General features: G+C 39.4%; 1 pseudogene; it reads left to right on the top strand.

Annotated features, from left to right (window-relative positions):
• Positions 1-41,165: 41,165 nt before the first annotated feature.
• Positions 41,166-122,056, top strand: LOC118935912 (RNA/RNP complex-1-interacting phosphatase-like; annotated as a pseudogene).
• The last annotated feature ends 22,123 nt before the right edge of the window (positions 122,057-144,179 follow it).

The raw sequence follows: 144,179 nt of genomic DNA, 5'->3' as shown, positions 1-144,179 counted from the left end.
AGATTCCTATCTAACATTGAATACGTATGTTCCATCATAATTAAGATAGACTGAGAAAAGGATGGACTTCATGCCTTCTCTTCCATGTAATAGAAATTTGGATCCAGAGTTGCAAAAGTCTTTCCACTACTCCAAAAACGGTACCAAGATCTGGAAGCAAAATATATATATTAACACACAGGACATGGAATTGTGGTTCTCAATTTCACATGATGTTTGCTAGGAAGACTGCTCATCATGAAGGAATGTTTCATAGTGGACTCATAATAAAGGTAACTGTCAGACAGAGGTAAAGCTCCAGTTGTCTTTGGGTTGCTACAAAACTAAAAAACTTCTGGCGAGGAAAGGAAATTCCCTGATTTATCATTGTGTCTGGATTAAGTTGCTAGCCACTCAGAATAACCAGACTCTAATCTGGCACAATCAACCACAGAAAACATAAAAACTCCCCCTTCTCATATGGTGGCCAGAATTCATCTCTGTTAGAATCTATCAGACTCATCTTTGTTGTGTGAGCCAACAGAGGAAAAGCACCACATATGTTAAATGTTCAATAGTTCGAGCAGGTGGCTGATTCATGAAATGCCGCATGAAATGAGATAGACTACTTATAAGAAATAGTACAAGGTTCTAGAGAACTTCTTTTTAAATTCTCATAGGTTCAATAAGCTAAGGCACCTAATATAAAAATATGAGAGAAATGAAAAGACCTAAAGTCTCTCTTTCTTTCTCATTCACTCTTTCTATAGCTATCAAAAGCTAAGAAGAGATGAAAGAAAAGATGAAAGAAGATATATAATCTTTTTGTGTGAAAGTCACAGAAATGCTTTCTAAGATGGGCAAAAACCTACAAAATAATAACATCCATAGCCTTTCCTTTGAGAAGTTAAGTGTCTTGTTGATAGTCATCAAGCTGGCGGAATAAGGATCCAACCTCGGCCTCTTTTCCTCTAGTTCTGCCTCCTGTGTCGGGTGAAGCTTGCCATGCTGTCTAATTCATATCCTTCACTTTGGTTATAGGAACGAAAAGACTCAGAGAATGAAGTGACTTTTTCAAATTGAAGCCACGAGGGCTAGTCAGGATTGGCATCCAGATATCATGACTATGAATTCTGCAGCTCTTCCAAACATTAGAGATCTGCTGTCACTTTTCGTCCTTAGAAAAGTAAAAAATGTTTATAGTTGTGGTTTCTATGCATCTGTGTGACCCTGCTCAGACAGGCCTCTGGGAAGCATTCAGGGTGCTTAATGGTGGGTGAGTATGTCTTATGCCTCATTATTAAATACGAAGTATTTTATTTGATAGAAGGGTATCAGTGACCATCTCCCATTTAGGAAGATAAATGTATTTTTCATGGTTCATATTCCTTTGTAGACCCATATTCTTTTCATGACTCTTTATGAAAGAAATATTAATTTAACTAAAAGTGTACATGTTTCCATATTGTTACTGCTTAATTAGGTTGATTAGAGTCTTGGTTGGACCATTTACTGTGTCAAGGTTTTCCATATTCAAGACAAAATATGTGTGGGCAGATAATTCATTTGAACAATAACAAGCTGAATTTGAAATACCTAGGACAATAGGTCCTAATTTTAATATCGTGCTAATAACTCATCTTAATTACAGTTCAGCAGAAGATCTTGACAACACCTTACATTTTACATGGAGGGATATTTTGGTGTGATTGTTGTTCATAATCTATCATTTACCTTTGGATTTTGTTGGTTACTTGTTTTATTTTTCATATCCTTACTTGATAAATCACTGAAGCATAAATTACATGGAGGAGAGGTATTTAACTTGATTTCTGCTATAGTCTAGGGATTGACAAACAGCTGGCTACACTGGCCATAGGCTAGCATGCCCACAGGTTCACTCAGGTTCACTGATTATTTTTATAAATAAAGTTTTATTGGAATACTCTTACATTCACTCATTCACAGGGTTTCTGTGGCTGCTTTGCTGTTACAGTGGAAGAGTTGAGTCAATGTGGCAAAGTTTGTACAGACCACAAAGTCTAAAACATTTACTACCTGACACTTTACAGTAAAAGTGAAATGATCTATTCTATTTAATACATTGTTATAGAAAGGTGTTAAATGACCGTGTTTCCAGTTGGTCAGGCAGAATTAAAGTTTATTTGGGAGACCACATCATAATCCATGACCTACTCCCAGACTGAATTTTGTCACAAGGAAAATTAAGTCTTTCTCTTCATGCAGGGCAATCATTAGACTAACACTAACAATTGCTTTGTACAGAATTGCATTGTATGTTAGGATACTAAATCTTTCTTCTTTTAAACAGGGATCCCATTGAGGTAAATGGGCTATTAAAGAAGAAATTTATTCAATGATACATTGGTGTAATATGTTTCCTATGTAGGGTGACTATAATTTATAATTCCCAGCTGAGATTCTTTGGAAAAGGACCACTGGGACAACTGGTGTAAGCTGAGAGAGTTTGCTGACCTCTGGAATAGACAGTTGACAGTAATCTAATTAAATATCCCCCTCCCCCCCCCCCGTACAGTACTTGATTCAGAAATTTATAAAATAGGATATTTAGTGAGCAGACCTAGATGTCATAGCTTTATCTCAGAATTATCCATTTCCTTAACCCCCTTTGGTGACTTCAATATATTTGAATAACAATCTTCAGGTTTATTATTTTTATTAGCAAAGCCTTTTCTTGCAATGAAGTATTGTGTAGAAACCCATTACATAAAGCTCATGAGATGGGGGTGTGGTGATCTGGTTGTGGAAGGGATAAGAGGCAGGAGCCCCAAATGCTTAGCTACTTCTCCTCTTTTTAGGGGTCTCAGATCCAGCTCTGAGAGGTCTCCAGGATTCTGAGGAGCACAATTCAAAAACTACTAAATTATAGGAAAATAACTCAAAATAAGTTTGTTCCTCTCAAATGCCATTCATGGCATTTAGAGCATCTATTGTTTCTCACTAGGAGGAGCTGGTAAGACACAGGTGTCATAAGCTGCATTACAGAAAAGCTTTAGAGAAATAAATGAAAATTCCCATAAGAAATAGAGCAATCTTTTCCGTTGTAGTGAACATAGAGTTATGAAAAGCCAGTACCTTTTGGTGTAGCCATCAATGCTGTAAGGTCAGGTAGGCAAGGCCACTACTCCTGACTGCTCCCACTCCTGGCCTCACCGTGGATAGGTTGTTACACTCTTCTGAATCTCGTTTTTTCCTGTGTACTGAAGCTTAAAATTCTTTCTGAGAGGCTCTTTTCTATGGGAAAGCTATAAAAGATAAACTGATTACTCCTAAATTCACATGTCATGAATGTTGGACGTTAGGTATTAAGTTTCCAGAACACTTTGGCGATCCTAAGCCATGGTGTATGCCTTTTAGACACTGGGATAACTTGAGTGTATGGCATAGACACTCATCATCCAGTCATACATACAAATAGATGATCTCAATAAAAAACTTTAAATATTATACACTCCTAAATATGTCTTAAGAATCACATATGTGTTTGGTACATAAATTATCCTGCCTCTATATAAGCCGCCTATGAACGTATGGATTACTTGGAAATTGCTCTGTTTTTTAAAAATCTTTATTTGCTATACTTTATATATTACTCCAGTTTTACAATGGGCAGCGCTAACCCTCTGCCATTAACGTGTTGCTGAAAACTTGGAGAAGGACTGAACAAATGTGTCGCAAGTTCCTAATCCTCAGATAGCCTCCTGGTTTCTGGTTTCTCCACACATGAAGTTTTCTGAAGTGTATCTCCAAGGCTCTGCATTTTGATATCGGTTATTTATGGGAATTTACATGGAGAGATGGAACAGCAGGTCTGTGTGGGATGGTGGCAAACTGGAGTCTAAAAATGAGTGACGTTTGTTGTGATGAGGTACATACATCTGAGACAGAGGGTGGTGGAGGCAGAGGGAGAGAAGAGCAACATCATATGATTCGGTTTATTTAAAGACTTTGGATGGAAAATAGATCACTCAAATATGCTCAGGTGGAAGGTCTCCTCTTTATTTTAATGCAAATGTCTTGTTATTCCAGAAAGACACAAATAAGGCAACAAGAGAATATAATATGTTGAAAGGAAAAGCCACCTTCTCTTTCATTATAGTTGTATATTCTGATTTCTGTTACAGTCAGTCCATCTGTGTCTGTGTTGCTCAGATGGATCTGGGTATGAAGGCAAGGCAGACCGGGGTGCTGTGTTTTACCTCAGAAGCAAGGAAGCCCAAACAGATAAATTTTACTTTTTCATAAACCTGGACACCCTGCTATGGTATATTTGTTACTTAGCTTTAATCAGTTGAAAAATTACAACCAGATGGCAGGTCTTTCTAAAGAGTATATCATGGTAACTGTGCCGGGATTATCTAATTCATTAAATGCAATATATAAAAGAGGACAGCTCCTCTCTTTAATTAGCTAATAACAGTAAACTCTCAAGTGGGTGGGCAATAAACTTCTCAGGTTGATTACCTAGTGTTGCATGTGTAAACCCTGCACTAATGTGAGCACTCTTGCTGGGTTGAATTGGGGTTCTCTTTTCCTTTGAGAAGAATAAAAGATAGATGTCTTTGCCAGGAAATTTACCTTGAATGTAGTTCTATAGAAGAAGTCATAAAAGTAGTGTGAAATTGACACTGTTGTATAAGTACTTGGCTGGACGGAGAAGTCGATGCCCTACACAAAGACAAAGAACTTCTGAACTGACAGGTCTGTGGAAAATGGCTTGCCTTTTTGAGTGGTGTGGTGGTAACATAATAATGATAAAAAGAGATCTCCCACATAATGCTTCCTATAGACCAAGCTTTTTACATACAAGCCATTGAGATACTTGTTATTCTCATGACCACTGCACAGGTGAGGGACTGGAGGCCTGGACAGAGCAGGCGAATTCTTCCTGGTGGACACAGCAGGGATGCAGATGCCGCCAGTCTGGGTTCCTCGGGCAGTCTCCATGTTGAGAACCACAGTAGTGGTTCTCAAACTTTAGTGTGCATTCAGTTTACCTGGTGATCTCATTAATATGCAGCTCTTACTCAGCTGGTCTGAGATTCTGCGTTAGTACAAGCACCCCCCCCCCCTTTCCTTGTCAGTGGAAATGTGCACCTTATGGGGTTGAGAGACACAAAGTGTGAAAAGTGTTTTGTGAAAAGTGGAAGTGTTTTGAAAACTGTAAAGCACTTTGTAAATATAAGATAGTATGAAATAGACAAATTGTCCCATAGCAAAAAATCTGTGAGAAAGGAATCTGGTTGACTTAACAAATTCTGTCTACTCTGTTCCATGCCAGAAGGGGGCTAAGGCTAAGTTCAAGCAAGGAACTCATTGTTTGGCTTTCCTAGATTAAAGTAGAAAACAGGTGATTCTTAAGCTGTATCGGTGGCATTCATTATATTAATGGGATCCAGGGTTCAGCAACATGGATCTCACTTTTTTCTCTAAAGGGGGGCTTCTGTATTTACTCACCTTTTAAATTGCTTGGTGGCTGCTCTGACTCGGGCATCAGCCTGTTAGGGGAAAAAGGAGAAAAAGGGAAAGAGACAGGAGAGGATGGGTGTTTCATTGTCCAAAAATCCAACCACCAGTGATGCTGATCAGCCTGTTAATAGTCACCTTGTGTCCTGTTGTCTTGTCCTCACACTGGCTTTGATAATCATCTCTGTCTTGGTTATCCCCACGTTCCAGCTCCCTGCCGGATCTCTCTCCTGAGCTCAAGGCCTGTGATCCAGTATTCCCACTGGAATATCTGCATGGCTGCCCCACTGGCATCTAACATTCAGTGGGGCATATACAGAAGTTAGTCTAACATCTTTCTGCTAAGTGTGCTTCTGCTCCTTTATCCCCATGCCCCTGTTTCTCGTACGTCCAGTTTCCCAAGTCAGAAAGCAAGGGTGTCACGCTAGACTCCTCTCTTTCTATCAGCCCTAAACCAAATTTTGTTCATTGTCCCTCCTTAGTGTCTCCCTACTGTTGACATCTCCCAGCATGTTGATTCTTCCCTAATTCAGGGCACCTTCGTCTCTGGCCTGGTGACCCATAAAAGCCTTGGAGGACATCTCCCTGACTCCACTTCTCGAGTTCCTGTCCAGACTCTACATTGTACACAAATTGATCTTTTTAAAACCCAAATCTAGTCTCAGAATTCTGCAGTGGCTTTGTATTGCTCTCACGTGGTGTCCAAATTTCTTAAAATGACTGCCAAAGACATTTTTAATGGGCCTCGCATTTGATCTACCCTGTTTCTTGACACACACCCTCCTTATGCTCAGTACTCAGATTCTAGTGCACGAGGTTCAGTTTTGTGAACACATTCTGTCCTTTTGCACCCATTCTTCTTTTTCTGATAGGGATTTCTTTATGGGATCTCTGCTGAACTGCCTTTACCTGGCTCCACTCACTGCCTTTCTGGTACATTCATAATTTGTTTCTAACCTTCTCTGGCTTCCTTTTGTTCTGCATTGGATATTATACTTAACATAAAAGCTCTCACTCTGGGTTATAAACACCTGGTGACTTATTTCATCTCTCCTCTGTCATGATGATTTTTGAAGGCAGAGTCTTTCTTTTGTCTGATGTGGGTTGTTTAGCACAATGCCTGGCACATAGTGGGTACTCAAACTATTTGTGATGAATGAAGCAATATTCAATTGCCAGCTATCGCTGCCTGGAAAGAAGTGGAATGTTTCTGCTGAATTATTTTCATTCAGCATTGGGTACAAATGTCAGGCATTTCAGGTGGAAATAAAATTCAGAGTCAGTGAGGTGATGTTATTATTGGACATTTATGAACTCCAAAAATCGTTAGAAGGCAGATTTAATAAATATATTTGGAGATGGTTGCCCATCCTCCGTTAGTTTGGGCAATAGGTTAAAAATTTCTTCCATCTTGCCAAAGGTTCTCTCACTCTACTCAATGTATATAGTATAAGAATGTTCTGTTTTTAGTAATATTACAAAGATAATGCATAAGAATGATCCAAATTCTGGATCTGGGGCTTAGGATTTCTTGTGTGTAAAATAACTTTTCTTACACACTAAAATGACAAAATAACAATTTATAACCACAGTGGAATTAAACTAGAAATAGATGATGGTAGTGATGATGATGGTATTGAATATATTCTAAAATAAAACCATAACTCATTGAGAGAAATGAAAAGTCACCTTAATGTATAGAGTAATTAGAAAATATTATGGATTAGAAGACTAAATATTGTAAAGCTATCTATTCTCCAAACTGATCTGGAGGCACCATGTGACCTTAACTTTCCTATCTCTATAGAGTATATTAATTTTCAAACTGTGAAAAAGAATATTTGTGCTCTCAAGAGTTAGCATGCCCTTTGGCCAGCAATTCCTCATCCAGGAGATGTACCAAAATATTCACAAAAACATTCAATATATATGCAAAAATATGATTCCTTAAGCATTATTTTAAATTCATTTTGTGCGCTTAATAAACATAATGAAGTAGACATGTGCAACAGCTAATAAATGTTTAGCTAGTTGAATTATTACAAAGTGAACACATGTATTTAAGCACCACACAGATTAAAAAAAACTGAATATTCTCAGCATCCTAGAAATTCCCTCCTGTCACTACCCTTTCAGTCACTAACCATATACTTCTTTCCAAATACGACCCTTAACCTGCTGCTAATGTCATCACTTATTTTGCCTACTTGTGAACTTTACATGGAAATCATAGAATCTGTTTTCCTTTGCGCCCGGTTTCTTTTACTCAGCATTGTGTTTGAGATTTCTGAGACAGTGTTCTGTTGTTGTGTGAAGTGAGATGCTGCTGTGTTGTATGTAGCAATAGTTTATTCAGTTCCTAGTGGCAGAGATTTCCATTGCATGAGGGGAAAAAATTATCTGTTAAACTACTGATGGACAATTTGGCTTTTTCTGTTATAGATAATGCTGTTATGGCCATTATTATGCGTGTCTTTGACTTGTATAATATGCATTTCTTTAAAAGCAAATACAAGTCGAAATGCATGGTTGTAGGTTATATGCATTTTCATCTTCAGTTGGTGATGTCAGTTTTCCACAGGGCTTGTACCGTTTAACATTCCCATCAGCAGTGAAGAGAGCTCCAGTTGCTCCAAACATTGCTGAAGCTTAGTAATATGTTTTTAAATTGTAGCTTTTCAGTGGGTAGTGATATCTTACAATTATTTCTACATTGCATTTCTATAAAGACTAATAAAGTTGAGGACCCTTTTCTATTTTAACAGTCTTTTGAATAGCTTCTTTTTACAACATAACTGATAAGAGTCTTTTGCTCATTTTTTTCTATTGGATTATTTTTTCTTTTTCTTGTAAAAGCTTGTAACTGGTGGAAAATATGTTCCGACCACAAAGCAAATAACCTTTGAAGCCTAAATCAGTGAAAGGCAGAGATAAAGTGGGTGGAACTTGTTTATTGCCTATAAGCAGTCGTCTATTTCTGCTCACCCGTGTCTCTTCCAACCCTGCTGCAAAAAGGAACCACACCTGACGTCTCTGGTCCAGATATGCCCTCACTCCACCCCCCCACCTTAAAATTACCTATTGATATAGAGATTAACTACTTCTCTCTGCACCTTGGAAACACCTACTGATACTTATATGGAGATGCACTGAGGCCAGGCGAGAGATACTGGAAATACTGCAATTTGACCCACAGAGGTCTTTATAAATTCTTGTTTGAGGTCTTTGTCAACTATTTATTGCAAAAATCTTCCTCCTGATGTTTTTTTTTTCTTTTTTTGGCTTTTGTCTTTTCTAATGGGCTCCTATTTTTTAATGTATTCCATCTGATCAATCTTTTCCAGAGTGCTTAAGGCCGTTTAACACATTTTTGCTTATCCAAGATTTATGGATATGTTTTCCCGTTATTGTCTAGAAACTTACTATTTTACCTTTGAAATCTCCAGAAACTTAAAACTTAGTTGTAAGTGTATAGCCTGAGACAGGGGTTAAGTTTTTTATTTTTCTTCATCTCTTCTATCCAGTTTCCAAATATCTAGTAGATGCAACACAATTTAATAAACAGATTGTCTATTTTCACCGTTCTATACTGCCACCTTTATTATAAATCAAGTGGCCATATATGAACAATCTCTTTCAAAACTCAATTCTGAAAAGTTGGTCTATTTATTTGTCCTTGCCAGTTTACTTTATAGTGCCAAAACGTGTATGTATATATATATATATATATATATATATATACATAAGTAAAATGAATATAGTTATTTATATATTTGTATATGTGTTTATACATATATAGTCATCGTGTATATATATTAAATATCTAATAAATGTCAATACAGTAGTTCATAGTGGGCTGGAAAGGTAAAATGTTTCTTGCATGTTGATTCAAGTAAGTATTAGGTGAACAGATATCAAGCATTTAGAATGCAAACTATCCAGATCCAATGAGGTGAGTTTGTTCTCAAAATAAAGAATTTTATGATCTATCTTGATACCTGGTGATTTAGTCTTTCCACTTTGCTTCTTTAAGAATTGTTTTGGCTGTGCCTGGTCCTTTGTATTTCCATATACATTTTAAAATCGACTTGTCAATTTCCAGGAAAAAAAATGTTCTGATTTATTTAGTTACAGTCACATGGTGCCTCCAGATCAGTCTGGGGAATAAATACCTTTACAATATTTAGTCTTCTACTACAAAATATTTTATATTCCTCTATATACTTAGTTGTTCTTAATTTCTCTCAATAATGAGTTATAGTTTTATGTGTAGAAGACATATATTCAATATCATCATCATCAATTTCTAGTTTAGTTCCACTGCGGTTATAAATCATTCTTTTGTTATCTTAGTCCTCTGAAATTTGTTGAGATTTGATTTAAGGTCCAGGGTATGGTCAATTTTGGTCAGTGTTTCTCACGCACTTGACAAAAATTAATGTTGTGTAGTTGTTGAGTTCAATATTCTAGATACAGCAACTGGTCAGTTTTGTTAATGATGTTGCTTAAAGTTTCTATACATTTACTGGATTTTACCGAACTTGTGCTATTAGTTATTGAGAAAGGCATGTTACAATTTCCCACCATTATTGTGGATTTATTAATTTTTCCTCTTAGTTAACACATTTACAGCTAACTTTTTTAGTTTTTATAAATTTAGCATTGTTATATCTCCTTGGTGGGTTTATATTTTTTTTAAGGAAATGTAGTTGATATACAATATTATATTGGTTTCACGTATACAAGACAGTGGTTTGAAAGTTTCACACATTACTAAATCCTCACAACAATTAGTGCAGTTACTATCTTTCAACATAGACAGACGTTGCAGAGCCATTGACTATATTCTCCCTGATTGAGTCCTTCCTGCGCCTTTATTCCCCGCACCCATTCCCCACCCTTCCCTGATGGTATCCACCAGTCACCTCTCAGTGTCTATGAGTCTACTGCTATTTTGTTCATTTTGTTTTTAGATTTAAAAAATAAGTGAGGTCATTTTTCTGAGTGACTTATTTCACTTACCACTATACTCTTTAGATCCATGTTGTTGTAAACAGCAGGATCTCTTTCTTTTTATGGATGAATATTATGCCATAGCATATATGTACCACTTCTTTATCCATTCATCTATTGATGGACACTTTGGTTGCTTCCCTATCTTGGCTATTGTAAATAATGTGGCATAAATATAGGGGTGCATATCTTTTGAATCAGAGATTTTGTTTTCTTAAGGTAATTTCTTAGGCATGGAATTACTGGGTCATATGGTATTTCTATTTTTAGTTTTTTAGGAACCTCCATACTACTTTCCATAGTGGCTGTACCAATTTACATTCCCACCAGGAGTGTAGGAGGGTTCCCTTTTCTCCACATCCCTGCCAACACTTGTTATTTCTTGTCTTTTGGATAGTGTCCATTCTAACTGGTGTAAGGTGGTACCTTATTGTGGTTTTGATTTGCATTTCCTTGACGATTAGCAATGTGGAGCATCTTTTCATGTGCCTGTTGGCCATCTGTATTTATTCTTCAGAAAAACTTCTGTTTTAAATAAATCTCTGCACATTTGCTATTTTTATTTATTTTTTGGTGTGGAGGTGTATGAATTCTTTATATATTTTGAAAGTTAATCCCTTATCAGATAAACCATTTACAAATATATTCTCCCGTACTGTAGGTTACCTTTTTGATTCTGTTGATGGTGTCCGTTGCTGTAGAAACTTAGTTTGATGTAGTCCCACTTGTTCATTTTTTATTTTGTTTCCTTTGCCCAGGGATATGTGTCCAGAAAGAAAATTGCTCATAATTGTGTTCAAAAGACTTTTGCCAATATGAGTTTTATGGTTTTATGTCTTACATTCAGGTCTTTAATCCATTTTGAGTTTACTTTTGTGTGTGGAGTTATACAGTAGTCGAGTTTCATTCTCTGTGTGTAGTTGCCTAGTTTCCCCAACACCAGTTGTTGAAGAGACTCTTTTTCCCATTGTGTATTCATGGCATCTTTATCACATATTAATTGACCATATATGCATGGGTTTCTATTTGTGCTCTCTATTCTGTTCTATTGATCTATGGGTCTGTTCTTGTGCCAGTACAATACTCTTTTGATTACTGTAGCCTTGTGGTATAGCTTGAAGTCAGGGGGTGTAATACCCCCAACTTTGTTCTTTCTCAGGATTGCTTTGGCTATTCAGGGTCTTTTGTGGTTCCATATGAATTTTAGGATTATTTGCTCCAGTTCATTGAAAAATGCTTTTGGTATTTTGATAAGGATTGCATTGAAACTGTAAAATATTTTGGGCAGAATAGCCATTTTGACAATATTAATTCTTCCTATCCATGAGTATTGGATAGATTTTCATTTTCTGTGTCTGTTTTCTCTAAGTTCTCTCACGAGTGTCTTATAGTTCTCAGAGTACAGGTCTTTCATCTAATTGCTTAGGTTTTATTCCTAGGTATTTTATTCTTTTTTGCTGCAATTATAAATGGAATTATTTTCCTGATTTCTCTTTCTGCTAGTTTGTTTTTAGTATATAGGAATGCAACAAACTTCTGTGTATTTATTTTGTATCCTGCAACCTTGCTGAATTCAGTTATTCTAATAGATTTTGGTGAAGTCTTTAGGGTTTTCTATGTATAGTAGCGCATCATTTGCAAATAGTGATAATTTTACTTCCTCCTTATCAGTTTGGATGCTTTTTATCTCTTTATCTTCTCAATTTTATTTATTTCTTCTCTGATCTTTATTATGTCCCTCCTTCTGCTGACCTTAGGCCTCATTTGTTCTTCTTTTTCCAATTTCGATAGTTGTGACATTAGACCGTTCATTTGGGATTGCTCTTCCTTTTTTAAATATGCTTGGATTGCTATATACTTTCCTCTTAAGACTGCTTTTGCTGTGTCCCACAGAAGTTGGGGCTTAGTGTTGTTGTTGTCATTTGTTTCCATATATTGCTGGATCTCCATTTTGATTTGGTCATTGATCCATTGATTATTTAGGAGCGTGTTGTTTAGCCTCCATGTGTTTGTGAGCCTTCTTGCTTTCTTTGAACAGTTTATTTCTAGTTTAATGCCTTTGTGGTCTGAAAAGTTGGTTGGTAGGGTTTCAATCTTTTGGAATTTACTGAGGCTCTTTTTGTGTCCTAGTATGTGGTCTATTCTGGAGAATGTTCCATGTGCACTTGAGAAGAATGTGTATCCTGTTGCTTTTGGATGTAGAGTTCTGTAGATGTCTATTAGGTCCATCTGTTCTAGTGTGTTGTTCAGTGCCTCTGTGTCCTTACTTATTTTCTGTCTGGTGGATCTGTCCTTTGGAGTGAGTGGTGTGTTGAAGTCTCCTAGAATGAATGCATTGCATTCTATTTCCTCCTTTAGTTCTATTAATATTTGTTTCAGGTATGTTGGTGCTCCTGTATTGGGTGCATATATATTTATAATGGTTATATCCTCTTGATGGACTGAGCCCTTTATCATTATGTAATGTCCTTCTTTGTCTTTTGTTGCTTTCTTTATTTTGAAGTCTGTTTTGTCTGATACCAGAATTGCAACACCTGCTTTCTTCTCTCTGTTGTTTGCTTGAAATATCTTTTTCCATCCCTTGACTTTAAGTCTGTGCGCGCTTTGGGTTTGAGGTGAGTCTCTTGTAAGCAGCATATGGATGGATCTTGCTTTTTTATCCATTCTATTACTCTGTGTCTTTTGATTGGTGCATTCAGTTCATTTACATTTAGGGTGATTATTGAAAGGTATGAATTTATTGCCATTGCAGGCTTTAAGTTTGTGGTTACCAAAGGTTTAGGGTTAGCTTCTTTACTATCTTACTGTCTAACTTAACTCGCTTGTTGAGCTATTATAAACACAGTCTGATGATTCTTTATTTCTCTCCCTTCTTATTCCTCCTCCTCCCTTCTTCATATGTTGGGTGTTTTGTTGTGTGCTCTTTTTAGGAGTGCTCCCATCTAGAGCAGTCCCTGTAGGATGCCCTGTAGAGGTGGTTTGTGGGAGGTAAATTCCCTCAACTTTTGCTTGTCTGGGAATTGTTTAATCCCTCCTTCATATTTAAATGATATTCGTGCTGGATACAGTAGTCTTGGTTCGAGGCCCTTCTGTTTCATTGCATTAAGTATATCATGCCATTCTCTTCTGGCCTGTAGGGTTTCTCTTGAGAAGTCTGATGATAGCCTGATGGGTTTTCCTTTGTAGGTAACCTTTTTTTTTCTCTCTGGCTGCCTGTAATACTTTGTCCTTGTCTTTGATCTTTGCCATTTTAATTATTATGTGTCTTGGTGTTGCCCTCCTTGGATCCCTTGTCATGGGAGTTCTGTGTACCTCTGTGGTCTGAGAGGCCATTTCTTCCCCTAGTTTGGGGAAATTTTCAGCAATTATTTCTTCAAAGACATTTTCTATCCCCTTTTCTCTCTCTACTTCTTCTGGGATACCTATGATTCTTATATTATTCCTTTTCGATTGATCACTCAGCTCTCTTAAAATTCTTTCATTCCTGGAGATCCTTTTATCTCTCTCTGCATCAGCTTCTCTGCGTTCCTGTTCTCTGTTTTCTAGTCCATTAATGGTCTCTTGCATCTCGTCCATTCTGTTTTGAAGTCCTTCCAGAGCTTGTTTTATTTCTGAATTCTCCTTCCTTAGTTCTTGCATATTTCTCTGCAAGTCCATCAGCATGGTTATGACTTTTGTTTTGAATTCTTTTTCAGGAAGACTGGCTAAATCTATCTCCCCAGATTCCTTCTCAGGGGAAGATGTAGCAGATGCCAAAGCTGTCTGGGTTAGTCTTGTCTGGATCATATTTTTTTGCCTTTTCATGTTGACAGGTGCTATTGACTGTCAGCTGGGAGGGCCAAACTTTTCACTTGCTACTGGCCTTTCTTTACTGGGACAACTGCGACCCCTAGTGGCTTGTGTTGGGTAATTGCATGTAGAGTGGGTCTTTGTGTCTTGCCTGGCTGGAAGGGAGAAATTTCCCTTTCTGTGGGCGGAATTTGTCTCAGGCTGCTTCTCTGCTTTCGCAGCGCCCGGTGGGGTAATGGATGGGTGGGCTGCTTGACTGTTTGCCTCCGTGAGGGGTCTCAGAGCTGTTGCCCAGGGGGTTAGTGCACCCGGTTTTCCCTGTAATTTCCAGCTGCTGTACTGTGACCTGGGTTGTTTCCGTCAAGCTGTTAAGTCCCTGTCCCTTTAAGACTTTCAAAAAGCCCCCGCTTTTCTTTGTCACAGGGGCATCAGCTTCGGCACCCGTTCAGAGGTCTTACTCCCTGTTTCCCCAGTATCCAGGGCCCCCTGGGCACGTACTGTGTCTGCGCTCTGGCCCGGATGGCTGGGGCTGGGTGTTCAGCAGTCCTGGGCTCCGTCTCCCTCCTGCTCTGCCTACTCTTCTCCCGCCGGGAGCTGGGGGGAGGGGCGCTCGGGTCCCGCCGGGCCGGGGCTTGTATCTCACCCCTTTCACCAGGCGCTGGGTTCTCGCTGGTGTAGCTGCAGTCTGGCCACTGTCCTGCGTCTTCTGGTCTCTCTTTTAGGGCTAGTTGTGTTTGTTGTATTTTCAAAAGTATATATGTTTTTGGGAGGAGATTCCCACTGTCCTACTCACGCCGCCATGTTGGCTCCGCCTCTCTATCTTGTATGATTGCTGTAGCTAGGACCTCCAGTAAAATTTAAGTAAAAATGTTGAGATTGTACATACTTTTCTTGCCCCTTATCTTAGAGGAAAAGATTTTAGCTTTTTGCCATTGAGTATGATGTCAGCTGTGGGGTTTGTCATATCTGGCCTTTATTATAATGAGATATGCCCTTTTTATACCCATTTTGTTGAGAGTTTTTATCATGAATGGATGTTGAATTCTTTCAAATGCTTTTTCAGCATCTATTCAGATGATCATGTGATGTTTATCATGTGGTTAACGTCGGGTATCACATCACTTGATTTGTGAATGTTTTACCATCCTTGCATCCCTGGATTAAATCCAGTGTGCTAATGATAGATGTTAATTTTATGTATTTTTGAATTGGTTTGCTAATATTTTGTTGAGGACTTTTGCATCAATGTTTATCAGGGATATTTGTCTATAATTTTCTTTTTTGTAGTGTCTTCAGTTTTGGTGTTAGAATGATGCTGGCCTCCTAGGAAGAGTTTTGAAATGTTCCTCCTCTTGTATTTTTTGGAATACTCTAAGAAGGACAGGTATTAGCTCTTTTTTAAGAGGAAGAATTAATCTCTGAAGCCATCTGGACCTGGATTTTTGTTCATTGGGAGTTTTTAAGTTACCAATTCTATTTCGCTACTGGTAATTGGTCTGTACAGATTTTCCGTTTCTTCCTGGGTCAGTTTTGGAAGGCTGTACTTCTTCTAGGAATTTGTCCATTTTGTCTATGTTGTCAGATTTATTGGTATATATTTTTTCGTAGAATTCTCTAGTAATTCTTTGTATCTCTATGGTGCCAGTTCTGACTGTTCCCTTTTAATTTCTGATTTTGTTTATTTGTGCCCTCTTTTTTTTCTTGACAAGTGTGACTGGGCTTTTGTCTATTTTGCTTATCTTCCCAAGAATATGCTCTTATTTTCATTGACACTTTTTTCTATTTTTTAAATCTATTTTGTTTATTTCTGCTCTGATCTTCATTATGTCCTTCCTTTTACTAACTTTGTGTTTCATTTGTTTGTTTTCTAGTTTCTTTAGTTGTGAGTTCAGACAGTTTATTTGGGATTATTCTTATTTGCTTATGTAGGTTTGTATTGCTATGTACCTCATGGTTAGAACTGCTTTTACGGCATCGCACATATTTTGGAGTGTTGTACTTTGGTTTTCATTTGCTCCATGTATTACTCCATTCCTGTTTTGAGTTGTTCAATGATACGTTGATTATTTAGAGGCATTTTATTTAGCTTCCATGTGTTTGTGGGTTTGTTTTCTTTGTGTAATTTATTTCTAGTTTCACACCATTGTGATCTGAAAAGACACTTGATCCAATTTCAATCTTTTTGAATTTACTGAGGCTCTTTTTGTGTCCTAATATGTGATCTGTTCTGGAAAACATTCCATGTGCACTTGAGAAAAATGTGTATCTTGCTGCTTTTGGGTGTAGTGTCTGTAGATACCTGTTATGCCCATTTGATCTACTTTGTTGTTCAGTGACTCTGTTTCCTTATTTATTTTGTGACTGGTTGATCTCCTAATATGATTGAGTTGCAGTCTATCCCTTCCTTTAGTTCTGTTAGTATTTGTTTTACACATTTAGGTGCTCCTATGTTGGCTGCATAGATATTTATAATTGTTATATCCTCTTGTTGAACTCATCCCTTTATCACTATGTAGTGTCATTATCTCTTGTTACTTTCTTCATTTTGAAGTCTATTTTGTTGATATACATACTAATACTCCTGTTTTTTTCTCCCTATTATTTGCATGGAATATCTTTTTCCATCCCTTTACTTTCAGACTATGTATGCCTTTAGGTCTGAAATGAGTATCTGGTAGGCATCAAATAGATGAATGTTTTTTCTTGATCCATTCTGCCACCCTTTGCCTTTTGATTGGTGCATTTAGTCTATTTACATTTGAAATAATTACTGATAGGTGTGTACTTATTGACATTTTATTGGTTCTTTTTTGGTTGTTTTTGTAGTTCCTCTCTGTTCCTTTCTTCCTCTCTTATACTTTTCTCTTGATATTGAATGGTTTTCTTTAGTGTTCTGATTGAAATTTAAAAAAATTTTATGTATCTTCTATAGGCATTAGTTTGTCATTACCATAAGGTTCATCTATAGTTTCCTAAATATGTAACAATCTATATTAGGTTCATGATTGCTGTATCTATTAATTGTATCAAACACAGTCTAAAAGTGCTTATTTTTTATTCTTCCTCCTCCACACTTTAGATGTCATAATGAGCATTTTTTGTGTATCGTTTAATTGATTTTGTATGAAGTTGATTTTACTACTTTTTTTAACTTCATACTTGAATAGTAATTGGTCTACTACCTTTACTGTGGGTTTATTTTCATTAATGAAAAAGATTTAGGCTTAACAGCATTTCCATCTATAGAAGTCCTTTTCACATATCCTGTAAGACTGGTTTAGTGGTGGTGAATTCTTTCAATTTTAATTTAGTGGTAATATTTTAACTTCTCCGTCAATTCTGAATTATAACCTTGCTAGGTAGATGATTCTTGTTTGAAGGTTCTTCTGTTTCAGTACCTTAAGTATTTCATGCCACTGTTTTCTGGCCTGTATAGTTTCTGCTGAGAAGTCTGTTGATAGCTTAATAGGATTTCCCTTAGAAGTAATCTTTATTCCATCTGACTGCTTTCAATACTCTTTCTTATCCTTAATCTTTGCCATTTTAATTACTGTATGTCTTGGTGTTGTTTTCCTGGGGTTCCTTTTGTTAGCGACTGTCTGTGCTTCTGTGACTTGAGTTTCTATTTCCTTCTCCAGATTGGGAAAGTTTTCAACAATAGTTCCTCAAGAGACTTTCTATCCCTTTATCTCTCTCATCTCCTTCTGGTACTCCTGTTATATGAATATTGTTTTGTTTGGAGTTATCACACAGCTCTTTTAGCATCTTCTCAGTTCCGTAGATTCTTTTTTTCTCTCTGTTCTCCAGCTTTGTTGTTTTCTAGTTCTCTAATTTCCATCTCATTAGTTGTCTCCTCTACTTGCAGCAATCTACTATTCATTCTCTCCATTGTAATTTTCACTTCAGTTTCTGTATTCTTCAGGTCTGAGTGGCTCTTTTTCAAATCTTCTATCTCTGTGTTGAAGTTCTCTCTGAAATTAGCAATTCTTTTCCAGAGGTCAGTGAGCATATTTATGGCTGTTACTTTGAAATCTTTATCAAGAACATTAGTGTCTCCATTTAATCCATTTTCTGGTGTCTTATCCTGTTCTTTGGTTTGGAATATATTGCTCTACCTGTTCATTTTGTCTGGGATTCTGTGTTTTTTCCTTTGTATTAGACAGATCAGCTTTGCCTCCTTGTGTAGAGAGTAATGGCTTTATTAGGAAGGCACATACTGTGGTGCCCAGAAGTCAAAGACTGTTTGCTCACCAATGTCTGATTCTTCAGTGGAGCCACAGCTACTGTTGTTGGGCTGTGGTCAGGGCTGCCTTTCTGCTTGTCTGCTGACAGTGGCTGATCTTAGTCTGCCACTGCTGACAACTTGCCTCAGTGGGCTGTTTGTGAGCTGATCCGTGGGGCTTTTGGGCATTTTGGGTGTGGCTTCCCTCTGTCTTCTGGGCAGAAACGGCTGTACTCCTGTGCCAACAGCATGAGTGGGATGGGTAAGTGGAGATCGTGGTTGGGTCTGTGTCAGCAGTGATGGGGAAGGAGCACTTGGAGCTGAATCCCATAGGCTCCTCCGTAGTTGGGCTAACAGAGAAGCTTCCCTTCACCTTCCGGGCAGCAAAGTCTGACTACTGCCAGGCCAAGTGGGCTGGGCACTTGGAATGATGCAGAGGGAAGTACCTCAAGGCTGATATGCCAGTGAGGGGGATGGAGTCTTTGGGGCTCCCACAAGCACCTGACCAGTTGTGCCGAGGGAAGGCTGGGGAAGCACATTCTACATGCCCTTTCTCCTGCAGAGAGAGCTCCATCCAACTCCCACCCCTCTGGTACCATTCCTGGTGCTGGTAAATCTTTCAAACTGTTGCCTTTGTGCTGGGTCTCAGTGGCACCAACAGAGCATGCCTGTTTGCCACTAGCAACAGGAGTCTCAGCCTCCCAGAGTTCTCCGACTCTCCCTGGTATTCAGTCCCATTACTCACCAAAGCCCCATTCAATGTGGACCTGTGTTCCCAGAGCAGATCTCCAGGGCCAGGTGTGCAGAGTTCCTGAGTGCTTACCCCTTCCCATTTTTCTGCCACTTTGCCCTTTTCTGTGTGGTCGTTCTTCTTCACCAGGTGTAGGTGTCCTGTTCTGCAGTCTTCAGGTCATTTTCAGGGCTTGTTGTATTTGCTTTAGTTGTTTCCTTGTTGTGTATATGGGAAGAGATTTCTGCCTTGCCTTCCTACTCTGCCGTCTTTCTCCCTTCCTTATGAAGTGTCTCTTTTTGTTTTTATTAAGTATTTTTAATTTGGTATCTGTATAGTTAGATTAGTTTCATCTTGGTTGATATTTGCATGGTGTATTTGTATTTAAAGTTTCTATCCTGTAAACAGTGTGTTAGGCAGAATTCTAAAATGACCTGCCTGACCCTCTCATTATACAGTCTCCTCCCAGTAAGTAACAGTGGAAGTTTGCATATAATAAGATATCATTCTCCTTATATGCTAGGTTATATGGCAAAAGAGATTTTGCAGATGTAATCAGAGTTACTTATCAGTTTACTTTGGATTAGCAAAAAAGGGTGATTACCTAGGTGATCTGTCACATAACCCCTTTAAAAGAGAAGAGTTTACAGGTGAGTAGCAGAAGGGAACTCAGAATCAAAGCATGAGAAAACTCAGAGCCAAAGAGTTAATTCCATTAGTGGCTCTGAAGACAGAGGGGATTACCTGCAAAGGATTTGAGAACATCCTCTGTTTGCTGAGAGCAACCCAGAGGTGACATACAATAAGGAATGGGACTTTAGTTCTGCAGTGTCTGGGCACTAGTTCCTACCGACAATATCAATGAACTTAGAGAATCTTTCCCAGATCTTCTAAATGAGAAAGCAGGTTGGGTGATTTCTTGATTTCAATGTTGTGAGATCCTAAATCGTGATTAGATTAGACAGAGAATCGTGTCTAACCTGAACAGCCTTTTGGCATGCAGGAATGTGAGCTAACAGATGGGTGTGTTTGGGTGGGCAGATGGGCACAGATACTTTGCAAGGATTGATGTGTACCAACCAAATATTGGTATTTGGTTATACCTAGCAAGTGGGATGAGATGAATTGAGTTGAGAAATTTTACTTTTCCCTGTACTACTGGGAAGTATTTAAATTTTGAGGCACTTACGTTACTTCGGGGTTATACTTTGAAAGACTAAAATATTTTAAAGGGCTTACATGAAAATGCTTGCCCTTCTCCCAAGTCAATTTTGGGCATTTCTGTGTTTTAAAAAGTAGCTATATACTAAATCTGCTTCACCCTTGAGATTTCCCAGGTGTGCATACAAGCATTTCTTGTTTTGATTACCAGAAAGTAATCAGCATCAAAGTTTGCTTTACTGTGTGGCTGAACAGTATTGATATCTGTGTCCAGTATTTTAATCCAGTTTTGATAAACAATATTGGTATCTTTCAACTAAGCCCAAGCACTGACTATGTTCTACCAAATTCAGTGAAAATTTTATAAGTACCAATTAATAGTTGAAAGCAGTGTTAGAAATGGTCAGGTACATGGGAATGACCCCCTGGGTAGCTTTAGCTTTAGTCACGAATCACTGGGATAGTCTCCTAATTCAACTCCAAATTCCCCTTCATAATTTTGTACCAAAGATACATGGATTCACCCATTCCAGACTATCATTCCACAGGGTGAGAGGGGAACTAAAAAGAATCCCATGGATGTAAATATGGAGTCAACTTGTTCTCAGAAATCATTATTCCATCTTATCACTCTAGCTACTTACTGTGTCAAGAACATGAATTCTTTCTCAAAATTCAAGTCAGACCTGTATTACTGCAAAAGAAAAAGAGCATTTATCATATCTTATGTTAGATTGGAAAGGAGCACTTCCTATTTATACTTTCTGGAAAAATAGTTCCAAATATAGCTCGATATGTATAGTTTTAAACAGTAAGACTGCCTTTCCTATACAACAAAACATACTGTGTGATTTGTTTTAATAATAAGCTTTCTTAGTCAGTTTTATATAAAAATTAATACTTATGACAATTCAACAAAAGATATCAATATGTATATTATTTAAAAAATAAAGGGTGTTTGTTGTCTGAGCACAAAATTCTTGTATCACTTGGGGATTGAATTTGCCTGGTATTATTCTCTCACTAAAAGAAGTCCAGAGTGAGGCCAGGGCTGATGTAGCCACTGCACGGTTGCCAGGCATCAGGGCACCTCCCAGCGTTCTGCTCTGGCACCCGAGTCTGTGATCTTGATGACCCTTCTGTCACAAGATGGAATATGTCCATATTTCAGGAAGATGAAGGGCACAGGGAAAGGCAGAGACAGAAGGGAATGGAAATCAAGTTTGTCTCTTTATCAAGGGCTTTTCTATAAACTCATCAACACCTTTAGGTTCCATCTCAATAGCAAGGGTGGTGCCACAAGACATGTGCAGTAAGTGAAACCCATAGTTTTTAGGTTGGTACATTCTCACCTCCACCAAAATTGGAACTGGGTTTTTTCTTAGCGGGGAAAAAGGAAAAAAATGGGTATTGTGTAAGCAGTCGGCATCTCTGTTAGGTTTTTCATCTTTTTAAGATAGATGTCTTAAACTATTCCATTCAGTTCAATGCCTAGTACCAGAAATGAATTCAATTCAGGTAAGAGAAGGTGTTTGAGTAGCTGATCAGAATTCATAATAATAACTACACCTGACATTTTACATCTCATCTGTTGGAAATCTTTTAATATTATGCTATTTGAGTTCTATAAAAACACAGAGTCTGATAGGAAATATATCATAATCTGGTTAGGTTTAAGAGCAAACTAAAAACTAGAAGATTAAATCACTTGACCAAGACCTTATAGAAAATCTGTGAATTTAAAGTTGGATTTTTCACTCTTAAAATAGGATGTTCAAAATTTAATTATCATTATTCTTGGGTACACTCACTTTAATTAGGAGTATATTAATTTTTTTGTCACCCTTGAGCTTTTCCTCAAAGGATATTTATTCTGCATGTTTCCACTGATGAACCAACTCCTATAGGGAGAAAAATGGCACCCCCTTATGCTCAAGAAGTGTGAAGTTTGGATCAATTTCATGCTCCTTTTAAACCCTTCTGGATGACACCTGTTCCCTAAGGAATGCCCCATTTATCCATGTTCCTATGCAGCGGGACACCATGTGGGACTGTAAATGATGTGAAAGCACCACGCTTCCTGAGTAATCAGCCTTCCAGCTGGGAGCAGATGGCTTTTATTTTATACCATCATGGGCCAAACCCTGACAGCTGTTAGAATATGGTGAGATAACCATAGCTGCCATGTGGATAATCTAAGAAATGTATAGTAAACAGGCTACTTAATGTTGAGAAACAGCTATTTGTCTCATCTTTGTATATGTAACCAGGGTTGCTTGCTTGTAGTATTCCCAAATAGACGGTGGTAACATTCCTAATATTAGACCTGCTCATTTCCATTTTCAAGATCTTCATTTGCCAAACTCTCCCCTCTGTGTATGTGTGCATATATATATATATATATATATCCAATCTGTCACAGTTTTATAGTATAAAGGTGTAAACAGACCCTAACACTTCTCTTTCCAAAACTTTATCCCAGAATTTCAGGCAGCGTTAAAGTACAATCATTCCGTCCCATTCATTACTCAGATGAGAGTAAATATATTTTTACAGTTCTACAGATAAAGTTACTTTTGATGTCACCCCCCAAGTGAATCACTTTAACATGCAACACATCTTGTAAGGAGAGTATTATGAAACTAAGTAAAAATACCCATTTACATTCCAAATGTGTGTGTGTGCATGTGTGTTTTGTATGTGTGCATGTGTGTGTTGAAGCACCTAAACAATTTGGTTCAGTGTTTTTCCTAAGGATTATCAACATTTATTCTGGGGGTGGCTGAATTTCTAGAGATGTTTGCCCATGATCAGGCAAGGCAATCAAATTTTGCAGTGGTAATGAGCGACTTTAAAGTCAGTAGCTTTCAGCATCCAGGATTTTTCTCAGTAAGACCACGCGTTCATTGAGAATCAGCTGCCACCTTAGTCCGCATCATTGTTGTCCACATTCTGGACCTGGCCATTAGGACGGCCACTATCTGGAGCTATAGAATGAAGAGGCAACATGGGAAAGTACATAGTAAAGCCTCTGATTGAAAGTGCGACGCCAAAAGACTTGTGTTCAGATTCCATTAACCAAAGGAAGTCACGTGCCTGCGCTTGAGGGCAGAGAAGCATAAACCTGGCAGAGAGAATGACGCTCTGGGGACATGCAAATGACTACCCCAGCCCATCTCTCTTGTTACCAAAAATTTTGTCCACTCTTTGTGCACAAAAAATACGTTATCTTTTCTGCAAGTAATAGAATCCCTTCTCCAAGGCTTTAGCCACCGAAGCAAGCTCCAAGTCCAGGTTCTCTGAGTGATGCCTAGCATTCTTCTCATGTGGTCTAGAAGTAGCTCCTTTTGTTCCAGAAACCAGTCCATTAAGAAGACAAGTTATCTTGCCTGTCACAGACTCAATTTTCAGTGCAGGAATGAGGACAGGGCAATGGCTATAAATATTCTCGTTGAGAGTGGGAGACAAAGTTGTCACTGATTTACAACAAATTCTGCGATCTCTCTGTGCAGACATTGTGAGGGGACTCTACCCAGCACTGGCTACATTTTTTTCAGTAACTTTCACAAAATGAAAATGCAGAGCCTCTTGCTCAGAAAAATTTAACGAGAGCATTAAATCAGGCATGGGGTACTTCTGAATCGGGGCTCTGTACATGAAGCCAGATCTGATCCTAGTTAATATTCCTCTATGAGGCCCTGATTCCTTCTCTGGCTATGGCTGCAGCTGCCTGGAACTTTATTCTCAGTGGCCTTTGGTTTTACTCTTTAGGAATTCCTCCCTATTCTAATATCCTTTTAAACTACATTTAAAGAGAGCATTGGGGAAGATGACCTCTTGGGTGCTGAAGAGATTTCTCAGTCTGCTTTCTGTCCTTAAAAGGTTAGAGATTCAAGGGTCATTTTAATGTTTGAACAGTCAGTCTTTTTCTGTCTGGGCTAGAGGATTTGGGAGCAGTATAACTATTGTATTATTTCTTGGAGCTGCTGTAACAAATTAGTACACACCAAGTGGCTCATAACAAGAGAAATTAATTTTATTATAGCTCAGGAGGTCAGAAGTCCAAAATCAGGTGTTGGCAGGAGTGGTACCTTCTGGAGGCTCTGAGGGACTTCCTCTCCATGCATCTTTCCTGGCTTCTGGTTGCTGCTGGCAGTCCTTGGCTTGTGGATGCATCCTTCCAATCTCTGCCCCTGTCTTCATGTGGTGTTCTCCCCTATGTGTCTGAGTGTATATCTACACTTCTGTCTTCTTATAAGGACACTAGTCATTGGAGTAGATGTTCCTATAAGAATTGGATTAGGTATCCTGAATGAGTATGACTTCATCTTAAAGGCCCTATTTCCAAGTGAGGTCAGATTTACACATTCTAGGTGAATGTGAATTTGGGGATGTACTATTTAAACTAGTATACCATCAAAGATTATGCCAGATTTCAGGCAACTCTAAATGCCCAAAGTCATTTTTTTGCCTAACTCAGTTATTTTCAAGATGTTTTGTCCATCTTGACTTTATTATTGGTACCTTGAATCTTACATGAGTTTTTGTTATTGCCATATCCTTAGTTAATCCATTCAGAAATTTGAACAATGTGAGAGTTATTACATCATCCACTTGGTATCTTTCAGAAGCTAAGTTTTAATCACTCATTGTCACTGCAAATCTTTTTCATTTTCTTTTATGCAACTTGCTTTTGAGAAGCATGTACCTCTCCAACCTTGCAAGTCCTTGTTCTAGTCTGTTTGGCCTGCTACAATAAAATACCATGGACTGGGCAGCTTAAACAACAGAAATTTACTTCTCACGGTTCTGGATACTGGGTAGTCCAAGATGGCATCTAATTTAGTTCTTGGCGAAGGCTCTGTTCCTGGCTTAGAGATGGCTGAATTTTCACTATGTCTTCACATGGCAGAGAAAGCGTGAGCGAACAGGTTCCTGTAAAGGCACTAATCCCATCATGAGGGCCCCACCACTGTGATCTCATCTAACCCTAATTACCGATCTAAGGCTTCATTTGCAAATACCATCATCCTGGGGATTAAGGATTCAACATGTAAATTTTGGGGGGGACACAATCCAACCCATAGTAGCTCCCAAATTGTGTACTCTTTGTTCCCTTTTATTCCTACATATATATGACAATTTTTTCTTAGATCTCTTTCTTTCAAGTGTCTTTTCAAATGTGGGTAATTGTATCCAGCGGATTACACTAAGATTCTGATTTTCAAGTTTTTCACTAGAGTTCAAAGCTTATTTAGCACACTACTGATCTGTAAGTTATAAAGATAGCTATGACTGCAGTGTAAGATGGAATGTCATCCACTCAGCCTCTAATATCATGAGCTGCTCACCATCCAGCTCCTCATTCAATGCCACATCTTTTAGTAGAGCTGTTATGGTACAATGCCAAGACATTTCAATGATAAAGAATAATCTTTTCAACAAACGGTACTGGAACAAGTGGATAGCCACATTCCAGAGAATGAAGTTGGACTTCTACTTCCCACTACGTACAAAAATTAACTCAAGAACGGAGCATCAACATAATTACAAGAATGGAAATTATAAAACTCTTAGGAGAAAACACAGGAGTACATATTCATGACCTTGAATCAGACAAAGGTTTCTAAGATGACACTAAAAGCATAAGTGACCAAAGGAAAAATAAACTGTACTTGGTTAAAATTTTTTTCTAATAATTGTGTTTCAAAGGACACCATCAAGAACATGAAAGACAACATACAGAATCGGAGAAAATATTTGTAAATTGTGTATCTGATGAAGGAGTTGTATCTATAATATAGAAAGAACTCTAAAAACTCAATAATGAAAAGACACATAATATGATTTAAGATGGTCGTAGGATATGAATAGATAGTTCCCCAAAGAACATATACAAATAGCCAATAAGCACATGAAAAGATGCTCCCATTATTAGTCAATAGAGAAATACAAATGGAAACTCCAATGGAATACCACTTTCACACCCACTAGGATGGCTGGAATCAAAAAGCATATAATTACAAGTGTTGACAAGGATGTGAAAAATCGAAACCCTCATATATCAAGGGTGGGAGTGAAAAGTGGTTTAGCCATTTTGGAAACAATTTGGCCGATCCTCAAAAATGTAAACAGAAAGTTATAAAACTCAGCAATTCCACTCTTACGTATATAAGCAGGAGAATTTAAAACCTATGTCTGCCCCAAAACATGTACATGAATGTTCATGGACATATTATTAACAATAACTAAAAAGTGTAAACAACTAAAATGTCCATGAACTGATGATGAATGGATAAACAAAATACAGTTTTTCAATACAATAAAATTGTATTTGGCAACAGATAGGAATGAAATACTGATAAATACTACAGCATTTATTTACCTTGCAAACACTTTATTTTATGACACCTTTCATAGAAAATGTCCAGAACGGAAAAATCTATAGTGACAGGGAGTAAGTTATTGGTTGCTAGGAATTGAGGGGGAAATGGACCATGACTATTAATGACAGAGACACTGTACTGAACATTGTGGGTTGCCACAGGAGAAGAGAAAGGGGTCAAGGCAAAGCATAAACTCTTGAAGCTATTGAAGCTTCTGCCTGGAAGTGATGCATGTTAATTTTGTTCATGTTGACCAAAGGCAGATTGCCTGGTTATGCATGAGTTCTATTAGGCAGGAAAGTATAAACCTGCCTTGTCTTCTGAAGCAGAGAGAACAAAATATTTGTCAAAAGCCCAGATGACCTTGCATGAAAAGAGCACAGGTTCCTCTACTTGTTTTGCAGTTATGCCAAATTTTCATATTTGTGGCTTTTTTTGGTGTATTAGTCTTTACTGTGTAACAAACTACCTAAAAGTGCAGTATCATACAGTAATCACTTTTTTCTCACTCATGTGTCTACGGGTTGACTGAGATGACTCAGCTATACATTCTGAGGCCAGGATAAAGGCCAGCCATACTCTAGGGGATGCCTTTCTCACTTGGGGGAACTAGAAATGCAATAGGAGCCAGTGGATAGAGGCAGTTAAGGTCTCAGTCCAGATGGGCACGCAGCTATTTCCAATCAAACTCCATTACCCAAAATAAGTCACACGGCCATGATCAGCATCAGTGGAGCAGATATACACTTTTGCATGGTGTGTGCAGGGTGGTAGAGGACGAAGGAATCTTTGCTAAATAATAATCTAATCTACTTCATTAGATGTCAGACCTTGTTCTAAGCATTTTTTCACAGAAACACTCATTTTATTCTCACAACAAACTCAAGAGGTGGGTACCATGCATCGCTTTCCTCCATTTTACAAAGGAGAAAATTGAGGAACAGAGCATTTAAGTAATTTTCCTAACATTAGTTAGCTGTAAATGATGAAATCATGATATGAACTCAGGCAAGCTTGTCTCATTTTTTCATGTTTTTTACTTTCTATATTTTTATATCCATCAGTTTCCGGTGTCTTTACTCTGTCTTCCACTGAATAAAATCCAAAACTTTGATAGTACTCTAATTTTTAAGAGAAAAAAATACAACTCCTCCCAACCAAAAAGAAAAATTGCAAAAATACAACTTATCAACAGTTGAACTTTCAATATTTAGTGAGTGAAGAAATGCAGTATGGGTAAAAATAACTATTCACTTTTGTAAAGCAACAAATTCACTTTTAGAATAATTAGTATTTTATTAATCATGATGATGTCTATAATAACTTGACAGAATGTAATGCGTTTGTGTGTGTGTGTGTGTGTGTGTGTGTGTGTGTGTGCGTGCGTGTGCGTGTGTGTAGGACATTATTCATTCTGTAGATAATTTGGATTTTTGAACCTTTCTAGATGTCTGAGTTCCACTATTTGGGAATGACAGTTTGTGGCCATTCCTCTACTGTTTTGGAATATTCTTCTGTATATCTCTTATCAGTTTATGTTATCATAAATCTATATAGAAATAGAAAACTAATGGTCCAGATTGGAATAATGTTACACCACAAGCATTTGATATACAATATCCCCCTTGCCTTGGCTCATGTTGCCTTGGCCTAACTGTTCAAGATGTGATTGGATGTTAACAATAATTCCTGCCCTAGTACTGAAGGAGTAAGGTAACGGTCATGACCTCACTTTTCAAGTTATTATTTATTTTTCCTCAAAGGTAGTCAAACAGAGTTCCCTGGGTCAAATTTTATTTTTAGTCAACAGATCTCTTCTTCTCTCTTCAATAACAGAAGCATAGCTTTGAAGTATTTGATACTTTTGTTAAAAAAAAATAAAGATAGTGGGGACACTAGATGTATTATATTTAGAAACTACTTCACAGGGGAGGAAAAAGTAAAACGAGGGTTATTTTATAAAGCTTGATGGAGAAAAAGGTGGTTAGATATAATAAAATTGTGAGGCATAGAGCAGACAAGATCCAGAATTTAGCCTTCTGGCTTCATTCAATTGAAATGGAACTGCATACTGATCATGATGTTAAAAGTCATTGTAAAAAATTTTAAGAGCTTTTTTTTTGCATAGGCTTCTCTCTTCTTCCCAACTTTTGGGTATTTTAATTCCAGATGGTAATTTATTTATCCTTGAAAAAAGAATGATCATGGTAAGAACTCATCTTATAGGGTTTGGAGCAAATGAGTTAAGATATGTCAGGCACTGGGAATAGCACTCTGTCCATAGTAGGAGCTGTATTATCATTTCCCATTGGCATTACCCAAATTCCAATAATTAACAGACATAGAAGTGAAATTACTTTGGTTGATATCAAGACTTAGGAACTTATTTCTTATGGGTGAGAGGTAAAAGTTTAACTTTCCTTTTCTTTTTTTTTCCTGTTTCCAAGTCGATAACTATTGTCTTGGTACTATTTACTAAAAATTTATTTCTGTCAACTTTTTATATTCATGTTACTTCAAAGTCATTTGATTCTTAATGTTGTTAAAAAAGTAAGAATTTTTAAACAATGCATTATTTTATGACATGAATAATATGCCTTCATTTTAAAAGAAGAAAAATGCATATGAGATTGAAGCATGTCTTTCATATTCCAACTTTAAGAACCATTTATATATATTTCTGTATCAGGATGAGTGAGGTTATTCTGTGGTTAAAGAAAAAGAAACCCAATACCTTAAAACCACAGTTGTTTATTTCATCCTATTATTGATGTATATCCATCTTGAATCAGCTGGGGTCTCGGCTCTGCTATATGTTAATCCCCTCCTCAAGGGGAAGAATTAGAAAGTTTTATCTCTCTGCATTATTATCACCAAGTTTGTGAGGTCTGGGTAATGTAGACTAGACTGTACGTGTATTAGTCAGTCTTGCTGCTATAACAAGAAAACCACAGACTAGGTGGCTGAAAAAACAAAAGCTTATTTCTCACAGTTCTAGAGGCCAGGATGCCCAAGATCAAGGGGCTGGCAAAGTTTGGTGTCTGGTGAGAGCCCCTTTCCCGGTGTGCAGATCGGCATCTTCTTGCTGTATCATCATCACATGGCAGCGCAAGCTCTCCTGGCCCATCTCCTAAGGACAGCAATCCCATCGTGGGAGCTCTAGCCTCACGACCTCATCAAAACCTACTTACATTCCAAAGGATCCACCTCCAAATGCCGTCGCTCCAGGGCTTAGGGTTTCACATATGAATCTTGGTAGGATACAAAAATTGAGACCATAGCAATTCCTCATGTCTAATGATAGTCCCTGTTGATCCAGAGACCCCCACAGATATTCACAGTTCTTTTTTAGACATACAATCATATACATCTGTGATGCATCTTTACATTCTCACTCTCAAGCCTCTGCATCTTTTGTGACTTCATTGTGGATACCTTGAGCTTCAGAGGGAAACTTACTCTTAATCACTTCTTTCCTTGTCAGATTAAAGGACTTACTGGGGCCACATCCTCCGTTAGACCTTTATGTTGAGAGTACCTAATGAATTGAGAGATGTGAATGAGGGTATAGTGGCCATATCTGTGACTTGATCCTGAGCTTTAATAGGATTTCTCCCTCAGAACAGTCTCAGTTTACCCCTCTCCCACCACCAGTTTTGCCTCACCACCACTTGCCTGTTCGTAGATCTCTGAATTTGTGAACTCTAAGTTTCCATTAATTCTCTGCTTACAAGCTGATTACCTGTTTTCTGAAACTATCTTCTGTTTATGCTACCTTTCCAGATAGAGCCTGCAGCAACCGGCTCATATGCCACCAACATTTTGTTTTCTATCCTTTCCTCCTACAGCCACAAGTTTGTTAGGAACATGTTCTGCCTTCCAAGAGACAGAGGTGACAATTTATCAGATGTTCAATCTCTGCATAATATAGACCACCATTTTCCCAGACTCTAATATCCGTTTCCTCAAATCCCACCCCGGAACTCTAATTCGATGTCACAAATAGGGCTTCTGATTGCCACTGTATCCCATTATTGTTACTCACTTGTATCTGTAAAGGTAGACTAAGTTATGATGCTGTGGTGATAAGTAACACCGGCAGGCTAAACCACAAAAAGTTTATTTCTCATGCCACATGCCCTCATACCACAGGTCAGCCGGAGACTCTTTATCCTCACTCCTGCCTCCAGGCTGCTGGGCAACCCTCATCAGGAGTGCTTCTAGTCACTATGAGAGAGGGTAAAAGAAAACCTGGAATATTCACACTGGCTCTTACAAACACAAGGGAATATAACCACCCATCATCCACTGGTCAAAGGAAAGTCCATGGCTGTACTTAAGTTCTAGGGCATCAAGAATTGAAACAAATCCATGTGATCCATGGGAATAGGATCAGATTCAAATTTATCCTTTCTCTTTCCTTCTTTCCCTCCCTCTCTCTTGCTCTGTTCTTTTTCTCTCTCTCCATCCTTGCCTTTGATCTGTATATCATTTACTTATGAATAATAATGCGTTTTACTAAGTTTTTTTAGTTGAAGTATAGCTGATATACAATCTTATATTGGTTTCAAGTATACAACACAGTGGCTCAACGGTCACACACATTGTTAAATCCTCACCCCCACTAGTACTGTTCCTATCTGTCAACATAGGAAGATGTTACAGAATCAGTGGCCATATTGTCCATGCTCTACTGCCATCCCATGACCAACTTATGTTATAATTGATCATTTTTGTGTCCCTTTATCCCCCTCACCCTCCCCACACACCCACCGCAACCCTTCCCCCATGGTAACCACTATTCACTTCTCGGTGTCTATATGTCTACTTCTGTTTTGTTCATTTGTTTTGATTTTAGATTCCACAAATAAGAGAAATCGTATTTGTCTTTTTCCACCTGGCTCATTTCACTTAGCATGATACCCTCTAGGTCTATCCATGTTGTTGCAAACGGCCGGATTTCTTTCTTTTGTATGGCTGAATGATAGTCCATTGTGTATATGGACCACATCTTCTTTATCCTTTCATCTCTTAATGGACACTTAGGTTTCTATCATATCTCGGCTATTGTCAAACTCAAAGAAAACAAAATCCCTGATTTGAAAAGATATATGCACCCCTATGTGTATGCATAATAATTTGACTGAATATTTTATTGCTGTGTTTTCCTATCTGTGTTCTGCCAAAACATACCGAGACTTCAGTAAACTGAGATGGAGTATGGGAAAGGAGGCATGCAGGGTCTAGCCCCCAAATTCAGCTCCTGTAGACTAACCATGTTATCTTTCCTTTTAGACATAATCCTCAGAAATCCATTCCAAACATTTCATGTGTGTTTATTTGTTCTGGTCTTTTATAGTGATTAAGCTCAGCCTGCTGGTGTAAGTCTAATGAACTATATATAGATGACCAACCACCAAACCAGTGATTACTTCTGGGCACTGGAATTATTGGCTATTATTTTCTTTATATACGTATGTATTTCCTAGGGGCCCTGGATTGAACAGCCATGAATCTCATGATGCTAAACCCCTGACAATTTTATGATAGCACATTAATGAATAAGGTATAAAATCCTTGGAAATTGAGTCATTCCAGACTCCTTTCCATTCATGAAAGTTAGAAAATAATAGCTTTGTGAAATGGCTTAAAAGATGTGGAATAAGAAACGTCTAGACCAGAAATTACTTCTAAATTAAGCTTGAGATACAAGTATTGGAGTGGGTATGCACAAATTCCATCTGGAGGAGGATGCTCCAATATCTTACACTTCTGTTTGTGTGCTAACCGCGGCCATGTTTTTGGTAAATACAAATTGCATTCTTGCAGCAGGCAGGTCACTGTATTTGCTGATGCATAACAAGGGTGCTCAGACTTAGACTGCTTATCCCCGAGAGTCTCATTAAACTAAATATACTTCTTGCCTTAAGCCACCTGCCTTTGGGCAGTCGCAATAGAAATTAAATCAGATTCATTTTCCATCTTGATAAATTGGCATTAACTACTACTTTATCTGAAATAGGCTTGATAATTAGTGTCTCTGATTACATGGAGAAAACTGTTGAATCTTTTAGAATGCTTTAAAAAAATGCAGGCTTTCTAAATTTGCTGCAGTTGAGGGAGGAGATTTGAAAGCCCTGAGCCAGTCATGACTATGATGAGCATCATTAAAATAGCAATCTTTTTTTGGTAACTCCTCTTGTCCCAAGTAAGTGCGATTTAAGAATATGACAACACCTGTTCTAGCATGGCAGTTTTTACCTCACTGCTCCAGTATCTATGGAGGCTGTAGGCTGGGGAGAAAGAGATGGATGTTAGGAATAAAATGTCTAACTCAAGATTTAAGAGAAAAGATTCCTAGGAAATGGACTGTCGAAGCACCATGGTCCAGTTATGAGTTTGGTTTATCCATCCCCAACTGAAATTAACTCACTTCAGTTATATTTCTGTCAATAGCTATTGATCACACACAATGAGCTAAAAATGCTGCGTGGGCTCTGGGGCACTGGTCTCCCTCAATGCTGTGGGCAGCTGTTTCTCATTTGGGTCTTGCTAGCTTTCCAGGGGCAGACAGAAAGCAGAGCCAGTCCTTGCTGCCCCAGAGTCCCACAGAATTCTCTCTTCTGCCCTTTCCTTTACTAGCCCAGGGGGAAATTTATAGGGAACACTGCTTACATGTTTCTTAAAGCTTTATTCAACACCACACGCATTTCCCTGAGGCTTACACTTATACTGAGAGACCGGCCAGATAGTTCTACTTTCCGGTCCACCGTCCCTGTTCCCACCTTGGAGAAGCAGGCCCAGAGTTTGACCACAAGGAATGCATGTTGCAGGCTGGTAAGAAGAAATGATTTGCAATTCCCTTGCATGGAGAGAGACAATAAAGGAAGAAAATAATGATAGGGGGGAAAAACCCCATGTGTGTTGTTTTATCTGAGCAGTGTTAATAATAATGAGCTGATATTTCTTGAAAACTGACTTTGTACCTGGCTACTATGAAAAACGCCAAGAGTAGAGCATTTGATTGAACCTTCGTATCAGTCCTATGAGGCAAAGACTGCCTACGCTACCTGGCCTAGGAGAGGGTATTTATCCTCCCTGTGTGGGGCATCAGGGACTGGAATCAAAGTCTCTCTGACCCCAGGGTCCTGCCGTGGCCCCAGGGGTGGCTTTGGTCTCTGAATTTGTGGTCACAGCATGAGGAGGCCCATGGACTTTGTTCTGAAAGAACTGTGGAAACTTCGGCAGGTCTCAAGTGTCTGTGGTATGGTAAAGACTCTGACATATACTGTGGTGGTGGTTTCCAATTCATTTGGAAAAGGCAGCCTCCTATTCTGTGTAGCAACTTAGAACAGTGGTAGGAATAATGGGATAAAGTTCAAAGAACTGTCTAATTAAATGGTTGTCTGAATGCAATGGAGACTCCATTACAACCTAAGGATATTCTTGCTTTCTGCTGTCTGAAGTCTGAATAAATCCCACTTCTGCTAGTTTATTAAGAGGTAACCAGGACCGTGGAGAGAGAAACTATGTCAGTACTGTATGTCATGTATTTATGCTTTTTTTGTGTTCATTGTTCCATAAACTGAAGTAAGATAGAAATAGGCTTGTATATTCTGCTTTCTCCATAATGTGAGCGAAGACAAGTATTATGAAGTAGGTGTGATAATGAAAATGGTGTCTGAAGTGTTCTCATGAGAAAAATGTAAGGTCATTATGTGCAAACCGGGGCAATGGATAACATATCTCCCTACTTTAGGTATCTGTATGGTGGTGAACTGAAAATGCTTATGGAAATTTCTTCAGTTTGAAAGGAAGTCAGCATAGAAAAAATCCACAGGAATAGGTAAGACTTCTTTACTACATTGCCTTTACCAGTTTTCTAGTCATAAAAGTAGTAGATTTATTCTTAAGTCTAGGAATGTAGAATTTTGTGGTATAGAGGAAGCGCTTTCACTTACTAATTTCCCATTTCATTCAAATAGTAGGTTTTCAAATTTTTAAAATTTTCATCTTTGTAAGTGCTTGTATTTACACTTTGGTTTTTATTCATCTCATAATCCTGAAAATTAGATGGAAAAGATATTTTTGTGCTGCTTTTGGATGGAAAAAACTGAGATGTAGGAAAAGATAAAATATCTTGCCAAAGTCAGGGATGTTTGTAACCTCTTATACATTTATTTAATTATTGCATATTATTCCATGGTATAGATGTATCAAGACGCAGATAACTAGTCCCTTTGTTTGGACGCTTAGGTTGTTTTCAGTTTCTTAGGAGATACTAGAATAGGAAGTTTTATGAATGAATATTGCAGGACCTTATTAAGAATTTGTTTCTTTTTGAGTGCTTTTTTTAGAATTTATGAAGAAAAAATTCAAAACTATTCCATAATAGTTTGCACACACACCTATGGAAGTGTTCACTTTATTTATAATGAATACAGTATCTCTGTGTTAGGCTGTGTCCTAAGTTGTGATTTTATTACTGTCACTTTGTATTTCTAGGTATTGCACAGTCCTCAGAATATGATCGATTTTCAAGAACTGTTTGCTGAATAGTAGTTGATGTTTATTTCTATTTGGAAATTTTGGTTACAAATGGTGTTCTCTCCTGGGAAAATATTAATCCACTTCCTTTATGCCTTCCTGGATATAAAATACCAGGTTTCTTCGATTGTAAATCGATGCTAAATATGAAAGCAGGCATTTTTGGCTAATTGAAGTCGTAATCAAAAGAGTTAGGTATATAGAAAACATTCCACATCGTAGTTTAATCTCATCATTATAATTAAGATCACGTCATTACTTCTATTCAAATTTCTCCATTTTCTTTTCCCTCATGGCCTTTTGCTTTTTGGAATAGACATTTCTCCCACCTAGGTATTTGAAAAATAGTGCACTCTTGCCAAGATTTGTATTTGAAGAGCTTTAAAAAATAATTAAGCAGTGAAAAACATAACGTCTTTTTTTCCTTTAAAGCAACAACAAAATGAATAGACTCCATACTTGGAAGCATCCGTAAGAATGGGAATTAAATTAAATGTGTTACCTTTCTATGGAGTATAACACCAAACTTTTCAGGGCTGTCTTTGACTATGTTAGATTCCCCAAGAGAGAAAAATGTGTTAGCATTTTTTACTGTCCCATTTTCTGATTGTTGTTGCCTTCTTCCTTTAGTGCTGAGAATTAGCTACAGAGTTTTATCCTACAAATTTTCCCCTTATATTTTTCGAGGTAAAAACATATACGGTGAAATGTGCAGATATTACATATAGAATATGGTAAATTTTGACAAATACATACACCTATAACCAACATCCCAAATCAGGAAACACATCCCAGATGTTCACGATGTAGAATGTTTCCTTCCCAAAAGTTCCCTCCTGCCTCTTTCTAGTCGATCTCCATCATCAAAAGGCAACAAATGTTTTATTTCTGAAATAACACGTTTTGCCTGATTGCAGATCTCATAAAAATGAAAGCATGCAGTATGTACTGTTTTGTTTACTCAACATAATGTTTTTGCAACTTATCTCTGTTGTATAATTTCTTTAATGAATGTGTATATTCCATTGTTTGCTTGTTTTTTTTTATTGTTGATTATATACCAGTTTTGTTTAACCATTCTTTAGTTTTGTATTTCAGTTTATTTAAACTAAAAGAAAAAAAATGTTCATCCATTTCTCCCAGCCCCCACACCCTGCCTTTGGCAGCCACCAATCTATTCTCTGTATCTGTGAACATATATTTAATATCCCATATATATATATATTCCACATATAAAAGAGATCCTATGATATTTATCTTTTTCTCTCTGACTTATTCGCTCAGCATGGACCTCAAGGGTCATCCGTGTTGTTGCAAATGGCAAGATTTCAGACTTTTTTTAGGACTGAATAATATTCTATTGTGTATATGTACTACAATTTATTTATCCATTTATCCATTGATGAACATGTAGGTTGTTTCCATATCTTGGCTATCGTAAATAATTCTGTAATGAACATGGGGGTGCATAGATCTTTTTAAATTAATGTTTTCATTTTCTTCAGATAAATGCCAAGAAGGGGAAGTATATGGTAGTTCTATATTTGATTTTTTGAGTAACCTCCATACTGTTTCCATGGTGGTTGCACCAATTTACCTTCCTACCAACAGTATGCACAAGGGTCCTTTTTCTTCACATCCTCACTAACAGTTACTAATTCTAGCCATTCTCACAGGTGTGAGATGATATCTCATTATGGTTTTGATGTGCATTTTCCCTCTGATTAATGATACAGAGTATCTTCTCATGTACCTGTTGACTGTATGTATGTCTTCTTTGGGAAAATGTCTATTCAGATCTACAGTCCATTTTGTAATCAGATTATTTGTATTTTTGCTATTGAGTTGTATGTGTTCTTTATATATTTTGGATATTAGCCCATTATCAGGTATATGATTTGCAAGTATTTTTTCCCATTCAGTGAGTTGCCTTTCAGTTAGTTGATGGTGTCCTTTGTTTTGCAGAATCTTTTTCATTTGTTATAGTCCCACTTGTTTATTTTTGCCTTTGTTGCTTTTACTGTTGGTGTCAGGTTAAAAAAAAATCGCTGCCTAAGTTTTCTTCTAGGAGGTTTATGGTTTTAGATCTTATCAAGTCTTTAGCCCATTTTGAGTTAATTTTTGTGTATTATAAAAGATAGGTGGTCCAGTTTCTTTCTTTTGCATGTGGCTGTCCAGTTCTTCCAGCACCACTTATTGAGGAGACAGTCCTTTTCCCATTGTATATTCTTAGCTTCTTTGTCATAAATTAATGTGTGAGTAGGTTTATATCTGGGCTATCTATTCTGTTCCATTGATGTATGTATCTGTTTTTATGCCAATATCATACTGTTTTAATTACTTTGTAATATAGTTTAAAATCAGAGTTCATGATACCTATAGCTTTGTTCTTCTTTCTCAACATTGCTTTGGCTATTCAGAGTCTTTTGTGGTCCCATTCAAATCTTAGGGTTGTTTGTTCTATTTCTGTGAAAAATTCCTTTGGAGTTTGATAGGGAGATTGCATTGAGTCTACATATTGCTTTGGGTAATAGGGACATTTTAGCAATATTAATCCTTCCAATCCATCAGCATGGAATATCCCTCCATTTGCATCTTCTTCAATTTCTTTCATTAATGTCTTGTACTTTTTGATATACAGGTCTTTCAACTCCTTGGTTAAATTTATTCCTAGGTACTTTAATTTTTTTTGATGCAATTGTAAATGGGATTGTTTTCTTAATTTCTCTTTCTTATATTTATTATTAGAGTATATAGAATACAATAAATTTTATACATTCTTTATAGAAACTGCTTCCAAGTTTTTTGTCTAGTATGAGTAAGGTTACTATAAATAATCTCATAGAAGTCTTTTGTGGGTGTATGCTTATATCCTTCTTGCATATATACCTAGGATGGATTCCCAGGTCATAGGGTAGGTGTATGTTTAACTTTATCAGAAGTTGCTGAAGAAGTTCCAGTGTGATCACCCTGCATAGCAACTCCTCTTCAATGTTTTGTCTTGAAAATTCCAGCGCCTTCAGTGTCTTGGGACGACTTTCTCCACCTCTTCAGCTTCAGGAGACTATGGCTCTGTTTGGGTCGGTGGCAGTAAAATGCCTCAAGGTGAAAAGTTGGAGCAACCTTGAGGCTCACTTTGTGTTTCCCTTCTCTCCAGGATCACAGATTCATGCTGATGTTGTTTTATACCTTTCAAGATTATAACCACTAGTGGAAGCGAGTGAGAAAGGGAGGGAAGTATAGAAGAGTAGAATGGACCCCATACATAAAAAAATGGGAGCATGTGGAAAAATGTGATGTGTGGTTGACTTTTTATAGCATGAAGCACACAGTTATGGGCATGTTTCAGTATCTGAGTTGAACTTAATCATCTCAGTAAATGTCTAGAAATTTTAAAATAGCAGAGTCTCATCCTACGTGGTGTATGATAGTAATGCTATGGGTACAGCTCAGTGTAGGATTGATTAATACCGGTCTTGGAAGCAAATGGATATGATTCTAAGGAGTTGCAAACATGATTTAATGTGTTGAATTTCAGTTTCCTATCTGTTCAATGAAGATACCATTATTTGCCTTTCAAGAATGGTATGAGCATGCCAGATTAAGTCTATAAAACACTCAGCATCATGCTTTGTCTGGAATTCAGCAGGAGATCATTAGATGATGCTGATGATCGTGAGGAAACACTGTTCTTTTTTCTTTTTTAACTTATAAGCTAATAAAATCGTGAACTTTCTGGGCGTATCTGCTCTGAGGAAGGGTCAGTAACTTATTTACAGTTTTCCTGGCACTGCATAAGCCTGGCTGGTAAAAATGCTATGTGGATGAGACCCATGGAAATCTGTTTAACTCTGCTCCTGGCTTGTTTAATCAATTCATCACGGAAAGTGCTTTGTGGAAAGCAGTGAGTAGAGCTATTACCCCACACGCACAGTCCTTCTTTCATATTTTGATTCCATAAATGTCACATCTTTGATGACTTTAAAAGTAATCTTTATGGGAAGTGCTGAAGAAATCCTCCCCCTCCCCAGTCATACATTTATGGTAAAAAAAAAAAAAAAAAAAAAAAAAGAATGCTCTTTCTGTCTCTAAACAATAAGGGAACAGAATCAAAGCTGAGGAATGCATATTTCTAGAGAAGTGAGGTAATTAGAACAATTAGAACCAAATGCAGGGTAATTGCAGTACATTTTTCTTTTAGCTATTTATGCAGTGAAAGTTCTAGGGCAAGAACTATGCTTTCCGTGTGCTAGCTTCAGCACTGGGCACAGTGTTGGTACAAACAAAAAAGAGGTTGCAAGTAAATTTTGTTAATATTTCCAAAGAAAATTCACTAGGGAAAGGGCTGCACTTATATAGATAGCTTAATAAATATTGTAGCTTCTAGAATATTGAAAAGCTAATTTTTAAATCTTTAGGCTGTTCCACTGGAAAGCATAATTTACTACTCTGAAGCCAATTGTTTGTTTTCCCTGAGATAAAGATATTTGTCAGACCTTTGATGTGTGGTATATCAGACAATAGGAAAATAAGTGAAGATAAAACATTATATGTACCTGTTTGTGTATCTCCATCTGTAATTTGTATAGTATAGCTTATATAACACAGTCTTAAAAAAACTTTAAGCAGAATTAGATTTAAAAAAATCAGTGGCTAAATCAAGACAAAGAGAAAATGAAATAATACTTTTTCTTTTGCAAAGCTAGGATTACAGCCCTAAGGTAGGTGACTTTTTCTTTTTTAGGAAAACCTGTGAATTAACCTTTTGGTTACAAAAATATATTTAAGAAACTCACCTAAACACAAGAAAAGTGAAAAAGAAACAACAATAATAGCAAGTCCACTATGAGAACTAAAGAGCAATGAGCAGGAGAGGGAGCCTGAACAGGGAGGAGAAAAAGGTGGGTGCCTGGTCCAGAGAGAAGTGGCTCAGGCCCAGTGGAGAAAGATCATTAGTGAGGAATTCCCTGCAGAGGGTGTTCGAGTAACTTAAAAAAAACTGGGAGTCAAATTTTCTATTTTAGCAATTATTTTCTGCTCTGAGCAGCAAAGTAGTTCTCTAGTTTACTCCCAAATCCTAAGCAAAGGTGACCCGGTGCCATAACATTACATTATTGACACTTTGCTTGATAAATTAAGGGACAGTTACAGTGCCCCTGCAAAGGTTGAAATGGACTAGGCTCAGGAGGATGGTGACAAGAGACAACCAAATTTAATATATAATATTCCACTGTTCATCTACTGATGGACACTTAGCTTGGCTATTGTGAATAGTGCTGTGATAAACATGGGGGTGCACATGTCGTTTTAAACTGTGATGCTGCATTCTACTATTTATTTATTTGTTTGTTTGTTTGTGATTAATCTGCAATTACATGGTTAACATTATGTTTAGTAAGTGACTAGGAAGTCTGGTTGGGAAGGGAGGGAGAAGGGTGGAAAGGGGGAATGACGATGAGCTCACATAATGTGGGCGGGGGGAGGGAGTCCCACAGGGAAGTCAGTATAGTACAGAGGATTCAAGTAGTGATTCTGTAGCATCTTACTCCGCTGATGGACAGTGACTGTAATGGGGTATGTGGGGGGGACTTGATCTGGGTAGTCTAGTAACCATAATGTTGCTCATATAATGGTAGATTGGTTATTGTGAATAGTGCTGTGATAAACATAGGGGTGCACGTGTCTTTTTTATACTGGACTGCTGCATTCTTTCTTTCTTTATGTATGTATGTAGGTATTCATCCATTCATTCATTCATTCATTTATTATCTGTCTATCTATCGATCTATTTATCTACCTATCTATCTATCTTTCTGTCATTACTATACAATTAGATTAGTAACATTATGTTTACTATACTACCCCCATCACCAAGATGCCCCCAGATACCCCATTGCAGTCACTGTCCATGAGCATAGTAAGATACTGTAGAATCCCTACTTGTCTTCTCTGTGTTGTACAGCCCTCCCTGTGACCCCCCTCCCACATGATACATGCTAATCGTAACGCACGCTTTCTTTCCCTCTCCCCTTATCCCTCCATTCCCAACTATCCACCCCAGTCTCTTTCCCTTTGGTAACTGTTAGTCCATTCTTGGGTTCTGTGTATCTGATGCTGTTTTGCTCATTCAGCTTCTCTAGGTTCTGCGTGTGCGCCCATTGGCAGCCTGCCCTCGACTGATGGTGCTGCGTGCCAATGAGTGCGTGGTCACTCGCAGGCCCGCGCCAGACAGGCATCTCTCCCAGCGCATGAGTGAGCGGCAACGCCGAGCAGGCCGCCACTGGGGGCGCCCGCAATATACGTGTTTCTGGCGGCTGCGCAGTAGCTGCAGGCTCCGCCGCCTCCGTCTTCAGTACTCCGTAGCGTCGCGATCGCCGCCAGGAGAGGGATTTCTAACAGCTCCCTCCGTTCTTCGGTCCGCCAGCCCTGTTGCTGTATGTGGATTTTCTCGGCGGCGGCCTCGAGGGCGAGGGCCGGGCGAGCTCAAGTTCAACTGTGACCCGCGGCGGGGCCCCGGGGGAGAGGCCGCCAGGAGGCCGCGCCTTTAGAATTTAAAAGTTTTCATGAGGTACGTCTCGTATTTTCTGTTTGGGAATGAAGTTTCTTTACTTTGGTGTTGGATTGACAGTGCGTTTTCTTGTATTTAAAAATTCCTGTCTTTCAGTCATTGAGGTTTGTAGTCTGCAGCTGAGTAGTTTGCAACTAGCCGCAGAGATTCTGAGACAGGGACCGTGGGTGTAGTCAGAGTAGCGTGGGGGCCTCTGGAAAAAGACCCCTACCAACACTCTGTATTAAACAGTTGAGCGCAGTCAGAGTCACCTTAATTCTCTAAAGTAAAAAAATATCAGACTAGTAAGAGTATAAGCATTGTTCAGTGAAGATGAGTTAAAACTAAAAAGCCAGGAGTAACTTGGCCTGGAATGTGTGAACATCTCCCAGATAAGAAAATAGCTTAGCTTGGCCCATGTCTTCATTGTGTCAATTAAATGAGGCTATTGCAAAGTTTTCTTTAGCCTAGTAAAAGGCCCAGTTTATCTTTAACTTTGCCCGGATGCTGCTTTTCCTCCTCGAGCCCCTAATGACGTAATATATAACCTGGGCAATTAATACAGCAAGTAAGCCCAGTCACAGACAACATAGTAAAAGGCACGAAGGAGGATCCCATCTTAAAGATGAGATTGCATTTTAACACCAGGAAGTTGAGAAGTAAGATTCTTTTTATTATTATTATTAAGGTATTACTGATACACCCCCCTATGAGGGTTTCACATGAAAAAAACAATGTGGTTACTACATTCACCCATATTATCGAGTCGCCCCCGCCCCATGCCCCATTGCAGTCATTGTCCATCCGTGTAGTAATTTGCCACAGATTCACTTTTTGCCAAGAACTAAGATTTTTCTTTCATTTATATATTTATTTTATTAAGGTATTACTGATATATACTCTCATGAAGGTTTCACATGAAAAAACCATGTGGTTACTACATTCACCCTTTATCGTGTTCTGCCCATGCCCCATTGCAGTCACTGCCCATCAGTGGAGTAAGATGCCACAGAGTCAACTGTTTGCCTTCTCTGTGCTGCACTGTCTTCCCCTTGATCCCCCACCACACCATGTGTGCCAATCATAATACACCTGAATCCCTTCCTCCCTTCCTCCCCCACCCCTCCTCTTTGGTAACTGCTAGTCCTTTCTTGGAGTCTGTGAGTCTGTTGCTGTTTTGTTCCTTCAGTTTTGCTTCGTTGTTATCTTCCACAAATGAGGGAAATCATTTGGTACTTGTCTTTCTCAGCCTGGCTTATTTCACCGAGCGTATCCTCAAGCTCCATCCATGTGGTTGCAAATGGTAGGATTTGTTTCTTTCTTATGGCTGAGTAGTATTCCATTATGTATATGTACCACCTCTTCTTTATCCATTCATCCACTGATGGACACTTAGGTTGCTTCCATATCTTAGCTATCTTAAGTAGTGCTGCAATAACCATAGGGGTGCATATGTGTTTTTGAAACTGAGAAATTATAGTCTTTGGGTAAATTCCTAGGAGTGGAATTCCCGGGTCAATTGGTATTTCTAGTTTTAGTTTTCTAAGGATCCTCCATATTTCTTTCCACAATGGTTGAATTAGCTTACATTCCCACCAGCAGTGTAGAAGGGTTCCCCTTTTTCCATGTCCTCGCAAGCATTTGTTGCTTAGTCTTTTTGATACTGGCCATCCTAACTGGTGTGAGGTGATATCTATCCTGGTGTGGTTTTTTTTTTCTTTGGTATTGTTAATCCACAATTACATGAGGAACATTATGTTTCCTAGACTCCCCCCATCACCCAGCTCCGCCCCCACCTACCCCCATTATAGTCACTGTCCATCAGCATAGTAAGATGCTGTAGAATCACTACCTGTCTTCTCTGTGTTGTACAGCTCTCCCCGTGCCCCCGCTACATTATGTCTGCTGATCATAATGCCCCCTTCCTTTTCTTCCCCCCCTTATCCCTCCCTTCCCACCCATCCTCCCCAGTCCCTTTCCCTTTGGTAACTGTTAGTCCATTCTTGGGTTCTGTGAGTCTGCTGCTGTTTTGCTCCTTTAGTTTTTTTTCTTTATTCTTATACCCCACAGATAAGTGAAATCATTTGGTACTTGTCTTTCTCCGCCTGGTTTATTTCACTGAGCATAATACCCTCTAGCTCCATCGATGTTCTCGCAAATGGTAGGATTTGCTTTCTTCTTACGGTGAATAATAGTCCATTGTGTATATGTGCCACATCTTCTTTATCCATTCGTCTACTGGTGGACACTTAGGTTGCTTCCATTTCTTGGCTATTGTAAATAGTGCTGCAGTAAACATGGGGCGGGGGAATAGGTCTTTTTCAAACTGGGCTCCTGCATTCTCAGGGTAAATTCCTAGGAGTGGAAATCCTGGGTCCAATGTTATTTCTATTTTGAGTTTTTTGAGGAACCTCCATACTGCTTTCCACAATGGTTCAACTAGTTTACATTCCCACCAGCAGTGTAGGGGGGTTCCCCTTTCCCCACATCCTCGTCAACATTTGTTGTTGTTTGTCTTGTGGATGTTGGCCATCTTAACTGGTGTGAGGTGATATCTCATTGTGGTTGTAATTTGCATATCTCTGATGATTAGCGACGTGGAGTATGTTTTCATGTCCCTGTTGGCCATCTTGAGTTTCCTCTTTGGAGAAGTGTCTGTTCAGCTCCTCTGCCCATTTTTTAATTGGCTTATTTGCTTTTTGTTTGTTGAGGTGTGTGAGCTCTTTATATAATTTGGATGTCAACCCCTTATCAGATATGTCATTTATAAGTATATTCTCCCATACTGTTGAATGTGTTTTTGTTCTTCTGATGGTGTCCTTTGCTGTACAGAAGCTTTATAGTTTGATATAGTCCCACTTGCTCATTTTTGCTTTTGTTTCCCTTGCCCGGGGAGATAGGTTGATGAAGAAGTTGCTCGTGTTTATGTCCAAGAGATTTTTGCCTATGTTTTCTTCTAAGGGTTTTATGGTTTCATAACTTACATTCCAGTCTTTGATCCATTTCAAATTTACTTTTGGGTATGGGGTTAGACAATGATCTAGTTTCATTCTCTTACATGTAGCTGTCCAGTTTTGCCAACAGCAGCCATTGAAGAGGCTGTCATCTCCCCATTGTGTATCCATGACTCCTTTATCGTATATTAATTGAGAATATATGTTTGGGTTAACATCTGGCCTCTCAACTCCGTTCCACTGGTCTTTGGGTCTGTTCTTGTGCCAGTACCAAATTGTCTTGATTACTGTGGCTTTGTAGTAGAGCTTGAAGTTGGGAAGCGAGATCCCCGCTGTTTTCTTCTTCCTTCTCAGAATTGCTTTGGCTATTTGGGGGTCTTTGGTGGTTTCATGTGAATTTTAGAACTATTAGTTCCAGTTCATTGAAGAATGCTGTTGGTATTTTGATGGGGATAGCATTGAATCTGTACATTGCTTTAGACAGTATGGCCATTTTAACAATATTAATTCTTCCTATTCATAAGCACCGTGTGTCTTTCCGTTTATTGGTATCTTTAATTTCTCTAATGAGTGTCTTGTAGTTTCATGGTATATGTCTTTCACTTCCTTGGTTTGGCTTATTCCTGGGTATTTTATTCTTTTTGATTCAATTGTGAATGGAATTGATTTCCTGATTTCTTTCTCCTAATGCATCGTTATTGTATATGAATTCAAGATTTCTATGTATTAATTTTGTCTCCTGCAACTTTGCTGAATTCAGATATTAGATCTCGTAGTTTTGTTGTGGATTCTTTTTGGTTTTTTTTTATGTACCATATCATGTCATCTGCAAACAGTCAGAGTTTAACTTCTTCATTACCAATCTGGATGCCTTTTATTTCTTTGTGTTGTCAGATTGCCATGGCTAGGAACTCCAGAACTATGTTGAATAAAAGGAGGGAGAGGGGGCATCCTTCTCTTATTCCCGATCTTAAAGGAAAAGCTTTCAGCTTCCTCTCTGTTAAGTATGATGTGGGCTGTGGGTTTGTCATATATCGCCTTGATTATGTTGAGGTACTTGCCCTCTATACCCATTTTGTTGGGAGTTTTTATCACAAATGGATGTTGAATTTTGTTGAATAGTTTTTCAGCATCTATGGAGATGATCATGTGGTTTTTACCCTTTTCGTTGATGTGGTCGATGGTGATGATAGGTTTTCAAATGTTGTACCCTCCTTGCATTCCTGGAATAAATCCTACTTGATCATGATGGGTGATCTTTCTGATGTATTTTTGTATTTGGTTTGGAGTATTTTGTGGAGTATTTTGCATCTGTATTCATCAGGGATGTTGGACTGTGATTTTCCTTTTTTGTGGTGTCTTTGCCTGGTTTTGGCATTAGAGTGATGCTGGCCTCATAGAATGAGTGTAAGTCCCTCTTCTACTTTTTGGAAAACTTTAAGCAGGATGGGTATTAGGTCTTCACTACATGTTTGATAAAATTCAGCATTGAAGCCATGTGGTCCAGGGATTTTGTTCTTAGGTAGTTTGTTGATTACAAATTAAGTTTCGTTGCTGGTAATTGGTCTGTTCAGATTTTCTGTTTCTCCCTGGGTCAGCCTTGCTAGATTGTATTTTTATAGAAAGTTGTCCATTTCTTCTAGGGTATGCAGTTTGTTAGCATATAATTTTTCATAGTATTCTCTAATAATTTTTTTTTCCTGTGACATCTGTAGTGATTTTTCATTTCTCATTTCTGATTTTGTTTATGCGTGTAGACTCTCTTTTTCTTGATAAGTCTGGCTCGGGGTTTATTTATTTTAGTTTCTCGATGAACCAGCTCCTGCTTTCATACATTTCTATTGTTTTATTTTTCTCAGTTTTACTTTTTTTCTGCTCAAGTCTTTATTAGGTCCCTCCTCCTTCTGAGTTTGGGCCTCAGTTAGCCTTCTTTTCTAGTTTCATTCATTGTGAGTTTAGACTGTTCATATGGGATTGTTGTTCTTTCCTGAGGTAGGCCTGTATTGCAATATACTTCCCTCTTAGCACGGCCTTTGCTGCACCCCACAGATATTGCGGTGTTGAATTATTGTTTGTCATTTGTTTCCATATAATGCTTGTTCTCTGTTTTTATTTGGTCATTGATCCATTGTTTTTTTAGGAGCATGTTGTTAAGCCTCCATGTGTTTGTGGGGTTTTTCATTTTCTTTGCATAATATATTTCTCATTTCATACCTTTGTGGTCTGAGGAGCTGGTTGGTACAATTTCCATCTTTTTGAATTTACTGAGGCTCTTTTTGTGGCCTAGCATATGATCTATTCTTGAAAATGTTCCATGTGCACTTGAGAAGAATGTGTATCCTGTGGTTTTGGGTGTAGAGTTCTGTAGATGTCTCTTAGGTCCATCTGTTCTAGGGTGTCATTCACGGCCTCTGCGTCCTTACTTATTTTCTGTCTGGTGGATCTGTCCTTTGAGTGGTATGTTGAAGTCTCCTAAAGTGAATGCATTGCATTCTATTTCCCCCTTTAATTCTGTTTGTATTTGTTTCACATATGTTGGTGCTCCTGTGTTGGGTGCATAGATATTTATAATGGTTATATCCTCTCTTTGGACTGACCCCTTTATCATTATGTCGGGTCCTTCTTTGTCTCTTGTTACTTTCTTTGTTTTGAAGTCTATTTTGTCTGATACAGGTACTGCAGCACCTGTGTTTTTCTCCCTATTGTTTGCATGAAATATATTTTTCCATCCCTTCGCTTTTGGTCTGTGTATGTCTTTGGGTGTGAACTGAGTCTCTTGTAGGCAGCATATAGATGGGGCTTGCTTTTTTACCCACTGTATAATTCTGTGTCTTTTGGTTGGTGCATTCAGTCCATTTAGATTTAGGGTAATTATTGATAGATATGTTCTTACTGCCATTGCAGGCTTTGGATTTGTGGTTACCAAAGGTTCAAGGGCAGGAGGGCCTGCTGCACGTCCCTAGGGGGCGACGCGGTGCGGCAAGCCGCCCGGGCTTGCTGATCTGTGCGAAATTCCAAGCAGGCAGGTCGATGAGTTAGAAAACACATGAGGGTGTGGGGAGGCATGCGGGGCCGACGAGCCACGTCCCTTCGGCCAAATCAGCGGCTGCAGCGGGTGCCTGTTGGGGGCACACTTTCTCCCCTGCACCGGGCGGGGAGGACAACGAAAGCGGCATCTCCTCAGCTGCAGCCAGACTCCTTGGGAGGCACGGCGCGGCCTGGGTGCTCTTGCTGCAGGGCGGCTGAAGGCGGTCTGACGGGAATTGCCATGCTGACAACTTCGCCGCCGCCACCGTGTTTCCCGAAGCCCGCTGCTCCCCGTTAACGGGCCGTTCTGCGAGCGTTTGAGGGCCCTAGGCCGTGGGTAGGTGGCGGCCCCTCAGTATGGCCCACAGGGGTCCCTGCCCCGCCCTGAGCGGCGGCAGTAGTGGCTGCAGTGCGGAGCCCACGCGGTGCCTGAGAGCCGCGGCAGGATGTGGGGTGGTGCCGCAGGCGGCCGACTCCAAAGTTGAGGGCAGGCTGGCGGCGCAGGTAGTGGCCGCTCATGGCGGTCCAGCTGCACTTGCTCCAAGCACTGGTTCAAGGTAGGCGGGGTGTGAGCGTGGGGCCGCCTGAGGTGCAGGCCAGTGGGCTGTGTGTTTAGTGGGACGTGGCCCCCAGGCGGCAGGTTCTGTGACTCTGCTGCTGTTTTGTTCCTTCAGTTTTTCTTTGTTGTTATTCTTCACAAATGAGGGAAATCATTTGGTACTTGTCTGTCTCTGCCTGGCTTGTTTCGCTGAGCATAATACCCTCTTGCTCCATCCATGTTGTCGCAAATGATAGGATCCGTTTATTTCTTATGGCTGAATAGTATTCCATTGTGTATATGTACCACCTCTTCTTTATCCATTCATCTCCTGGTGGACACTTAGGTTGCTTCCATATCTCGGCTCCTGTAAATAGTGCTGCAGTGCACATAGGGGTGCACGTCTTTTTGAATCTGAGAAGTTGTTTTCTTTGGGCGGATTCCTGGGAGTGGAATTCCCGGGTCAAATGGCATTTCTATTTTGAGTTTTCTGAGGAACCTCCATACTGCTTTCCACAGTAGTTGAACTACTTTACATTCCCCCCGGCAGTGTAGGAGGGTTGCCTTTTCTCCGCATCCTCACCCGCATTTGTGGTTCCTAGCCTTTGGGTGTTGATCATCCTAACTGATGTGAGGTGATATCTCATTGTGGTTTTAATTTGAATTTCCCTGATAATTATCGAGGTGGAGCATCTTTTCATGTGCCTGTTGACCATCTGAATTTCTTCTTTGGAGAAGTGTCTGTTCAGATACTGTGCCCAATTTTTAATTGGATTATTTGCTTTTTGTTTGTTGAGGTGCATGAGCTCTTCATATGTTTTGGATGTCAACCCCTTATCGGATATGTCATTTTTAAGTATATTCTCCCATATTGTAGGATGTCTTTTTGTCCTTCTGATGGTATCCTTTGCTGAACAGAAGCTTCTTAGTTTGATATAGTCCCACTTGTTCACTTTTGCTTTTGTTTCCTTTGCCTGGGGAGATATGTTCATGAAGAAATTGCTCATGTTTATGTCTAAGAGATTTTAGCCTGTGTTTTTTCGTGAGAGTTTTATGGTTTCATGACTTACATTCAGGTCTTTTTTAAATCCATTTTGAGTTTACTTTTGTATATGGGGTTAGACAATAATCCAGTTTCATTCTCTTACATGTAGCTGTCCAGTTTTGCCAATACCAGCTGTTGAAGAGGCTTTCGTTTCCCCATTGTGTATCCATGGCTCCTTTATCATATATTAATTGACCATATATGCTTGGGTTAATATCTGGAATCTCAGTTCTGTTCCCCTGGTCTGTGGGTCTGTTCTCATGCCAGTACTAAATTGTCTTGATTTCTGAGGCTTTGTAGTAGAGCTTGAAGTTGGGAAGGGAGATCCCCCCTGCTTTTATCTTCCTTCTCCGGATTGCTTTGGCTAGTTTGGGTCTTTGTGGTTCCACATGAATTGTTGAACTATTTGTTCCAGTTCGTTGAGGAATGCTGTTGGTATTTTGAAAGCGAGTACATTGAATCTGTAGATTGTTTCACTTGGGATGGCCATTTTGACAATATTAATTCTTCCTACCCGAGAGTGTGGGATGAGTTTCTATTTATTAGTGTCCTCTTTAATTTCTCTGAGGATGGTCTTGTAGTTTTCAGGGTACCAGTCTTTCACTTCCTTGGTTAGGTTTATTCGTAGGTGTTTTATTATTTTTCATGCAATTGTGAACAGAATTGTTTTCCCGATTTCTCTTTCTGTTAGTTCATCATTAGTGTATAGGAAAGCAACAGATTTCTGTGTATTAATTTTGTCTCCTGCAACTTTGCTGAATTCAGATATTAGTTCTAGTAGTTTTGGAGTGGATACTTCAGGGTTTTTTATGTACAATATCATGTCCTCTGCAAACAGGGAGAGTTTGACTTCTTACGTGCCAATCTGGATGCCTTGTATTTCTTTGTTTTGTCTGATTGCCGTGGCTAGGACCTCCAGTATATTATATTGCATAAGAGTGGGGAGAGTGGGCATCCCTGTCTTGTTCCTGATCTTAGAGGAAAGCTTTCAGCTTCTCACTGTTAAGTATGATGTTGGCTGTGGGTTTGTCATATATGGCCTTGATTATGTTGAGGTACTTGCCCTCTATACCCATTTTGTTGGGAGTTTTTATCACGAATGGATGTTGAATTTTGTTGAATGCTTTTTCAGCATCTATTGAGATGATCGTGGGGTTTTTGTCCTTCTTTTTGTTGATGTGGTTGATGGTGTTGATGGATTTTAAAATGTTGTACCATCCTTGCACCCCTGAGATGAATCCCACTTGATCATGTTGTATGATCCTCTTGATGTACTTTTGAATTCAGTTTCCTAATACATTCTTTTTTTGTTTGTTTTTTTATTTTCTTTTATTTCGGTATCATTAATCTACAATTACATGAAGAACATTATGTTTACTAAGCTCCCTCCTTCACCAAATCCCCCCCACATACCCCTTCACAGTCACTGTCCATCTGCGTAGTAAGATCCTGTAAAATCACTACTTGTCTTCTCTGTGTTGCACAGCCCTCCCCGTGCCCCCCCCCCCCACGCACTATACATGCTAATCGTAATGCCCTCTTTCTTTTTCCCCACCTTTATCCCTCCCTTCCCACCCATCCTCCCCAGTCCCTTTCCCTTTGGTAACAACTGTTAGTCCATTCTTGGGTTCTGTGATTCTGCTGCTGCTTTGTTCCTTCAGTTTTCCTTTGCTCTTATACTCCATATATGAGTGAAATAATTTGGTAGTTGTCTTTCTCCGCCTGGCTTATTTCACTGAGCATAATACCCTCTAGCTCCATCCATGTTGTTGCGAATGGTAGAATCTGTTTTTTTCTTATGGATGAGTAATCCATTGTGTATATGTACCACATCTTCTTTATCCATTCATCTACTGATGGACATTTAGGTTGCTTCCATATCTTGACTATTGTAAATAGTGCAGTGATAAACATAGGGGTGCATCTGTCTTTTTCAAACTGGAGTGCTGCATTCTTAGGGTAAATTCCTAGAAGTGGAATTCCTGGGTCAAATGGTATTTCTATTTTGAGCATTTTGAGGAACCTCCATACTGCTTTCCACAATGTTTGAACTAATTTACATTCCCACCAGCAGTCTAGGAGGGTTTCCCTTTCTCCACAACCTTGCCAGCATTTGTTGTTGTTTGTCTTTTCCATGATTTCGATCCTTACTGGTGTGAGGTAATACCTCATTGTGGTTTAAATTTTCATTTCTCTGATGATTAGCGATGGGGAGCATCTTTTCATGTGCCCGTTGGCCATCTCGATTTCTTCTTTAGAGAACTGTCTATTTAGCTCCTCTGCCCATTTTTTAATTGGATTATTTCTTTCTCTTTGTTGAGGTGTGTGAGCTCTTTATGTATTTTGGATGTTAATCCTTTATCAGATCTGTCGTTTATGAATATATTCTCTCATACTGTAGGATACCTTTTTGTTCTATTCATGGTGTCCTTTGCTGTACAGAAGTTTTTTAGCTTGATATAGTCCCACTTGTTGATTTTTGCCTTTGATTCCCTTGCCCGGGGAGATGTGTTCATGAAGAAGTCACTCATGTTTGTCTCCATGAGATTTTTGCCTACGTTTTTTTCTAAGAATTTTATGGTTTCATGACTTACATTCAGGTCTTTCATCCATTTCGAATTTACTTTTGTGTATGGGGTTAGACAGTGATCCAGTTTCATTCTCTTACATGTAGCTGTCCAGTTTTGCCGGCACGATCTGTTGAAGAGACTGTCATTTCCCCATTGTATGTCCATGGCTCCTTTATCGTATATTAATCGGCCATATATGTTTGGGTGAATGTCTGGAGTCTCAGTTCTGTTCCAGTGGTCTGTGGCTCTGTTCTTGTGCCAGGACCAAATTGTCTTGATTACTGTGGCTTTGTAGTAGATCTTGAAGTTGGGGAGTGAGATCCCCCCAACTTTATTCTTCCTTCTCAGGATTGCTTTGGGTGTTCGGGGTCTTTGGCGGTTCCATATGAAGTTTTGAACTATTTGTTCCAGTTCACTGAAGAATACTGTTGGTAATTTGATAGGGATTGCACGGAATCTGTATATTGCTTTGGGCAGGATGGCCATTTTGTCCATATTAATTCTTCCTAGCCAGGAGCATGGGATGAGTTTCCATTTGTTAGTGACCTCTTTAATTTTTCTTAAGAGTGTCTTGTAGTTTTCAGGGTATAAATCTTCCACTTCCTTGGTTAGGTTTATTCCTAGGTATTTTATGCTTTTTGATGCTATTGTGAATGGAATTGTTTTCCTGATTTCTCTTTCTATTAGTTCATTGTTAGTGTATAGGAAAGCTACAGATTTCTGTGTGTTAATTTTGTATCCTGCAACTTTTCTGAATTCTGATATTAGTTCTAGTAGTTTTGCAGTGGAGTCTTTAGGGTTTTTTATGTACAATATCATGCCATCTGCAAATAGTGACAGTTTGACTTCTTCTTTACCAATCTGGATTCCTTGCATTTCTTTGTTTTGTCTGATTGCTGTGGCTAGGACCTCCAGTACTATGTTGAAAAACAGTGGGGAGAGTGGGCATCCCTGTCTTGTTCCCTATTTCAGAGGAAAAGCTTTCAGCCTCTCACTGTTCAGTATGATGTTAGCTGTGTGTTTACCATATATGGCCTTCATTATGTTGAGGTACTTGCCCTCCATGCCCATTTTGTTGAGAGTTTTTATCATGAATGGATGTTGAATTTTATCGAATGCTTTTTCAGCATCTATGGAGATGATCGTGTGGTTTGTGTCCTTCTTTTTGTTGGTGTGGTGGATGATGTTGATGGATTTTCAAATGTTGTACCATCCTTGCATCCCTGAGATGAATCCCACTTGATCATGGTGTATGATCCTCTTGATGTATTTTTGAATTTGGTTTGCTAATATATTCTTGATTATTTTTGCATCTGTGTTCGTCAGGGATATTGGTCTGTAGTTTTGTTTTTTTGTGGGGTCTTTCCTGGCGTTGGTATTAGAGTGATGCTGGCCTCATAAAATGAGTTTGGAAGTATTCCGTCCTCTTCTGTTTTTTTGGACAGCTTTAAGGAGAACGGGTATTATGTCTTCTCTATATGTCTGTTAGAATGCAGCCTTCAATCCATCTGGGCCGGGGGTTTTCTTCTTGGGTAGTTTTTTGATTACCAATTCAATTTCGTTTGCCTGTAATTGGTCTGTTTAGGTTTTCTCTTTCTTCCTGGGACAGTCTTGGAACATTGTAGTTTTCTAGGAAGTTGTCCACTTCTTCTTGGTTCTACAGTTTGTTAGCATATAGATTTTCATAGTATTCTCTCATAATGCTTTGTATTTCTATGGGGTCCATCACAATTTTTCTTTTCTCATTTCTGATTCTGGTTATGTGTGTAGATTCTCTTTTTCTCGTAGTAAGTCCGGCTAGGGATTTATCTATTTTGTTTGTTTTCACAAAGAACCAGCTCTTAGTTTCTTTTATTTTTTCCTGTTGTTTTATTCTTCTCAATCTTATTTATTTCTTCTGTAATCTTTACTATGTCCCTCCTTGTGCTGACTTTGGGCCTTATTTGTTCTTCCTTTCCCAGTTTCAATAATTGTGGCTTTAGAGTATTCATTTGGGGTTGTTCTTCCTTCTTTAAATAGGCCTGGATTGCTTTATACTTTCCTCTTAGAACTGCCATCGCCATGTCCCACAGAAGTTGGGGCTTTGTGCTGTTGTTGTCATTTGTCTCCGTATATTGCTTGATATCTGTTTTAATTTGGTCATTGATCCACTGATTATTTAGCAGCATGTTGTTAAGCCTCCATGTGTATGTGAGCCTTTTTGTTTTCTTTGTACAATTTATTTCTCGTTTTATACCTTTGTGATCTGAGTAGTCGGTTGGTAGAATTTCAGTCTTTTTGAATTTGCTGGCGCTCCTTTTGTGACCTAGTAATGTGGTCTGTTCTGGAAAATGTTTGGGGTGTACTTGAGAAGAATGTATATCTTGCTGCTTTTGGGTGTAGAGTTCTGTATATGTCTGTTAGGTCCATCTGTTCCCAGTGTGTCATTCAGTGCCTCTGTGTCCTTACTTATTTTCTGTCTGGGTGATCTGTCCTTTGGAGTGAGTGGTGTGTTGAAGTCTCCTAGAATGAATGCACTGCATTCTATTTACTCCTTTAATTGTTAGTATTTGTTTCACATATGTTGTTGCTCCTGTGTTGAGAGCATATGTATTTATAATGGTTACATCCTCTTGTTGGACTGCCGCGGTTACCATTCTGTAATGTCCTTCTTTATCTCTTGGTACTTTCTTTGTTTTGAAGTCTATTTTGTCTGATACAAGTACTGCAACGCCTGCTTTTTTCTCCCTGTTGTTTGCATGAAATATCTTTTTCCATCCCTTCAGTTTAGTCTGTGTGTGTTTTTGGGTTTGAGGTGAGTCTCTTGTAAGCAGTGTGTAGATGGGTCTTGCTTTTTTATCCATTCTCTTACTCTGTGTCTTCTGGTTGGTGCATTCAGTCCATTTACATTTAGAGTGATTATCAAAAGATACGTGCTTATTGCCATTGCAGGCTTTGGATTCGTGGTTAACAAAGGTTCAAGGGTAGCTTCTTTACTGTCTGACTGTCTAACTTAAGTCCCGTATTAGGCTATTATAAACACAGTCTCATGATTCTTTATTTCTCTCCCTTCTTATTCTTCCTCCTCCATTCTTTATATGTTATGTGTTCTATTCTGTACCCCTTTGTGTTTCCTTTGACTGCTTTTGGGGATAGTTGCTTTTATTTTTTTGCCTTTAGTTAGTATTTGGTTGGTCTGCCTTCCTTGCTGTGATTTTATTTACTCTGGTGACATCTATTTAGTCTTAGGCGTGCTTCCATCTATAGCAGTCCATTAAAAATATCCTGTAGGGGTTGTTTGTGGGAGGCCAATTCCCTCAACTTTTGCTTGTCTGGGAATTGTTTAATCCCTCCTTCAAATTTAAATGACAGTCGTGCTGGATACAGTATTCTTGAGTCAAGGCCCTTGTGTTTCATTGCATTAAATATATCATGCCATTCTCTTCTGGCCTGTAAGGTTTCTGCTGAGAAGTCTGATGATAGCCTGATGGGTTTTTGTTTGTACGTGGTCATATTTCTCTCTGTGGCTGCTTTTAATAGTCTGTCCTCATTCCTTGATCTTTGCCATTTTAATTGTTATATGTCTTGGTGTTGTCCTCCTTGGGTCCCTTGTGTTGGGAGATCTGTACACCTCCATGGCCTGAGAGACTCTCTCCTTCCCCACATTGGGGTAGTGTTCAGCAATTACTTCCTCAGAGACACTTTCTATCCCGTTCTCTCTCTCTCCTTCTTCTGGCACCCCTGTAACACGAATATTGTTCCATTTGAATTGGTCACACAGTTCTCTCTGTACTCTTTCATTCCTAAAGTTCCTTTTTTGTCTCTGTGTGTGCCTCAGCTTCTTTGTATTCCTCTTCCCTAGTTTCTATTTTCATTTATTGTCTCCTCCACCGAATCTAAACTGCTTTTAATACCTTCCATTGTGCTCTTCAGTGATTGGATCTCCATCCTAAATTCTTTCCTGAGTTCTTGAATATTTTTCTGTACCTCCATGAGCATGTTTATGATTTTTATTTTTAAATCTCTGTCAGGAAGATTTATTAATTCAGTCTCATCCTTTCTCTGGTGTTGAGATTTTGCTTTGAACCAGGTTCCTTGGACGTTTCATGTTTGTATATGGCACCCTCTAGTGCCCAGAAGCTCTCCTCTCTGGAGCTGCTCAGCCACGAGAGCGATGTCCGGGTTCGCAGGGGAGTGGTGCTGGTGCCCTGTTCCGTGAGGTCTGCTCTTTTCTTCAGGTGTGTGCAGTCTGGTGCAGCCCTCTTTCCTGGTGGTCTTTCAGGACTAGTTGTGTTAATTCTATTTTCATATTATATGCGGTTTTAGGAGGGGGTCTCTGTCTCACCTCTCACACCGCCGTCTTTAATCCAGTCTGAGTTGTTTTGATGCTCTGCCCAGAACTTGGAGTTCTGTCTTGTCAAATCTGTATGGCTCTGTTGGTTTCAGTTAATTTACTGTCAGGAGAGGAGCTAGTGTGACATCTGGGATTTACCTTTCTGCTTCAGAATGAAGAAGTGGTAAGATTCTTAACTTATTCTTTAGCAGACAGACAAATAACTCTGCCCACCTTGCGGACTGGACAGGCGGCCTTGTCTGATATGCTCCCTGACCAAGACGCCAGTATCACAGGGAAAGATCAGAGCAGTAAATTTCATATGTTTAGTTAATTTTAAATATTCAGGGAGCACTTAAGAAGTCTGCACCGTTAAGCCTTTATCTGGTACCCCAAAATCCTCAACTGCCTACAAAACCCCTAGAAAATGCACAAATATGGGCTCTCTTGTCCCTCACTGGCACGGCGAGACAGGAGCTGTGTCCAATCACTGTATGTCTCACTAAAAACCTCTCCTATCTTAGGTGTATGCTAAGTTCATTCTTTGACTCCGCAGACAAGAAGAACCCCAGCATCATTTCGGGGGGCTCGTCCGGGATAACGTCGGAGGTGAGTATCAGCATCCAAGCCTGCCTTTTCTTTCACTGTGCTTACAGAAGGAAGCCGTCTGTGGCACACAACATCGGGCACTCGTCAGCCACTTAAATGGGACTAGCCCGGCTGCCGATCTCAAAGTCTCGAGTGACAGGTTCCCCTGCGTCTCCCTCAGTGGATCCGCCTTCTCCCTTGAGAGCCGGGAAAGTCACCTGAGTGGAGGCCAGGATTCCCCCTTCAGAGGCATCTCCCTGGATGCGAGGGACTGAGGAAAGGCCGTGGGCAACTGCGAGAGCCTAGGCTGAGGCTATAGTTCCGCGGCTTCTCAAAGGCCCGCGTGTCTGGAATCAGACCCCGACAGCCCAACTGGGTATCCATGAGGAGTGCCTCTCTTTCTGTCTCTCTTTGACTTCCAGCCTGCTTCTTCAGGCCACCCTGGCCTCCGAGTGAGGCAGGGGGCATCCCTCACTCTCTTCTAATTTCATCAACGTCACGGAACCCGATGCTCACCACCGCAAGGTAGGAGATGTACGCTTCGCTCTCATTCCTGATGAAATGCTCTACTTTTTGTCCGATAAAAATGTGTCTGGTTCGTTGAAGAATGCTGTTGGTATTTTGATGGGGATTGCATTGAATCTGTAGATTGCTGTAGGCAGGATGGCCATTTTGACAATATTAATTCTTCCTAGCCAAGAGCATGGGATGAGTTTCCATTTGTTAGTGTCCTCTTTAATTTCTCTAAAGAGTGTCTTGTAGTTTTCAGGGGATAGTAGGTCTTTCACTTCCCTGGTTAGGTTTATTCCTAGGTATTTTATTCTTGTTGCTGCAATTGTGAATAGAATTGTTTTCCTGATTTCTCTTTCTGCTAGTTCATCGTTAGTGTATAGCAAAGATTCCAACAGATTTCTGTGTATTAATTTTGTCTCCTGCAACTCTGCTGAATTCAGATAATTAGTTCTAGTGGTTATGGAGTGGAGTCCTTAGGGTGTTTTATGTACAATATCATGTCATCTGCAACTAGTGACAGTTTGACTTGTTCTTTACCAATCTGGATGCCGTGTATTTCTTTGTTTTTTCTAATTGCTGTGGCTAGGACCTCCAGTATACTATGTTACGTAACAGTGGGGAGAGTGGGCTTCGCCGTCTTGTTCCTGATCTTAGAGGAAAAGCTTTCAGCTTCTCACTGTTAAGTATGATGTTGGCTGTGGGCTTGTCATATATGGCCTTTATTATGTTATATTCCAGGTTTACTGATTCTCTGCATACCCACATCTTTTGAAAAATTCAGTGGTATCATTCACTTCCCAACTCTTGCGGCGAGTATGGTGACACACTTTTTTCCCCAATGGTTGAGTTGTATGCTTGCCAGGAGACAGTTGCGTTTGCTCCCCAGTATGATTATGTCAGTTGTGCTTATTCTTGTAATTACATAATTTAATTAAATGTTATGTAAGCTAATGAACCAAGAAAAAGAGAAGGGAGCTGTTGCTTTTACATTGAATGCTTTGAAGACTTAACAAAGCAAGTCCCTAAAAAATTGGTATGAACATACATGAAAGCAACATAACTGTAAATGATTGCGAGAAGAATAGTTTTCCAACCTAGTTTCTTGCCTGAGATTAACGTGCAGTTGGCTTAAACTTCTTAATTCAGTTCAAACTGGCAATCATGAACACATCAGTTGTTGTTTATGTGACTCAAGTTGAACTGCACTTTTTCTTTTAGCACAGAATCACTAATTTCTGCTTTGTAAGGTAAAGAGCCCTGTATTATACTTGGTATTCTGTCCTTAAGGCAATAGAGAATATTTGTAAAATCACTCATTCATTTATTTATTCAACCAACAAATATTGACCACATGGTGTGTTTTAGGATCTATCCTAGGCATGGAATTCAGGATCACTGCCCTTTAGTGCCTTATCCCCAGCAGGGAGAGAAAGATAGTTAAATAGATGGTGGCAATATTGCTGGAGCTTTGCACACATGTCTGATTTAGCCAGCTGAAATCAGTATTTGAAAAGCCAGAAAAACGAAATAATGTCCTGTTTCAGAGGACCACTTAGACTAGCAAAGCAAGAGTTAGCAAGGTTGGCCCTAGACATGCAGTTATGGGTCTACGTGCTGAACTCTGAAGTATTAACTTTATCCTGAAAGCTGTGAAGAGTTGCTGAAGGGTTTTCAACCAGAGTTATAAGACCAAATTCTGGTTTAAAATAATTACTCTAGCATCAGGTTAGTTTATTAAAGACAGTGAAGACCAGTTAGGAGGATATTGTCCAATAAAGAAATGATCAATATTGGAACATCTTTTCTGAACTAAGACATTCTTAACAGTGAAGTTGTATTTGGGAGGAGAGGGAGAGGGAAAGGAAAAGAGACAATATGAGTGATTGGTTCCATTTCTGAAGTTTCATCCCATCAGGGTTTAATTCAGATCAATTACAAGCCTGTTAGTACATATATAACATAATATTGTTTTTTATTAAAATGCTCAACTGAGATTTGATTTTCAAGAACATTATACTTGGATTTTAGAATATTATGGTAAGGAACAATTAATAAGATTATTCCAGTAATATTTCTAATCAGTAAATTATAAACATAGCAATAGCACTTCAAATTTAGAGAACTGTTAGGGTCTTAAAATCTGTTTCTTCTCATTTGTTGCCCACTAGTCAGTAGTGTAACACATGTAGCCTTTGTAAATGAATAGTTTCCAACTTTGTTTTCCTTGCTGATACTTGAGAGTATCCAGAAGTGCCTTTACAAGTTGGTTTAATTGTGGGTGAGGCCTCCGTATTTCCACATTATTCTAAACATGATACTACCTAAATTGAGAATGGATTTCTGTCAAGTGAAGCCCCAAATTGAATTTATTAGAAACTCTCAAAAGCTGGGCTTGAAAAGGACTATGTAAAAGCCAGTTTAGGCTTGAGGTCATTAGTCAACACTGTGGTTATGCTTAAATAGAAGAAGCCCCAGAATAAAACAAAAATATATCTTTCCACCAAATTGAAAACATGATTTTCTGCTAAGTATTTGTATACACCCAATCAGTCAACCTGCTTAGCATCCTCCCTATGATAGAGAAAACTCTGTTGTGCTGAAAACCCTATCACCAAAAGGCATTTTAAAACCAGGTAACAGAATATATCATTATATGTTGAGCGGTTTCTGGGTCATTGTGTCAGCACTGATTTTCAATGGAAAATATAAAATCCTATTTCTGCTTTAAAGGTTGGTATTCAAGTTTACCTGGAAAATAGTTTGGTTCAAGTATGAGTCTGGACAGTGCCTCCTCAGGCAACAGATACAAAAGCTCAACTCTTCATATGTGCCAAGTCTGAAGCTAGTGCCTTTACCCCTCTTTTCTTCTTACATGGTTACCTAAATGTATATCGCATAATTGAAAGCTTCAGCACGTCAACTAACAATGCCCTTTTCATTATTCAAAGCTTTAAAAACAATCTCCTTAATAATTTTGCAGTTCTGAAGATGAGATTGTCATAAATGTCCAGCTACATAAGATCAGAATTAAATCATTTGTAAGCAAAGTAGGTTAGAAACTGGCAATAAAAACCCACCTCAGACTTCTTGTATTCTCCTCTATATTCACGACACTGCTGCAGGCAATTTTGAGGTGGCAGCATTCCATTTATTGTACAATTATGTCATGTTATTTCCTGTTGTCACAAAGCTGCCATGAAGCATGCTTCATATATGCCTGAAGAGTTTACCTTGTGTGAATATTTGCATTAAATAAATGAAAATTCACCTCTTTCTACAGATATCATGCAGAGACACAAAAGTGTTCCCTGCTATTAGAAATGGGCTCATACAGACTATAAAAATTGTAAATGAATTTTTGGTTGATTTGTTCCATTTATATAAAGTAGATTGAACATGCAGCTTAATGAGAATGTGTTTATTTAAGCAAAAACCACAAATATTTTCAAGAATACACTTTTCTATTTAACTTTTAATTCTGAGAATTATTTTTATGACTGTTCATAGTGATTTTATTGAACTGTAAGCTAAAATAAATGTACCAATGGAATTTTGTAGGTTTTTTTTTTCTTCAACAAAGTGTTTACTTGGGCTGGAAAGTAAGTTTTAGAGTTATGACTGAAAGATGGTTGAAGTGAAATGTCTGCAAAAGCAGAGAGAGCAGATTCAGGGCAACTTCATTCAGAATATCTAATAGTCCAAGTCTGTGTAAACTCTAGTGGACAATGGAAAATCCCCATATTGTTATATATTTTTATTATGATTAAAAACCTCATGACCATGCCTTTCTTTATTTGCAAGCTCAACAAGAAAAAGCTGAATCCTTTATTTATATAGTAATTACTTACTTTTCTGAAATGTTAGAAATGAAATCAGAATAGCAATCTCCATATCTCCATTGTGAACATTGTGCTTGTACTCTACTCTCCACAAAAAAAACACACATATACATGTGTAATATAATTATTACTGTTTCAAAATAGAAATTAAATAACAGCTGAAAAAAATTGCATCCAGAGAAATGAAGTCGGAGTGCAAATGTATTTTGGTTATCCTGTCGGTAACTCGTGCTGGATAATCATGAGCCCAGCAGTTAACGACCTGTACTCTGATACATTAAGTCCAACCAAAGATAATGGGGTCCTGGGTAAATTAACAAACCCAGTGGTAAACTTGCTTCCAGTTCAGCAGGAGACAGTGTGCAAATTAGCATTAGTCCTTAATAAGATCAGTGTCCTGCGATCCACAGTTCTACAGTGTTCATAATGCTGTCTCTTTTCAGGAGAAAATTTTTTCTCCTGAGAAGCCTTGCACAATACATTCTCATGACAGAGATTGTTGTCATCCTAATGAGTCCCCCACCTTAAAACTTTCTTCATTTTTCCCATTTTCATGCTGTGAAGGCTGCTGTGAGTTGTTGAGAATGGTTATTCATTTGTAAGCTTCTTTAATAACATTTTTGTTAGATGTTGAGGTTCCCGGCAGAGTCAACCAAGAATCTGATTTTATAATTATAACCATTCTGCAAACGTTATGGTCAGTGTATGGGCAGTCTTGGTGGCATATACTAATCACCACTTAACGTACCTTTTTCAGGCAGCATTCGTATTGTGTTAAATAAATGGAACACCCCATGGACAAGTCAGCACTCAGTTATTTTGTAGGACACTGGGTTTCTTAGGTGGCTGCTTCTGTCCTAGGTGTATTTGGAAATGGATGAAACCTGCAACAAGAGATGAAACTGATTTTAAAAATCAATTTTAAAAGCCATGTTTTACTACATATAGGGTTTGGAAAATTATATATTTTTAAAGCAATTATTAAGAAAGAACTTGTGATACATACGATTTTGGTGCACATCTGCTATTTCATCTGAATTAGATATACTTGGCTTCTATAAGAGTACCTATTAAAAATGATATACGGAGTGTTAGTGTTTCAAATAAATGACATATAAGTGCCTGAGCAAATAAGGTGTGTGTGTTATGTGTGCATGTATGTTTGTGTGCATGTATAAACTTGTGTCTATGTGCATATAACCACCTATCTTAGAGTTGAAGGACATGATGATAGGAAGTCCGCATGCATATTTCCATGGGTTTGGGATGTTTGGGATACAGCTTCCTCACATTATCTGTCAAAAGTTTTGTAAGTAAAAAAAAAGGTTCAGTACACGGATCTTGTCTGAAGAATCCTGTCACTGTAAAATGTTTACCTTTGTGACACATGCTATTATTTCATGATTATGTTAAAATAGTCTTAAAGAGTTTTACATGTTAACCAGCTACTACGAATGCCTTAATAGAGTACTAATTTTTGTTAGAGGTGTCTCGACAATTAGTATTTTATATGCATGGATTATATTTTCTTAAACTGGGAAAATTCTGCATCTGAAGGAATCTGTCTAGAATAATGGGGTTCTATAGAGGTTACTTTAATCACGTTCTCCAGCAGTTATAGCTGCTTTACATCTTATTTGCAACAAAAGGGAACTCTAATTATCTTCAAAAAGAGCACAATGCTGCTGATGTAATGTTGATTCCTGAATGCTGCTGATAGGAACTGACAACTAAATGCATGTCACACTTTTCAGAAATCAGCCATAGTGACAGGATAACCGCCTTTTGTGAGGTAGGAGCCCAAAGAAGGAGTGTATTATTTGCCTGTTAAGCAGAAACAATTTGCAGTCTTTCTGTTTTTTAAATAAAAATACCTTTATCCCTGGGTTAGAAATAATTTATTTACTAATGTTAAAACTTGCTTGTGTGATTTAAATGTTAGAAGCCGCCCACTACTGTAAATTATCCTAAGTATATTCAATCTCAGTTCAGCCATGGGAGAGGAGAGTAGCCTGAACCGCCGACCCCTCATTTCCTTGCATTTTTTTCTTTTTGGCTTACAGACATAGGTGGGTACGTATTAATGCCTGGTACTGGAGTCCCGCATATATGATTAACACGTGCTTGCCATTTCAATTCCAACTCACACGATCTCATTTATAAATACAAATGAGATGCATATAGCCTATTACAAAATATTAAAATTAGAATTGAAAAGCAGATTGCATGTTTTAAGTCTGGCCGCAGTAGTCATGTTATACAGTGTTTGTAAGATTGAACGGGTTGAGTCTGAGCCCCAGATATGAAATTAATCAATGCAGGTCTGTAACATACTGCAAATAACCAACCTGTACCACAGGACTTGATTTAAGGTTCACATTAAGCAATGGTGAGCTGGTCAAGAAAAGAAGTCATACTCATCAATCAATATACATGGCATGTTCAAATGTAGAGAACTCAACCTCAAAACTGAAGTTGAGCCTGTGTGAACAATGAAGTCCATACTTCGTACTCAGATAGACTTTGATGCACAATAATGACATGACATCAGATTCTATTGCCTCTATCTGTCTTTACTCTTCTCCTGTCTGGAGTGGAGACTCAAAAGCGGGGCCAGAGGTAAAGAGCAGAAGAGACACTTCGCTGTATTACCTGCACAATTACACAAATACAGCTTTCTCATCACTGCTTAGACCAGAGCAAATTTTCAGTGAGCTCTGACTTTTGAACGCACATACCCACTTACGGCTCACCTATTTACAGGGTGGGTTAATCTACTTTGGGAATTAAATTGGCATTCTCTTTCCCTTTGCCCAGGTAGCTTTCAAGTTTTCAATAATTCAACTGAATTATAAGGAGTTAGAGTAGGCAGACAGATGGACAGAGAAAAAGAGCAAGAGGGAGGGAAGCGGAGAGAGGTGGGAGAGATATAAATTTGATAAAAATACAGATATGCTCAATTAATTATTTGCCTTTTACAATTGTGTGCACCTTCTATTACAAGTACAGTATATCAGAAGTGGTTATAAAATAACTCTCCTGTTTGGGCAGGTGGTACAATTCAAATGAATTCCTCCATTCACCCATTCATTCAACAAAAATCATTTCAACATCTCTTTCTCCCCCAGCCCCGCTAGCTTTTTTGAGATGTATTTGACATATAACATTGTGTAAGTTTAGATAAACAGTGTAATGATTTGATATATGTATATGTTACAACATGATTACCACAGTAAGGTTAGTTAATATATCTGACACCATACACAGTTACAGTTTACTTCAACTGCTGGTAAGGCCATGAGTACCCTAGGTGTTGAGGACATAGCAGTGAACAAGACAAATAAAAAAGGTGACATTGTAGTTGAGGAGATACAGGATACAATTAATAATTAAATTGCAATCATGATAAGGTAAAGGGGAAGTGCAGAGTATTTAGAGGTCAGGAAAGATATCCTTGAGGCAGTGCCACAGGCTGCAGAGGCATTCATTTCAGGAACTGGGCAGAGAGAGAGGAGTGGGTAATGGCTGTGTACGTTGGTTGATGGTAGAATGTGGCAGAGTGAGTAATGTCCCTGGAATCAGGCCGTCCATATATTCCATTGGTGGTGAGAGAAAGTAATACTCCTCTTTTCTTTGCTTCTGAGTTCAAGGAGAGTTTCTTGAGTGCTCTGTGATGATAGAAAACCAATTGCTCTTCTACTGTCCCAAACCCTTTTTGCTAACTCCAACTTTGAATTTCTAAACATGTAGCTCAGGGCAATTTACTTGCAGTCTTCATTTCCTCATTTGTAAAACAGAGATAACATCCACATTACTGGGTTATTGCAAGAGTAAAATACATACAGCATCATACCCAGTACACATCATACCAGGTACTTGGGAAAACACATTCCTTGTAAGTTGGGGTTAATAAAGAAAAGTTTTCCAGAAAATATTTGGAGATAAAATAGAAGAAAATAAGAGCAAAGGCATGAAATGAAAGAAGAGATGACTCCCATGATATCTGCTACCTAAAAATCCTTCATGCAAGAATCATGTTTTCAGAGTTGGCTTCCAAGTCTGCACAGTTAAATAATCCATTAGGTTCCAGCCCCTGGAGTTTAAACCTTACTAATCCAGGTACCTTCATTCTGCCTTCATTTTTGCTGTATCGTCACTCTGCATGGTTTATATCAGAATTTCACCAAGCTTTTTCTCTGGGATATTAATACATGTCATATGTGAACAAGAAAGCAGAAGCTTTCTTGGCCAAATAAATTTAGGAAACTCTAACTAGATGAAAGAAACACTTCTCAGAATCTTATACTAAACTAATGTGCATTGTTTATCCCTCTTCCCAGCCCCAGCCCCAGCAGGGTACATGGTGGAAATTGTTTCCAAAACGTTCCTAACATATCAGAGCTTCTAAGGAAATTCTCTCCCTCAGGAGGAAAGAAGCTCTCCTTGTTCCTCTTGGTAACCTTAATAAGGTGTCTCTCATTTTCTTTCTTTTTCTCACATACACTCACACATTTTTCTTGTGAGAAAAACGGTTATTAAAAGTGGAAAGATTCTCAAGACAGTGTGGTACTGGCATAAGGATAGAAATACAGATCAGTGGAATAGAATTGAGAGTCCAGAAATAAATCCTTGCATTTACGGTTAATTAATTTTTGACAAGTGTGCCCAGAACGATTCGGTGAGGGAAAGAATAGTCTTTTCAACAAATGATGATGGGGCGATTAAGTGTCCACATGTAGAAGAACAAAATTAGACCCATTCCTTATCCCATATACATTTAACTCAAAATAAATCATAGACCTAAATGTAAGAGCTATAAAGCTATGAAACTGTTGGAAGAAAATGAAGATATCAACCTTTGTGATTTGGGGTTAGACAACGGTTTCTTAGCTACTACACCAAAAGATTAGTAACAAAAGAAAAAAAATAAATAAACTGGACATTATCAAAATTAAAAGCTCTTGTGCTACAAACAATACCATGAACAAAGTGAAAAGATAACCCATAGAATGGGAGATGATATTTGCAAATTATTTATTTGTAAAGGGGCTTGTATCCAGAAAATATAAAGAATTCTTACTATTCAATAATAAAATCATGAATAGCCTAATTTAAAAATGGGCAAAGGATTTGAAAAATCTTTTTCTGAAGAAGATGTACGAATAACTTAAAATCATGCAGAGATCTAAGCATCATTTTTACTAGGGAATGCAAGTTAAATCCACAAGGAGACACCACCTCACATCTACCAGGATGGCTAGAATAAAAAGACAAACACAGAAAAGTGTTAGCAAGAATGTGGAGGAACTGAAAACCTCACATATTGCTGATGGGAATGTAAAATGGCAAAACTCATTGGGACAGACGTTATTTCTGTAATTTACTCCATAGTGTATTCCATAATCTAGACTATCAAATAATATGTCCAAAATTTAAGATATATGTAAATGCAAATGAAAGAGAAAATATTTCATATTATTTTTGAGTGCTTTTCTAGGCACAGAACCTTTATAAACTACTGAGCAAAGAGTGATACCACTTTAAAGGAGAAATTTTGATTCAATCGCCTAACGGGTCTTTTTCAGCTGATTTTACGTAATGAGTGAAGGGAAACCTATATTTAAAGTCAGTGAAGCTTAGAAGCCACAGGGCATAAATCTGCAAAGAAGTAAAAAGCTAACGTTTTCAAAGAATATTGCTTCTCTCTCACTTAGCAACTTTACATTTCCCTGTATGGCCCCGGAAGATGACTGGTTAGCCAGAGACGGGTAAGATTCCTCCAGGGAGGAACAACCTAAGACAGGCACAGTCGCGGAGGGCCATCAGGTGAGAAATTGGGGATCAACAGAGGTGAGGCTTAGAACCTCACCCCCCTGTTCTGAGAGAAATCTTCTGCATCCGTGGATGTTTTATTGCCCTGGTCTAGCTTGCATTAATACTTAGTCTGTAGGCACAGTCCTGATGATCTACATTTGCCCTCTTACAGCACTAAATTATGTTTTCTACCTTTATCTTGCATCTACCTACCACTTCAGCATTTTATTAAATAATAATAATAATAATAATAATAATAATAAGGGAGAAATGTGAGATTCACATATAAATGAAGTATAAAAATCAAACGAATAATCATAAAAAAATAAAGTCAGTGAAGCTAATCCCTTTTTTCATGACTTTCAGGTAGATAGAAGGAAGTTTTTTGTTTTTTTTTTAAGATTGAAGCCCAATTTGAGAGCCTTAGTGTTGTTAGGATATTGTTTAATCCAGATGGGATTACACATAGAGCAATCATAGAATTTCCCCTCTATAACCCTCTTACACTGTTGGTGAGAGTGTAAACTAGTCACTAGGGAATTTAATTTACTAGGGAATGCAAATTAAGTGTTCCAATCACTGTGGAAAACAATGTGGGGATTCCTCAAAAAACTAAAAATAGAAATACCATATGACCCAGAAATTCCACTTCTGGGAATTTACCCAAAGGAAACAAAATCACTAATTTGAGCAGATAACATGCACGACCTATGTTCAAGATATATGTTCGACCTATGACATTATTTGCAATAGCCAAGATATAGGAGCAACTGAAGTGCCATAGATGAATGGATAAAGAAGATGTGGTACATATATATAACGGGATATTACTCAGCCATAGAAAAGAAGGAAATCTTACCATTTGTGACAACACGGGTGGACCTAGAGGAAATAAGTCAGACAGAGAATGACAAATACCATGTGATTTCACTTACATGTGGAATCTAAAAAAAAAACAAACAAAAAAGAAATAGACACATAAATACTGATAACAGACTGTTGATTACCATAGGGACGGAGTTTAAGGATGGGTAAAATAGGTGAAGGGGATAAAGAGATACAAACTTCAGATTAGAAAGTATATTAGTCATAGGAATGGAAGTACATCACAGAGAACATAACCGACATCTTGATAAGGTAGCAGAGGGTACTCACACTTACTGTGGCAAGTATTTAGTTATGTATATCATCGAATCACTATGTTGTACACCTGAAACCAATAAAATATTGTATGTCAACTATATTCCAATAAAAATAATTTTGTAAATAAAATAAAATTTGCCTTCCTAAAATTGAATTATTCTCGTTTTCAGTTTAGGTAACTAATATTCCTGAAGTGATACAGGTGCAGACCTATGGAAGCAGGAAAAACAGATAAACTGGCATAAAAGAACTGAGTTTGCATTTCCCTCATAGAAAATGATGTTGAACAACTTTGCATGTATTTATTTGCCATCTGTATGTCTTCTTGGATGAACTAATTTTTCTTTTACCTATTTCCTAATGGGATTGTTTGTTTAATGTAGAGTTTTGAAAGTTTTACTTATTCTAGATACTAGTCCTTTGGAAGATATGTGGTTTGCAACTATACACCCCCAATCTGTAGCTTGTATTTGTATTCTCTTAATAAGTTTTCTTACGGAGTAAAAGTTTTTAATTTTGATGAAGTTTAATATATTAATTTTTCTCTTAGAGATTATATTTTTGGTGTCAAGCCTAAGAACTCTTTGCTCAGCCCTAGATCCTAAAGACTTTTTTTCTGAAAGTTTTATGGTTTTATATTTTAAATTTAAGTCCATGACCCATTTTGAGTTAATTTTTGTAGCAGATCTAAGACATTGTGGTTTGTTTTATGGCCTTTAGATGTCCAATTTCCCCAACACTATTTATTGAAAAGGCTATTTTTACTCCATTAAATTGCTTTTGCATTTTTGTTGAAAATCAGTGGGCCATCTTTCTGTGGGTCTGTTCCTGGATTCTATATTCTGTTCCTTTGATCAATGTGTCTTGATAACTACAGCTTTATAAAAAATTTTGAAACTGAGTAGACAGATCCCTACCACCTTATTCTTCTTTTTCAAAATTAGATTAGCTTTGCTTTTCCAAATAAATTTCAGAATAATCTTGTATATATACATCACAAAAAATGTTACTAGAAATTTGATAGGAATTGCATTAAATCTGCTTATCAGTTTGGGAGAATTGGCATGTTTTTCTCTATTGAGTCATTCAGTCCATGAATGTGCTGTGTCTCCGCTTATTTAGATATTTTATTTCTTTCATCACCCTTTTGTAGTTTTCTGCATATAAGTCCTGTATGGCTTTGTTAGATTTACACTTCTGTTTCTTTTATCTTTTTTTTTGAGTGATTGTGAATAGTATTGTATTAGTAATTTCAGTGTCCATGCATTCCTTGTTAGTATATAGAAATACTGCTGACATTTCATATATTTATCTTACATCCTGCAACCTTGCTGAACGGACATTAATTCTAGGTGTTTTTGGTTTTTATTTTTTAGACTCCTTATAGTTTCTGTATAAAAACATGTTGTATGAAGTGGGGAGAGTTTTATTTTTTCCTTTGTGATTTGTATGCCTTTTACTTTTCTTGCATTGTTGCACTGGCCAGAACTTCAACAGTATGTTGAGTAAGAGTGGTGGAAGTAAATAATTTTGCCTTCTTTCTGATTTTAAGGAGAAAGTATTCACTCTTTCACCATTAAATATAATGTTAGTTATAGGTTATATGTAAATGTGCTTTTTCAAATTGAGGAATTCCATTCTACTTTTTTTTGCTAACATTTGTTAAGGGTGCTGTGTCAATATTCATGAGGAATATTAGTCTAATTTTCCTCTTTTGTACTGTCTTTGCCTAGTTTTATCTCAGGGTAAATTAATTGGGGATTAATCCCTCTTCTGTTTTTCTGGAAAACACAGTGTAGAAATGTTAACCTTTAAGTGTTTGGTAGATCTCTCCAGTAAAACAATCTGGGCCTAAATATTTCCTTTTCTTAAATTACAAATTATATTTCCTTAATAGCTATAGGGCTATTGAAGTTATGGATTTCATAGTGAGTAATTTGCGGTAGTTTGGGTTTTTCCCGGAAATAGTCCATTTTATCTAAGTGCCAAACATATGTGTGTGGAGTTGTTCGTAGTATTCACTTATTATCCTTCAGTGTCTGCAGGGTCTATAGTGATATCCTGTTTCATTTATGATATCGGTGGTTAGTATTTTCCCCATTTTGCTTCGTCAGTGTTGTTAGAGTTCTGTTAATTTCATAGATATTTTCAAAAAAACAGACTATTTTTTCACTGATTTTTCTCTATTGTTTTCCTGCATTCAATTTCATTGATTTATGTTCTTGTCCTTACTATTTTCTTCCTTCTGCCTGCCTTGGAATTCATTTATTATTCTAGTTCCTGAGGTGGAGACTAAGATTATTGAGACTTTCCCTCTCTTTTTTTGTAAATGCACTTAGTGGTATAAATTTCTTATCTCAGTATTGCTTTATCTTGTCCCACAAGCTTTGATATGTTTATTTTAATTTCATTCAATTCAATGTATTTTTTATTTCCTTGAAACATCCTCTTTGGCCCACAGATTATTTAGAAATGTACTGTTGAGTTTACAACTGTTTGAAAATTTTCTTGCTATCTTTCTGTTATTACTTTCCAGTTTGATTTCACTGTGGTCAGAGAACACACCCTGTATTATTTCAGTTCTTTATATTTTTTAGGTTTAATTATGGACCAGGATATCATCATCTTGGTATGTATTCTGTGGACACTTGAGTATATGCTGCTGTTTTGAGGTGGAGTGTTCTATAAAAGTTGATTAGAGACTGTTGGTTGATGGCAGTGTTGTGTATCATTGCTGATTTTCTGCCTAGTAGTTCTATCAATTTTGAGAGTATTTATGTCTCTAGCCATATTTTTGGGTTTCTTTATTTCTTTCAGTTCTTTCCATTCTTGCTTTATATATTTTTTGGCTATATTGTTTAGCATATATGCTTTTAGGATTGCTCTCTCTTCTTAGTAGATTAACCCTTTTATTATTATAGAGTAAACCTGGCATTCTGGTTTTTGTTGTTTGCTCTCTGTATTTTCCATTGCTATTTTTTATTTTAACTGCCTTCCTATGAATTATTTCAATATATTTTATAATTATATTTTCAACTTTTACAGTGTTTGGCTGTATCTATGGCTTTTTTAATAGTTGCTTTGGGTAGTACATTACATGTAGATGTAGATATAGATATGGATATACAGACCAATCGATTAACCAATCATCTCAGTTTACTGGTATCATTTTACCAGTTAAAATTAAATGTAGAAGCCTTCCTCCATTTATTTTCCACCATTTATAACATAATAGCCTTTAATATTTCATCTACCCAAATTAGAACTACGTCAGACATTGTTATGACTTGCTTCAACTGTCCAACATAATTTAGATGTCTCAAGAGAAGGAAAGTCTATAGTACTTAGCCATGTTTTTGCTTATTCTGTTTATTCTTCCTGATAGTCCAAGATCCCTTCCTTTATTGTTCCTTTTAGAGAACTTCCTTAGCCATACTTTTAGGTATTATTTGTCAAAAATTTCTCTTAGATTTCCTTAGCCAGAAAATATCTTGATTTCCCTGTCATTCCTGAGGGGTATTCTTGCTGGTAAAGGATGCTGTGTTGACAACATTTTTTTTTTTTTTTTTTTTTTTAGCACTTGTAACATGTGCTACTTTTTTCTGGCATTTTTAGTTTCTGATGACAAGTTCACTCTAATTCTATTATTTTCCCCTCAAAGGTAATCTGTCTTTTCCCTGTCATTGCTTCAAGATATTTTCTTTTTCTTTAGTTTTCACAAGTTTATCGTGACTCTTGATGTGGATTTCCATGTGTATATTCCTGTTTTGAATTCATTAAGGTTCTTGATTATATAGATTGATGCCTTGTGCTAAGTTTGGGGAATTACAGCTATTTATTCTTTTGAGCACTTTTTCAGCCTTGCCTTCTCTCCCCATTACTCCCAAGACACTGATTACATAGATATTAGATCTCTTGCTGGTACAGTTCCCTGAGGATTTGTTCTTTTTTTTTTTCAGTCTGTATTCTCCTTGCTCAAATTTGATAATTTTTATTATTCTATCTTAAAATTAATTGATTCCTGTGTCTCCTCCATTCTGCTGTTGAAGCTAACCAGTGATTGTTTTTTTAGTTCAGTTATTGTATTTTTCATTTCTAAAATTTGATTGCTTCCTCTCTGTATTTTCTATTTCTTTGGTGAAACGATTTTCTCATTTGTTTCAAGTGTGCTCATAATTGTTTATTTAAATACTTTTATGACGATTGCTTTAAAATCTTTGTTGGATAATACTAACATGTCTGTTATCATCTGTAATTGTCATAATCTGTAATTTTTCCTTCAGGTTGAAATCTTCCTGGTTTTTGGTATAGGAAATGGTTTTCCATTGAAACCTTGACATTTTGGATATTATGTTGTGAGGCCCTGAATCTTATTTAATCTTTCTTTTAAGTGGCATCTTCTGACCACTCAGGCAGAGAAAGGAAGAGCATTGTTTTGTTACTTTCAGGTGGGGATAGAAGTCCAGGGTTCTTCCTTGGTTTCTGTTGTCACCTGAAATGGGGCTCTTCATTAACTGAGTGAGGGTGAGAATTGTGACTCCCCACAATGCCCCTTCTCTGACTTGGAGAAGTAGGCATACCTTCTTTTGTTCCCAAAATGACCTTCTCTGACAACATAAAATGGGTGGCCTCGTTAGCACTGGGCAGTGGTGAAAGTCCCCATTCTCTGTTAGGCCTCCTCTGACATTATCCCAGCAGGGCTGGAGATGGGAGGGGGGAGCATCTCACTGTGGTGGTAGGAGGTAAAAGTCCAGCCTCCCCACCACCTGCTCTCTACTGACACTGGGGAAGAGTGGGAGCTCATTAGTACCTCACAAGGATGGAAGTGCTGACGTCCTACTTGGATTTCTCCCACACTCTCCCAGTGGGGAGCATCAGATACCTCATTACAGCCTGGGTAGATTTTTTTTTTTATTAGATAATTATTTTTTATTGAAGGGTAGTTGACGCACAGTATTACATTACATTAGTTTCAAGTGTACAACACAGTGATAAAACATTTATATACATAATTCTAGGTTCCAGCTATCACCCTACCAAGCTGTTACAATATCTTGACTATATTCCTTATGCTATACATTACATCCCGGTTACTTATTTATTTTACCATTGGAAGTCTGTCCTTTTTTTTTTTTTTTTTTTGTGAGGGCATCTCTCATATTTATTGATCAAATGGTTGTTAACAACAATAAAATTCTGTATAGGGGAGTCAATGCTCAATGCACAATCATTAATCCACCCCAAGCCTAATTTTCGTCAGTCTCCAATCTTCTGAGGCATAACAAACAAGTTCTTACATGGAGAACAAATTCTTACATAATGAATAAGTTACATAGTGAACAGTACAAGGGCAGTCATCACAGAAACTTTCGGTTTTGCTCATGCATTATGAACTATAAACAGTCAGTTCAAATATGAATACTCATTTGGTTTTTATACTTGATTTATATGTGGATACCACATTTCTCTCTTTACTATTATTATTTTTAATAAAATGCTGAAGTGGTAGGTAGATACAAGATAAAGGTAGAAAACATAGTTTAGTGTTGTAAGAGAGCAAATGTAGATGATCGGGTGTGTGCCTGTAGACTATGTGTTAATCCAAGCTAGACAAGGGCAATAAAACATCCACGTATGCAGAAGATTTCTCTCAGAATGGGGGGGTGAGGTTCTAAGCCTCACCTCTGTTGATCCCCAATTTCTCACCTGATGACCCCTCTGCGACTGTGCCTGTCTTAGGTTGTTCCTCCCTTGAGGAATCTTACCCGTCTCTGGCTAACCAGTCATCTTCCGGGGCCATACAGGGAAATGTAAAGTTGGTAAGTGAGAGAGAAGCCTTATTGTTTGAAATGGTTAGCTTTTTATTTCTTTGCAGATTTATACCCTGTAGCTTCTATGCCCAGCATTTGTCTTGAGGTATCTTTACCACTTGGAAGAATTATGATACTCAGTAAATTTGATATGAGGCACGAATTCTATTTAAGGGTTGTAATTAGGAAGGAAGAAGAAAAGCTATAGAAGTAGCAGGCGGCAGAAAACATGGGAAGATTGATTATTTCTTTGACATATCTTCTTGTAGAGTAACTTCAGCATGTATAGGTTTTAAGCTACTACTTAAATTGCGCACACACATTAACATAATAGGAGTATAGTTACATAACCAAAGCATATCTGTAATTACCAGCCATCTCCAGTGAAACCAAGAAAACCAGTTAGGCACCTTAGGCATTTGTGAAAACTTATCTATGATATGGTGGAAATTGTCCAACTGAACTTGAACAGTCTGAGAGAAATCAGACAAATTAAAACAACCCATTCCTGGGGAATGTTCACATCCCTTATGTTCTTTTAACAGTAAATAGTCTGTAGTTGTAAGATTTTGGAGCGCTACAATTTGCACTTCTCCTAATTCTTGGTTGAGTTCCAACAGTATAGATCCAGTCAAATTTGTTGTTTTACTGTATGCACAGGCCAGCTTAGATATCTCCTTCATTCCCATGGCCAGTCCAGGAGCTGGTGGGATGAGTGCATCTACAGCTGTAGCAGTGCGTGGATCTTTGTTGGGGTTTTTTGATGATCATCTTCTGACATGAGTCTTCCAGAGAGTGCTGATGTTGGAAGTTCTCTTTCATATCGTATCTCAGTTCATTTTCGGGGTAGCCCAATTAGGCTTTGATCTTCTGTATAAACGCAAACAGACCCTTTGCCTACACTTTTATATGCCCTTTATATCCTTGTGTAGAACTCATTGGAGGTTACTACACAGGAAATACCCTTTTTTTTTTTTTTTTTTCGGTATCACTAATCTACACTTACATGACGAATATTATGTTTACTAGGCTCTCCCCTATATCAGGTCTCCCCTATAAACCCCTTTACAGTCACTGTCCATCAGCATAGCAAAATGTTGTAGAATCACTACTAGCCTTCTCTGTGTTGTACAGCCCTCCCTTTTCTTCTACCCCCCCATGCTTGCTAATCTTAATACCCCCCTACTTCTCCCCCACCTTTTCCCTCCCTACCCACCCATCCTCCCCAGTCCCTTTCCCTTTGGTACCTGTTAGTCCATTCTTGAGTTCTGTGATTCTGCTGCTGTTTTGTTCCTTCAGTTTTTCCTTTGTTCTTATACTCCACAGATGAGTGAAATCATTTGGTATTTCTCTTTCTCCGCTTGGCTTGTTTCACTGAGCATAATACCCTCCAGCTCCATCCATGTTGCTGCAAATGGTTGGATTTGCCCTTTTCTTATGGCTGAGTAGTATTCCATTGTGTATATGTACCACATCTTCTTTAGCCATTCATCTATCGATGGACATTTAGGTTGCTTCCAATTCTTGGCTATTGTAAATAGTGCTGCGATAAACATAGGGGTGCACTGATCTTTCTCATACTTGATTGCTGCATTCTTTGGGTAAATTCCTAGGAGTGCAATTCCTGAGTCAAATGGTAAGTCTGTTTTGAGCATTTTGATGCACCTCCATACTGCTTTCCACAATGGTTGAACTAACTTACATTCCCACCAGCAGTGTAGGAGGGTTCCCCTTTCTCCACAGCCTCGCCAACATTTGTTGTTGTTTGTCTTTTGGATGGCAGCCATCCTTACTGGTGTGAGGTGATACCTCATTGTAGTTTTAATTTGCATTTCTCTGATAATTAGCGATGTGGAGCATCTTTTCATGTGTCTGTTGGCCATCTGTATTTCTTTTTTGGAGAACTGTCTATTCAGTTCCTCTGCCCATTTTTTAATTGGGTTATTTGTTTTTTGTTTGTTGAGGCGTGTGAGCTCTTTATATATTCTGGACGTCAAGCCTTTATCAGATGTGTCATTTTCAAATATATTCTCCCATACTGTAGGGATCCTTTTTGTTCTATTGATGGTGTCTTTTGCTGTACAGAAGCTTTTCAGCTTAATATAGTCCCACTTACTCATTTTTGCTGTTGTTTTCCTTGCCCGGGGAGATATGTTCAAGAAGAGGTCACTCATGTTTATGTCTAAGAGGTTTTTGCCTATGTTTTCTTCCAAGAGTTTAATGGTTTCATGACTTACATTCAGGTCTTTGATCCATTTTGAGTTTACTTTTGTATATGGGGTTAGACAATGGTCCGGTTTCATTCTCCTACATGTAGCTGTCCAGTTTTGCCAGCACCACCTGTTGAAGAGACTGTCATTTCGCCATTGTATGTCCATGGCTCCTTTATCAAATATTAATTGACCATATATGTCTGGGTTAATGTCTGGATTGTCTAGTCTGTTCCATTGGTCTGTGGCTCTGCTCTTGTGCCAGTACCAAATTGTCTTGATTTCTATGGCTTTATAGTAGAGCTTGAAGTTGGGGAGTGAGATCCCCCCCCTACTTTATTCTTCTTTCTCAGGATTGCTTTGGCTATTCGGGGTCTTTGGTGTTTCCATATGAATTTTTGAATTATTTGTTCCAGTTCATTGAAGAATGTTGCTGGTAGTTTCATAGGGATTGCATCAAATCTGTATATTGCTTTGGGCAGGATGGCCATTTTGATGATATTAATTCTTCCTAGCCACGAGCATGGGATGAGTTTCCATCTGTTAGTGCCCCCTTTAATTTCTCTTAAGAGTGACTTGTAGTTTTCAGAGTATAAGTCTTTCACTTCTTTGGATAGGTTTATTCCTAGGTATTTTATTCTTTTTGATGCAATTGTGAATGGAGTTGTTTTCCTGATTTCTCTTTCTGTTGGTTCATTGTTAGTATATAGGAAAGCCACAGATTTCTGTGTGTTGATTTTGTATCCTGCAACTTTGCTGTATTCCGATATCAGTTCTAGTAGTTTTGGGGTGGAGTCTTTAGGGTTTTTTATGTACAGTATCATGTCATCTGCAAATAGTGACAGTTTAACTTCTTCTTTGCCAATCTGGATTCCTTGTATTTCTTTGTTTTGTCTGATTGCCGTGGCTAGGACCTCCAGTACTATGTTAAATAACAGTGGAGAGAGTGGGCATCCCTGTCTAGTTCCCGATCTCAGAGGAAATGCTTTCAGCTTCTCACTGTTCAATATAATGTTGGCTGTGGGTTTATCATAGATGGCCTTTATTATGTTGAGGTACTTGCCCTCTATTCCCATTTTACTGAGAGTTTTTATCATGAATGGATGTTGAACTTTGTCAAATGCTTTTTCAGCATCTATGGAGATGATCATGTGGTTTTTGTCTTTCTTTTTGTTGATGTGGTGGATGATGTTGATGGACTTTCGAATGTTGTACCATCCTTGCATCCCTGGGATGAATCCCACTTGGTCATGGTGTATGATCCTTTTGATGTAGTTTTGAATTCGGTTTGCTAATATTTTGTTGAGTATTTTTGCATCTACATTCATCAGGGATATTGGTCTGTAGTTTTCTTTTTTGGTGGGGTCTTAGCCTGGTTTTGGTATTAGGGTGATGTTAGCTTCATAGAATGAGTTTGGGAGTATCCCCTCCTCCTCTATTTTTTGGAAAACTTTAAGGAGAATGGGTATTATGTCTTCCCTGTATGTCTGATAAAATTCCGAGGTAAATCCATCTGGCCCGCGGGTTTTGTTCTTTGGTAGTTTTTTGATTACCGCTTCAATTTCGTTGCTGGTAATTGGTCTGTTTAGATTTTCTGTTTCTTCCTGGGTCAATCTTGGAAGGTTGTATTTTTCTAGGAAGTTGTCCATTTCTCCTAGGTTTCCCAGCTTGTTAGCATATAGGTTTTCATAGTATTCTCTAATAATTCTTTGTATTTCTGTGGGGTCCGTCGTAATTTTTCCTTTCTCGTTTCTGATACTGTTGATTTGTGTTGACTCTCTTTTCTTCTTAATAAGTCTGGCTAGAGGCTTATCTATTTTGTTAATTTTCTCGAAGAACCAGCTCTTGGTTTCATTGATTTTTGCTATTGTTTTATTCTTCTCAATTTTATTTATTTCTTCTCTGATCTTTATTATGTCCCTCCTTCTGCTGACCTTAGGCCTCATCTGTTCTTCTTTTTCCAATTTCGATAATTGTGACATTAGACCATTCATTTGGGATTGCTCTTCCTTTTTTAAATATGCTTGGATTGCTATATACTTTCCTCTTAAGACTGCTTTTGCTGTGTCCCACAGAAGTTGGGGCTTAGTGTTGTTGTTGTTGTCATTTGTTTCCATATATTGCTGGATCTCCATTTTGATTTGGTCATTGATCCATTGATTATTAAGGAGCGTGTTGTTAAGCCTCCATGTGTTTGTGAGCCTCTTTGCTTTCTTTGTACAGTTTATTTCTAGTTTTATGCCTTTGTGGTCTGAAAAGTTGGTTTGTAGGATTTCAATCTTTTGGAATTTTCTGAGGCTCTTTTTGTGGCCTAGTATGTGGTCTATTCTGGAGAATGTTCCATGTGCACTTGAGAAGAATGTATATCCCGCTGCTTTTGGATGTAGAGTTCTATAGATGTCTATTAGGTCCATCTGCTCTACTGTGTTGTTCAGTGCTTCCGTGTCCTTACTTATTTTCTGCCTGGTGGATCTATCCTTTGGGGTGAGTGGTGTGTTGAAGTCTCCTAGAATGAATGCATGCATTGCAGTCTATATCCCCCTTTAGTTCTGTTAGTATTTGTTTCACAGATGCTGGTGCTCCTGTGTTGGGTGCATATATATTTAGAATGGTTATATCCTCTTGTTTGGCTGAGCCCTTTATCATTATGTAGTGTCCTTCTCTATCTCTTGTTACTTTCTTTGTTTTGAAGTCTATTTTGTCTGATATTAGTACTGCAACCCCTGCTTTCTTCTCACTGTTGTTTGCTTGAAATATGTTTTTCCATCCCTTGACTTTTAGTCTGTACATGTCTTTGGGTTTGAGGTGAGTTTCTTGTAAGCAGCATATAGATGGGTCTTGCTTTTTTATCCATTCTGTTACTCTGTGTCTTTTGATTGGTGCATTCAATCCATTAACATTTAGGGTGACTGTTGAAAGATATGTACTTATTGCCATTGCAGGCTTTAAATTCGTGGTTACCAAAGGTTCAAGGTTAGCCTCTTTAGTATCTTACTGCCTAACTTAGCTCGCTTATTGAGCTGTTATATACACTGTCTGGAGATTCTTTTCTTCTCTCCCTTCTTGTTCCTCCTCCTCGATTCTTCATATGTTGGGTGTTTTTTGCTGTGCTCTTTCTAGGAGTGCTCCCATCTAGAGCAGTCCCTGTAAGATGTTCTGTAGAGGTGGTTTGTGGAAAGCAAATTCCCTCAGCTTTTGTTTGTCTGGGAATTGTTTAATCCCACCATCATATTTGAATGATAGTCGTGCTGGATACAGTATCCTTGGTTCAAGGCCCTTCTGTTTCATTGTATTAAATATATCATGCCATTCTCTTCTGGCCTGTAGGGTTTCTGTTGAGAAATCTGATGTTAGCCTGATTGGTTTCCCTTTATAGGTGACCTTTTTCTCTCTAGCTGCCTTTAACACTCTTTCCTTGTCCTTGATCTTTGCCATTTTAATTATTATGTGTCTTGGTGTTGTCCTCCTTGGATCCTTTCTGTTGGGGGTTCTGTGTATTTCCATGGTCTGTTCGATTATTTCCTCCCCCAGTTTGGGGAAGTTTTCAGCAATTATTTCTTCTAAGATACTTTCCATCTCTTTTCCTCTCTCTTCTTCTTCTGGGACCCCTATAATACGGATATTGTTCCTTTTGGATTGGTCACACAGTTCTCTTAATATTGTTTCATTTCTGGAGATCCTTTTGTCTCTCTCTATGTCAGCTTCTATGCGTTCCTGTTCTCTGATTTCAATTCCATCAATGGCCTCTTGCATTCTATCCATTCTGCTTATAAACCCTTCCAGAGTTTATTTCATTTCTGCGATCTCCTTTCTGGCATCTGTGATCTCCTTCCGGACTTCATCCCATTTCTCTTGCGTATTTCTCTGCATCTCTGTCAGCATGTTTATGATTCTTATTTTGAATTCTTTGTCAGGAAGACTGGTTAGGTCTGTCTCCTTCTCTGGTGTTGTCTCTGTGATCTTTGTCTGCCTGTAGCTTTGCCTTTTCATGGTGATAGGAATAGTTTGCAGAGCTGGGATGAGTGACAGCTGGAAGGACTTCCTTTCGTGTTGGTTTGTGGCCCTCCTCTCCTGGGAGAACAGCGACCTCTAGTGGCTTGTGCTGCGCAGCTGCGCACAGACAGGGTTTGTGCTTCCTGCCCGGCTGCTATGGAGTTAATCTCCGCTGTTGCTGTGGGCGTGGCCTGGCTCGGGCAGCTACTCCAAAGTGGTGGAGTTGCGTTGGAGCAGGAGCGGCTGGGAGGCTTTTTATCTCCGTAAGGGGCCTCCCTGCTCCCTGCAGCCCAGTGGTTAGGGTGCCCAGATATCCCCGGAGTCCCTACCTCTAGATTAAGTGTCCCGCCCTGCCCCTTTAAGACTTCCAAAAAGCACCCGCCAAAACAAAACAACGACCACCAAAAAGAAAAGAAAAAAAATTTTTAAATTAAAAAAAAAGGTGGTCGCTCGTTTGTCTTTATTCTCCGGTGCCAGCCTCGGGCCTCTGCTCACTGGTCTTGCTGCCCTGTTTCCCTAGTATTGGGGTCCCTATCCCTTTAAGACTTCCAAAAAGCGCTCGCCAAAACAAAACAGCAAAAAAGCAAAAAAAAAAAAGAAAATGGTCGCACGCTTTTCTTATGTCCTCCGACACCCGGCCTCCAGTGCCCACTCACTGTTCTTGCTGCCCTGTTTTCCTAGTATCGGGGGCCCTGCACTCTGGCCCGGATGGCTGGGGCTGGGTGTTCGGCAGCCCTGGGCTCTGTCTCCCTCCCGCTCTGCCTATTCTTCTCTGGCTGGGAGCTGGGGGGATGGGCGCTCGGCTCCCGCCGGGCTGGGGCTTGTATCTTACCCGCTTCGCAAGTTGCTGGGTTCTCTCAGGTGCGGATGTGGTCTGGATATTGTCCTGTGTCCTCTGGTCTTTATTCTAGGAAGGGTTGTCTTTGTTATATTTTCATAGATATATGTTGTTTTGGGAGGAGATTTCCGCTGCTCTACTCACTCCGCCATCTTCCGTCCCTCCTCCAGCCTGGGTAGATTTGAAATCTAGGCTCCCCACTCAGCCTTTGCTAATACAGGTGAGGGTGTGGCTACAGTTTCCTCCGTAGTGTTTGGCTACAGGAGAGAAGTTATTTTCTAAAAGTTTTCATTCTTATGAGGTGACTCCTTTCCTGGGCCTTTGTCTAGAGATAGTTAGGCTTCGTTGGTTCTTTTTCTGTTTGTGCCCATTGGTTTTTCTGGTATTGCCTAGTTCTCCAGACAAAAAACATCTGGTATATGTGAAGCGAAAAGAAAAGCAGAAAACTCACAACCATGTTGTGCCTTACATCCCAAAGTCTCCAGCGTGTCTGCCTTCTCTTTGTCTCTCAGAGACCTTGAATGTTTTATGTTATGCCCAGGGGTTTTACTTGCACATAGTGAGAGGAATAAGGAAAAGTATGTCTGTTTCATCTTCCTGGAAGTCAAAGTCTCCTTGTTTAGTTTTTTAAGAAACTGGCAAACTATTTTCCAGAGTGGCCAGCTTTCCCATTTACATTCTTAACTGCAATGTATGAAAGATCCAGTTTCTCTACATCTTCTCCAGTATTAGTGGTGCCACTATTGTTTATTGCAGGTGTTCTAATAGATGTGTAGCGATCTTTCTTCATGGCCTTAATTTGCATTTCCTTGATGACAAGTGATGTTGAACATCTTTTAATATGCTTATTTGCATCTATGTATGTTTTTTGGCAAAATGTCTCTTTATGTCTTTTGCCCGTTTTTTATCTAATTTCAGTTTAACTTACTCATATTCTCAGATTATCTTAACTCTTCTTGTTTACTAACTAAACTTTAATTTTTGCTCTTCTTTAAGAGTCCCCATTTGAATTTCTCTCTGGTCAGTACTGCCCATGTAGTATTGTTTACACAAAAGAAAGGCCAGAATATAACCTAATCAGTCCTAAATGAAGTCAAGGACATCTCAATGTGATGACAAGAAGTCTTACTGTTTTCTGAAATAGGAAAAAATAAACATGGAAATGTGAACTGTTTATGAGAAGTATGCTAGAAATTGAAATCCTAGAGAAACAAGTATTTAAGCAAAAGAACTTGCCTAGTGAACAAGAAGATCTTGACAGGGTGACCCTATTTCATTCATAAAATGGACAGATAGGTCTAATATGATAATGTGTATCTTTGCTATACAACATTCCTTAGTGTGGTCATGGAGCACAAGGGACAAAAAATGATTACAGCTGCTAGGTTTCATTATTCTAATTGTCTTAAATGCAGTACTTAGCAGAACCCAGGATGTTAAATTATAATAATGGCCTCTCTTTTTCCTTTTCACTTCTAGAATTGGTTGAGTAAATGTGTCACCTTTTGCTAAAAACTCAGCCTTGGGATCATAGGACTATGCCTTTCTAAAGATACTTCAGTTAGAGTTAACTCACTCTGTGCTGATGTCCTTCACCTTCTTCATTTTAGAGTTGTAGTACAGAAGGTATTGATGTGATGTGATTCAACCATTTATCTATTACCGATTTTTAATTTTTGAAAAGATGTGAGTATCTCTGATCATTTGTAAATTTTTCTTTTGAATTTCAATACTCCAATATTTCCCTAAGTAAAGGATATCTGAAACTGAGTTGTGATTACTTTTGTGAAAACTACAGAAATCAAAGGAATATTTTGCCAGCCTAAATTTTATCAGTTGTTGGAATGTTTGCAGTTAGTGGTACAGATAAAATTTAGATAACCTTTTGAAGAGCCTGACTTAACTTTTTTGAAGGTGGTTGATTTCACATTGTAAGTGAGTGAAAGGTGAATTCAGCTCTTCCATATAAATTATTGTATATTGGTGAGTCACGTGGGTGTTGAGAATTTGACAAGTTGTAAGGTTTTTTTCAACATGTGACAGCAGAATATATGACACCCAAAAACCTACTTTCAAGATTAGTTTTCTGAAAACATCTTACAACTTAAGATACGCTCCATTTCAGAATGCTTCAAATTCTGTTTTAAAAAGCATCAGTTTTTAATTAATGCCAAGTTTTGAATTTGAGGCTTAGTCATATCTCCTGCTGTTACTATTTCTTTTGGTTACTAAGCTTTTGTTTATGACTCTGCTTCTTAGCACATCCAGTTGGAAGAGAAATTTTAGAAAGTAGGAAATTTGTGCTAATCCATTATATTACTTTCTGATATCCCTAGACAGTTCAGGTTAGGAGACAGTATAGCCTAAGGACCAAGGTACTGATTTTTAATGCATGTTAATTTTATGTTACACTATACATGACATGGAATCAACAAAAGTGAACTAAACCAATGTACATGTATGTGCTTTTGTAGTATTTTCCTTTCATTTGCTTAGCAGCATTAGGAAAATGAGTGATTAAGGATAGCATTAACTAAAGCATAGGTTTATTAGGCTCTGAAAAACAGGAGTTAAGAATACAAATTTTTAGAAATATAAAGTTGCACCCTATACAACAGAGGACTGGCCCTCTATTGAAATCGAGTTATTAAATGTATTAAAATGTGTGTGTGCAGGAAAATAATCTTTTTTAAGGTTAAAATTATACCTGGCATATATGGTTCACATATGCTTCTGTGTACACGTGTCTGTGTGTGTATGTACCTACATCTTACATTTCTATTGAAAACACAATTTTTTAATTGTGAAAAATTAAAAATCATGTATCTAAGCCAAAAATTAAAATAAAAATCACTTTGTGTTATATAAGAGAAAAGGAATCAGTCGCTTGAACTTTCTTCTTGGGGGAAGTAAGAAAAAAACCATTTTTAAAACCAAAAGTTGAATTTTAAAGAACTTAGAGAGCCCCTTAAAGTATCAATTCATTTTAAAAAATGCTTTAGAATATTTTCTGTGGCCATAATATAGAGAAGGAAGCTGAAAACTTCCAACTAAGAGTAAATTCGGTCATTAATATTGTTGATATATTTATTTAAATCTAAAAGTTAATGCTTATATATATTTACACAGATACTTCACAGTTTCTTACCCTATTGCTTCCTGCATCCTGTTTCTTCCTTTGGGTTTAATTTTTTTTTCTTATATGAATCACTTAGTTTTTTATCAAGAGTCTTTGTATCCCCAACTATCTTAGTCTTCCTTTTAAAATATTTTGAATAGGATTTTTTGTTTAAAATGATAGTAAAATGGATATTGAATTCTGTTGACAATTATCTTCCCTCACATTTACATAAGTTCTATCTGGTTTTTTTAAGCAACTTCTTTTATCTTTGGTTCAATTTTTTTTCTTTCACTGTGCTATTTCCTCTTACATATTTTCAGTCATTTAAAGCATAGTTATTTTGTGATTTAATTATTGTTACCTTAAGTCCTTGGAGGCAAATCTTCTAGTTTATTGTGTCTGTTGATTCTGCTTCATGGTGAATCATTTCCTTTTGGAATGTTAGCCTATATTTAGAGAGGACCATTATTTCCTAGGAGATTAATGCCCCTGAGTTGTTGAAAACTGGCTACAATTACTTTTCCTAGATGACTTCCAGATTTCACCAGTCCAAGAAGAAGTTTTACGTTTTGTCCATATAAAATCAAACCCCACAGTTCCATATAGTGAAAGCCTAGAGTTGGGTTTCTTAAAGAAAGCCATCTTATCTTATCCTACCTTGAACCCGAGGAAAAGGCAAGTTTTGGTGTTACTTTCCTGAGCTGGAAAGTAGGGTATTTATAATCCTTCTTTCCATGAGAGCCCAGCATATACAGAGTCTCAGGTCCATGCAGACATCTCTGTTCCACCTCAGAGCCCTACCTGGGACCCAAATCATGTTCCTCAGTCTGAGTGGATGTTAAAAACTCAAAGCCATGCAATCAGTGTTTATATCAGTCTGCCACGGTTCTGAGGCTGTAGAGTTATCCACTCATAAATTTACTGCATACGTCTAGCTTTGTTTCTTCTTCCTTTCCACCCCTGAATATTTCATCTTTCATGTGCAGTTATATCTTCTAAGTTTTTTTCATTATATTTTATTGTTCATATTCTCCTTGAATTAACTTGTTAATTACACATCTTTGACACTTCTGCTTGTGGATACCAATTTTCTTGGGGTAAAAGGGTTTATACCCAGCTTTATTCTCCTATGAAATGTTTGTTTGAATTACTGAAATATAATATGTATTATTACTTTTAATAATTTTTAAATTATGTAGAAACTCAGAACATATAACTCCCACTCACCGTGCTCTGACCTTTTGCATTGTTGTCATGAATTTTATTTCTCCCTATATTTTAAACTCCAAGAGACATTACTATCAATATCTTTTAAATATACATTTTTAAATTTTTTGAATTTACTCACTTATTTATCTTTTCCAGTATTCATTTCCTTCATTTCCATATTTACATTTGGGAGCATTTTCCTTTGATTTGAAGAACTCTTTTAGGGCATATTATTACAGGCCTTTTATAAAGCAATTGCTTTAACTTTCCCTTTTTTGAAAACACCTTTATTTCACCCTCATTGTTGAAAGATATTTTTGTTTGGTGTAGAATTTTAGATTGGCAATTATTTTCTTTCAGCACTTTAAAGATTTCTTTCCATTGTCTTCTGGTGTATATCATTTCTTTTGAAATGTCAGCTGGTCTTGCCTGAGAGTTTCAGCCCCAGGCAAGTTCACTATGGATTCAGAGAGACCAAAAAATGACAATGGAACGTTCTTGGGTTAAAAGGGTTTATACCCAGCTTGATTCTCCTGGCAGCAGGTCAAGCACTAGAATCACGTCTGCATCCAGCAGACTACAGGTCTGTAATCCACCTCTGTCTCTGCCTCTGCCCAGAGCACTGGGCAGAGCTCTGTATAGTGACTCAGTAGGGGTAAAACAACAATATTACCAGAATCTCACTCTGGTCCTTAGTCCATCTGCATATCAACAGGCGTTTACAAGGGATGGGTGGAGAGACAAGCGTACACTAGGACAGAAGGGGTTTTTGGTCTCACCAGTGAAATGGGAGAGAAACGGGCAAGAGGCGAGTGGCTACCAGAGAGAGAGAGAGGGAGAGAGAGAGAGACAAATGGAGCCAAGCTTCTAGTGAGCAATTAAGGCTTTCTCCCCATCTGGTTTTTCCCTTGACTGATTTCGGTTTCATGGGTTTATTTGCCCTGGGCTGGGAACATGCTTCCCACCCACCTCCCATCCTGCCTGCCCCTGAGTTACACTCAGTCAATAATAGCTTATTGCCTACTGGTGTGGAAGCATTAGCCTAACAGTAGGCCAATGACTCCAACTGCAGCAATATTTTCATCCTTTGATTTGATGATTATTTAGCAAAGCCTCTCAAGGACTTCTCCAGAGAAGAGGCAAAGACAAGCCAATCGTACGGAGGAGGACTCTACAGACCCAAGCCCTTCAGGGTGGGCCTGTGGCTGCAAGGCCTTCATGTGAACACATGAGCTGGCCTTGACAGCCGGTCTAGGGGATGTGGGGGTGGTAAGGCGGAAACAGAAGTAGAATCAGGCCAAGAAACATGTCTCAGCTCTGATTCTATGTTGACATGGCCCCTTGGCAGTGGGTCACATATGTCACTTCTTGGGCCTTCCATTTCCCCCCCTGTGCCGGCAAGCACAACTAGATGACCCTGACGTCCCCTCCAACTCCAAGATTCCATGAAAGGAAAAGCCATCCCCTCCCAGTAACAGTACACATGGCAAAAGATAGAATTGCAGTTAAAAGTATTCCGATAGTGTAAAGTTGTTCTTCATAATTAAGACAGGAGTGCCCAAGAATGTGCTGAATTACTGATTCATAGCCTTAACGTGATTAACTTAAGAATAGAAATAATCATTCTGCAAAGAAAAGCTGGGAGAGTAAAACCTAATTAAAGTTATGGCTTCATCATATTTTCTGTCAAGAAACTCTCGTAAAATGTAAAGTACTGAATGGTAGTGTCTGGTGCAGGGGTGGGCAAGCATTTTCTATAAAGAGCCTGATAGTAAGTATTTTAGGTTTTGCAGGCCATTTGGTCTCAGCTGCAACTGCTCACCTCTGCTGTTGCTACGCAAAGCAGCTATAGATGACATATAAGCGAACCGGCATGGTTGTGTTCCAACAAAACTTCATGGATATTGAAATTTGAATCTCACATAATTTTTACATGTCACAAAATGTTCCTCTTTTGATTTTTTTCAACCACTGAAAACCCATTCTTAGCTCAGGAGCCCATACAAAAGTAGGTAGTAGACCGTATGTGCCCAACAAGCTATAATTTGCAGGGCCTCAGGTATAAGGGAAGGCATAAGGCTTCAGCTTACAAAATGCAATAAAGGACTGCCTCAAATCTTCTCAGTGTAATAATTTCTCTCGTAGGGTACAGAGATAAGGTGGGGGAACCGTGGAGGAGAATGATCTGATGGAGAAAAGCTGAGACTAGACTCTAGCACCATCACCTTTGTACACTGAGGCCACTGAGATTTCTGACTTTAATATACCTGAACAGGAAAGCAAATGTTTGCCAGTCCTTACCTCCCTTTAGCAGTAACAGTAGCAATTATTTATAAAGTATTTAATATGTGCTAGACAGTGTTCTAAGCACTTTGTATACATCAACTCGCTTGATCTTCACACAACTACATAGGGTAGGTACTATGATTAACATCACTGCCATGTTACAGATGAGGACTCTGAGGCAAAAGAGTTTAAGTAATTCACGTAAAGTTACACATTAGATGGCGGAGCTGGGGCTGAACCCCAGGCAGTGCAACACCTTTAACACAACTGTGTATCACTTCCAGCGGCATGTGAGTACTGCAGAAATAACTTGGACTACACTTCTTACTGGATGGGTTTTTTCATACAGCCACTTAAGATCTATTCTTCTCATTACTCATTCACAGGTGAAATGTTCAGGCCTAACTGAATTGTAAATAATAATGAACATCCTCAAGCTGTTCTCCACAATATAATTAAATGTATGTCCAATCAAGAACATCATTCTGTTATTAAGATATTATCTAAAACCCTATCAAATTCTCACAATTCCATGTGAGTATGGTTCCGTGACTCAACATAACCATCCCTATTTTTGACATGAGCTTTTTCTTTATTATTCATTACTTTCCCTTTTTTCTCTCTCACTCCCGACAGAAATTTCACTTACTTCTACATTTCTTGTAAAATTACTCCTCTGTGCAGTTCTGGGGTACACTTGTTTTCTAGATAGCATATGTTCAGAATATGAAATCCTTCAGTTGTCAACTTGATTAATTTGAATATGAAAGCTTTCTACTGCCAGCAAACAAACAAATCAAATAGATGGACAAACAAATCAGGTTCAAAACACTATTGAGCTAAGCTGGTATAAATTCAAACTAAGAGTATTATAATTTCAGGATGTTAAATGTAATGCCCAAGGATTTAACCACAAAGAAAAGAGCTATAAAATATACACAAAAGGAACATTTCACTATAAAAAGTCACGTAAACACACAAAAAAAGACAGTAATATAGGGAATGGGGTGACTGAAACATGAGGCATATATAGAAAACAAAGCAAAATGACAAAAGCAAGAATCTCTTTATCATTAATTACTTTAAATATAAATGGACGAAACTCTCCAATCAAACGACAGATTAAAACATGTTTTTTAAAAAAGACAGGATAAAAACATGACCCAACTATATGCTGCCTACAAAAGAAAAAAAAAAAAGACTCACTTGAGAGTCACACAAATGGGTTGAAAGTGAAAGGGTGGAAAAAGGTAGTCCCTGCAAACAGTCACCAGGAGTGAGTGGGGGTGGCTATACTACCAGAATGGAAGAAAATATTTGCAAATAATTTATCTGACGAGGGATCAATAACCAGGATACATACAGCTCCAAAAGTCAACAATGAAAAAGAACTTTATTCAAAAATGGGCAGGAGAAAAGTGTATGATAGTGTGCATCAAACTTTCCCAGAAGTACACCTGGAAAAGGAAGTACAACATTGATGGACAGGGGAAAAAAATAATGACTTTTTCTTTACACAGCTCGGTATTCTTTGGCTTTACTGCAAGAAACATATAACTAGTACTATCTAATAAAGGGGGAATTTTTGCCACCGTTAAAAAAAAATAAAATAAAAATAATGACCAAAGCCAACAAGGATTCCATAATATATGCCCATTTCTCTGTCCACTTCAAGGATTATGACAGACATCTATGCAAGTAGCTAAGGGCTCTAGAATATTGTGAATTTGTCCTAGTTAACTGGGTGAAGATAGTGGCTTCTGGAATTAACTGTCTCCCCTATGGAGAGATACAGCCAAGAACCATGAGCCTTAATAGAGTGGGAAGTGATTGGCCTTAGTTCAGCCTTCCTTAAAGTATAGTCTAAGGGGACCCAATAATGATGAAATACCCCCCTTTTCCAACTATTCATCTGTGTGAGGGTAGATTTTCCTCATGAATTTCAACCAAAATGACATATCACAACAGAATGAATGCCAAAGCAGATAGGAGAATCCATGCCTTGTATTAACAGACATTTACAAAGACTTGCAAGAGAGTAAAGCAATGCTGTTCTTTTTTCACTAATTTGTTTTGCTTTGAAAAATAGTTACCTTCCACATAAAAATATGTTAACATGTAATAGTTTGTAATTTTAAATGAATTAACAAATTATTTTAATTCTCATATTTCTAATATGACAAAATGTCAATGAATGAAACTCACATAAACAAAACCTCCTTGGAGTCTTTAGTCTTTAAGTATGCAAAGGGTCCTGAGATCAAAGTTCAGTTATGTTCATTTCTCTTGTCAGAGACTAGTCTAAGAATAGGCCTGCAACACTATTTCCAGCTAATGGCAAGAGCCTTTTGCAGGGCTCCTGGAAAGTTTTTCTTTGCTCAACAAAAAAATTATGAGCAGAAACTTTGCTCCCCCTGAGCAGGGCTGTCTGGAGCTGCTGCCTCTCTCTCAGAGCAAGGGCAGCCAGCGGCCAGACCAAGCAACATGCTGAGAATGGCAGAATCCAGGTCTCTGAGGACATCAGTGAACCACTGCTTAACCAACCCTGGGACTGCCCCATCTCACACCCCTTGTTCATCAGAAATGAATATTCTTTATTATTTGAGATACTGTTAGTATGGTATTGTGGCTTATATGTTCTGGTATAAGCATTCTTATGGATTCAGTACTTGTTTGCTCTTTTACCAAATATAAAGGAGTAAAGAACCAAACTAACAGAGTAAGCAGAAAAAGTTACTTCCTATGTTTGTGTTTTATTTATTTATGAAACCCAGTTTCACTCTCTCCATGCTGTGAATATTGCATTAACACCATGGCTGATCAGCTCAGACCTTCCCACTGTCAAAACCCTTCCGTGGGCTACATATGTCCACTCTGCTCCAACAACACCCTGGGTGAGGCATGATAACTGGAGCAGCACAAATTTGTCACCATTCCAAGAAAAAATGTAGGGCACACATCCCAACAATAAGGACGCAGTACTGTCCCTGTGTGGATGGGGGCACTTGTGTTTTAAGTCCATTCAAAATGTGAGGAAGGGAACCAAAATAGTTGACAAATCTACTATCTCACTTTACAGATAAGGAAATTGAGGACAGAAAGGTCATGTCACATGCCCAGCTCAGCCCAGCAGAAGAGGTGTCTTTACACCAAGCATGTTAATCATTTATCAGCACTGAGGGATCACAAGAATGGGTTTCATAAAAAATGAGACTCCAACTGCAGTTTCTTGCCTGTCAATTTAGGGAGGGTAAATGTTATTAAGTAAATAATAACTTCCGCCTGAATATTAATCAGTTCGATATCCAAACTGTAAATTAAAAAGAGAGGAAAAGCTTCAAAGAGCTTAATACCTGGTGCATTGACCAGAGCTTGAAAAGTACTTGTTAAAGGTAAACAGACTTTATAATGAAGTAGGATTTTTTCTGATCCAAACACACACTTTCCCAGTTACCTCATCTCTCTTAGGAGACTTTAGGCTGCACTTGGAGATGTCACAGTCTGTGGAGCCAAACGCAGTCTCCTCACAGGATGTCTGCTCCCGGGTTCATGCAGGCTTACGTTTCTATGCATTCATTTACTTGGGATGAGAGTGTGGAGGGGACAGAAGGGTGCCAGGAGTAAAGAGACGGAAAGCGATGTAGCTTTAAGCCTCAAAATCATGGGAAAAATGTAAGCATAGTCTAACACACACACACACACACACACACACACACATGGGAAAAATGTAAGCATAGTCTAACACACACACACACACACACACACACACACACACACACACACACACACACACACACACACATCCACATGCACTGAGCCCAAAATTAAAGCCCCAGAGAGGATATTGCTCATGGGTCCTCTGCCGTTTGGCCAGGGAGTCCTCGTCGCTGATGCCGGCCATCAGGTACCTGAGGCCTGTGATCCAGGTGCGGGCCTCCTCGGGGCTGGAGGTGATGAGGTCCAGGGACTCCATGTGGTTGCCATGGTAGATGGTGAAGCAGCAGCTGGGATCAAAGCTCCCCTCGGCTTGTCTGTGGAATATTTCAGACTGCCGGCCCTTGTTGACTTTGTAAATGGAGCCAATAAGTACTGTGAGGGAAGTGAACCACACAGTTACATGGCAGGTGAAGGTATGTGTATGGATTAAGAAAAAAGAAAAGCAGAAGCATCTTAAAAAGAAGTGTGAACAAATTCTGTAAGTTGTGGTAGTAAGTCCAAATGTGAGAGACAAGCCCTATCATTTCCTGCACGGAGCCTTCGCCACATACCACTTTACGTTCCTGGACGGCCCCAGACACTGAGTCAGGATAGGTTAAAATGTATGATAGGAATATAGATATGCCCATGAGGGCATGAAGGACGGTAGGAAAAGAGGGCTATGAATACGTGAAATGTATACTTTACATAGTTACACAGGGAAAACAAAGGCCTAGAGCCAACTTTACCGTTTTACAACGTGCGTAAGATGACAGCTGAATATTGAAAGGAAAAAACATTTGGTGGAAACCGAATAGCATAGTTAAATTAAATGTGGCTGGTGTTTACAGAGAGTGCTGCCATGATGAAGGTAAGGCAGCACTCAGCAAGGCGGAGAGGAACAAGGGGCAGCCGGGGGAAGGGGCACACAGATGCGGAGACCTAAGGCCCACCCCAGGGGCACTGAGCAGACCGTTTACGCCGGGCTGGAAAGCTCAAGCGCAGGCAAAGGGACCCAGAGCCAGAGCGGTAGGCAGAGGCTGGGGAGAGCCTGGGGTGACAGACCACAGGGGGGTGCCCCTCAGGTGGAGGAGCGATGGTGCAAGTTTGGATCAGAGAAGCCCTGGCAGGGAAGGTTACTTTACACTAAAATGGTATGTGTTGTCTGTCTGCTTGTCTGTTTTTAAGCATGCATTAGAAGTGCTGCAACCTGACCGACTGCCTGTATACACCATCCACTCTGAGTTACTGGCAGGGTCTGATTTTCTTCCCGTATCCTCATTCCTACATGTCTCACAGGAAGATGAGCCTCTGCCCAGCTCCAGGGCAAGGTCCGGCAGGTCTAAGCCATTGGCGTGGTCCCATTCCTATTTTTTAAATTGAGTTAGATGTGGGAATGTAACCCAGTTCAAACCAGGGAGACATGGGGCAGTCCACTTTGAGGGAAGGATCTGCAAAGGTGCCCTGCCCTAAAAAGGAAGCGCCAGAAGTGCAGGCCCCTGTCTGTGTCCTCACTGTCCCGTCAGCTGTGAGGCTGAGAACACCTAAGCCTCTACGCTGCCTTGACTACACCACCAACACACAGGGACAGAGCCAGGAGCAGCCAGCCAGCCAGGACTGCAGAGTCAGCGTGCCCAGCCTCTCGGGCTACCATCTCTGAGTTTCTTGGTAGTGAAGTAGAAATTTGTTTATCATGTAAGCCTCATTTAGTGGGGCCTTCTGTTACTTGAAGAGGAAGCATCGTAACTGATTAAAGCAGAGAGACTATCAAAATGAAGTTTGGTTAGGGGACTTCCCAATGGGCCATCAGAAAGGTGAAGAGACCCTGGACCAAGGAGGTTCCTGTGAAAACAGGAAGGAAGGAGACAGAAGACCCAACATGGACCCGGTGCTGGGTATAAACGTTGTGGGAGAGAGGCTCTAAGGAGGAGTTCCATCAAACCTTGATATTAAATCAAATTTTGTCAGCTCACTAATCAATGAACTGTGTTCAGAATATGGCAATACATCTTAAAGTCCACTGAATGTATGATATCCTTCGCCTTTTATATGAAAATAAGGGGAGTCAGGCTATAAAGCCTCTATTTCAACAACAACAAAAAATCATGTCTCCAACACAGGGGAAATAACAGAATTAATTATAGAATTAATGGACAAGAAAACTTTTATGGATTTAAATTTCCCAAAGAAATTAAAAAGCAAAATGGTCATCATTTATTCAATCTCTGCACAGTTTTTAACAACTGATTCCAAAACTTGCAAAATTATGAAAGTTCCACAGATCTGAAGCTCCCACAGAGCCAACTCATTATAACCCATGTGTTGCTATGTCAAGACAAGCAAAGAATTCAAAGGTTGGTCTTACTTTTTGCCTTCCTAGAGGGTCTCCATCACAGGCGGGTCCCGTGCTCATCCAGGTAAAAGAGCAGCACAAGCCCTTTGGTAACACGTTTCAGTTTGATCATCTGCATCCCGCACTGCATTACACTCATGCATCTTTCAACTGCAAAAGAGATGAGAGCACATCCAGCTCTCATACAATGCACGCGCTGACTGGCGTTTAGAAGCTTTACTGTCTGATAAAACCTCTGACTCTAAGGACCAGAGACAAATTTAGTAAAGGTAACCTGGGAAGAGAGTTGCTAAGGCATTAAGTCATCAGACAAAGCCAGTAAACAAATCACTGGTTGATATAAAATTCTACTTCCAGGTAATCAATGCATAACTGTTGCACCATCTTTTGTTCTAACTGGTAATATATTTTTTGGTATGAGAAAAATGATCATTTGATACTTTGATTTAAGTGCCTTAGGAGTGCATGAGAACACATTGGTAAACCTCTGTCACTCACGGGTATAGTCCGCTACACAGGCTGGCCCCGTGGTGGTCGTCTGGCCCCATGGTGCTACCTTGACTGGGCTCTGCCATAGCAGTCTCGGCGCCTTGCTTATCCTCCATTTTGGCGACCTCTGTGATAGGCCCCTCAACAGACACCAGCTCCCAGAGGAAGAGGACAAGACATTTTCCACCTCCTAGAACTGGAAGAGACTCAGAAAAGAAATCGATTCAGTAAATGCTGAGAGTCTCTTAGTTTTATTGTTAGGATATGGGATACAGTGTGAGTAAGATTTTGTTCACAGAAATGTATTGTTATCTAGGACATTAAACATGTAGCAACTGTAAGACACTGGGTTAATTATAATAAAAGAATTAAGTGCAACGGGAATATAGAGGAGAGACTGAGGAAGGCCTCACTGAGGAGACAGCATCTGGGCTAGGTGGTGAGAGGATTTCACTAAAACGAGGAAAGGACAGCCCAGGTATCAGGAAATGTACAAAAGGCAGAGAGCTTGGACATGTGCCATGGAGAGGCAGCCTCTGCTGTGTGAGGGGGTAGTGTGAAAGGGCGTGGAATTCGTATGTTCACTTCCAACAGATATTTATGTGATACCTGCTAAGTTGAAGGCACTGTTGTGGGAAGGAGGAGCAGAGGACAGTTCTTGCTCCTCCATCCTCTGCATTCTAGCTGGGGAGAGAGAATGAAGTGAGTACCTGGAATGTCATGATGATAAGTGCTTTGGAGAGCACCAAACAGGACGGAGAAGGGAGGGAGTGTGCTGGGTGGTCAGGGAAGGCGTATGAAGATGTTGTTTGAGCACAGCCTTAAAGCAAATGAGGAACCAAGCCACTGGGTGTTAGAGGGGTGGTGGAAAAGTGTCCTAAAGCAGAGGGAATAGTGGTACAAAGCCTCTGAGGCATGACTATGCTCAGCATGCTTGAGGACTAGTAAGGAAGTCAGTGTGGCTGGAGTAGGGAGGGAGCACTGAGTTTAGAGCAGTAGAAAATGGGATCAGAAGAGGCTGGCAGTGGGCAGGAGGGAGGTGGGTCATGCAGGCCCTTGTAAGTCATAGTTTGGATCATTGTGGAATTACAGGTCAGTTGGAGACACAGATTGATATCTGTTTATAAGAGTTGTAAACGCTATGCTCAGAGTGTGGGCATTACTGTATGCTAAATGAAGACTTTTAGGCAAGTGAGTAACCCAACCAAGTTTACATTTAGGAAAGATAACATCTTCCATATGGAGGAGCAGTTGAAATAGTAGTGATTAGATGTAGGGAGGTAGTAATCCAGACAGGAAAAAAACAAGTCCTTTCTTATGAGACACCAGCTAGTCACAGACCTACGCTTTGCAGGCGTAAATAAAAAACCACAGTTTTAAATTTTAATTTCTTTATAATGCTTTTAAATGATGGACTAAGAAATTCTGTGGCATACTTGGAGAAATCTTAGACTTGATTCTAGACTTTGTTCTGTTTGCCTGCTGGGTAGCTTAGACTTACATATTTCCAAGTCTTGCTTTTTCATCATAAAATAGGGGCAGAGCTGTTCATCTGGCTACTTGCCAGGGTGCAGGGGCCCGTGGCCTGCGGGGAGCAGGCAGTGAGAGGAGGAGCTGAAGCAACTTGGGGCCTTGAAGGGAGTGCTATGGGAGCTGTTTTTTTTAATAACCCCGCATCAGAAGTGAACCTCCCATTTGTGTCACTCAAAACCAAATTTCATTCTTCTTCTACCCTGTTTTGTTTTTTTTCCCACTTCCTTTTCCTGTACTTAAATCAATGACTGATGGGCACTCTCTAGGAAGACAGATGGGTTTATCTCAATATGGTTTAGCTGTTTGGACCTGACCAGGCCTTCTCCCGTCTATACCCTTGCGTCTAACTGGGGGCTCTTCACAGTTTCCCAGAGAGTGAATTTTGACTTGGTATTAGGTAATTCTTTATAGTATGTTCCTGAACACAAAATCACATTCGTCTTCAGAGTTTCTCCTTTTTAGGGTAGTGGTAGTGTTGTGTGACTAAGAAACGTCACTCTCCAGAAAGGCGCATCACTTGTTGGTAGTGTCTCGATATGACTTTAACTCTATTCCCTGTTTTACAGACAAACTTACTGGCGTCCACTGTACCCATGGTGTAAACAGGACTGGTTACCTCATCTGCAGGTGCGTTGCCAATCTCGAGAGGCAGACCCTGTTCCAGTTGTTTGGTTTACAATAGTAATGTAAGCTGGTTGCAGAAAATCAGCGTAGAAACTTATGAAGGAGAAAGGAGTCTTACCCCCACGCAGAGATACCACCGGCAATCGTGTAACCTGTTTTTTCACACTTTAAAAATGCAGACATAAGCATGTACATGTACTTTAATAGTATGATATTTATTTACTTACTTATTTTGAGAAGGGATTTTATTTTTTATTTTTATTTAAAAATTTTTAATTGAAGTATAGTTGACATACTAATTTCAGGTTAATGGTACAATATTTAGACATCCTGTTTTATAATTTAGTGTATGGCAGATGTCTTCCTATAAAAGTCTTTGGAGACCTCGTTCTTTTTTGAGGTTGCATTGCTCCTTCGCTTACTGATGAACATAAGAAAGTCATAAGTTGTTGATATTATAAAATATTGAAGTAATGAATATTCCTGTATGAACATCTTTGAATACATGTATACTATCTTCTCAGAGACAATTTCAGTCAGAATGGAATTTCTGAATCAGAGCAACCCTTGTGTTTTTGTGGATGTTGCTGCACTGTGCCAATTTATGTTCATTCAGAAAATTTGTATTAGGCATCTTCTTTGTGTAAGCACTGTGCTGGGTGCTGGCAAAAAGACTTGTGAGACTTTGTGGGCACAGAGACTTGACCAGCCTTCTCTGAATCCTACCAGTCTAGAGAGGGAATAGATACTTGAGAATCACATAGTTGCCTGTAGAATTACAACCCGAACGAACAAGTGTGGACAGGTGAACCTCCATGTGAAAACTTATATCTATGTGTGGAAACATATCTATCTGTATCTATCTACTTGTGGAAACATATCTATCTGTCTATGTGTGGAAACTTAAATCTATCTACGTGTGTAAACTTATATCTATCTATGTCTATCTACATGTTGAAACATATCTATCTACGTGTGGAAACTTTTATCTATCTATATCTATCTGTCTACATGTGGAAACTTATATCTATCTATCTGCATCTGGTAACCAAAGTGGCACCAACAATCCTATCTCATCTCTTACATTATTATATAGCCATAGGAGTCAGCAATTTCCATTTCCTTCTCCCTTTCAATGAAAAACTGTATTTTCCCCAAGGAGGTGTATTTGGCAGCATTCTCACGCTCTTGTTGAGCCTGCCTCTTCATAGCTTCCCGCTCTGGCCTCTGCTCTTCTGTGATGGGCTCTGACACTTCTGGCCCAAGAATTTCAGATATCCTCCATGGACGTGGTATGAAGTAGTAGACTTCTTGGTTTACATACGGGCTTTTAGGCTTGGGTAGAGGCTTGTTCTGGGGCACAGCAGTGGGAATGGGCTCCTGCTGGAGAGAAGTGCAAGGTAATGTTCTGTAGGGTACAGGTCTAGAAGCAGCGGACTGGCTGACACTAGGCTGGGTAGACTTGGTCAGGTCTGCTTGGGTTGAGTTGGTCAAGACTGGACCCAGAGATGAGCAGGCAGGATATGTTAAAAATGCAGGAACTTGCTGGGATGAATCGACTGCAGTAGACTGAGCTGCATTTGTAGAGCCAGGCTGGGTAGAGGACACCAAAGCTGGCTGGTCTGAGGCCGGAGACCGTCGCCTACGAGGAACTCGGCAAACTGGAGACCTTTCCTCCGTCAGAAAAGGCAAAGGCACAAATTTGAGCTTCCCAGGTGGTGGCAGTGCAGTCTGAGATGGAGATGGACACTCTTTTTTGACACTGCCATCTGCTTTCTGGGCTTTGACATTCGTTTTCTGAAGTCTTTTCCCCTCACGTAGAGTATTCAGCCGTGGTTTGGTGGCCAGGGGTGCCTGGGGGTCTTTGGGGTTCCTTGAATTTCCCAAGTCCTGGGAAGAAGAGAATCGAGGTTTCTTATCAATCTTCTTCCCCAGTGCATGAAAAACCTGCACAGACTCCAGCATGTGCATGCCTAGCCTGCTTAGAGGTGTTTCAAAGTTCTCTTGGCTGAGCTCAGGTTCATCTTTCTTCCGCTTCATCCTGGGAATGGTTGGCTTTTTTTGTGCTTTGACTTTGTTTCCAGACTGCTCACCCTCTTCAGCTTTCTTGGAGTTCCTTTTTCTGGTTCTTGTGGTCTTCTCCTGTGCACAGCTCCTAGGTTTTCTGGTCCTCCTTGGTGCAGTTATTGGAGATTTGCGTCTAGAACGCTTGGACTTGTTCACAGGAGCCTCATCACCATCTGCAACATTGCAGATACTCACGTCTCCCTCCAGTGCCTTGTGAGCACCACTGAGAGGCTCAGAGGCTTCATGACTGTTCTTCCTTGCTTGACCAAAGGACCTCTTTTTTGCACATGACCTTTTCTGCACCTGGTTTAATTCGGTGGCTCTGGTATCTTGGGTTTTGATCACATTGGGACCTTTGGACTGAATAAGGTTTTTCAAGGAACTGAAGAGCTGAGGAAGGTGACCGTCTCCCGCCTGGTCAGCAACGTTTGCAAAACCGCTGCTCGATTCATTCTCATTTCCAAGTGTGGTTTGGTCCTCAAGGCTCAGGCTGTTCTTCCCCAGATCAGTGCTTTCAGAATGAGGCTGCTTCTCTCGGTTGAGGGGATCAGTGCAGGCCTGGAGATGGTGAGTATCAGGGATGTGTATAGGCAGTAGTACATCATCTTGGTTTTCTACTGGGATCTGGGAGGCATCCAGAGGCTTCAAAAGCTTGTTTTTACTATCCTCCAAATTGTTATTCTGTGTTTGTTCCTGATTTTTAGCTGGAGGAAGTGCCAAGGGATTACCAGAACTGTGCACCGAAGCTCTCACTGAAATGCCCCCAACCTCAGGTGGTGGGATATTCTCAAGTGTCTGGCTGTGTGGATGTTGTGGCAGACAAAATACCTGGTTTGGAGCCTGCAAAGCCCGCGAAGTCTCCATCACTACAAAGGAACAAGGAAGAAGTCAGTCTTTGGTAAGTGAGATGCTTCTAGATGCAACACAGAAACCATGCACTGCTCAACATGGACAAGACTTTTCTACTAGTTCTTAAGAGACATGGGCAGCACCCTGTGCTAGGAAATAGAGGAGGCAGCTGTTCTAGTTCTTACTGCTGATTATTTGATGTCACTTTTCTTGGTTTCCTTTGTACTCCATAGGACTTTTAGAAGTCAAATAAAAGGTAAAAGTGATTTTTAAAATATGAAATGTTTTACATGGCCTAGCGGTCTTATATGTTGTCTTCAATAATCCTATCTTCTTTCCTGAGAAGTTAAGAACACCTCACCCCATAGACTAAGAGAGAGAATGGAGTTCTTCCTCATGAAATATATAAGCAAGGACAGATTCATAGCCTGCTTGTTTTGGACAAGATCCCAGAACAAAAGGTCTTAAATCCTGGTGTCAATTAAGAAAGTGAGGGAAAGTTAAACTGGTACCAGCACAGTAAGTGAGATGCCTTCCAAAAGTCAGGACTAGATCAGGAAACGGGAGTTCCTTGCAGTGTGGGAGTGTGCAGGGGGAGTGATGACCTAGGGCCGTGGAGAGGATGGTATCCCTTGGCACGCTCTGTGTGCATGTGGCATAGGTGGCCGTTACAGTGTCCTGCCTTCCCACCTCCATTAGGTCTGAAAATGAAGAGCACTGAGAGAGAGTGGTGGTTATTGAAGTCTCAGGACTTGAACTCTACCTATTTGACCTTTCTTTTGAATGCTGACCTTATTCCCCTCCATACTTGCTGTTTGCACTCACCTTGAAAAGGTGTTTCTGTGATGGTTTGAGCAGACACATAGTAGTAGATTCCAGATGTGGGGACTGGTGGTTGGGTACCTGCGGGCTGAATCTCCTGCAGTACTGTCATTTCTGGTCGAGGGGCAGAGGCCCTACTTCCTGTATTTGTCACAGAGCCATAGGATTGCCAGCAAGGGACAAGTTCTCCAGATCGCAGAGTCCCCATTGTGCCTTGATTGTAATAATATATCTGGCTCCCTTGCTGGTAAAGATGTGACAGACTATGTCCCTGATTTAGCATCTGGGTTGGTATTCCCTGAACAAGCCTGCCAGGAAGTGATGGATACACAGGGACCATGTAATTGGCATACGAAGTCTGAGCACACTGAGTTGCCATACACATGGCTCTGTTCTGGTTAGTGACAGTCATAGTGAAGTCCCCAACTGAAGTGGAGATCTGACGCTGGCTGGTAACTGCAGACCACATAGTTGTGCTGGAATGTTGGTAAAGGTTGGCAGTACCCATGAGTGGCTGGAAAGAGGTGCCAGAGGCTGATGGTGGCAGCCAAGTCGAACCGGCAGTGGGAGCAGAGACTCTGGAGAAATCGCAGCCTCTTCCTGTTAAGGAAGAAGCTGCATGGCTCACCACAGGAACAGGGAACTGCAGAGAATGTGAAGTTCCAAGTAAAGATGGAGTTTGGAAATTTTCTGTAGGGAAAAAAAAAATCAGTGAGGTTGAAAATTCTCTGTCAGAGTAGCAGCATTACCTTAAAGTTGCTGCTATCAGGAAGACTGTAACACCAACTCACTAGACCTGGCAAGAATCAGTCCCTTTCTGATGGTTCTCAGTGCTGGAGCAGTTTGGTGTCCTTCAGTACTCACTGCCCATGCTCCCAGCTTGGGCAGATGTGCAGAAGACCCAGGAGAGGGGTTCCTCATCGTTCTCTAGGGTAGAAGCAACCTTCTCCCTGCCCTTCTTCCCTGTGAGCCTGCATTAGTATCTTCTCCTGTGCTATTTCCTAGAACTGAAGCATTTTAGAACTCAGAGGTCCCTCAAAAACTTGTAATACTCTTGTTTTACAAGTGAGGAAACTGAGGCTTAGAGAGGTCAGATGGGCTTGTTTGAGTTCTTCCATTATGTTAGTGTCGTTACCAGGTTACAGGACCCTAAGTATCCTGACTTCCTTGCCAGGACTCTTCTCTGAGTATTATACTGCCCATAACCAGGAGAAATAGAACTTTTCATATGGGGCCCCCTCTCTTCTTTTTGGTCCATTGGAAAATAGCACTGCTGCTCCCATTGTAATCCTCTGTCTCATTTTGCTTGTGCAGTTCACATGCTCTTACCCAGAGTTCACGTATAGCTTAGTCCAGCTGGTAAATTTAAGGGGTCATTCTTACCCTCTTCAAGCCAGGTTTCTGATCCTCCCTCAAAATGACCATCTGAGAGTGAGTTTCTCAAAAAGTGCTTTTTGAGAGAAAAAAGTTATTTCAACTCTGTGAGCTTTAGGTTATTCATCTATAAAGTGGTTATATAGTAACAATAATGACAGTAATAATTCATACATGGATAAAAGTGATATTACATATGATTTATACAGAGGAAAATATAAGTTCTGGAAAGATAATGAGAAAAATTATGTAAAACATATCACAAAACTAAACAAGAAATATGCGAGATACTAATGGAAACTGGGGTATGTATGTATGGAGCAAGCATTAAGCATAAGTTGACTATTAAATGGAGTTCTGTATCATATGTGCAAAACTATGAAAGTGAATATTGCCTACTGTATGTTGGTGAGTACTAGTTACCAAAAAACAGCCCACAGTAGAAGGTGATTTTGAATGAATTCCTAGACAGTACATTGAGACAGAGAAGATAATATCAGTAAAAAGTTGCATAAACAGCAGCAAAATGCAATAAATGTGCACGTACAGGTAGCTACAATTTTTGTAGAAAAATATTTCAGTAAAAACTGAGACAAAGCAGAGAGCAAGATACTAAGTATAGAGGAATTCCATTAATGTGCTCTTTCATAGCTGTCTGAATATTAGCCAGCAAGTAAGATATATCAAGCCTAGTAGAAATATATATATTTTTCCATTAATATAATCACATAAGAGAAGAGAAAAGAACACTTAACAAGTATCATGAAGGTTTTAATATTTATCTTAAAACCTACATCATAATCTTCAACGTCCAGGAAAATGTCCCCAAAGTCCAGAAAAACCATCATGGCTAGAATTAAATTTAATTTTTTTTAATTTAGGAAAACCCAAGGGACTCCACAAAATTTTATTAGATAAATGTGGAATTAAAGTTGTGGGGCTTGATTTTTCCTTCTTAGAATAACTAATATCTAAAAGCAGATAATGGGTGTTTATTAGTGTGCTCTCTGTATTAGGAAGAAAATAACTAAAGATAAAAAGCAGTCTTGACTTGGAACTTACTTATCACAAAAGCAGTTAGTCCTGATTCTAGTGATGGGATAACATTTTTTTAAAAGACTTAATTTTATTCTTAATAGGCAGAACATCTACATAGTTTAAAATTCAGAATGACATAAAATAGTGAAAATTCTGTTCCCTTCACTCTCCTAGATAACCATTTTAGTTTCTTGTTTATAGGAAGCGTGATTTCTAAAACATACTTCTAAAATGTTTACATTCAAAACTGTAAGGTGTCATCTGTGGTTCACAGAGGCAACAGGAAAAAACGAACAAGCTCCTTGTTTCTGATGTGTGATACCCTATCTGGCCTTACTGTCCTTCTTAGTCTACTCATGGAAGCACTTGGTTAAATCACCTATGTTCTGCCCTGCTCTGAGCAGATTTCATTCTGGGCTTCTGCTTTAATTTAAAATCTTTGATTCCTTCAACATTCCACTCAAACGGCTCCTTTTTGATGAGAGCTGCTCCATGCTTGCCTTCATTCTTGTATTTTCTCTACCCTCTTGGTTCCTGTTGGCCTGTGCTGATGAAAACAATCTTCAACTTCCTTCCTTTTGAATAGCCCAGTACTCTCTGTCCTCTCTCCTTACTTTCTCTTTTCACCTAGTTTAGATAGAACACTCCAAAATGTGTGGATAGTGCTTTTTGAACATCATTAAATTAAAAATAGTTGATTTGAAACATTAGTGGAGGGAGACCACTACAGATGATACATCTCACCATATACTGCCAGTTTCCTACATCACCTTGTTTTCTCTGTTTCTGTTGAAGCACTTTCAAGATACCTCTGATTTCATTTTCTACATTGGTGCCCTTTAAAACTCAATATTGGAAAAGAAAGGGACCAGAGAGAAGTAATCTGCCATCCTAATGTAACAGATGAGCAAAAAACAGATTTTCTTGGAGAGTCAGTGACTTGTCCAAAGTCACACAGCTAGTAAATGTCAAAGTCAAAACTGAAATTAGGTCTCCAGATTTCCAGTTTGACACTTTCCCCCATTATTTCACGCTATTTTAAGTCTGTACTACATTTAGGGGCAAAAAATATCTAATGAAAATCCTTAAAAAGTTTCTTTCCTTACCAGACATGGTCAGAGAAGAAGAGGGAACAACAACTGTAGGTATAAGAGATGAGGATAATATAGTAGATGATATCTCAGGGGCTGAAGCCAAAGAGCACGTGTGTCCAGGATGAAGATCACTGGTCACTGGTCACTTGAGATGATCCAGGTTTGTTTATAAGCAGCTCCATGGAAACCCCAAGATTCCAGCAGGTGTGATAGGTTGGTGGGAGAATGATGTCAGAAAGCAGGCAGTTTAACAGTGTGAGGTAGCCAATATGGAGGTCAGATTCCCAACTAGAAGGCAGGATTTGATGGACGGAGTAGTAGCAGAGCTAAAACAACATCTAAATGGCTCAGTCTGTGAAGGTGAAATCCCAGAAGACAGGTGTGATAGCCTCATTTCCCCCCCAGGATCTTATGTTAGAGAAATCATCTCAACATTTCTTATACATGTTCATTACTCTAAAAAACTAATTATTTATAATATATTTTATAACATATATGACACATTTTACATTATATGTACTGTTCACTAATATCCTTAGGAAGGAGCAACATTTAGGTTGAACAGTTACACTTGTTCTGAAATCATATCAGTTGATCTGTTTAATGCACTCGCCCTTTTTTCGGAGCACAGGAAGGGATTAAGGAGCTCTTTCTGTAACTTGGTTCAAGAATTGGATGAATTTGTTGAGTGCACCTTGTGAGGAAAGATGTGGTCCAAGGAGCTTTCCTTTTAGTTTCTTCTCCTTGAATCTGATCTTCCTTGGGCTGCGCTGGGGTAAGCCAGGTTGCACTTGTACCTCTATTCTGCTTTCCTTTTTTTCTTCATTATAAGGCATTGTTTCTGGGACAAGCCTTGATCCGGCATTCTCACGCTCATGGTTGTTTCTGTCAGCTTCCAGCAGCAGGGGTGCTGTTTTTAAGTGCCTGATCCTTCCCAAATTGAGCTCTGCCCATTAGATGCAAACACCAGAGAGCTAGAAGACATCACTGATTGCAAACGTTTCCTCTTCCAGTCTTTGGTTGCAGTTCTTTTGACCATAATTTATCTCTGGCTTGTTAGGCTGCACAGGTATCCTGCCATCCCACTCTTTTATACACGAGAGGCACTGCTGATATTTTCCCTTTTCCTTCTCACATAGTGTACCCAGTGTGGCAGTTAGAGTAGCCTCCTCCCCACTTGCAAACGGGTAGAGTCTTGGAACCCTAGGATTCCCTGCCTGCCATGCTTGGGCGCAATGCAGACGAGCTGAGGAGGAGAATAGTTAGAGAAAGAGACCATTCCTGGAGAACAGGGAACAGGCAAGGTGAACAGATACAGGAAGAGAGAGACTCGTGTGGATCTTTCAGTTTCTATGAGAATCAAGTTGACACATTTTTAGCCTCATATTAACAGAACAGACAGTTCAAAATATATGTAATATATTTTAGGTAGCTAGATAGTGCAGCAATTGCTATGAATTCTGTACCCTGAAGAGAATAATCGTAAATATATTTTCCCACCTTGTTTGATGTCAGAGTACCTCATTTCCTCACTCACTGGTATGTTTGTACACTATAGATGGTTTCTGAAAAGCTCTGGTTTTGTCTACATGGTTTCTCCTTCTCCCATTTTCAAGGAATCCACCATTGTATGACATATTGCGTGTTTTCCTGTTGATGATTGTTTACTTTGAAGCATCATGAGCTAACCTGACTTGATGGATTTAGTGGCGAGATTTAAAAAGGAGTCTGTGAAAAGGTCATTTTGGTGAGTCACACTGTGCATGCACACATAAGGACAGATGCCTGCCCTCAGTGGCTGGATTGCTTCTGTTTTTGCTCCCTGTTTAGTGGAACTCACTAAGGGCTCTGTAACTGTGATAAAGTGAATTAGGGCTGAGTACCTAGTGATCTATGTGGTGGAAGCTGGTTTGGGGGAGGACATCTATGCATCTGTTCCTTGGTGGTACGCCTTTAGAGGTGCCTAGATTGATCTATCTAGGGACTTTCCCCGTGTGATGAGCAGGAGGTATGTGATATGAGATGCCAAAAACCCACATGGAGATACAGCATAGATGGTTCTTCTTTTTCATGTATAGGTCACATATTCGTTTGTGGACACATATTTCACTTATTGGCTTACTTTTCCTATTAGGAGATAGGAGTCTCTTCAGTGATGGGGGCTGATGCTTTTCTGAGAAGAGATTGTGAAGGGTATTGAAGGGTAGAGAGAGAACTTAAGCTTAGACATTTTTCCCAAGATTTTCTCCCTAAGCTTCATATCTCTGAAGCCTCCTTCCATGATATTAGTATGTAACGTGAGGCTAATGACATATGGTAAATACCTGCAAGCCACACCAGTCTCCCTTTTCTCCACTTCCATGGGAATCAAGGGCATTGAAAGGTAAGGCAGTTTAGTTAGGTGGTGTAAGATTGGGGTATGTGTGGTAAGACAAATTCTGGTAATAGTACAATGTTTGCATATTGAAATTATTTTCAGTTCCAACATTCAATTCTATTTAGGCAAATCCTTAATTAGGCCTTTCCTGGTTCCCAGCCTTTGTAACTATTTTCTTTCTGTAGATCCAGCCTTTTGTTGTTAGCTGCAGGCTCAACATGTCTTAAGCTCTATAAGAATCTTAAATGTAGGAGGAAGAACCTATAGAGCTTTGGTCTAACACTCTGGAACTTAGCATTTAAGCCCTACCCTGACCTAAAGACTTATTTTTATATTTAGATATTGTCTTGTCCCCAGACCCACCTCCTGTATTTTGTACTCTTCGGGATAACTGGGACTGTCTTGGTTTGACATAACAAGTCCATCCACCCCTGAGGCTCTTCCCTACTGTCTCCATTGCCACTTTTTGATTTGATTAAAGACTGAAATCCCTTAAACCCCCCGGGGTTTGGTACCTGGGGGCCCTACCAGGTAGCAGTAGATTTTGTTAGTGTCAATTGTTTGGTGGTTCAGTGCTCCAAATATCCCTCATTCCTATATTTTCCATTCCACTACATACCTATCAAGGCATTTTTATACCTCATGTTGAATGCAGTCCCATCCAAAGACCCAATCTTTCTTAGTTCGCATACTTTCTGGAAGCCCTGTTATGCCTCAGTCTGGATTTTCTTGTGTCAGCTATAACTGAGTTTGTTTCCACTTCAAGCTTTATCTTTTAGCAAACTGGAAGTACAGGGTCAGTACAGGTTTTCTAGTTTCTGATAGATTTACGTTACAGTTTGTATATTGTCATGTCTGTAGATATTTGTACCATTTTTACTTTTTGGTCTCTACATGCCTATTCGTGATTTTTTTCATGAATTCTAATATTTTATGATTTTATTCTGAAAAGGTACTTTTTCATGAATTCTGAAAGAATATTTAGCCCCAAATTTGAATTGCCTAATTGTAACTTTGCAAACTATGCTGTGCTAATAATTTATGTCTTTTCTTTCTCCAAATAGCAGTCTACCAATACCGACCCACTTTTGATTATTATAATTGAAATTGTAAATGCTTGTGTATTTCAACTTGGTCAGAATATGACTGCTCCACCAATGTTAAAGCTAGTGATCTTTTTACCCATTCATTCATTCAGTTAACCCTGGCTTTTCTGACACTGTTTTCCGAGCTCTAAATGGTTGCGAGGAATACTAACAGTGTATGAAAGGTACTTTCAGAAATTAGTAAAAAAATTCACTATTATAATTTTCTACAGTTTATCTGGGATTTAGTACTCTACTCTGCCTTCAGACGTACTGTAGGACACGCTGCCTTTGCTGTCCCGCTGTGGCAAAATTCAGAACTTTTCTAACAAGTACAAATCCCTATGCCTGATACTGTGTGCAAATTTCAGACTCAAGCTTCATTCTTACCTCTCTGTTATTTCTTGGTGTTTTCTAACATGTAAATACATACTTATCCATGTCTAGCATGATACCTGGCACCTGACAGGAACCCAAAAGAAGGTTCACTAAGAGTGGGAATGTAGGTTGATACAATATTTTTAGAGAGTAGTTAGGCAGTATCTTGCAAAATTTTAAGTTTGCATATCCTTCATTCCAGCAATTCTACTAGGAATTTAGATATAGTTGTATACATGTGTTAGGCAACAGTGAGCAACTAAAACCCCTAACTAGGCACTCCTCTCTCTGAGGTCGCCTGCACTTTTTCTCTAAGTAACTTTAAATAAAACTTTTACTCTGCTTCACTACTGTGTCTCTGCCCTTCAATTCTTTGTCGTGGCGGGACAAGAACCGAGGAAAGCACACAAGGCTCCCCGAACACATGTGTAAGGATGCTCACATTGCAGCCTGTCTTTAAGGGGGACAAAAAGTTGAAAACAACTGAAAGTTACAATATTGGACAGGTTATGTAAATTGTGGTACTTATAATCAGAGGAGTACTTTGCAGCCTTTAGAAAGAATAGAAAGGATGTTTGCATAAACTGACCAGGAAAATAAGCATCTAAGATAAACAGAAGAAACTACACATAGTGAAGGCAAATTCTGGCGTGCTAAGACCCCCCACCCCTTAAGATCCAATCACCACCGACCAGATGGTCACCCACTCCTTAAGGTCCAATCACCAACGCAGAACACACTCTACCCCTACTCCTTAAAAACGTGCTTCCTCAGCCATGAGCGGCTGCTCCCTCTCTCTGGGGGCAGCCATTTTCACTATCAGATAATAAAATCCCTTGTGTGAGCCCCCTGTCTCCTGAGTTGTTCTGGGGTAAGGAGGGTCCCGGCGAGATTCCCTTTCATATAGTATGGTGCTTTTACATAAAATAGAGGATACCCATGTATGTACAAATAGGTACTTAATATATTTAAATACATATACAGTAAATGGGAATGTAAGCCCTTGGAAAATGTCCGAAGAACCCCACAAGGAAATGGAGGAGTGGGACTTGACTTTGCTCCCATGTCGTGTACTACTTGAATTCTGGCAGGTGTGCAAGCTCATCGACCTGCGCTACCCACCGCCAGCTAAGGAGGGCGCTGTGGGCTCCAGCATCCCGTCGGCCAGCGCGGGGACGACATCACCTCGGGCGGTGCCGCATGCACAGTAAAAGGAGCCGAGGTGCTGTGGGTGTTGCTGCCTAAACTCTGCCGGTCCGAAGTCTTGTTCTGGCCGAGAGGGAGCCGAACTGGCGGCTTTGGGGCTCTTGGCGTTGGGTGGATGGCGCCTTGGGGCCCAGATGAGCCAATGGCATCCGGCCCGCTACGGCTGGGGCCAGAGAGCATCTTTTCCGGACGGCCCTCCGGCGAGAGGAAGGGTGGAAGCCACGGCCCCGAAAGGTGAGCCGCCTCGGCCTGGTGCGGGTACGTCCTGCTCGCAGCTCCCGGGCCTCGGTAGCTGCCTGAGCGCTGCCGCCGCGCGTGGCCCACGCGCCTCTAACTGGGAGGCTGTGACGCTTTCGCTGCTCTGCCCACAGTAGCTGACGTGGACAGTGTGATTTTTTTTATTTCTCCGCGGGCCTTCTAAAAGCGAGGCGCGGGCCCTGGTTCCCCGGGTGAAATAGAGAGGGACTGCTATTTAAGATGGGACTGTCAGTGTTGGGGACACCCCTTACTTACCAAAATGGAGGCCCCCGCATTCCTCAAGCTGCGCTATTTGCCACAGGAAATACTAACAAGAGCAAAGGTCGAATGAAAAATCTACCAGTACAACCAAACTTTCACTGAAAAAATGTGTGTTGTTTCCAGGAATCGCAAAGGGCATGCTGTTGCTTTCTAACAGGTCTCATTTGAGAACTCGCCCTCTGTATATTCAAATGGTTAATTTTGAGGCTTTGCTTTCAGTGAACTCTATTCCTTGAGATCTTGCTTTCCGCCATCTCATAGCTCATTAAGTCCCCTTCGTTTTATGTCCTGAATATCTTTTCAATCTGTCCTCTCTCCTCCATCAGCATCCTAATACAGAACTTGCCTGATCTATTGCTTTTAGGTCCTAATTAGTGTATATATTTATTGATTCTTGTTTCCGTTCACTCCGTTCTTCACGTAAGACATCTTTTTAATATGCAGCTTGGAAAGTTCTCGTAAATATCGCACAAAAGCATTGCTTTAGGAATAAAAACAAACTCTTTTCCACGGCCTTCAAGACTGCGTGGTATAGAAGCCCCTCTTTTCCCCAGACCCATCTTGTGTCACTTTTGCCCTAACTTTCTATACTTAAGATAGGCTGAATTAACCTTAGTTAATTCTATATAAAATCCTACTGAAGGCAGCTCAAATACTACCTTTTACTTTTACCCCTAGCCTTATTAAGTGAAGTTCACGGCCCCCTTGTCTATCAAATTTTCTTTTAAAATATGAACTTGAAGTTCACTACGGTTGCATTTGATGGCATTGGTTGTATTAGGACTAAAAATAAAGTGTAAAGTGCAAGAGTTAAACTGTTCCAGTCAACATGTGTGTATTAATGGCACCTTAGTGTTCAGGATTGGGCTAGATTTTATTGGGGATGCAGAAGTTCTGGCCGCCTCTGGTTTTAGATGTGTCTTAGTTGTTGAACCCTTTGCGCTGTCTTGTTGCCTTGTCTGTTTTCGAGATGGGGAAGCAGGAAGAAGGGGAGTATGGGTTGATACTGGGTGGGGTTGAATAGGCGGAGCAGTAAAATGCAGAGTAGAGAGAAGAGAGGCCCTACTTTTGGGTTCTGCTTTTCATTTTCAAGGAGATTTCAGTCTATGCAGAGAGACTGGCTGACCTAAAAATTGGCTAATAAGAAAATGTATTAATAGGTGGAAAGACTATATCACAGTTGGACAGTGGATTCCAGGGACCTGTTTCATTGCCTTCAAAGTTCCTTTGGAAAAGGTAAGCAGTATTCTTTAAGAAATCCAAATTCACCGTGTAGAACACTGGTTCTCAACCCTGTCACACCCCATTTTCCCTTTTTTGTAGCAAATACTTTGTAATACCCATTTGGTATCCTGAAATGAAATTCATCTAAGTACAATCTACTGCCATACTTAATTTTAAAGAAAGAAAACAATGTACTATAACATAAAGAATAAATAAGATAAAGGAATTCATAATAATGTAGTATGTATTTACATTTCAATAGGTAAATGGCCATAACTATGCTAGACATAAAGAAATAGTTACTTGTTCTGTGAAATCAGAAAACTAAATGAGGACTGATGTAGGTGAGTTATTTTGCCTAAGTGGCCAGAGTTTTCATAATAATGAACAGCTCTTACTTAGCAGATTTCCAAATAAAGCAAAGCCTTCACTTGGTTGATAAGGTGACGACTGTCCTGGAAAATGGATTATACATTAAAACTGCAAAAAAAAAAAAAAAAAAAAAGCGTTCATGTTTATTCTTGAAGTTTGTTTCTAAGGCTTAACTTACGAACAGATTTTTCACCTACACGAATGTTGACTAGAACATTCAGAAGTCATTAGGGGGTAAGACACATTTGTAGGACTGTTATGAATTTGGCCAGATGCCTGGCATCTATGACCCTACGCACTAAATGCCACCGAGACACCTTCGTTACCACTGTCACAACCCAAAAAATAACCTGATGAGTATGGTCATGATTTCAGCATGGAAACTCTGAAAATTGAACTAAGAACGGAATAGGTGGGGAAAGCATTTGACTGTCATAAAAAAGGTGAGAAGAGGTTCATGTCTCTAATTAAACTGCCCAGCGTAGCGTGGATGTGTCTGTGGAAGAACCCAACTTTTAATGTATGGGGAATTGATGTAATTTGTGACTCATAGGTCAGGGTTCTTTTTTACTTGCTATGTCAGTTCTTTTGCATCTCTGTACTTAAAAACTTAGTCGCTTCATGAAGATAAACATATGGTTCTTATTTACATCCACCAACCCCAAGCATAGTGTTTTTTGACATATAATAAATACTTAACAATTCTTGTTGAATGAATGGACTCCCCACCCGCATTTGCAGTTCCTGAGGGGTTGCTCCTGTATTCCTCCTTTCTGTGTGATCGTCCCAACGCCTCAGTTGCCTTTTCCATGGCCTCTAAAAGTGGATTCCTGAGGTTCCACAAGGGTCCCTGCTCAGTGCCTGTCTGGAAGTCCACCAGCAAGAGAAGCACAGGGAGACTCTGCAGTTCCCTTTCCTCCACGTGGCCCCAGGTGTCTTGCACACTGTCATTATAAAAAGCCTCTCCTGGCTCTGTGTACTCAAGTAGTTTTATTCAATGTTGGGATTAAGGTACCATAAAAGGGGGATAACAGGGCTGTAGAACCACTCCCAGTGCACCCCCTTTTCATACAGTAGAGTCAGGAAGATGAAATATCTCTGTGTGGCAATGAAATGTAACATTGGCCTCCTGTGTGTTTTATGGAAGTCACCAAGGAAAAGCAGCCTCAGTACTTGCCAGTCTCTCCTCAAGCACACTGGAATACAAAGGAGAATATGTTAAATGTCAAATATTTGCCATGGCGAGAAATTCCTAGGAATTCAAAGGAGGGGAAAACCGTAATAGGGTTAATCAAGGAAGGCTTCCTAAAGGATTAACACAAATTGGTTATCTGAAATTAGTTATTGTTCAGATAGCTGAAGGTGGTATTTGATCCATCAGCTCCAACTTTGTGAGAAACTGGAGCGATTATATGCCTTGATGTAATTAATTTACTCTTCAAAAGTTTTACAATATTATGCAGAAGACTCAACACCATAAATCTGTCAAATCTTCTTGTGTTAATTATAAATTTATCATCTCAAACAGGCTGATTTTAAAATTCATATAGAAGAGTAGACTTAAGTAGCCAGGAAATTTTTGAAAAAGAAGAATAATGGTGGAAGGGGGGCATCTAGCCGTACCAGATATTAATCTGTATTGAAGTGTTGCTAGACCATAGGTGCTTTTTAGGGCAGTGAAACTATTCTGTATGTCACTGTAAGGGTAAATACTTGTCATTATATACTGGTCAAAACCCATAGAATGTACAATACGTTGAGTGACTCATAACATAAGCTAGGGACTTCAGTTGATAATGATAGATCAGTGTTGGTTCATTGGTTCTAACAAACGGACCACACTGTTCTGGAATATTGATGGTAAGTCTTTGTCGGGTGAAGAAGAGAGGGTATAATTGGGAGCTCTCTGTGCTTTCCACTCAGTTTTTCTGTGAACCTGAAACTGCTCTAAAAACTAGTCTGTTAATTGATAAAAAAGTATGTTGCTGGCACTTGAATAACCAAACATATCAGTATGGAAAAGAGTACATAAGTAAGCCAAATACATTAAAAAAAAAATGTTTAGCAATAAAACCCACCCTTCACATATATAAATATTCTAGAAGTATTTGTAAGTGCCTATTTATAGGCACTCCCCTTGGAGCTGGAGATGCAGCGTGGGACAAAACTGATGTGGTCCTTCTGGGAGTTTACTGTCTGGCTGGGAGACCAACATGAAACAAATAAGCACAGAAATAAATTATAGAAGTGAGCTTATTTTCTTCCTCTAAACTTTCTGAAAGAAAGCATTATACAATAGTTTGTAACTTCCAGAAGAGTGAAAATTTTCCTTTGCATCTCATTGTTAGCATCACGGGGCTTGAATAAATGGGTAATACAATAAAGGATATTAAGCACCCATCTGCTCTTTCTTACCTCATTCTCTCTGCCCGAGTTTTGAAGACAATCTTGCTCCAGAAGAATGCTTTTCCCCCTTGGATCTTTTTAACAGAGTCCAAGAACAGAATGAAGAACTTGGACTGATTATTGATTTAACATATACTCACCGCTATTATAAGCCAGAGGTAAGTGAAACCCTTAATTGAAAAGAACCTTTCAGATACTGTATTGGTTCATAGTAACTCAGTAGTTATCATCTTACATAGGTGAATTCAGTAAATATCATCTTACATTAAGAGCTCCCAATTATACCCTCTCTTCCTTCACCCGACAAAGATTACCATCAATATTCCAGAACAGTGTGGTCCGTTTGTTAGAACCAATGAACCAACACTGATCTATCATTATCAACTGAAGTCCCTAGTGTATGTTATGAGTCACTCGGCGTATTGTACATTCTATGGGTTTTGACCAATGTGTAGTGACAAGTATTTACCCTTACAGTGACATACAGAATAGTTTCACTGCCCTAAAAAGGCCTTCTTTCAAGGGTAATAGTTCAAAGAAGGAACCGAATGGTTTCCGTAATTATACATTTGGCAGTAAGCTTTGTATGTGCTTGCGAAATGCTGTACGCTTTCGTGTTCTCTATTTTGAAAATGAAGTAAACCTGTAGTAAGAATAGCAGTAGTCTAATAGAAAGGAATACCTTGTATGTCCCTAGCACTTATTTTAAGCAGTTGCCTGAGCATGTGTGAGCATCAGAGGAAAAGACAGTTTTCTCAGTGGCATGCTTTCTATTCCTAATACCTTTTGCTATTGGTACAGAAACCCATATAATCTGTTGGCCCATGTAGCATATCAGTGGGAAAGAATTTTCCTTCTGACAGTTGCATGGCCTTGGGAGACAATGACACCTAACGTTTGTCAGTATTTGCATAGCGAAAGTTTGCCATGTAAAAACTACTTGCACGTACACTGACTTAGTTGATCCTTGTAACAGTCCTTTGCTGATGAGGTAGTAGTACTAATATCTCCTAGTGATTGTCTTTCTGTGATATTAGCAGTCACTGATGATTGATAGTTACATCCATTAATTTGTTCGGGGCTTTGAGAAATGGTGAATTCTGTTGTTGTTTTCTTCATTTATTAGCTGGGTATATTTCTATCAAGAGACGTTGCCCCTCATTATCTATTTGGTTGCCCAGTTGTAGTGTCATGATTCTTTCCTTTTATTTAACAGTTTTCAAAATAATGAGCTGATTCGCTAGTATCCTCCAGTGGTGACCAATGGGATTTTGTTTTGTTTATTTATTTGTATCACTGTGGACTCCATTGCAGTTATTATTCTTAACTGAGGCCCCGTCTTTGGCCAGTTGGAGCTTCTCAGTTTGGCTCCTGAGTCCTTTTTTATCAGAGCTGGGTCAGAGCTAGGAAATGTGTTTCTATGTTTGCTTTTAAAATAAAATACATCAAAAGTTCACATTGATACTTTCCGTTTAAGTTCAGAACAACAGGATTTTCAGTTAAGCTCTTCTGTCTTTTACCAGTACCTACTCTCTCCCACGCCAAGAATAGCAGTTCTCAACAGTGTCTGAAATTTGCTTTGTCTCACAAATCAAATCCAAGTTCTTCTCTGACTCTATTCTACTTAAATCACAGCTGCTTTGTGGCCCCTGAAGTGTAAAATATTAGGTAGAACTATTTATGTAATTTTTAGTGACATACACATTCATTCACATGGACTTTGCTTGCAGTTTTATATGCCTATTGACTATCCATCCTGCAGTTTTAATGAAAAGCAAGTGATACTTCCAGGTTGAAGCAGCTTTGGGGGAAAAAAAATGGCTCTTTTAGCAGAATTACTGACATGCCAAGTTTATTATAATCTCTTGGTTTTATTCTGGCTCCTCTAATTCATTTTTAATTCTTTCCCTAGAAATGAAATAATACACATTTTCATTGTTTTGCATTATAGGACTTACCAGAAACTGTTCCTTACTTAAAAATTTATACAATTGGGCATCAGGTACCTGACGATGACACTATTTTTAAATTCAAATATGCTGTTAATGGGTTTTTGAAAGAAAATAAAGATAATGTGAGGTGTTTTTTTTTTTTTCTTACCTGAACTTCAGTATGCATTTTGAATGGGGTTGGGAGTTTTTAATATTTTTAATAGTTTTGCCATTGGGCCTGTTGTGTTTAATATTATTAAAGTGGAAATGTCAGATGCCAGATGCTAATAGAGTGAGGTGTTACTTCTTCTTATGGCCACAAAGTTAGTTTGGAAAGTGATTTTAGTGAGAGATATGAACTGAACTAGCTTATTCATCTATTTTTAAAAAATTTGATTGGGAAATATAAAAATGTTCTTTTATATATTGGTTAAGAGGTGGGACATAAAGGAAAAGATAAAGAATCTCAGGGTCTTAAGTATATAAAAGAGAGAACAAAAGGCGAAGTTTTGGAGTGAGACTGACCCCTAGAAGTGAAAAAAATGGACCAGTGGAGTGGCATCCTCATCATATGTATTTAAGATATTCCTGCTATTTTTCCACTTTGGGTTCAAGTGGGGAAGGACACTGCCACCTCTTACTGTCATTCTGCAGACAGAAAGAACAAGAAAAGGCCACTGTTTTCTTGTTCCTGCTTTAAAGTCTACCTTACTCTGTTGCAAATAGGTCTTAATAGCTTCTGAATTTTAAGGATCCATGTGCCTTTTTCTGGCATCTCACTATCAGCAAGACTATTGTACTTGTCATATTTTAAAACTGAGGTCTCTTGTCTTTGGAAAGTGACTGGCCCACAGCGTAAAGTGTTCATTTGGCCATCTTTCTAAATTTAGCTTGAGAAGTTTACGCTATTGAGCTGGACAGACAGTAATATTTCATATGTGTGTGTGTGTGTGTGTGTGTGTGTGTGTCTATATATATTATATATAATATATATACATATCAACAGGGAGCAGGGGAAAAAGAATAGAGATGGCAGTGGGAAGTTAGAGGATGAAAGAGAGAGACAGGAGTTTTAAGATTAACTTTTAAACTACAACCTTGTCGTTTAATGCGGACTCTAGGTCTTAAATATCATAAGCCCCATTCACATATCTTCCCTCCACTTTGACTTTAGAACTTGGGAGGCTGAGCCTTGAGCAGGGCATGTATAGAGGAGGTAAATTTTCTAATTTGTATAAATTGTAGTTACAGAAACAGCACCTCTTAAGATGTTAGGGAGCCGCTGCCAGCTTGCTCGCTCCTTCAGGCTCCTTTCCCTAGAACTACCAATGGCATCCCATCTGTTCCATGAGGGCTAAAGGTCCTTGAGAGTGCCCGAGGACACATTGGTAAATCTCGGTCCCTCTCGGGTGTAGTCGTTGCACAGGCTGGCCCCGTGTTGGTCGTCTGCCCCCATGGTGCTAACTTGATGGGGCTCTGCCGTAGCGGTCTCGGGGCCTTGCTTATCATCCATTCTGGCCACCTCTGTGATAGGCCCCTCCACAGACACCAGCTCCCAGATGAAGAGGACACGACATTTTCCACTGTAAAGACAGTGGGTTAATTATAATAAAAGAATTAAGTGCAACGGGAATATAGAGGAGAGACTGAGGAAGGCCTCACTGAGGAGACAGCATCTGGGCTAGGTGGTGAGAGGATTTCACTAAAACGAGGAAAGGACAGCCCAGGTATCAGGAAATGTACAAAAGGCAGAGAGCTTGGACATGTGCCATGGAGAGGCAGCCTCTGCTGTGTGAGGGGGTAGTGTGAAAGGGCGTGGAATTCGTATGTTCACTTCCAACAGATATTTATGTGATACCTGCTAAGTTGAAGGCACTGTTGTGGGAAGGAGGAGCAGAGGACAGTTCTTGCTCCTCCATCCTCTGCATTCTAGCTGGGGAGAGAGAATGAAGTGAGTACCTGGAATGTCATGATGGTAAGTGCTTTGGAGAGCACCAAACAGGACGGAGAAGGGAGGGAGTGTGCTGGGTGGTCAGGGAAGGCGTATGAAGATGATGTTTGAGCACAGCCTTAAAGCAAATGAGGAACCAAGCCACTGGGTGTTAGAGGGGTGGTGGAAAAGTGTCCTAAAGCAGAGGGAATAGTGGTACAAAGCCTCTGAGGCATGACTACGCTCAGCATGCTTGAGGACTAGTAAGGAAGTCAGTGTGGCTGGAGTAGGGAGGGAGCACTGAGTTTAGAGCAGTAGAAAATGGGATCAGAAGAGGCTGGCAGTGGGCAGGAGGGAGGTGGGTCATGCAGGCCCTTGTAAGTCATAGTTTGGATCATTGTGGAATTACAGGTCAGTTGGAGACACAGATTGATATCTGTTTATAAGAGTTGTAAACGCTATGCTCAGAGTGTGGGCATTACTGTATGCTAAATGAAGACTTTTAGGCAAGTGAGTAACCCAACCAAGTTTACATTTAGGAAAGATAACATCTTCCATATGGAGGAGCAGTTGAAATAGTAGTGATTAGATGTAGGGAGGTAGTAATCCAGACAGGAAAAAAACAAGTCCTTTCTTATGAGACACCAGCTAGTCACAGACCTACGCTTTGCAGGCGTAAATAAAAAACCACAGTTTTAAATTTTAATTTCTTTATAATGCTTTTAAATGATGGACTAAGAAATTCTGTGGCATACTTGGAGAAATCTTAGACTTGATTCTAGACTTTGTTCTGTTTGCCTGCTGGGTAGCTTAGACTTACATATTTCCAAGTCTTGCTTTTTCATCATAAAATAGGGGCAGAGCTGTTCATCTGGCTACTTGCCAGGGTGCAGGGGCCCGTGGCCTGCGGGGAGCAGGCAGTGAGAGGAGGAGCTGAAGCAACTTGGGGCCTTGAAGGGAGTGCTATGGGAGCTGTTTTTTTTAATAACCCCGCATCAGAAGTGAACCTCCCATTTGTGTCACTCAAAACCAAATTCCATTCTTCTTCTACCCTGTTGTGTTTTTTTCCCCACTCCCTTTTCCTGTACTTAAATCAATGACTGATGGGCACTCTCTAGGAAGACAGATGGGTTTATCTCAATATGGTTTAGCTGTTTGGACCTGACCAGGCCTTCTCCCGTCTATACCCTTGCGTCTAACTGGGGGCTCTTCACAGTTTCCCAGAGAGTGAATTTTGACTTGGTATTAGGTAATTCTTTATAGTATGTTCCTGAACACAAAATCACATTCGTCTTCAGAGTTTCTCCTTTTTAGGGTAGTGGTAGTGTTGTGTGACTAAGAAACGTCACTCTCCAGAAAGGCGCATCACTTGTTGGTAGTGTCTCGATATGACTTTAACTCTATTCCCTGTTTTACAGACAAACTTACTGGCGTCCACTGTACCCATGGTGTAAACAGGACTGGCTACCTCATCTGCAGGTGCGTTGCCAATCTCGAGAGGCAGACCCTGTCCCAGTTGTTTGGTTTACAATAGTAATGTAAGCTGGTTGCAGAAAATCAGCGTAGAAACTTATGAAGGAGAAAGGAGTCTTACCCCCACGCAGAGATACCACCGGCAATCGTGTAACCTGTTTTTTCACACTTTAAAAATGCAGACATAAGCATGTACATGTACTTTAATAGTATGATATTTATTTACTTACTTATTTTGAGAAGGGATTTTATTTTTTATTTTTATTTAAAAATTTTTAATTGAAGTATAGTTGACATACTAATTTCAGGTTAATGGTACAATATTTAGACATCCTGTTTTATAATTTAGTGTATGGCAGATGTCTTCCTATAAAAGTCTTTGGAGACCTCGTTCTTTTTTGAGGTTGCATTGCTCCTTCGCTTACTGATGAACATAAGAAAGTCATAAGTTGTTGATATTATAAAATATTGAAGTAATGAATATTCCTGTATGAACATCTTTGAATACATGTATACTATCTTCTCAGAGACAATTTCAGTCAGAATGGAATTTCTGAATCAGAGCAACCCTTGTGTTTTTGTGGATGTTGCTGCACTGTGCCAATTTATGTTCATTCAGAAAATTTGTATTAGGCATCTTCTTTGTGTAAGCACTGTGCTGGGTGCTGGCAAAAAGACTTGTGAGACTTTGTGGGCACAGAGACTTGACCAGCCTTCTCTGAATCCTACCAGTCTAGAGAGGGAATAGATACTTGAGAATCACATAGTTGCCTGTAGAATTACAACCCGAACGAACAAGTGTGGACAGGTGAACCTCCATGTGAAAACTTATATCTATGTGTGGAAACATATCTATCTGTATCTATCTACTTGTGGAAACATATCTATCTGTCTATGTGTGGAAACTTAAATCTATCTACGTGTGTAAACTTATATCTATCTATGTCTATCTACATGTTGAAACATATCTATCTACGTGTGGAAACTTTTATCTATCTATATCTATCTGTCTACATGTGGAAACTTATATCTATCTATCTGCATCTGGTAACCAAAGTGGCACCAACAATCCTATCTCATCTCTTACATTATTATATAGCCATAGGAGTCAGCAATTTCCATTTCCTTCTCCCTTTCAATGAAAAACTGTATTTTCCCCAAGGAGGTGTATTTGGCAGCATTCTCACGCTCTTGTTGAGCCTGCCTCTTCATAGCTTCCCGCTCTGGCCTCTGCTCTTCTGTGATGGGCTCTGACACTTCTGGCCCAAGAATTTCAGATATCCTCCATGGACGTGGTATGAAGTAGTAGACTTCTTGGTTTACATACGGGCTTTTAGGCTTGGGTAGAGGCTTGTTCTGGGGCACAGCAGTGGGAATGGGCTCCTGCTGGAGAGAAGTGCAAGGTAATGTTCTGTAGGGTACAGGTCTAGAAGCAGCGGACTGGCTGACACTAGGCTGGGTAGACTTGGTCAGGTCTGCTTGGGTTGAGTTGGTCAAGACTGGACCCAGAGATGAGCAGGCAGGATATGTTAAAAATGCAGGAACTTGCTGGGATGAATCGACTGCAGTAGACTGAGCTGCATTTGTAGAGCCAGGCTGGGTAGAGGACACCAAAGCTGGCTGGTCTGAGGCCGGAGACCGTCGCCTACGAGGAACTCGGCAAACTGGAGACCTTTCCTCCGTCAGAAAAGGCAAAGGCACAAATTTGAGCTTCCCAGGTGGTGGCAGTGCAGTCTGAGATGGAGATGGACACTCTTTTTTGACACTGCCATCTGCTTTCTGGGCTTTGACATTCGTTTTCTGAAGTCTTTTCCCCTCACGTAGAGTATTCAGCCGTGGTTTGGTGGCCAGGGGTGCCTGGGGGTCTTTGGGGTTCCTTGAATTTCCCAAGTCCTGGGAAGAAGAGAATCGAGGTTTCTTATCAATCTTCTTCCCCAGTGCATGAAAAACCTGCACAGACTCCAGCATGTGCATGCCTAGCCTGCTTAGAGGTGTTTCAAAGTTCTCTTGGCTGAGCTCAGGTTCATCTTTCTTCCGCTTCATCCTGGGAATGGTTGGCTTTTTTTGTGCTTTGACTTTGTTTCCAGACTGCTCACCCTCTTCAGCTTTCTTGGAGTTCCTTTTTCTGGTTCTTGTGGTCTTCTCCTGTGCACAGCTCCTAGGTTTTCTGGTCCTCCTTGGTGCAGTTATTGGAGATTTGCGTCTAGAACGCTTGGACTTGTTCACAGGAGCCTCATCACCATCTGCAACATTGCAGATACTCACGTCTCCCTCCAGTGCCTTGTGAGCACCACTGAGAGGCTCAGAGGCTTCATGACTGTTCTTCCTTGCTTGACCAAAGGACCTCTTTTTTGCACATGACCTTTTCTGCACCTGGTTTAATTCGGTGGCTCTGGTATCTTGGGTTTTGATCACATTGGGACCTTTGGACTGAATAAGGTTTTTCAAGGAACTGAAGAGCTGAGGAAGGTGACCGTCTCCCGCCTGGTCAGCAACGTTTGCAAAACCGCTGCTCGATTCATTCTCATTTCCAAGTGTGGTTTGGTCCTCAAGGCTCAGGCTGTTCTTCCCCAGATCAGTGCTTTCAGAATGAGGCTGCTTCTCTCGGTTGAGGGGATCAGTGCAGGCCTGGAGATGGTGAGTATCAGGGATGTGTATAGGCAGTAGTACATCATCTTGGTTTTCTACTGGGATCTGGGAGGCATCCAGAGGCTTCAAAAGCTTGTTTTTACTATCCTCCAAATTGTTATTCTGTGTTTGTTCCTGATTTTTAGCTGGAGGAAGTGCCAAGGGATTACCAGAACTGTGCACCGAAGCTCTCACTGAAATGCCCCCAACCTCAGGTGGTGGGATATTCTCAAGTGTCTGGCTGTGTGGATGTTGTGGCAGACAAAATACCTGGTTTGGAGCCTGCAAAGCCCGCGAAGTCTCCATCACTACAAAGGAACAAGGAAGAAGTCAGTCTTTGGTAAGTGAGATGCTTCTAGATGCAACACAGAAACCATGCACTGCTCAACATGGACAAGACTTTTCTACTAGTTCTTAAGAGACATGGGCAGCACCCTGTGCTAGGAAATAGAGGAGGCAGCTGTTCTAGTTCTTACTGCTGATTATTTGATGTCACTTTTCTTGGTTTCCTTTGTACTCCATAGGACTTTTAGAAGTCAAATAAAAGGTAAAAGTGATTTTTAAAATATGAAATGTTTTACATGGCCTAGCGGTCTTATATGTTGTCTTCAATAATCCTATCTTCTTTCCTGAGAAGTTAAGAACACCTCACCCCATAGACTAAGAGAGAGAATGGAGTTCTTCCTCATGAAATATATAAGCAAGGACAGATTCATAGCCTGCTTGTTTTGGACAAGATCCCAGAACAAAAGGTCTTAAATCCTGGTGTCAATTAAGAAAGTGAGGGAAAGTTAAACTGGTACCAGCACAGTAAGTGAGATGCCTTCCAAAAGTCAGGACTAGATCAGGAAACGGGAGTTCCTTGCAGTGTGGGAGTGTGCAGGGGGAGTGATGACCTAGGGCCGTGGAGAGGATGGTATCCCTTGGCACGCTCTGTGTGCATGTGGCATAGGTGGCCGTTACAGTGTCCTGCCTTCCCACCTCCATTAGGTCTGAAAATGAAGAGCACTGAGAGAGAGTGGTGGTTATTGAAGTCTCAGGACTTGAACTCTACCTATTTGACCTTTCTTTTGAATGCTGACCTTATTCCCCTCCATACTTGCTGTTTGCACTCACCTTGAAAAGGTGTTTCTGTGATGGTTTGAGCAGACACATAGTAGTAGATTCCAGATGTGGGGACTGGTGGTTGGGTACCTGCGGGCTGAATCTCCTGCAGTACTGTCATTTCTGGTCGAGGGGCAGAGGCCCTACTTCCTGTATTTGTCACAGAGCCATAGGATTGCCAGCAAGGGACAAGTTCTCCAGATCGCAGAGTCCCCATTGTGCCTTGATTGTAATAATATATCTGGCTCCCTTGCTGGTAAAGATGTGACAGACTATGTCCCTGATTTAGCATCTGGGTTGGTATTCCCTGAACAAGCCTGCCAGGAAGTGATGGATACACAGGGACCATGTAATTGGCATACGAAGTCTGAGCACACTGAGTTGCCATACACATGGCTCTGTTCTGGTTAGTGACAGTCATAGTGAAGTCCCCAACTGAAGTGGAGATCTGACGCTGGCTGGTAACTGCAGACCACATAGTTGTGCTGGAATGTTGGTAAAGGTTGGCAGTACCCATGAGTGGCTGGAAAGAGGTGCCAGAGGCTGATGGTGGCAGCCAAGTCGAACCGGCAGTGGGAGCAGAGACTCTGGAGAAATCGCAGCCTCTTCCTGTTAAGGAAGAAGCTGCATGGCTCACCACAGGAACAGGGAACTGCAGAGAATGTGAAGTTCCAAGTAAAGATGGAGTTTGGAAATTTTCTGTAGGGAAAAAAAAAATCAGTGAGGTTGAAAATTCTCTGTCAGAGTAGCAGCATTACCTTAAAGTTGCTGCTATCAGGAAGACTGTAACACCAACTCACTAGACCTGGCAAGAATCAGTCCCTTTCTGATGGTTCTCAGTGCTGGAGCAGTTTGGTGTCCTTCAGTACTCACTGCCCATGCTCCCAGCTTGGGCAGATGTGCAGAAGACCCAGGAGAGGGGTTCCTCATCGTTCTCTAGGGTAGAAGCAACCTTCTCCCTGCCCTTCTTCCCTGTGAGCCTGCATTAGTATCTTCTCCTGTGCTATTTCCTAGAACTGAAGCATTTTAGAACTCAGAGGTCCCTCAAAAACTTGTAATACTCTTGTTTTACAAGTGAGGAAACTGAGGCTTAGAGAGGTCAGATGGGCTTGTTTGAGTTCTTCCATTATGTTAGTGTCGTTACCAGGTTACAGGACCCTAAGTATCCTGACTTCCTTGCCAGGACTCTTCTCTGAGTATTATACTGCCCATAACCAGGAGAAATAGAACTTTTCATATGGGGCCCCCTCTCTTCTTTTTGGTCCATTGGAAAATAGCACTGCTGCTCCCATTGTAATCCTCTGTCTCATTTTGCTTGTGCAGTTCACATGCTCTTACCCAGAGTTCACGTATAGCTTAGTCCAGCTGGTAAATTTAAGGGGTCATTCTTACCCTCTTCAAGCCAGGTTTCTGATCCTCCCTCAAAATGACCATCTGAGAGTGAGTTTCTCAAAAAGTGCTTTTTGAGAGAAAAAAGTTATTTCAACTCTGTGAGCTTTAGGTTATTCATCTATAAAGTGGTTATATAGTAACAATAATGACAGTAATAATTCATACATGGATAAAAGTGATATTACATATGATTTATACAGAGGAAAATATAAGTTCTGGAAAGATAATGAGAAAAATTATGTAAAACATATCACAAAACTAAACAAGAAATATGCGAGATACTAATGGAAACTGGGGTATGTATGTATGGAGCAAGCATTAAGCATAAGTTGACTATTAAATGGAGTTCTGTATCATATGTGCAAAACTATGAAAGTGAATATTGCCTACTGTATGTTGGTGAGTACTAGTTACCAAAAAACAGCCCACAGTAGAAGGTGATTTTGAATGAATTCCTAGACAGTACATTGAGACAGAGAAGATAATATCAGTAAAAAGTTGCATAAACAGCAGCAAAATGCAATAAATGTGCACGTACAGGTAGCTACAATTTTTGTAGAAAAATATTTCAGTAAAAACTGAGACAAAGCAGAGAGCAAGATACTAAGTATAGAGGAATTCCATTAATGTGCTCTTTCATAGCTGTCTGAATATTAGCCAGCAAGTAAGATATATCAAGCCTAGTAGAAATATATATATTTTTCCATTAATATAATCACATAAGAGAAGAGAAAAGAACACTTAACAAGTATCATGAAGGTTTTAATATTTATCTTAAAACCTACATCATAATCTTCAACGTCCAGGAAAATGTCCCCAAAGTCCAGAAAAACCATCATGGCTAGAATTAAATTTAATTTTTTTTAATTTAGGAAAACCCAAGGGACTCCACAAAATTTTATTAGATAAATGTGGAATTAAAGTTGTGGGGCTTGATTTTTCCTTCTTAGAATAACTAATATCTAAAAGCAGATAATGGGTGTTTATTAGTGTGCTCTCTGTATTAGGAAGAAAATAACTAAAGATAAAAAGCAGTCTTGACTTGGAACTTACTTATCACAAAAGCAGTTAGTCCTGATTCTAGTGATGGGATAACATTTTTTTAAAAGACTTAATTTTATTCTTAATAGGCAGAACATCTACATAGTTTAAAATTCAGAATGACATAAAATAGTGAAAATTCTGTTCCCTTCACTCTCCTAGATAACCATTTTAGTTTCTTGTTTATAGGAAGCGTGATTTCTAAAACATACTTCTAAAATGTTTACATTCAAAACTGTAAGGTGTCATCTGTGGTTCACAGAGGCAACAGGAAAAAACGAACAAGCTCCTTGTTTCTGATGTGTGATACCCTATCTGGCCTTACTGTCCTTCTTAGTCTACTCATGGAAGCACTTGGTTAAATCACCTATGTTCTGCCCTGCTCTGAGCAGATTTCATTCTGGGCTTCTGCTTTAATTTAAAATCTTTGATTCCTTCAACATTCCACTCAAACGGCTCCTTTTTGATGAGAGCTGCTCCATGCTTGCCTTCATTCTTGTATTTTCTCTACCCTCTTGGTTCCTGTTGGCCTGTGCTGATGAAAACAATCTTCAACTTCCTTCCTTTTGAATAGCCCAGTACTCTCTGTCCTCTCTCCTTACTTTCTCTTTTCACCTAGTTTAGATAGAACACTCCAAAATGTGTGGATAGTGCTTTTTGAACATCATTAAATTAAAAATAGTTGATTTGAAACATTAGTGGAGGGAGACCACTACAGATGATACATCTCACCATATACTGCCAGTTTCCTACATCACCTTGTTTTCTCTGTTTCTGTTGAAGCACTTTCAAGATACCTCTGATTTCATTTTCTACATTGGTGCCCTTTAAAACTCAATATTGGAAAAGAAAGGGACCAGAGAGAAGTAATCTGCCATCCTAATGTAACAGATGAGCAAAAAACAGATTTTCTTGGAGAGTCAGTGACTTGTCCAAAGTCACACAGCTAGTAAATGTCAAAGTCAAAACTGAAATTAGGTCTCCAGATTTCCAGTTTGACACTTTCCCCCATTATTTCACGCTATTTTAAGTCTGTACTACATTTAGGGGCAAAAAATATCTAATGAAAATCCTTAAAAAGTTTCTTTCCTTACCAGACATGGTCAGAGAAGAAGAGGGAACAACAACTGTAGGTATAAGAGATGAGGATAATATAGTAGATGATATCTCAGGGGCTGAAGCCAAAGAGCACGTGTGTCCAGGATGAAGATCACTGGTCACTGGTCACTTGAGATGATCCAGGTTTGTTTATAAGCAGCTCCATGGAAACCCCAAGATTCCAGCAGGTGTGATAGGTTGGTGGGAGAATGATGTCAGAAAGCAGGCAGTTTAACAGTGTGAGGTAGCCAATATGGAGGTCAGATTCCCAACTAGAAGGCAGGATTTGATGGACGGAGTAGTAGCAGAGCTAAAACAACATCTAAATGGCTCAGTCTGTGAAGGTGAAATCCCAGAAGACAGGTGTGATAGCCTCATTTCCCCCCCAGGATCTTATGTTAGAGAAATCATCTCAACATTTCTTATACATGTTCATTACTCTAAAAAACTAATTATTTATAATATATTTTATAACATATATGACACATTTTACATTATATGTACTGTTCACTAATATCCTTAGGAAGGAGCAACATTTAGGTTGAACAGTTACACTTGTTCTGAAATCATATCAGTTGATCTGTTTAATGCACTCGCCCTTTTTTCGGAGCACAGGAAGGGATTAAGGAGCTCTTTCTGTAACTTGGTTCAAGAATTGGATGAATTTGTTGAGTGCACCTTGTGAGGAAAGATGTGGTCCAAGGAGCTTTCCTTTTAGTTTCTTCTCCTTGAATCTGATCTTCCTTGGGCTGCGCTGGGGTAAGCCAGGTTGCACTTGTACCTCTATTCTGCTTTCCTTTTTTTCTTCATTATAAGGCATTGTTTCTGGGACAAGCCTTGATCCGGCATTCTCACGCTCATGGTTGTTTCTGTCAGCTTCCAGCAGCAGGGGTGCTGTTTTTAAGTGCCTGATCCTTCCCAAATTGAGCTCTGCCCATTAGATGCAAACACCAGAGAGCTAGAAGACATCACTGATTGCAAACGTTTCCTCTTCCAGTCTTTGGTTGCAGTTCTTTTGACCATAATTTATCTCTGGCTTGTTAGGCTGCACAGGTATCCTGCCATCCCACTCTTTTATACACGAGAGGCACTGCTGATATTTTCCCTTTTCCTTCTCACATAGTGTACCCAGTGTGGCAGTTAGAGTAGCCTCCTCCCCACTTGCAAACGGGTAGAGTCTTGGAACCCTAGGATTCCCTGCCTGCCATGCTTGGGCGCAATGCAGACGAGCTGAGGAGGAGAATAGTTAGAGAAAGAGACCATTCCTGGAGAACAGGGAACAGGCAAGGTGAACAGATACAGGAAGAGAGAGACTCGTGTGGATCTTTCAGTTTCTATGAGAATCAAGTTGACACATTTTTAGCCTCATATTAACAGAACAGACAGTTCAAAATATATGTAATATATTTTAGGTAGCTAGATAGTGCAGCAATTGCTATGAATTCTGTACCCTGAAGAGAATAATCGTAAATATATTTTCCCACCTTGTTTGATGTCAGAGTACCTCATTTCCTCACTCACTGGTATGTTTGTACACTATAGATGGTTTCTGAAAAGCTCTGGTTTTGTCTACATGGTTTCTCCTTCTCCCATTTTCAAGGAATCCACCATTGTATGACATATTGCGTGTTTTCCTGTTGATGATTGTTTACTTTGAAGCATCATGAGCTAACCTGACTTGATGGATTTAGTGGCGAGATTTAAAAAGGAGTCTGTGAAAAGGTCATTTTGGTGAGTCACACTGTGCATGCACACATAAGGACAGATGCCTGCCCTCAGTGGCTGGATTGCTTCTGTTTTTGCTCCCTGTTTAGTGGAACTCACTAAGGGCTCTGTAACTGTGATAAAGTGAATTAGGGCTGAGTACCTAGTGATCTATGTGGTGGAAGCTGGTTTGGGGGAGGACATCTATGCATCTGTTCCTTGGTGGTACGCCTTTAGAGGTGCCTAGATTGATCTATCTAGGGACTTTCCCCGTGTGATGAGCAGGAGGTATGTGATATGAGATGCCAAAAACCCACATGGAGATACAGCATAGATGGTTCTTCTTTTTCATGTATAGGTCACATATTCGTTTGTGGACACATATTTCACTTATTGGCTTACTTTTCCTATTAGGAGATAGGAGTCTCTTCAGTGATGGGGGCTGATGCTTTTCTGAGAAGAGATTGTGAAGGGTATTGAAGGGTAGAGAGAGAACTTAAGCTTAGACATTTTTCCCAAGATTTTCTCCCTAAGCTTCATATCTCTGAAGCCTCCTTCCATGATATTAGTATGTAACGTGAGGCTAATGACATATGGTAAATACCTGCAAGCCACACCAGTCTCCCTTTTCTCCACTTCCATGGGAATCAAGGGCATTGAAAGGTAAGGCAGTTTAGTTAGGTGGTGTAAGATTGGGGTATGTGTGGTAAGACAAATTCTGGTAATAGTACAATGTTTGCATATTGAAATTATTTTCAGTTCCAACATTCAATTCTATTTAGGCAAATCCTTAATTAGGCCTTTCCTGGTTCCCAGCCTTTGTAACTATTTTCTTTCTGTAGATCCAGCCTTTTGTTGTTAGCTGCAGGCTCAACATGTCTTAAGCTCTATAAGAATCTTAAATGTAGGAGGAAGAACCTATAGAGCTTTGGTCTAACACTCTGGAACTTAGCATTAAGCCCCCATTCCACCCTTCTCCCTCCCTTCCCAACCAGCCTTCCTAGTCCCTTACCCTTTGGAAGATTGGTGATGGGGTGAGTCTAGTAAATATAATTTTACCCATGTAACTGAAGATAAAGGATAAACAGATAGATATATAGATGATAGATAGGTAGATGGATAGATAGATAGAAAGATAGATAGATAGATAGATAGATGATAGATAGATAGATAGATGATAGATAGGTAGATAGATAGATAGATAGATAGATAGATAGATAGATAGATAGATAGATAGATAGATAGATGATAGATAGGTAGATAGATAGATAGATAGATAGATAGATAGATTTATTGATCGATAGATAGATAACAGAATGGCGCAGCACTGTTTGAGAAAGACATGTGCACCCCTATGTTTATCACAGCACTATTCAGAATAGCCAAGCTAAGTGTCCACCAGAAGATGAACAGTGGAATATTATTCAGCCATTCAACAATAAACAAATGCTACCATTTGCAACAGCATGGATGGAGCTAGAGGGTATTACGCTTAGTGAAATAAGCCATGTGGAGAAAGACAAGTATCAAGTGATTTCACTAACCTCTGGAGAAGGAGAACCAAGAGAAACTGAATTAGCAAAACAGCACCAGATTCCCAGATCCCAAGAATGGACTAACAGTTACCAAAGGGAAAGGGACTGGGGTGGATATTTGGGAATGCATGGCTAAGGGGAGAGGGAAAGAAAGCATGGGATGTGATTAGCATGTATAATGTGGGAGGGGGGTTACAAGGAGGGCTGTACAACACAGAGAAGACAAGTAGGGACTCTAAAGTATCTTACTATGCTCATGGACAGTGACTGCAATAGGGGATCTTGGGGCATCTTGTTGATGGTGGTAGTCTAGTAAACATAATGTTACTCATGTAGTTGAAGACTAATGATAAATAAATAACAAATAAATAAGTAAGTAAGTAAGTAAATAAATACATACATACATAAATTAGTAATTAAATAATTAATAGAATGCAGCAGCCCAGATTTAAAAAGTCATGTGCATCCCTATGTCTATCACAGCACTATTCACAATAGCCAAGCTAAGTGTCCATCAGAAGATAAACAGTGCAATATTATTCAGTATTATGAAAAAAAAAGACCTACCATTTACAACAACATGCATGGAGTTAGAGGGTATTATGCTCAGAGTAATAAGCCAGGCGGAGAAAGACAAGTATCAAATGATTTCACTAACCTCTGGAGAAGGGGAACCAAGAGAAACTGAATGAGCAAAACAGCACCAGATTCACAGAACCCAAGAATGGACTAACAGTTACCAAAGGGAAAGGGACTAAGGTGGATAGATATTGTCTTGTCCCACAGACCCACCTCCTGTATTTTGTACTCTTCAGGATAACTGGGACTGTCTTGGTTCATGAAACATGCTAAGATTGACTTCATTGGAATACAAGTTTCCTGACCCAATTTGATTTTTGTAAATGTAGTTTTCTATTATTTACTAAGCCACAGTGACTCGGAATGAAATCAATAAAATGCTTATTTGTGTGTTTTTTTTCCTATTGTATCTGGAAACATCTAGTAGTCCCTCAAGACAATATAGTTTCATTTAAAAGAATCAGTGTCACTAACTGAAACTAGCTCTTCTTTTCTGATTTCAGAGCATTTCAGCATCATCCCAAACACCTTTTTTTCTAACCTTCAGCCTTTAGGAGAAGAGAAGGACAGTGTAAAGGTGAAAGGCACCAGCTGAGCCACTGAAGGAGGTCACTTGACATGAAGCCAGTATTTCTGCTTCAGCACCGTCCCAAGGCCATGCTGTACTAGACTGCGAGGGACAGCGTGCTGCCCTGTGGGAAAACGAGAGACGGGACGTTAGAACGTCATATCCTTCCCGGGCATTTACTAAAGAGCAGGTGCAGAGCAGAGGATCTGGGAAGGGACCTCCTTAGAATGGTCAATGCACAAGGATTCCTTGGAGAGCTTTCAAATATCTTCAGGGGCACAGAACCCCAGCGGAACAGCAACAGGTATAGACAAGTACTTTAGAAGTTGTTTTTTTATTTTCTGGATGGAAGCTTGTTTGTACATTGATGGGAATGATCCATTAGAAAGGAGCCCTTGCTTTTTAATTCTGGGAGTGGAGTCCTGGAAAGGGTTGAGGAATGAATCCCAAGCACCAGAGGGGGACCCAGGTGGGTGAGCGCAGAGACACATGCTCCCTTGCGACAGTCTCTCACTGCTCTCCTCAATAGCCCTGCTTTCTCTTTAGCTAACATTTTCTTTTTCTTTGTTCATTGTGTATATCTCCAATTGCAATGTAAGTTCCATTGATGGTGAGGACTTTTCTGTATTGTTTGCCTCCTGATTACCAACACTTAGAGTAGTGCCTAGCACACAGTGGCTACTTAATAAGTATTTGTTGAATAAATACTAAAAAATCAAATGTAAATGGATAGAGATGCAGGCGTACACTTGGTCTGATGGTGGAAAGATACGGAATTCCTGCACAGCTTGCTTTTATTTTCCTGAAGTGTGGCACTAGGGCATGAGCTGAGCGGAGGGGGCTGCTCTGAAGAGGTGGGTGCTGGAGGGCGTTGTGGTGCGTTTCCAAGGTGTGAGACATTCACGTCCATTAGAGAGAAGACAAGCTCACCAGAGAGACAGGCAGTTTGACACCATTGTTGAGTATCCATTTGAGGTCTGTGGTCAAGCACTTTAAAGTACAACAGGCTGGCTCAGTTGTGTGATGGACCCCTGCGTTTCTGCCATACTGTAGCCAGCATTTGATGGAGCCATTTATCAGGAAACAAAATGGAGGAGGGTAAGCAGATCTTCCGTGAGGATGAATCAAGCTTTGAACATGCTGAGCTTGAGGCACTGGTGGAGCATCAAAGTGAAATAGTTTAAGCAGGTGGTTGGTTCAGGGGTCTGGTGGGGGAGCAAGAAGTGGATGGTGGAGAAGCAATGGAAGAGGGGATCACGTGCAGCTGGGAGCGAAAACTAAGACATAGCTGAGATCATAGGAGAGGAGAGCATGGATGAGGAAACCTAACTGATCCCTGAGGAACACTGGTGGGAAAGAGCCACATACATTGGTCATGCATGACAGCATCTAAGCTCCCAGGGCCATGTGTCAGGTCTTGAGCTACATTTATTCCAGCCTCCTGCACAGCGCTGCCCACGCAGAAAGTAATTCTAAAATTCACTCTGATTTCTCTGCACTTTCATTTACTAGAATCCTGTCATAGTTTAGTATTTGAAATGCTGCTAGGGGATAATCGTTTTAAAAAGGTACGATCGTGACTTTCATACAAACATAAAATGAACATTTGTAAAGATTCTATTTAATTCATTAATTAGCAAGGGAACCAGTAAGATGTCACTAGGACTTTAAGGGTGGATCCAAAGAACAGACACATATACAACAGCAGTGCTTATATAAATTTGCTTATTTTTTTTTTGAGAGTGCATCTCTCATATTTATTGATCAGATGGTTGTTAACAACAATAAAATTCTGTATAGGGGACTCAATGCTCAATGCACAATCATTAATCCACCCCAAGCCTAATTCTCGCAGTCTCCAATCTTCTGAAGCATAACGAACAAGTTCTTACATGGAGAACAAATTCTTACATAGTGAATAAGTTCTTACATGGTGAACAGTACAAGGGCAGTCATCACAGAAACTTTCGATTTTGATCACGCATTATGAACTGTAAACCATCAGGTCAAATATGAATATTCATTTGATTTTTATACTTGATTTATATGTGATTCCCACATTTCTCCCTTATTATTATTATTATTATTATTTTTTTAATAAAATGCTGAAGTGGTAGGTAGATTCAAGATAAAGGTAGAAAACATAGTTTAGTGCTGTAAGAGAGCAAATGTAGATGATCAGGTGTGTGCCTATAGACTAAGTATTAATCCAAGCTAGACAAGGGCAACCAAACATCCAAGGATGCAGAAGATTTCTTTCAAAACGGGGGGTGAGGTTCTAAGCCTCACCTCTGTTGATCCCCAATTTCTCACCTGATGGCCCCCCTGTGACTGTGCCTGTCTTAGGTTGTTCCTCCCTTGAGGAATCTTACCCATCTCTGGCTAACCAGTCATCTTCTGGGGCCATACAGAGAAATGTAAAGTTGGTAAGTGAGAGAGAGGCAATATTGTTTGAAAAAGTTAGCTTTTTACTTCTTTGCAGATTTATGCCCTGTGGGTTTTATGCCCAGTATTTGTCTTGAGGTATCTTTATCACTTGGAAGAATTATGATACTTGGTAAATTCGATTTGAGGCACGAATTCTATTTAAGGGTTGTAATTAGGAAGGAAGAAGAAAAGCTATAGGAGTAGCAGATGGAAGAAAACATGGGAAGATTGATTATTTCTTTGACATATCTTCTTGTAGAGTAACTTCAGCATGTATAGGTTATAAACTACTAATTAAATTGCGTACACACATTAACAAAATAGGAATACAGTTACATAACCAAAGCAGACCTATAATTACCAGCCATCTCCAGTGAAAGAATTTGCTTATTTTTATTATTATTATTTTGGTATCATTAATGTACAATTACTTAAATAACATTATGGTTACTAGACTCCCCCTGTTATCAAGTCCCCCCGACATACCCGATTACAGTCACTGTCCATCAGCGTAGTAAGATGCTAGAGCCATTACTTGTCTTCTCTGTATTTACTGCCTTTCTCGTGTCCTCCCGCTACATTATGTGTGCTAATCATACTGCCCCTTTTCCCCCTTATGCCTCCCTTCCCACCCACCTCCCCAGTCCCTTTCCCTTTGGTAACTATCAGTCCATTCTTGGGTTCTGTGAGTCTGCTGCTGTTTTTTTCTTTCAGAAAGATATCTACAAAATCCCCAGTCACTTGAAAATGAAGTAATTTAATAACACATGAGTTATTTACAATAGCCAAGAAATGGAAGCAACCTAAGTGTCCATCAGTAGATGAATGGATAAAGAAGAGGTGGTGCATATACACAATGGAATATTATTCAGCCATAGGAATAAAACTAATCCTACCATTTGCAACAACATGCACGGAGCTAGAGGGTATTATGCTCAGGGAAATAAGCCAGGTGGAGATAGATAAGTACCAAATGATTTCACTCATCTGTGGAGTATAAGAACAAAGCAAAAACTGAAGGAACACCGCCTTCACTGCTTCACAGATTTTGCATTGTTGAATTACTGTTGTCATTTGTTTCCATATATTGCTTGATCTCTTTTTATTTGGTCATTGATCCATTGGTTATATAAGAACATGTTGTTAAGCCTCCATGTGATTGTAGGCTTTTTCGTCATCTTTGTGTAATTTATTTCTAGTTTCCTACCCTTGTTATCTGAGATGTTGATTGGTGTAATTTCAATCTTCTTGAATTTATTGAGGCTCTTTTTGTGGCCTAGTATATGATCTATTTTTGAAAATGTTCCATGTGCACTTGAGAAGAATGTATATCCTGCTGCTTTTGAGTGGAGAGTTCTGTAGATGTCTGTAAGGTCCATCTGTTCTAATGTGTTGTTCAATGCCTCTGTCTCCTTACTTATTTTCTCTCTGGTTCATCTGTTCTTTGGAGTGACTGGAGTGTTGAAGTCTCCTACATGAATGTATTGCATTCCATTTCCCCTTTTAATTCTGTTACTATTTGTTTCACATATGTGGGTGCTCCTGTGTTGGGGGAACAGATATTTATAATGGTTTTATCCTGTTGTTGGATTGATCCTTTTATCATTATGTCATGTCCTTCTTTGTCTCTTGTGACTTTTTTTGTTTTAAAGTCTATTTTGTCCAATACAAGTACTGCAGCACCTTCTTTTTTCTCCCTATTAGTTGTGTGAAGTATCTTTTTCCATCCCTTCACTTTTAGTCTGTGTATGTGTTTGGGTTTGAAATGAGTCTCTTGTAGGCAGCATCTAGATGGGTCTTGTTTTTTTATCCATTCAGTGAGTCTATGTCTTTTGTTGGTGCATTCAGACCATTTACATTTAGGGTGATTATCGATAGGTATGTACTTATTGGCATTGCAGGCTTTAGATTCATGGTTACCAAAGGTTCAAGGGTCCCTTCCTTACTATCTAAGAAGCTAACTTAACTCACTTAAGTATGCTATTACAAATACAATCTAAAGGATGTTTTTTTCTTCATCTTCATTATTTATATATTAGGTATCATATTCTGTACTCTTTGTCTATCCATTGTTGTTACCTCTGGTGACAGCTATTTAACCTTAGGAACACTTCCATTTATAGCACTCCCTGCAAAATACACTGTAGAGATGGTTGGTGGGAGCTAAATTCTCTCAGCTTTTGCTTATCTGGAAATTGTGTAATCCCTCCTTCAAATTTAAATGATAATCTTTTTTTTAAATTTATTGTTATTTTTTTTGTATGATTAATCTACAATTACATGAGCAACATTGTGTTTACTAGACTTCCCCCATCGACAAGTCGCCCCCACATACCCTACCACGGTCAGTGTCTATCAGCATAGTAAGATGCTATCGAATCACTACTTGTCTTCTCTGTGTTGTACGGCCCTCCCCATATGCCCCTACATTGTGTCTGCTAATAGTAATACCCCCTTTTTTCCCCTTATCCCTCCCTTCCCACCCATCCTCCCCAGGCCCTTTCCCTTTGGTAACTGTTAGTCCATTCTTGGCTTCTGTGATTGTTCTGCTGTTTTGTTCCTTCAGTTTTTGCTTTGTTCTTAAACTCCACAGATGAGTGAAATCATTTGGTATTTCTCTTTCTCCGCTTGGCTTATTTCACTGAGCATAATACCCTCCAGCTCCATCCATGTTGTTGCAAATGGTAGGATTTGTTTTCTTCTTATGGCTGAACAGTATTCCATTGTGTATATATATTACATCTTCTTTTTCCATTCATCTACTGATGGACACGTAGGTTGCTTCCACTTCTTGGCTATTGTAAATAGTGCTGCGATAAACATAGGGGTGCATCTGTCTTGTTCAAACTGGGCTGCTGTATTCTTAGGATAAATTCCTAGAAGTGGAATTCCTGGGTCAAATGGTATTTCTATTTCGAGCATTTTGATGAACCTCCATACTGCTTTCCAAAATGGTTGAACTAATTTACGTGCCCACCAGCAGGGTAGGAGGGTTTCCCTTTCTCCACATCCTCGCCAACATTTGTTGTTGTTTGTCTTTTGGATGGTGGCAATCCTTACTGGTGTGAGGTGATATCTCATTGTGGTTTTAATTCGCATTTCTCTGATGACAAGCAATGTGGAGCATCTTTTCATGTGCCTGCTGGCCATCTGAATTTCTTCTTTGGAGAAGTGTCTGTTCATCTCCTCTGTCCATTTTTTAATTGAATTATTTGCTTTTTGTTTGTAGAGGTGTGTGAGCTCTTTACATATTTTGGATGTCAACCCTTTATTGGATCCATCATTTATGAATATATTCTCCCATACTGTAGGATGCCTTTTTGTTCTATTGGTGGTATCCTTTGCTGCACAGAAGCTTTTCAGCTTGATATAGTCCCACTTGTTCATTCTAGCTTTTGTGTCCCTTGCCCGGGAAGATAGGTTCATGAAGAGGTCACTCATATTTATGTCCAAGAGATTTTTGCCTATGTTTTTTCTTAAGAATTTTATGGTTTCATGACTTATATTCAGGTGTTTGATCCATTTCGAATTTACTTTTGTGCATGGGGTTAGACAATCATCCAGTTTCACTCTCTTACATGTAGCTCTTCAGTTTTGCCAACACCAGCTATTGAAGAGGCTGTCATTTCCCCAGTGTATGTCCGTGGCTCCTTTATTGTATATTAATTGACCACGTATGTTTGGGTTAATACCTGGACCTATTGTGTTCCACTGTTCTGTTGGTCTGTTCTTGTGCCAGTACCAAATTGTCTTGATTTCTGTGCCTTTGTATTAGAGCTTGAAGTTGGGGAGCGAGATCCCCCCTGCTTGGTTCTTCCTTCTCAGGATTGCTTTGGCTATTCGGGATCTTTTGTGGTTCCATATGAATTTTGAAACTATTTGTTCCAGTTCGTTGAAGAATACTGTTTGTATTTTGATAGGGCTTGCATTGAATCTGTAGATTGCTTTAGGCAGAATGGCCATTTTGACAATATTTGTTCTTCCTAGCGAGGAGCATGGGATGAGTTTCCCTTTGTTAGTGTCCTCTTTAATTTCTCTTAAGAGTGTCTTGTAGTTTTCAGCGTATGGTAGGTCTGTCACTTCCTTGGTTAGGTTTATTCCTAGGTATTTTATTCTTGTTGATGCAATTGTGAATGGAATTGTTTTCCTGATTTCTCTTTGTTCTAGTTCATTGTTAGTGTCTAGGAAAGCAACAGATTTCTGTGTATTAATTTTGTATTCTGCAACTTTGCTGAACTCAGATATTAGTTGTAGTTATTTTGGAGTGGAGTGTTTAGGATTTTTTTATGTACAATGTCACGTCATCTGCAGATAGTGACAGTTTGACTTGTTCTTTACCAATCTGGATGCCTTGTATTTCTTTGTTTTGTCTGATTGCCATGGCTAGGACCTCCAGTACTATGTTGAATAACGGTGGGGGGAGTGGGCATCACTGTCTTGTTCCCGATCTTAGAGGAAAAGCTTTCAGCTTCTCACTGTTAAGTGTGATGTTGACTGTGGGCTTGTCATATATGGCCTTTATTATGTTGAGGTACTTTCCCCGTATACCCATTTTGTTGAGTTTTTATCATGAATGGTTGTTGAATTTTGTTGAATGCTTTTTCAGCATCTATGGAGATGATTGTGTGGTTTTTGTCCTCCTTTCTGTTCATGTGGTGGATGATGTTGATGGATTTTTGAATGTTGTTCCATCCTTGCATTGCTGAGATGAATCCCACTTGGTCATGGTGTATGATCCTCTTGATGTATTTTTGAATTTGGTTTACTAATATTTTGTTGAGTATTTTTGCATCTATATTCGTCAGGGATATTGGTCTCTTATTTTATTTTTTTTGTTGGGTTTTTGCCCGGTTTTGGTTTTAGAGTGATGCTGGCTTCATAGAATGAGTTTGGAAATATTCTCTTCTCTTCTATTTTTTGGAAAACTTTAAGGAGAACCGATATTATGTCTTCTCTGTATGTCTGATAAAATTCAGTGTCAATCCTTCTGGCCCGGGGGTTTTGTTCTTGGGTAGTTTTTTCATTACCGATTCAATTTCATTTACTGCTAATTGGTCTGTGTAGGTTTTCTATTTCTTCCTGGGTCAGTCTTGGAACATTGTATTTTTCGAGGAAGTTTTCTACTTCTTCTTGGTTATCCAGTTTGTTAGCATATAGATTTTCATAGTATTCTCTAATAATTCTCTGTATTTCTGTGGGGTCTGTAGTGATTTTTCTTTTCTCACTTGTGATTCTGTTTATGTGTATAGATTCTCTTTTTCTCTTAATAAGTCTGGCTAATGGTTTATCTATTTTGTTTATTTTCTCCAAGAACCAGCTCTTGGTTTCTTTGATTTTTTTCTATTGTTTTATTTTTCTCAGTTTTATTTATTTCTTCTCTGAGCTTCATTATGTCCCTTCTTATGCTGACTCTGGGCCTCATTTCTTCTTCTTTTCCAGTTTCAATAATTGTGACTTTAGACTATTCATTTGGGATTGTTCTTCCCTCTTTAAATAGGCCTGGATTGCTATATACTTCCCCGTTAGAACTGACATCGCCACGTCCCACAGAAGTTGGGGCTTGGTGCTGTTGTTGTCATTTGTCTCCATATATTGCTTGATCTCTGTTTTAGTTTGGTCATTGATCCATTGATTATTTAGGAGCATGTTGTTAAGCCTCCATGTGTTTGTGAGTCTTTTTGTTTTCTTTCTATAATTTATTTCTAGTTTAATACCTTTGTGATCTGTGAAGTTGGTTGGTAGAATTTCAGTCTTTATGAATTTACTGAGGCTTTTTTTGTGGCTAGTAATATGGTCTATTCTGGAAAATGTTCCATGTGCACTTGAGAAAAATGTGAGTCCTGCTGTTTTTGGGTGTAGAGTTCTGTAGATGTCTGTTAGGTCCATATGTTCCCAGTGTGTTGTTCAGTGCCTCTGTGTCCTCACTTATTTTCTGTGTGGTTGATCTGTCCTTTGTAGTGAGTGGTGTGTTGAAGTCTCCTAGAATGAATGCATAGCATTCTATTTTCTCCTTTAATTCTGTTAGTATTTGTTTCACATACGTCGGTTCTCCTGTGTTGGGTGCATATATATTTATAATGGTTATATCCTGTTGTTGGACTGCCACTTTCACCATTCTGTAATGTCCTTCTTTATTCTTGTTACTTTCTTTGTTTTGAAGTCTATTTTGTCTGATACAAGTACTGCAGCACCTGCATTTTTCTCCCTGTTGTTTGCATGAAATATCTTTTTCCATCCCTTCACTTGTAGTGTGTGTATGTTTTTGGGTTTGAGGTGAGTCTCTTGTAAGTAGCATGTAGGTGGGTCTTGCTTTTTTATCCATTCTGTTACTCTGTGTCTTCTGGTTGGTGCATTCAGTCCATTTACATTTAGGGTGATTATCAAAAGATACGTGCTTATTGCCATTGCAGGCTTTGGATTCATGGTTACCAAAGGTTGAAGGGTAGCTTCTTTACTATCTGACTGTCTAACTGAACTCTCGTATTAGGCTATTATAAACACAGTCTGATGATGATTTATTTCTCTCCCTTCTTATTCTTCCTCCTCTATTCTTTATATTTTGGGTGTTCTCTTCTGTACTCCTTTGTGTTTCCTTTGACTGCTTTTGTGGATAGTTGATTTTATTTTTTTGCTTTTAGGTATTATTTGGTTGGTGTGCTTTCTTTGCTGTGATTTTATTTTCTCTGGTGACATCTATTTTGCCTTAGGAGTGCTTCCATCCAGAGCAGTCCCTTTAAAATATCCTGATTTGTGGGAGGCCAATTCCCTCAACTTTTGCTTGTCTGGGAATTGTTTAATCCCTCCTTCAAATTTAAATGATAGTCGTCCTGGATACAGTATTCTTGGGTCAAGGGCCCTTCTGTTTTTATTGCATTAAATATATCATGCTATTCTCTTCTGGCCTGTAAGGTTTCTGCTGAGAAGAATGATGATAGCCTGATGGATTTTCCTTTGTACGTGGTCTTATTTCTCTCTCTGGATGCTTTTAATAGTCTGTCCTTATCCTTAATCTTTGCCATTTTACTTATTATTTGTGTAGGTGTTGTCCTTCTTGGGTCCCTTGTCTTGGGAGTTCTGTGGATCTCCATGGCCTGAGAGAGACTGTTTCCTTCCCCAGATTGGGGAAGTGTTCAGCAATTACTTCCTCAAAAACACTTTCTATCCCTTTCTCTCTCTCTCCTTTTTCTTCTGGCACCCCTGTAATATGAATATTGTTCCGTTTGAATTGGTCGCACAGTTCTCTCAGTATTCTTTCATTCCTAGAGATCCTTTTTTTCTCTCTATGCCTCATCTTCTTTGTATTCCTCTTCTCTAGTTTCTATTTTCATTTATCGTCTCGTCCACCGAATCTAATCTGCTTTGAATACCCTCCATTGTGCTCTTCAATTAGATCTCCATCCAAAATTCTTTCCTGAGTTGTTGAATATTTTTCTGTATCTCCATGAGCATGTTTATGATTTTTATTTTGAAATCTCTTTCATGAAGATTTATTAATTCAGTCTCAGTCCTGTCTCTGTTGTTGAGATTTTGCTTTGAGCCAGGTTCCTTTGACGTTTTGTATTTGTATGTGGCGCCCTCTAGTGCCCAGGAGCTCTCCTCTCTGGAGGTGCTCAACCCATGGAGCGATGTCTTGGGTCGCAGAGGAGTGGTCCTGGTGCCCTGTTCCGTGAGGTGCACTGTTTTCTCCAGGTGTATGCAGTCTGGTGCAGCCTCTTTCCTGGTGCTCTTTCAGGACTAGTTGCATTTATATTTTTGTATTATATATGGTTTTACGACGGGTTCTCTGTCTCACCTCTCATGCCGCTGTCTTTAATCCAGTCTCAGTTATTTTGATGCTCTGCCCAGAACTTGGAGTTACGACTTTTCAACTCTGTATGTCTGTGTTGGGTGCAGTTAATTTACTGTCAGGAGAGGAGCTACTGTGATATCTGGGATTTACCTTTGCACTTCTGAATGAAGAAGTAGTAAGATTCTTAACTTATTCTTTAGCAGACAGACAACAACTCAGCCCACCTTGTGGGCTGGGCATGCGGCCTTGTCTGATATCCTCCCTGACCAAGACACTGATATCCCAGGGAGAAACCAGACCAGTAAATTTTGTGTGTTCAGTTAATTTTAAATATTCAGGGACCACTTAACAAGTGCACACCATTAAGCCTTTACCCGGTTCCCAAAAATTCTCCACTGCCTATAAAACACCTAGACAATGCAGAACTATGGGCTCCCTTGTCCCCTCCTGGTGCATTGAGCCAGGAGCTCTGTCCTCTCATTGTATCTCCCAATGAAAGCCTCTCCTACCTTGGTTGTTTGCTAAGTTCATTCTTCGACTCCGCAGACAAGAAGAACCCGAGTCATTTTGTGGGGCTTGTCCAGGATAACTTCGGAGGTGAGTATCAGCATCCAAGTCTGCCTTTTCTTTCACTGTCCTTATAGAAGGAAGCTGTCTGTGGCACACACATCAGGCGCTCATCAGCCACTTAAATGGGACTAGCCTGGCTGCCGATCTCAAAGTCTCGAGTGGCAGGTTCCCCTGCGTCTCCCTCAGTGGATCCCCCTTCTCCCTTGGGAGCCGGGAAAGTCACCTGAGTGGAGGCCAGGATTCCCCTTCAGAGGCATCTCCTTGGATGCGAGGCACTGAGCAAGGACATGGGCAACTGTGAGTGTCTAGGCTGAGGCTACACTTCAGTGGCTTCTCAAAGGCCCACATGTCTTGAATCAGACCCCGACAGCCCAACTAGGTATCCATGAGGAGTGTCTCTCTTTCTGTCTCTCTTTGACTTCCAGCCTGGTTGTTCAGGCTACCCTGGCCTCTGAGTGAGGCAGGGGACATCCCTAACTCTTCTAACTTCATCAACGTCATGGAACCCAATGCTCACCACCGCAAGGTAGGACATCTACACTTTGCTCTTATTCCTGATGAAATGCTGTACTTTTTATCTCATAAAAATGTGTCTGGTTCGTTGAAGAATGCTGTTCGTATTTTGATGGGGATTGCATTGAATGTGTAGTTTGCTTTAGGCAGGATGGCCATTTTGACAATACTAATTCTTCCTAGCCAAGAGCATGGGATGAATTTCCATTTGTTAGTGTCCTCTTTAATTTCTCTTAAGAGTGTCTTGTAGTTTTAAGCGTATGATAGGTCTTTCACTTCCTTGGTTAAGTTTATTCCTAGGTATTTTATTCTTGTTGATGCAATTGTGAATGGACTTGTTTTCTTGATTTCTCTTTTTGCTAGTTCATCGTTAGTGTCTAGGAAAGCAACAGATTTCTGTGTATTCATTTTGTCTCCTGTAACTCTACTGAATTCAGATATTAGTTGTAGTGGTTTTGGAGTGGAGTCTTTAGGGTTTTTTATGTACAATATCATGTCATCTGCAGTTAGTGACAGTTTCACTTGTTCTTTACCAATCTGGATGCCTTGTATTTCTTTGTTTTGTCTGATTGCTGTGGCTAGGACCTCCAGTACTATGTTGAATAACGGTGGGAAGAGTGGGCATCCCTGTCTTGTTCCCTATCTTAGAGGAAATGCTTTCAACTTCTTGCTGTTAAGTATGATGTTGTCTGTGGGCTTGTCATATATGGCCTTTATTATGTTGAGGTACTTTCCCTGTATACCCATTTTGTTGAGTTTTTATCATGAATGGATGTTGAATTTTGTCAAATGTTTTTTCATCATCTATGGAGATGATCATGTAGTTTTTGTCCTTTTTGGTGATGTAGTGAATGATGTTGATGGATTTTCGAATTACATTTTGTATTTTTGCCTACTTGGAGTGAAAGGCTGTCAGTGCATACAATGATAAACTGGTTCTGTCTCTCTCCTGTGGGCCATCTTAGCAGGTGGTAATCCCGCTGTCAGACCAGCAGTGGGGCCACATCTCAGTGACGTTGTGGACTTAAGTTGCGGGAGTGAGGGAATCTATGGCTGTGCTCTGCCTGGGCTTTGTGGAGGCTTTGTGGAATGCTTTCCTGACTTACCTGTTATGAGAATAGGTGCTGTATTTGTAGTTCTATCTGAAAGGGTGCTTTCTAAATAAGTAGTATTCAAGAATACTTTCACCTCTAGGACTAAGATCTCCTGGATATTCAGGAGCTAGGGGCTCATCTCACTGTGCTTATATAATCTACAGGTTGAAACATTTTCCCCTGAGGTGCTCAGCTTCTCAGGTGGTGTAACGCCAGAAAGCTTTGCAAAAAGTTTCTGAAAGATCTTTGTTTAAACGATTATCTCATTGGCTGCTTAGAACAATCCTATTTCATGGGTAAGGAAACTGAGTGTCAAGGGAAGAAGTGATTTACTGAGTTGCTCAGTCGGTTCTTCCTCTGAGCCCGCTTGAGACAATTTAGTCAGGGCACTTTTCCTTTTGATGTTGTTCAAGAGCCTGCTTAATTGTCTAACCCACTTTCTCTTGTCACGACAACTCTGCTCCTCCTAGGCCTTGAAGAACACCAGCCTTCTCTTTGTTTTCACCATTCTAATACCACTCCGTTCTTTCAAGAGTTTCAGGATAACAGTAATGAATGGCTATTTGGTAAGGAGCATCTATGAGCATTTCTGCTGCATTAGCCCAGATTCATCAAGGACCACTGCTATGAAGGATTGTCATCAGTATTCCACATGAGATAAAACAAAATTTGTCTAAGGCCTCAGAGGTGTTAGAGTGGAAGTCATCTGTGTTAGATGAATAAATTATTGCAAATTTTTGGAATGGAAAGTCTTTTCAGGGACATATACATACAGAAGTAAATTATGTCCTGGCATGTCAGCTTGAGAGGGGCCCTTAGAATGTCCTTCCTCCTTGGTTTTAGATTTCAGGTGTTAGTTGATTTTTGCATCTCAGGGTTCCACGTATGCTTCCTAAAAGGCAACAAAAAAGGTTAGTGCTACCTGTAAATTAGAAGGTTAAATCTTCCTTTTAACAAACCCTTTCTATGCAAAAAAAATAACTCTAACTTGACAGACTTGGGCCATTTGTGAATCAATAAACCCAGGACTGTCACTCTGAAAAATTGTTACAACTTCTAGAACAAATGAAAGGCCTTAACAAAATATCTGGGGGAAGATATATCTAATTTGATTTACTCTGGAGAGAGAGGATAAGTGCTTTAAACCTGCTGATTATCATAATAAAACATCTTTATTTTTCAGAGGAACATAAAATGACAATAGAACTTAAAGTACAGTATCTTGTAGCTTACATCTGGTGGGGGATTTAGGATGATTCAGTTGTGATTTGCAAAGGGAATACTAGTGGAATCTAAATTTTAAGGCTTACCTCAAAGCAGAAACTGTAACGTGACTGCAGGGAGAGATCTGATGACTCCCTCTCTCTCGTGGCTGCCCCCCAACTGCCAGCCTCAGGACACACCTGAGTCAGTACAAGTAGACAAGCTCCGAGGCAGTGCTAATAGTGAGGTGGAGTTTCTCAAAGCGGTTTTGTTCTTAAACGTGTAGAATGTTACATGATGAATGTGCCAAGATTGGGTGGTGGGTGGGATTGGTACCTTGACACACAGTGCTTTGAACAGTCCTTATGGCGGTGATGTGGCATTCCTAACAAATCCATGACT

This window comes from Manis pentadactyla, chromosome 2 (genome assembly GCF_030020395.1).
Source record: "Manis pentadactyla isolate mManPen7 chromosome 2, mManPen7.hap1, whole genome shotgun sequence".
Classification (NCBI taxonomy): Eukaryota; Metazoa; Chordata; class Mammalia; order Pholidota; family Manidae; genus Manis; species Manis pentadactyla.
The sequence above is the reverse complement of the archived record's forward strand: the minus strand, read 5'-3'. Positions and strand labels throughout refer to the sequence as shown.